The sequence below is a fragment of the Lagopus leucura genome, unplaced genomic scaffold (assembly GCF_019238085.1).
Source record: "Lagopus leucura isolate 7727_CA_CO unplaced genomic scaffold, USGS_WTPT01 Super-Scaffold_760, whole genome shotgun sequence".
Lineage (NCBI taxonomy): Eukaryota > Metazoa > Chordata > Aves > Galliformes > Phasianidae > Lagopus > Lagopus leucura.
This window is the reverse complement of record NW_024962257.1, coordinates 7,244,019-7,387,205: the sequence shown is the minus strand read 5'-3', so window position 1 is coordinate 7,387,205 and position 143,187 is coordinate 7,244,019. Positions and strand designations below refer to the sequence as shown.

At 40.8% G+C, this 143,187-nt stretch overlaps 8 protein-coding genes across 21 annotated transcripts in view; 1 reads left to right on the top strand and 7 right to left on the bottom strand.

Annotated features, from left to right (window-relative positions):
• BMERB1 (bMERB domain containing 1) overlaps positions 1-4,540 on the bottom strand; it is a 46,467-nt gene extending 41,927 nt beyond the window's left edge. Inside the window, exon 1 of the mRNA XM_042864647.1 lies at positions 4,359-4,540. Within this exon, the coding sequence (XP_042720581.1) occupies positions 4,359-4,464 (106 nt within the window). The 5' untranslated portion in view covers positions 4,465-4,540. The remainder of the gene's footprint in view (positions 1-4,358) is intronic.
• An 11,083-nt stretch (positions 4,541-15,623) lies between these two features.
• On the bottom strand, positions 15,624-47,660 carry UNKL (unk like zinc finger). 8 transcript variants are annotated; one of them, XM_042864195.1, is made up of 17 exons: positions 47,571-47,660; positions 45,813-46,022; positions 41,930-42,106; positions 39,923-40,056; positions 37,875-38,010; positions 37,016-37,133; positions 32,930-33,014; positions 31,309-31,421; positions 30,305-30,493; positions 28,733-28,795; positions 27,321-27,486; positions 23,435-23,527; positions 21,456-21,686; positions 20,633-20,835; positions 19,691-19,945; positions 18,990-19,205; positions 15,624-17,554 (listed from the first exon to the last, which is right to left on the bottom strand). In XM_042864195.1, the coding sequence occupies exons 1-17, from the start codon at positions 47,648-47,650 to the stop codon at positions 17,399-17,401; spliced, it is 2,625 nt and encodes an 874-aa protein (XP_042720129.1). In that variant the 5' UTR covers positions 47,651-47,660; the 3' UTR covers positions 15,624-17,398. The 8 variants fall into 8 exon arrangements, with proteins under 8 accessions (XP_042720129.1, XP_042720135.1, XP_042720130.1 ...); XM_042864201.1 differs by having other exon boundaries at positions 45,813-45,919; positions 47,571-47,653; XM_042864196.1 differs by lacking the exon at positions 47,571-47,660 and adding an exon at positions 46,946-47,330.
• Positions 47,661-47,961: 301 nt separating this feature from the next.
• Positions 47,962-49,274, bottom strand: CUNH16orf91 (chromosome unknown C16orf91 homolog). The gene is made up of 2 exons (XM_042864543.1): positions 49,236-49,274; positions 47,962-49,156 (listed from the first exon to the last, which is right to left on the bottom strand). Exons 1-2 carry the CDS (start codon positions 49,259-49,261, stop codon positions 48,802-48,804), a joined length of 381 nt encoding a protein of 126 aa, XP_042720477.1. The 5' UTR covers positions 49,262-49,274; the 3' UTR covers positions 47,962-48,801.
• A 158-nt stretch (positions 49,275-49,432) lies between these two features.
• Positions 49,433-58,316, bottom strand: GNPTG (N-acetylglucosamine-1-phosphate transferase subunit gamma). Of its 2 annotated transcripts, XM_042864691.1 has the most exons (11): positions 58,261-58,316; positions 58,134-58,188; positions 57,207-57,274; positions 55,079-55,133; positions 54,892-54,975; positions 53,957-54,050; positions 52,256-52,370; positions 51,685-51,767; positions 51,304-51,432; positions 51,093-51,174; positions 49,433-50,152 (listed from the first exon to the last, which is right to left on the bottom strand). In XM_042864691.1, the coding sequence occupies exons 1-11, from the start codon at positions 58,307-58,309 to the stop codon at positions 50,043-50,045; spliced, it is 924 nt and encodes a 307-aa protein (XP_042720625.1). In that variant the 5' UTR covers positions 58,310-58,316; the 3' UTR covers positions 49,433-50,042. The 2 variants fall into 2 exon arrangements, with proteins under 2 accessions (XP_042720625.1, XP_042720626.1); XM_042864692.1 differs by lacking the exon at positions 51,304-51,432.
• A 61-nt stretch (positions 58,317-58,377) lies between these two features.
• TSR3 (TSR3 ribosome maturation factor) lies at positions 58,378-61,428 on the top strand. Its single transcript, XM_042864076.1, has 6 exons — positions 58,378-58,513; positions 58,585-58,801; positions 59,493-59,686; positions 60,438-60,611; positions 60,876-60,939; positions 61,011-61,428. Exons 1-6 carry the CDS (start codon positions 58,378-58,380, stop codon positions 61,195-61,197), a joined length of 972 nt encoding a protein of 323 aa, XP_042720010.1. The 3' UTR covers positions 61,198-61,428.
• A 986-nt stretch (positions 61,429-62,414) lies between these two features.
• Positions 62,415-75,506, bottom strand: UBE2I (ubiquitin conjugating enzyme E2 I). Of its 5 annotated transcripts, none has more exons than XM_042864077.1 (7): positions 75,407-75,506; positions 69,920-69,998; positions 69,615-69,698; positions 66,811-66,883; positions 65,405-65,514; positions 65,119-65,198; positions 62,415-63,075 (listed from the first exon to the last, which is right to left on the bottom strand). In XM_042864077.1, the coding sequence occupies exons 2-7, from the start codon at positions 69,983-69,985 to the stop codon at positions 63,012-63,014; spliced, it is 477 nt and encodes a 158-aa protein (XP_042720011.1). In that variant the 5' UTR covers positions 69,986-69,998; positions 75,407-75,506; the 3' UTR covers positions 62,415-63,011. The 5 variants fall into 5 exon arrangements, with proteins under 5 accessions (XP_042720011.1, XP_042720013.1, XP_042720012.1 ...); XM_042864079.1 differs by lacking the exon at positions 75,407-75,506 and adding an exon at positions 75,275-75,296; XM_042864078.1 differs by lacking the exon at positions 75,407-75,506 and adding an exon at positions 75,167-75,188.
• Positions 75,507-78,553: 3,047 nt separating this feature from the next.
• Positions 78,554-108,681, bottom strand: KCTD5 (potassium channel tetramerization domain containing 5). The gene is made up of 7 exons (XM_042864460.1): positions 108,448-108,681; positions 102,054-102,162; positions 100,883-100,974; positions 99,692-99,787; positions 96,537-96,653; positions 92,035-92,160; positions 78,554-84,789 (listed from the first exon to the last, which is right to left on the bottom strand). Exons 1-7 carry the CDS (start codon positions 108,679-108,681, stop codon positions 84,760-84,762), a joined length of 804 nt encoding a protein of 267 aa, XP_042720394.1. The 3' UTR covers positions 78,554-84,759.
• A 290-nt stretch (positions 108,682-108,971) lies between these two features.
• PDPK1 (3-phosphoinositide dependent protein kinase 1) lies at positions 108,972-139,349 on the bottom strand. Of its 2 annotated transcripts, XM_042864128.1 has the most exons (15): positions 130,933-132,342; positions 130,692-130,837; positions 125,205-125,474; positions 122,557-122,599; positions 122,214-122,351; positions 121,586-121,730; positions 120,337-120,434; positions 119,577-119,652; positions 118,489-118,557; positions 117,892-117,988; positions 116,442-116,615; positions 115,876-116,093; positions 115,233-115,290; positions 114,229-114,381; positions 108,972-113,662 (listed from the first exon to the last, which is right to left on the bottom strand). In XM_042864128.1, the coding sequence occupies exons 3-15, from the start codon at positions 125,415-125,417 to the stop codon at positions 113,555-113,557; spliced, it is 1,590 nt and encodes a 529-aa protein (XP_042720062.1). In that variant the 5' UTR covers positions 125,418-125,474; positions 130,692-130,837; positions 130,933-132,342; the 3' UTR covers positions 108,972-113,554. The 2 variants fall into 2 exon arrangements, with proteins under 2 accessions (XP_042720062.1, XP_042720061.1); XM_042864127.1 differs by lacking the exons at positions 130,692-130,837; positions 130,933-132,342 and adding an exon at positions 139,244-139,349.
• Positions 139,350-143,187: the final 3,838 nt, after the last annotated feature.

The window sequence follows — 143,187 nt, the reverse complement described above, 5'->3', positions numbered from 1 at the left end:
CAGGACGCTATGTGCATACTTCACTGTGCAAGACAAATGAGTTGCTCTGTTGCTACTTGATTTTATAGTCATTTGTAAACTGTCTGTTACAATATTTATTACAAAATGTTATTAAGCAATATTAAGACATCATGAGCTAGATCCTGTTGTAGGATGTAGCCATTCAGTTCTGATAAGGAAATCAGGCTTTAATAATAGCATAGGCAGTTCCCAGTAGATAAAGCAAATGCCCATAACTAGAGTGTAAATGCCTTTTCCTCATCCTTCACTGAAAGAGAAAAAGAAGACATGGCATCAGACCACAACTGATGTTATGCAGTCAGTTGTGTTTTCTTTTAAACTTTTCAAAATTCTCACAAACGGAAAGGAACCATCTCAGAACAGAACATCACTGATTTTGAACCAAAAAGGATGCAGGTAGATATAAGCCAGTTACCTTCCCTGGCTGCAAAATACATATTTGCATATTGGTGCAAATGGTGAGCATATTGTGTGGATTTGAACATTGAACATTTATTGTGTGGATTTGAACCTCACTATGCACAGAGTGAGGTTCAAACAGTGACAAGTGTTTCTTTGGGGCTAACAGTTCAGAAAGGTTTTTTAAGATGAGCTGAATATGGTGAAAAAAACCTTTCCACAAGTATGAGCCCTGGATACCTGTGAACCTGGGAAGAATACTATCTTTCTGCTGTTGCAACAAACCAGAGAAATCTCAGGACTACATACTATCGCCCGACTGACCCTGCTCTGGAGTGTACTGCTGTCTCACAGCACCCTACTGCCTGTATATATAAACTTATGATGCCACAACCACAGCTCAAAGGGAGAGCAAGTGAAACTAGCTGCGAGGGCCACGTGCTACCACTTGGTCTCATGCTGGGAGTCTAACTCTTCAGTGCTGGTCTGTAAAGGGATCCCCATAACCTCATATCTACTTCATCATGAAAAAAGTGTTGAAAAGGTGCATCTTTTAATAGCAGTGGCTATTGTAGTGTACAGCCACACCGAGTTGCCATTCAAGTGAAAACAATGAGCAAATTTCATGCAGTACTAAATTGCACCAAAATTAATATTTTGCATTTTCCCAGCATTTCTGCCTCATTATGTTGGCTGAAGCTGAGACATTCACCTTGCATTTTAAGTTTAGCCATATAGCTCAAAGAAACTAAAAAGGAAGAAAAAGTCAGCAGAAAGGCATCTGCAGTATTTAAAAGGATGGTAAAAAACTGCTTCATTTCTTTGTGGCTATTTCCCTGGCATGGCATGCAGTTATTTAATCAGGGCACTATGAGTTCCTGCCGATGGCAATACATGATTCTAAACGAGGCTGAGCACTTGATAATAAGAACTGACCAAAATGCTTGAGTGTTCTGCTTCAGAGCAGACTCCCCAAGACTATATTGTAAAGATTATTTACAGAAAAGGCAGTAGCCACACTATTAGAGTTTGTCCATTTTTAAGCACGACTGCATTTACATGTATGGACGAGGAAAAGCAAGAATTTCTTGGTATGTGGTAAGCAGTCATTTTTAATGTTCTCTGGAAATTTTGTTTTGAATATGAAGTGGAATGCTTCAGTGTTTTGTTGAAGAGAAAATTTTAAACAGTGCTTCATATTCTATATGCAAACCTACTGGAGATCTCTGCAATTGGGTTGTAAGGGCACCAGATCTTCAGCTACGGTCAATCAGCACAACTCCTCTGACAATCTGTACAATAGAAATGTGCATGATATTACACTTAATAGCTAAGAAGTAACTAATCTTCGTGAAAACCAATAAGCAGCAATGCTTTCTATACCACAGGTAGAGAACAGGTTACCCAGAGATGTGGTGGAAACCCTGTCCCTGGACACATTTGAGGCCAGGCTGGAGCAGGCAGGCTCTGAGCAGCTTGATCTAGCTGTGGATGTCCCTGTTCACTGCAGGGGAGTTGGACTAGATGATCTTTAAAGGTCCCCTCCAACTCTAAGGACTCTATGGTTCTGTGTTAGCAGAGTTCCCTTTTCATTTAACACATTGAGTGTAAACTAACAACTACCTAAACTTGACATAATCAAGATATTTATTCCCTTACGATATGACTGTGCTCACATATAAAAGCACCAGCCAGGAAACAGCATCACGTTGTGCAGACTGTAGTATAGATGCATTACAAGTACTACCTCCAGAAAGATCCTGATTTAAGACACAACAAACGTGCCCTGAAGAGAAAGGGCAGATACATATGGACTAAAGGACTTCTGCTCTTGTTAATACAGCTACTTAGCATTCCATATTTAAACCAATATGCAAACACCAAAGGCTAATTGATTGCATTAGTGAAAAAGGCCATGGTGCCTCTTCGGCTTCTTTCCAGACCTTCTGGAGATTCCTGTCATCTTGCCATGCAATTTAGGACCGATGCTGTAAGGAAGCATTAATACAAATCCTAAGATCTGTCTATTTTTAATCAATGCAGATGTTTGACCAGAAGTCAATAGTAGTATTAAGGCAGGAAAGAGACACAGCTATCATAAACAGCATTTCTACAGCATTTTAAGAAAGTCAAAACCAATGAGCAAACAGAGCAATTACTCAAGTTACAAAGTCCTGATATTAAAAAAAAAAAAGTTCTACTTCTCAAAGAACAGACCATGGCCTCTGGATTACTTCTTATTCTATATCTACATTGTTACACACATACTGAAATATTCCTGTTGAACTGAATTTAAAGTGTAGATGGACACAGCAGCAGAGCACGGTGCAGACCGTGGAAACTTGGTTCTAGTCCTGCCAACAGCGCATTCTGGTACCAGGTCAAGCTGTGATTTTGGGTGGAAGCTCAGTGCTGAACACACATTTTTGAGCAGATCGGTTCTCCCACTCAGCCTCCGCACTCCCCTCTGCCAAACAGATGATCTTTTTGTCCAAAGCTTGCAAAATGTAACCCTTCTGTTACCTCCAGGTGCCAGTTTTTGTTATGACAAGCACTACACCCTGCTTGTGATCTGATTGAAACTGAAACAGACGTGTATGAGAACAAGAAAGAAGTCTGTATGTCAGAGGACCTGCAGAACTGTTGTACACGTCTGAGTCAATCAGCTCAGGCAGTAGAGACTTTACTCTTCAATTCCATTTTAGAAAGTGTGGATTTATTCAGTCCTGAACCTATGCCAGGCGCTGCAACAAAACCAACACTGCAGCTGAAGCACTGGAGTGGAAGAGTTCCACCTCTGCCACCAGCATATGGACAGCAGTAACATATTCATGAAAAACTGAAGGCAAAGGTAAAGCACAATTCCAGAACACAGCAGTATCTGAAAACTTTGAGCACAGCAGAAGTGTTGGCAAAAATCTGCTACCACAGTTCTGCCAAGCTCTAGAATGTTAAGAGCCTTCCAGGCAAGTCTTTATGATGCACATTAGATGGATGGTGAGTTCAAGAACATCAGCAACCCCAGCAGCAGCCAAGACTAAGATATCAGCACATACACACACAGCTCTTTTTCCAGTAGCCTCATCAAACATGTGCTCAAGCTTAGACAGTATATTTCTTTACAGCAGCTCAGAGCTTTTTGCAACTTTTATCAAGATTTCTTGCCTCAGTGGTTACCTTGAGGATTAGAAGGGGCTTGTGGGCTTACTGGTTTGTAAAGAAGATAGTTTTGTCAGTAAGAGAATAACCCTTGGGGTCTCAGGGAAGACAAGGTCCTGGTGAGAACTTGAATTTACAGTGGTTCATCTTTTTAGTTCGTCTTTCCATCGACGCTTTGGGAATGTTATGTCAATGGTTGCTTTCTGGATTACAATTTCGAGAAAGCTGCTCCACCACAGAACATTTGTTGAGCTCATAAACACAGCACAGTCACTGAAAAAGTGCACAAAGTGCTGTGCCGCGGCACCTTTTGCCAGAGATAATCAAAGGGATTCATGCGGCTGTCACTTGTGCCTTTAAACGTGAAGCACGTTAAAGACTGTCAGCATTTATGAAAAGCCGTATACGAAATCCACTTGATGAGGGAGAGCTGAGGTCCAACTCGCTCTTCCTCGGGTAGAGCGCACAGCCCACCTCGCAGGGAGACACTCGAGAAGCGCACACCGCACCGACACGGCTCTGCCTACCTGCCCCTCGACAGAGGAACGCTCTTTTGTCTCCAGCAGCCTTCGGGCTCGAGCCCAGAGGGCACAGCCCTCGCACGGACCTCCCGAGCAACGCGGTGGCTTCTCCCTGCTAACCAAGAGCGCACCCAGCACCTGACCGGGACCGGGCGGCACCGAGGGGCCGGCCCGCACAGCACCGCACCGCACCGCAGCCGGCCCCCGGCGCCCAGGGCTGCCCCAGCCAGCGGGACCCCCACCCGCGCCCACACTCACTTCTCCCCAGCGCCTCCGCCTTCCACTCCGTCTCCTCCACTGCCCCGTAGCGCCTCATGGGTCTCTCGGCCTCCGCGCTGGCCGAGATGGATCTCCTCAGCTCCATGGCCGGGCCGGGCGGCGCGGGGCTTCCCGCCTCCTTCACTCCATGTCGGCAGGGCTGCGGCCCGGCTGCCGCGGGGACGGCGCGGAGCTGCGGCTCCTCCGTGCGGAGCGGGTGCCCGCGGGCGGGGCGAGGAAGGGGCGCCGCGCACATGCTCAGTGCGGGGCTGGGCGGGGGGAGGCCGGGGAACAAAGCGAGCGGAGCCCCGCGGCCGCCCCCGGCATCGCGCGGCGCGTTGCGGTTACCCGGCGGACTCCCCGGGTCGGTCCTGTCCCCGTAGCTGCTCGGGCGGCCCGACCTGCGCGGCGCTGCTGCCGCGCGGGTGTTGGCACAGCTCCGCATCTGCCGTGCGCGCTCCTGTGGCATCGGCGAAGCCAGCCGGAGTCCGGGAGGACCGTTTTTGGCGGCCAGCGCAGCGCCGAGCGCATCGTCGGGCCTGTGCGGCTCAGCGGTACGGGTCAGCTCCACGACCACGTCCGGCTTTTGCAGCCGAGCGTATCTCAGGTGGCTGTGCACACATCTTTTGGATTTCCTGACGGTCCCGCACCAAATGGCCTAACACTCATTGCAGCATCCTGGTACCTAAAGCAGCACAGCAAACAAGTGATGTGATTCTGGATTTCTCAGGTGTATTTTCCATAAACACACAGCTTTGCCGTTTATACAACCTACTGGGATTAGAAGAGAAGGAAATGACTATGCAAGAAGCACAAGAGGGGTGATAATAATAATAATTGTTATTATTTATTTTCATTGGGGGGGGGGAGAGATTTTGTGAACAAAGCCCCTTGAACAGCATTTTGCATTATCTTTCCTAGTGAAATCCCATCGCACTTCATTGTGTGTGGTATCATTCTGATGTAGATGATGAAGCAAGAGTTGGGGAGGTTGCCCAGGCTATGAGCAATGAGGCATGGATAATGCTGAATGCACATGGGGTGCGTGAAAGAAAGCTTGTGTGTCACATGCCTTTGCCTGGAACCTTTGCCTTGCCCTTCAACTCTCAATGCTACGAAAGTGCTACAGTGACATTTAGTGATGCTTTTACTAATTGGACTGACGCACATTGCTGCTATACTCGTAAACAGTATTGTTTGGGAGTTCGTTACATGTTGGAGGAGAGAAAACCTCCACATCAGTTTTAAAACAGTAACACTGATTTTTTTTTTCCTGATAACTGAAATTGTTACCTAATTGAGTTGGACTACCAGAACACTGCAAGGAGGCATCCCTGGAGCCTTCTCTTCTTTAAGCTTAGCAAGCCTAACCTTCTTTGTAAGAGAGGTACTCCAGCCCTTTCATCACCTTTGTGACCCTCCTCTGGTCTAACTCCAAAACTCTACATCTTTCCTGACTCGGGGGCCCCAGGCCTGGATGTCATACTGCAGGTGGGACCTCACAAGGGCAGAGTAGAGGACAGTCACTTCCCTTGCTCTCCTGGCCACTCCTTTGCTGAGAGCCAGGATACTGTTTGCCTTTTGGGCAGCAAGAGTACACTGCTGGCTCGTGTCTGGCTTTTTGTCCACCCAGAGAAGCTGTGGGTGCCCCATCCATGGAGGTGTTCAAGAGCAGGTTGGATGGGGTCCTGGGCAGCCTGAGCTGGTGGGGTGCAGCCCTGTCTACAACAGCAGGTTGGAACTAGATGATTTTTAAGATCTCTTCCAATCTAAGTCATTCCCCCTGCTCCCAGCACTGGTGAGGCCGCACCTCGAGTACTGTGTTCAGTTTTGGGCCCCTCACTACAAAAAAGACATTGAGGCCCTGGAGCGTGTCCAGAGAAGGGCAACAAAACTGGTGAGGGGTCTGGAGTACAAATCTTGCAAGGAGTGGCTGAGGGAGCTGGGATTGTTCAGTGTGGAGAAGAGGAGGCTCAGGGGAGACCTCATTGCACTCTACAGCTTCCTGAAGGGAGGTTGTGGTGAAGAGGGATTTGGTCTCTTCTCCCAGGCAACAAACAGGACTGGAGGAAATGGCCGCAAGTTGTACCAGAGGAGGTTTAGGTTAGAAGTAAGGAAGAACTTTTTCTCTCAGAGAGTGGTCAGGCACCGGAATGGCTGCCCAGAGAAGTGGTGGAGTCGCCGTCCTTGGCAGTGTTCAAGAGGCGTCCGGATGAGGAGCTACAGATATGGTTTAGTGCTTGTGGTAGCAATGGTGATGGGAGGCAGTTGGACTAGATGATCTTGCAGGTCGTTTCCAACCTTGCGATTCTATGATTTTATGATTTTAGAAGGTCCTCTGAACGCTGTGATTTCTCCTCTTTTTCTCACTCTGCTCCACAGGGATTTGCAGTGATATGAGCACCAGACATGGTGAGGAGCTCCCATGGACTGCACAACGCTTCATACTCACTGGGTTTGGCCTTTAGAGATAGAGCCCAAACAAAGCTGTGAGTCAAGCAGGAATGCTGGTGGCAGCATGCTGCACAGCTGATTTTGGGTGACAGTACAGCTGCTTGCTGGGGTGCGCTGGACTGAGTCACTTGTAGATGTGAGGAATACAAGTGTGGGAGGAAGAGCCCATCTGGGATCTGGGTGAGAGTTGGACAAAGGGAAACAGGCTGAGCAGAGAAAAGGGCCAAGTTTGGGTGGATCTGAGGCCTATTCAGCTTCAGTCCATTCCTTCGGTGTTTTAGATTATAATCCAAATGATTTGTTTAGGAGAGGGAGGAATGATCCTAAAGATAATTGAATATTTAAAGCTCTGCATTTGTTATTATGGGTGAAAAACACTCACTGATTAGTAAATGGGATGCACAGAGTTTCCTTACATCAAGCAAAGAATGTATGAAGTGATTTATGGTAACTGGAACGTTTTTACCTGCCCCTTTTGAAATAGTCACAAAATCCAGAAAAATCCCAGTACTACGGGTGTGAGCAGGTATGAGGAACAGTCCCACAGAGTCCATTTGCACAGAGGTTTTTGCAAGACTAGAGCCAAAGTACAAACCAATTATTTTGCTAATGTTCTACAATTAGTGTTTTCACTGTTGCAACTTCAGAGCATTTTCCCTACTGCATTTGCAAGTGGTATTCAATTTCTCCCCTACTGATGGAGCTTGCAGTGTACCCAGCAGTACACATGCATTTCTCCAGTTGCAAAAGATGGTGTTCTTCTACTGAAACCCCTTTTAAGGAAGAAAACATAAAAATTCAGATCCCTTCTCACTGCTCAGTGGATAATGCCTCGTAGAAAAACAGAGTTGCACTTTACTCTGGCGGTCATTTCCTCTGACTGCTTTTGTTTCATTTCCATTTCTCAGTGTTAAGTCCTGCCACTGGGAGCTGTAGCTGGTCAGCAGCAGTTGGCAAACCCATTCACCTGTCTACTGCTCTTCTGGCCTCCACTATGCATCACTGATGGCCCGTGGCAGACACAACACTATAAATAAAAGGCACACTTTACTTGGGCAGAATTCTTAATGGCACCATGACTTGTAAATCCAGTGGGGAGAAAACTCTCTCTTTCCTTTCATGGAGTTTTCAAGCACATGGGATTACTCAACCTGAAGTTCTCAGATTTCCCTTGCCTTTAAGGGCACATCTAATACTCCAAAAGGTTCTCAAGTGGTGCTTTGAGAGTAAAGAAAGAAGTCAGGGTCATTTTTCTTTGTCAGATAGTACTGTCATTCTAACACAAGAGTAACTTTAAATGTTAAAATTCTGCCAAGGTTTTCACTTATTTCTCATTACAATCAAAAGCTGCAACTCTGCTGATAAAACAAAATGAAATTAAGTGGATTATGCACAGTTGCTTCGTAGGCACAATCTCCCAGATCCATGATTACCAGGACAGAAGTGTGGGACTTCTGTGAATCTGTCCTATAACATTTCTTAAGCACTAAGACTTGTTCAAAAGCATCTCTGTGTTGGAGGAGTTACCAAAATTCTATGGTATGTGATGTCATGGTTAATCTTGTTTCCCTGTGAAAATGCCTCCTCTTCAATCTTCATCCTTCAGCTTTTAGGATTCTCCTAGTTCCCAGTCCTTAGCATTTCCCCAGTTATTCCTGGTACACTGTGCAGCCTCTGACCCCACATCCCACAGGCTGTGTCAGCAGTGTGTAGGAGCTCCAGGAGGCCATCAGCCTGCACACGTTCACACTGCTGTGCTGCAGCCGCTGCATCACCTCCAGATACCACTTGTCAGGCATATGCACGGCATGAAAATGCCCTGGTGCAAAGCTGTGGGCACTACAGGAAAATGCCTACCTGTTGGAAAACCTGATGGTCAAACAGATTTTAGAAGGCATACACTTAATTTCCTGATGCTTCCTTTCCAAAATCACTGCCACGTGTCGCACAGACAGGGTGACCACTCGGCGTGACAAAACTGCACTCAGCCCAGCTGTTACCAAGAAATGAGGATCTGTGCAGCTGTGGCTTTGGCTATATGAGGAGATAGAACTACCATGTGTGCTGTCCTGGGAGCTGGAGCCGTAAATCTGTACCTTATAGATCAGTTTTTCCCAAATTGTTATGACCAGTCTATATAGACAGCTTTACATTTACATTTCCTGTATTTTAACATGAGCGTCCCAGCCTGTGCCACAAGGCAATATGAGCTTGTCTGAGTAAAAGCGACCCTATTGCACCAAGGCTTGGAATTATCACAAAATCAGGTACGTGTTGTTCTTTGTGTATTTCTTAACATTTCCATGATCTCCCTAGAAGGTCAAAGTAGACCTCGTTTGCTTTTCAAAGAGTTACAATTAAATACAACCCTAATTAAAAACAGAGGGAAATAAGATACATAGCTAAGATTTACAGGAGTATCCTTAACACAGAAGATACCTTCTTGCTATAATTTCCATCTTCAATTCGGTACTAAGATGAAAGAGTTCTTGGAAGCCATGACTCTGCCATTCTGCACTTGAAAGAGAATCTGCTGCAGCACAGCCTTTCCAGAACGAGGGCCTGGACTGAAAAGCCAGTGCAAATTTTTCTTCTGTTGTTCCCTTTTCCATGAATCCTGGGCTCATGGTTAGTGTCCCTTGTATACTTATTTATTTAGAATTACAGCCTTTCCATACATGAAACAACTCCTTTAGAAATAATTTTTAGGCTGAAGTAACTTCATAAATAATTCACCATAGCTGCAGCTAAGTACCTAGAATCTTGGTCGTTTTCCACAGCTATCCTATATCTCTGACAAGATAGAAAACTGCATCTAAAGTTGAGAAGAGGTGCATACTGCAGCCAAGCAGGGCATTCTAATGAGCTTGTTAAAAGGCAAATGATGTCCCTCAAATTAATTTCGTGGGTCTGAGGCAAGATAGTGAACTAAATATTTACATGTTCATAGGTATTTCTACCTGAACACATATTAAATATAATCTCCCCCCAATTCTTGATTTTTTGATTACTGTTTCCATGTGAAATATTATGAATTTAGTACTTCTGTGTGTGTGTGTGTGTGTGAGATTCTGTTTTATCAAACATGCACACAGAAAAAATCAACTCTATATGTAATTTCTTACAACCTCTCCATAGTTGAATTTCTAGTTGTAGCAGAAATGCTGTCATGGCTTGAAGCAGTGATTGAGCACCTGGTGGGAAGGCAGGGCCAAGCCAGGGGAGCTCAGGTGCAAGTAATGCACCTGAGTGACTGGAAGGGCTGGAGCCAGGATCCACCCCTTCCCAGCCCTCATTTAAGGGTTGGCAGTGGAGGTGAAAGCATTTTTCTGGAGATCTCTGCTTAGTTTTCAAAGGCCTTCTAAAGGTAAGGAGCTTTTTCCTTCATTTCTGTGTTCACAACTGCTGTACTGGGGCTTGTTCTCATTTGCTGCAACCAAAGACTTTGCCGCTCTGCTGTTATTGCTGTATTTTTGATCACTTTATAGTGTTATGCCTGGCGAGCCATCCAGATAGTTGTTTAAAGCTCCTTCAAAAATGGCTGACTTCTTGAGTAAGTTAGGACTGATTTTTTTCCAATCCAAGGATCTGGGAACCTCAGATCCTCTAGAAATAGAGGTAATAATAATAAGTAATAAAAATAAGGTAATAATAATAAGACTGGTAATAACTCAGAAGAAAACCCAGGGTAGACCAGCAGGGTTGGCACCTAAGAGTGGCTCCCTGCCTGCTTCACGTTACACATGTACACATTAATCTCTGGAGATGTTCAAGACCTGCCTGGATGCCTACCTGTGTGACCTGGTGTAGGGAACCTGCTTTGGCAGAGGGGTTGAACTTGATGATCTCTGCTGGTCCCTTCCAACCCCTACGATTCTGTGATTCTGTGTGCCCATACACAGCTGCTGAACTCATGGATCTCTTACAGCAACTTAAACAAAGATCCTGAGGGAGCGTACCAGCCTGGCTCTTGAGGTTGTGGAACAGGGAGCTGGAAGTGTGGTAACGAATGGGCCTGAGATTTCTGAACTGGCATTTATTACCACACATCCAGCCCTCAGACAGAGACTGTATGTGATGGAAATACATCATGATGAAAACCGTGCTTTAATTCAGTGGATAATGGTGATGTGTAGAATCACACGGCTGAACAAAAGGGACATACTGACAAATACCAGTCTGTGAACCTCAATGGAACAACTGCAACGTTATATTAGAGAACTAGGAGTGGAGGAGGCCTTTCATGATATTTGAGAGTCCATACCTGGTTAAGCTGTCAGGAGGAATGAGGGACCTCATGCTACAACAAACTCCTCCCCCTGCAGTGTGGCACACTGGTGTCCATACTGAGCACTTTGGTGGCCTCAGAAGCCATCATCCAACAAGCTGCCCAATTGGTGGCTGACCTAGGGGAGATCTCTGCACCAGGTGCAATATCCAAACATTGGAAGGGGCCGAGGTCGTCCCCAAAACTAAAACCCAGAGACCTGCCCCATGGACTCCTCAATCAGGACCCATACAGGTACCCTGGAAACAGATGTTTAATGACTTAATCCAGGCTGGGGTCTAATTTGCAAAAATCAATCGCCAGCTCAATCGTGTCCTCCTCCAGCTATGGAGGCAGTTGGATGACAATCAGAACTTTCAAAATGCCCCCCAAAAAGTGGGTGAGAATTATTGGAAAAAAAAAAAAAATACCAGCAAAAATATGGAATCCAGAAGATTTCCTAATTCACAATGAAAGTAAAAAGCTACCTCAAGTGATCCGGGCCACTAAGCCTGAGCCACCTGGGAAAAAAGAATTGCAATTGCTCAGGTACCTGCATGAAGGGGAATGCCAGTTCCCCTGCAGTTAGGGCCCTTGGATGGGACTGGAGACCCTGTGTTGAAATGACTATATATTTTTTTTTGGTCCCAAAATAATATACAGCAAGTTATGGCATTAGTTGACAGAGGTTGCAGAAATGTCAATTATTTACAGGCAGGGCGAAGATTGGTGGATTTGGGGGACAGATGATACCTGTAACCCGGACATGGCTGAGGTTGGGATTGGGCATTTCCCACCCTGGGAGTATAAGGTGTCTATTGCCCCAACATGGAGTATATACTGGATGTAAATACACTATGGGATCTGACTCTCCAATGTCTGTAGAAGAGTTCAGACAGATGTATTAATATCCAGATGCTGCAAATAATGTGAAGAGGTCATATGAAATGTGAGCCTATTTGTTTGCTAAATCTGTGCTAGATTACTAATACTGAATAGTATAGACCCTGGGGGGGAGGGGTTGGTGGCAAGAGGAAATCTCCAGAATGGTGCAGGAACTAGAAAAAGTAGGGGTCTGCCCACGCAATTCTCCTATGCCAGTACAAAAGTCAGATGGCACGTGAAGGATGGCAGTGTTCTACAGAGTTAAATAAGGTCATGCTACCCATTCATGCAGCCTCAGCTGATATTGCCTCCCTGATGGACACACTGAGTAGGGAGATGGAAGCCTACCATTGTGTCCTAGATTTGGCAAATGCATTTCTCAGTATTCTCATTCATGAAGAATCAGAAGATCAGTTTGCATTTATGTGGGGAGGCAGGCAGTAGACCTTTCAGGTCCTGCAGCAAGGTATGTGCATTCACCAACCTATTGTCATAACTCAGTGCTGTGTGACCCAGCAGACTGCCATGATCCTAATAACATCAAACTGTACCACTGTATTGATGATCTCAAGTTGCTGTCTGACTCGCTGGAAATCAGTGACTGGTGTTACATATAACATGTTTCACAATGTCTAGACTGGAATATCTGAGAATGCTTTGTGTTCTAGAAAATGTTTTTCTAGGAAAAGATTGCTAATATCTGCATATTGATGCTTGTGATTTGGTCTGTGTGCAATGCATGGTGAATGGCAGCACTGAAGCTGCAGTATCTGACTGCTACTGCTTGGGATTGGCACCCAGGGTTGGATATCATGGGCTGCCAGGCTGCACTGTGAACTGAGACAGACCTTGCAGGGCAGAGCTCCCTAAATGCGACCCAGGCTGGGCACAGCTTATTAAACTCTTGGCTGGTTTAAGCTATGTTTCAGGTGAAGCTGTGGCAAGTTTTAAAGTCTGTTTGACAACTGCTATCTGTATACCTGTGCTCAGCTTATTTGCAAAAGCTCCTGGGAGCTGAATGATGGCAGCTACTAAAGCTGCCACAGAGCTTTCCACTTCTGTAGATTTATCTCAGCTATTTTTGCTACTGAAGGTGAGCACGATTTCAGGAGATGCAGTAGCAGATGAGACAGGGCGAATAAGTCAGGTGGAAAACATGAAGACAGATTGATGGCTGTATTTGTGACTACTGTGTTTTTGTCTTAGTAAATTCTTTCTACATTCACTCTCCTTTTAAGGTACAAATGTTACATAAGAAGCTGTTGCAGCATCTGTCAGATACATTACAAACACCACAAGTGGTGAAGTTTTTCATGTAGCAGCCTTTTTTCAGCATGAGGAGCCGGCTGCAGTGCTGTGACAGGACGGACCGTTGTGCAGCGGGTCGGGCTGTGTGTCAGCCGTGGATGGATACGGCTCACAGAGCCACAGCACCGACTGCGTACTGACGGGGTGCAGTTACTGGGAGCACAGTCACTTGTAATCCTTCTGTGTCATTGGTGGATAAAGGAAAATCAGCTGCAGCTAACAATCTTGTTACATTTTGGATGTAAAAGTATGTCATGCACGAACTGGACATAGCTGAGCAGCTGCAGGAGTAAAGGTGGCTTTTACTTGACGGCGAGGCGCAGGCAATGCTAAGAATACGTCACATAGCCGTGCTGAGCGGGCAGACCTCGCGTTAGATTTGTGCCCCGCTCTCTCCGCTCACATCGGGGCGTTTCGCGGCACGATCCCTCACTGGCATCGCGGCACGCACTGCTGCCGCCTGCAGGTCGGCGCGCGGTACTGCAGGCGGCGCTCCGACAGACGCGGTGCTGGCGCGCCTCGGCGGGGCGGGAATAGCGTAGGGGGCCGGAAGGTTTTGCGGAAGCAGCAGGAATCGCTCGGCCGATACGCGGCACGATCGGGAAAAGGCGCCCTGCGGGTAGGAAGAAAGAACACCGCTTCGGCGCCTGCCTCTCGTTGCCGGAGTGCTGCACAGCAATGCAAAACGCGGTTGTGCGAGATGCCACCCGCAGACCGCGCGAGGGCTCGCTGCCGTTAGGAATAGGAGCGGTACCTCTGCTAGGCAGAACGCGTGCGCGATGCCGCTTGGAAGACCGATAACCATAGAGCGTGGCGGACCCGGAGAGCAGAGCGGCCTGCAGCGTGCTGCCTTGTTTCTTCGTTACTAGAGACGCGTCGTTCCGCGGCGATGGCCGTGAGTGTCAGCAGCGCGGAGCCGGGGCGGCCAGGGGCTCCGCTGCCTCCGCTCCTCCTGGCCCCGGCCCGGCAACCTCGGCAGCTCAGGGCGGCTAATGCACGGCCTTACGCAGCGCTACGCCCCTCCTTCGCACCTCCTTTTACACCTTCGCACCTCCCTGCTGCCACAGCCAACGACTAAAGAGCAAAAATTTATTTTCACAGCGATGATGAAAATAATTCCATGACTTCTGTAAAGTATTACATAACTGCTTATATATATATATATATATGGTCCTCTATTCTAAGGTGCCCATGTGCCAGACACGTATTTGGTTGTGCAGCTGGTTTGTTTTTACTAAGATACGGCCAAGTTTGCTATGATGTCTCACAGAACATTTATTGAAAAACAGCTGTAACATTTTCCTGTGACTGCATGAATGGTTGAAGCAATGACCTGAGGATCAGCCTGTAGCGATAGTGTGCCTGGGCATTTCACACACAGGTACACACTTTTCATCTGTGTTTCTTTCTCCACCTAACCGTTTGTCAATGGTTGTTGTTGAGTAATTCAGCGCAAGAGAAGCTTACAGAGAACATCTGCAAAATACTCCATGCTGATGTTGCTGTTGGTTATGCGTTGTTGTTTTTGAGATACGTCACTGCGAAACGCACAACTGTTCAAAAAATAAGACTCAACATCTTAGTCCATCTCCTCTGAAACCGCAGTGCGAATGAACTGTGTGTAGCAGTGGGACGATTCATGATGCAGTTACCACTTAAATTCCTTTTTTGTTAGTGTCACGAGACTTGGAAAAGCACCAATTACTAATAAACAGAGAGAGAAGGAGAGCACCAATAGCTGTGGGATTGTAAGCAAATGCACAAAAATTCCCACAAAGTACAACAAACTCTGATATGACAGGACAAAACCATCCTGTGTCTCTTAGGAAATGAATATCAGCAGTGAAATGTAGGCTGGTTTCCTTTAAAATACCAAAGCAAGATTGTCGATTAAGACACTTCTAAACACGCTTGTGAGTACAACAGCTGCAGAAAACCGTGTCATATATAGTTATAGAGATAGTTCTCTGTGGTTATATATGGTGCTCTGGTAGCCAAAGCAAAATCTTGTTTGAACACGTACCAATTTCCAACCATAATCACACGTTAGTCTTTGATTTACTTACTGTCCCAAGTATCGCACATGAATAACTCTGCTCTGTTCCACCCACTGTGAAGTTATGGTTCAAAAACCACTGTTTGTCACAGACTGCACAAATGCATGAAGACATTGACAGCTAACGCCAGGCCTCTTTTTCATCACAGCCCGAGGCTGCCTACACCTTGAGAACAGAGCAGTATCTTAATGTTAAGATACAAAAGTGCATAAGTGCTTGAAAATGCCACCAGTTTAACTTTATACTTTTCTCAAGGCAAAAATTGTAGAGAAACTGTGAGTCAACAGAATCACATTTTAAACCCAACTTCAATCTTTATTTAAAATGGACCGCTATGATCTTCAAGAAGTTTCTGAAATAGGAATAAATAAAAATATATTTAATGCTTGTAACTTCCCTTCCCTTTTTGAAAGGTCTCTCACATTCCTGCAAACTCTCCCCTTTCCTGCCTTAGGATGCAGCAGCGCACATTGAGTTATCACAGAGATGCGCCGTGGTTCGGTTCTTTGCTGACTCACGTCTTCAGATAACGACCACAAAACCCCACAAGGACACCTTCATTTAAGCTCCTTTTCAACAATAAAGATTTCAGTACACACTTTGCTTTTTGATTCAACATGAAAGAACTTTAAATAGATTAACTTCTCTGCCTGTGAGCTCACTTCTTGTACTGAATACATCGATACAGAGATACAAACCATGTAACACAGTAGGAGGTCATTTAGTGTAAGCTGTACGAGCATCTCACGTGGATTTAACAAAAGAAGGAGTAACACGGGCAGTTAACCTGAACACGGACAGTGTGAACATCAAGGATTAATTAACCTCTCCTCCTAAATTGCACATTCCCAACAACCAGGATGAAGTACATTACCGCCTTTTAGAAGAATCAGTACTTCAAAGTGCCACTGCCTGGTGACAAATCAAAGTCATTTCGCAGCTCCTTTCACGTGTTGCCTCATTAGTGAAAACATTTACTTCAAAATACTTACAAAAGCAGGAGACATATTCTCGTCATCATCATATTGTATGACACAAAACTAAGCAATAGAATTAACTGCAAAATCCTCTTTTTATGTCTTCTGCTATTTTGTAGGGTATTTGGCATAGGCACTTGGTAAAAGTTATTACACGTGTCTGCTCCCAACAAGTACCACACAAGTTAGATAAGGTACAAAAAGTTTAAGACTACAAATATGGAAACCAAGAGAAATAGGCAAATGCACAGCACTGTACTCAAAGTGATCCGCTCCACAGAATTTAAAACATGTCTTTAAATATGAGAGCAGATGTGCCTTACTGTTCTTCTTCCCACTGGTACATTTATAAATATCGCAGTATGCAGTTAACTTACAAAGTGTAAAAAATCTAGGTAAGTTCTCACGTCTATTTAATCTTCTTATGATTTAACAGTAAAACCTATGAAATATTTGAAATTCACAGTACACATATAAAGCATCATATTATCGTGTATTAAAAAATAAGCTTAAGACCAAGAAAGCAGCTTAAAGCAATTTACAATATATCCTCCAACAACAACAACAAAAAATAATTAAAAAGTGCTTTTATAGTAATCATAGCTTTTCAAACAGCAAAGTAAACGTAGCGTTAGACCGATTCCCAGCATGGCTCAGCACAGCACACAGAGCAGACTGGCTGGGGCCTTGCTCTCAGTGCCTGCTTAGTGCACCTGTGTATCCACCTCTGCTGATGACAGCAACAGCTGTGAGTGCTTTCATTCATCCTGCTAAGATTTGTACAAAACACTGCAGTGCAAATGAACCTATGAAGTACCTTGTGCACTTGGAATGAGAGTGGGGGTTGGAAAAGACTGGGGTGGGACTGGGCTGGAATGAAAGAACCTTGAGACTATTGGAAGCTGACTGAATGGCTGATATTGATATGTAAAGGTGAGCAAGGAAAGCAACTGAGTTTCTCACATCAAAACCGAAATCAGTCTAACGCTATTAAATGGATTAATTGTCAGTGATTTATATAATTCTTATACAAAATACAAAAGCATAAAATATATTTCATTCATTAACATGATATGAATACCATGCTGTATGTTACCACAGATTACTTTTTTTCTTGCAGCAGGGACATTCTTCTTGCTTAGCTGCACAGTGATCACAAAGTATGTAATGTTGACATGGATTCAGGACAGTGCTACCATCACCTTCTTGACATACTATACACTTCTTTGACTGAAGCTGAAAAATCACCTGTAAGATGATTACTGCACTCAGTAAAAGGATTCCAAACTGTACAGTTATGTTTTAGCAACTTTACGCTTAGCTGTGCTGACAAAAACTTTAACAACACAAAGAATACTGGCTTTGCATGATGAATAACCAAGGCGAGGGCTGTAAGATCTGAGCATGCACAACCATTACAACAAGCTGGAGGAGTATAGATGCACTCAGACAAGAAAATATCTAGGTTAGCACTTCTGGACTGCAGTTTTTCTGCACCATTGGGATAAGTGATGCAAAGAAAGAAAAAAAAAGTCAGCCTCTTTTACTATCGTGTATTTCCTTGTTTTGACATTTTAAAGTACTGTTACATTTTCTTAGGTTGTGAGAGGTGTTTGCATTAAGACAAAATGGAAGCTTTCCAGGTAAGCTACACTTCGAATAAAGCTACAGGGATGGATTTGGGATGGATGCAAATAATGTCTCCATGTGGTAAACCACACCAACCTTATGAAGGGACAGGAAGAAGTGAACGGCATCTAAAAGCTATATTCATTTTTGAGAGAGTCATCTTCGGGTTAAGAGAAACATCCACAACACTGTGTTGCACTAAGACAGCACCTTTCTCCTGGATGGAAGAGACAGGTGAGAAGAGGCCACAGTGGTAAAGGAAACCTGAGAAGCCGAGCAGCTGTAAAGGCTGGTAATTGTGAACAGCCCAGACTGGCTGAGATGACTTCTGCCCCAGGATCTAATGACTTGGTTCAGATAGGAGATGCCGGGACTGTTTTGCTTCTATTTAAAATCCCCCAGGAGAAAAACAAGTGATCCCTAAAGCAAATGTACTCAGCACAGGAGCCTGGCAATAGCAAGTCTCACCTATCTTCATTGCCAGAGACTTAAATAATGTTTTAACCTCCTGTAAGGAGAGCCTGGCTTTTCTTTAAGGCAACAGTTCATGCTGATACAGATGGCACTGGACAGGAGGAGCACTGAGACAGAGAATACGGTGCTGAACTCTAACAGGTATAGGAATATGGCAGACTGTTCTAGTAAGTGGAAGGAAATATTACCTTTTTTTTTTTCTGGACTGTTCAGTGACAGTCAAAGCAAAAAGAACTGCCATCACATGTGCTATCACTGCCCTTCCAGACTGCAGAATAAAATGTAATGTAAAAGCAAGCTCAGCTCAGGACAGTCTGATGTAGGAATGAGGCACTGTCACTATCATCTCCCTTGATTATGCTCAGAGGAAGAGAATATGACTTTCAAAGCTTTGACAGCCCTGAGAAATGCTCTGCATCTGACAGCAAAAGAGCATCTTATGTTTTGGCAGAACCCAAGTTTGGGTTTTAGAGAAGGTGGAATGCAGCACTGTGGTCACTAACGTGGCTAAGGGACCAAAGCATCTGACACAAGGAGAAGCTGAAAGAAGAGAGGGATTCTTATCAATGTGTATAAATACCTTGTGGGAGGAAGTAAAAAAGATACAGTCTCCTCTTGATGGTATCCAGTGAAAGAAGAGGCAACAGGCACAAATGATAAGGACAGGAAATCCCACTTTTACAGTGAGGGTGGTCAAACATTGGACAAGGCTGCCCACAGAGGTTCCAGCATCTCCATCCTTGAAGATATTCAAAACACTTCTGGGCCACGCTGTAACAATCTGCTCAGGTTGACCCTGTTTGAGTGGGGCATTGGACTAGATGATCTCCAGAGGTCCCGTCGATTGCCAGTGATTCTATGCTCCAAGTCTGTACTGGCCTCTCTGACTACACAAACTCCTAGTGCAGAACCTCACCACCTACATTCTAAACAAGCGAATAATGTGTAATTGTTTACATTTATCTACTACAACTTTTAATTTATTTAGGTAGTGGCTGAAATATTGGCAATTTAAGCTTTTTCAGATTATTTATTTATTTATTTAAAATCACCCTCAGAACCCTTGTGAATTGCTTGTCATTTTCTCTGATAGCTGATCAAAAAAATCAGAAGAATCTATCAGGCTGAGAACTCTGAACATCACGTAGTCCAGAAAGAAAGACTTAACACTGAGATCAGTGATGCTCTCTGAAATTAAACCTGGCATGTGCATCTCACTGAAGCTTACTGAGCTGTCAGTTTTAATTAAGCAAAAACAGTTACACAGATGAAGAAACTCACCTCATCTATTGTTCCTAAATCTAAGTGCAGCCGGCTTTGTAAGGAGCGAAGCTTTGGCAAGGAGATTTTTTCTATGTCTCCATAGTTTTCCATGTAAGGTAATGCAGTAGACAGGCAGGCAGCTAATTGCACCTTCAGCTTTTTTAATTTATTTTCCACTGCTTCCTTCTTCTGAAGAGCGAGTTGTTTGTCAGCAGATGCAACATCAGCACGTTCATTTGCTTCTTGAGCCTCTTTCTGCCATGCATCACATGCCTGAGAGAAAATGATTTCCAGAATGTAAGAAAAATTGTTTTTTCACTTAAAAATGGAAGAGTAAATTCAAAAGCCTTCAAAAATGCACATTTCTAATTTTAAACACAACAGTGTAATTATGGTCAATTTAATGTTTTTCCCTACTTATCCTACTGTCACATTTATGGAGCTCTATGAACGGAACATGCTCAAATTTCAGTGTCAGGAGACATTAAAACCTGCCAGAATGCAGCAGAGGTACTTTGCTGCTCCTTATCACAGAGAATATGATGTGAGAGGAAGAAAAGGACTACAGCAAATGCACTGGAATGGCAATTGTCAAGAGCCTGGTTTGACTGCTGAGATGGCTGAATGTCATCCAGGCACAACATGCAGCCAGAGCTGCTAGCAAGCTTTTGTGTGTGTGTTTGCACGCGCTTACCAGTGGAAAGAGGTACAGGAGGGAATGTGTGTCTTTAGTTACTTTACACTGAGACACACAGCTGTTCAGCACTAAAGGGTCTGCTTCCTTTATGCTGCCAGCTCATTTAGGAAAGGGAAGAAACATCATTCATGGTCAATTCACTTGATAGATTGTAAAAAAACTCTGGGTTCAAGGATAATAAAACTTGTAAAAAGGAAAAACAGTTGGAGGTGCATGTTTACTAAGTACAGAAAAAAATGTAATACTACCATAAATGAATGTACCTGTTTTACTTGTTGCCAAGATTCTTCCCATTGTTTCAGTTTTCTCTTGGCATCATCAAGTTCCTGTCTAACTCGAGTCAGTTCGTTCCCACTGCTGTTTGAACTCACGGAGGGGGCAGTGCCACTGCTCAGAACTGGGGATGGGCTGGGAGAGAAATTCCCAGTTACAAAGTCCCACATGCTCCCCGTAACACCATTTAAACCTGTAAAACAAAAAATAGTGTCTGCACACCCTGCTGCAAAATGTTTCACATGCAGAACTACATAAACGCACTGCAAACGCAAAACTTACAGTTCTACCTGCAAGACTCGTTATTTGACTACCTTCAGAAGCATAAAAGTCTGGAAAATATTTCTAGTTCTGGAACAATTCACAAAACTTACCACATGCTTTTCTCTTGCTGCTTTTATTAAAAGAGAGCAGAGTCAGCAAAAGGAGACGAAATGGTGGGAATAATTCATGTACAAAAACCTTTGCTCCCGGAAGTCCATACATCATTTTAGTTCTTTCTATTTTCTATTTTCCATTAACAAAAGTTGTGGCTAAAACGTGTTCTTACTGCCTACTCTTATCTTTCAAATGCCTAAGTAAATATCTCCTCTTCCAAGAACACTTTTTGTCCTCACTAGGAAGGAAAAATTAACTCCTGGAACTCCCTCCCACCTACCCCATTTAACACCACTGTCAGCAGTGTTAACGATTACAATAGCTGGGCTTTGTCTTCCAGATCATGGGAAATCTGCACAGCCTCGAGCTGAACCCTCCTGAGCTGCCATCGATTCCCCTCTTTAAACACAGCAGTGCAGCCTTCAGCCTACTTACCTAACGAGTTGTGAGAAGAGGCAGAGGTGCCCAATATATTCTGTTCTGATTTCAAAGGCTGAGGCTGCTGTTGGTGAGGGACCATAGCGGATGAAACAAAAGACTGAGAAAGTGATTGTGAAAGAGAATTGAGTGGAGAGGTTGAAAGGGATGATGATGAATGTAGAGAGGAGGAACGAACAAGAGAACCTGGAATATTGACAGGTGCTGAACTTTCCAGTAATCTTTTACCTAAGCATGCACAAAAAAATAAAAAATAAAAATCAGTTCCAAAGCAGGACACAGCTCTGCAAGTATTCTTAAAATTAAATTGCATATTCAAATACCTGCCATTAATAAACAATGTATTATTTATCTGCTATTGTAAGAAACATTTTAAATTTGAACACTTAGAAGCAGTGCCATCATCTGCGGCTACAGAGAGAGAGAAAACATTTTTCAGATCAGGTTATCTGACTCAGAAATATTTACAGCCAACTAAAGCAAATGGAAAAACTGAGTGGAACTTAAAGGAGTAAGAAAAATTTGTTTTGTGTTTTAATACATAAACTAGAGTTGAGAAAGTGAGACTACATACCTTAAAATGTTTTACTGAGTAATAGTCAGAAATACCTCAATTTCTTTCTTCTACATACTTTCGTTCAGTAGATTTTAAATGTCAAATGTACTTTAGTCTACAGAAACTAAGTTTGAAACAAAGTAATAAATAATATAATCAAACAGGTATTGCTCATAATTTTCCAAAATAATGGCAATAATAAAAATAAGGTATCTTTAGAATGAATGTTAAATGATGCAATTGCTTGAATAACTGTGAACAGACGCCTTGGTTTTCCCCAGTCAGGAAACAGTTCAATATTTACTGTAAAGATTTTAATCAATAATTTTGAATAGCAGTAAAAATGACATCACCTTCTCCTTGGAGAAAATAGAGCAGTCAAGTGAGTTATACTTGAAATCATGAGTCATTATTATGGTTTTCTGTTTTTGCTTAAAACTGATGAATTTATGTCATCAGAGAAAACATCTTTTTAGAAATACTAAAAAAGAAGAAAATAATGCTCATTATAAGCTGCACTGCAACAATGTCTTCAAAAATGTATCATGGGACACTCAGGAAGTGCTGGCAAAGTCTCCTGAGCAACTGCCTAAGGAAGATACAGGACAGACCAGAGATGTATGTAACATAACAAACAATAAACCTACACCTCTGTTTGCAGGAGAAGCAAGGGAGCAACACAGTAAAGGCAGTTTAGTTTAAGAATCTGGCCCAGTAAGAACTCTCAAATTTTAAGAGCCCGAGATCCCAAGCAAACACTGTATGGGGTTTCACAGAGCCATCTCTTTTCTAGTACTCGAGTTATTCCTCACATCTACTGGATTTTGCCCAACACAATCAGCATCGAGTAGCAAGGCTGTGGGTGAGGACAGGCCAGCGCTGCCCCATGCTGGGCACAGCCATTCCCAGCCACCCGCAGTGCAGAGCTGCTGCAGCACACAGCCAAACCCATCAGCAGCACTGGTGCTGCTTCTGGGAAAAGGCATGTAAGAGGGCAAAAAGCTGCAAAGCAGCAAGGAGTGAGAAAAAAGGTGTAAGAAACAGCCCTGCAAACACCGATGTCAGTGAAGAAAGAGCAGAAGGAACCAGAGCAGAGATTGCCTGTGGTCAGGATTTTCAATAAATGCATCAGGACATTCTATAAATGTAAGCCAGTCCTTCCAGCAGCTATTCTGCCCACGGCCCCAAGGGCATGCCAGAAGCACTTTTTAATCGAGCAACCCCTTCCAAAAGACAGGCAGGATGACAGCAGTCTAACCTGCTTACATCTCAAATTTAACAGGAAGAACAGAACCGAGAACTATTTGGCACAGTCACTGTTGTCTGTAACAACAACTGTGAAGAGTAAACTCTTAGAAAGGTGAGAAATAAAATTCCTTCAAGTGATACATAGTTTGGTTTTACAATTTGAGCCGCTTACTTGCTAATCCAAGGTCACTGCCTTCTTGATCTTCCAACTCCCTACTGATGGATGCCACATTCACACCGTTGAAATGCATATCTAGAGCTGAACCTGTTAAACAAAGCACTGCATAGTGAATTATCCGTGATGCTGAAATGAGGAAACTTTGATTATTTTTATTATCATTTCCATCATAAAAATCCTTAATGTCTATCTAATACCATGCAGCACCATCCACTGCCCAAAGTGTGTTCCAATTAACACTAATAATTGCATAACTGGGAAGATCTAATGAGGATTTTGATGAATAGCTATACTGCCAATACAGTTGACATGGGAAAGCATTATGGGGGAGGGAACCACCTGCTGTGCTGGACAGGATGCCCAAGAAAGGATGTTCCTCTGCCCCAACTTGCACTTCTCACCTGGCATCTTGGACAGCTTTCTCTGTCCTTTTTTTTCTCCCTCTTCTTACATTTCCATTTTTCTCTGTAAATGATATTGACCATTGTGTTCCCAACAGCAATGGACCCCACTAATCATCCTTTGTGCACATGAACCTTTCTCAGTATGTTTGTGCAACAACACCATATGAAGGAGATGTTCCTTTCTTTTCTTGTGTTGGTTTTTCTTTCCCCCTCCACTAGAATAAAAGCAGGCCATTCACACCATTTCCCTTGTCTAACAGGAGTAGCTTGCAGTCTTCTGCAGCTTCTGCTGCATCTTCAGTGTTCAGTGCATCACCTAAGCCTCAATGTTAAGTGCTAGCTCTATCTGATTGGCACGCTCATTCTAAGCACCCCTACCCCTTCTTTTCTTCAGCTCTTGAGGACAATTACTCAGCCAGCAGACAGAAAAAACTTAAGAGCTCCCCATGCAATCATGATGAAGGGACAAAGAAAAGGCTTCAGACCTCCCTGTCTGACAAAGCTTCCTCAGTTCTTGCTAATATAACTCCTGCATTTCCCATAGTCCTTTATCCAAATCCATTCTTCCTCTTTTCCCATTACCACCTACTGTCTTCTCTTCCTGCAGCTCCTTCACTTTTTTTTTGTTTAAACAATTCTTCAATGCACCAATTTCTACAAGAACATGACAGATTTGTTCTACGAGCACTTTACATTTTTTGCTCTATTCAAATTACATACAGCACTTCATTTTCATTGCCATCCAGTATATCCACAAACTCTGGAGAAATAACTTAACATATATGAAATTTCTTTGGGGAAAAAAAAACACAAAACCTACACAGTTACAGTAAAGCACAGTAACCTACACTTCCATGAGACATGGACACTGTGACTCACCTTCAAGTAACAAAAATATCATCCTGAAAACTATTTCAGAAAAACAGCTGAAGGCAGCAGAGGCATATTTTACCTCAGAAGAATCAAGGATCTCTTAAGCTCAATAACAGAATGACAAATGGGAAACAGAGCATATAACAGCTTAAATGACTTTGCAACACTTGTTCTGCATATAATTTTAGTATATAATTTTAAAATTGTACTGAATTAGCACCACATCAAGTACATGGAAATTAGACCTTGGATTTTACGGTTACATTAGCTACTTGTTCTGGTCAACTAGCACACACTTACTCCACAAGCACTCTTTATTTTGACAAAAAAAAATTATTTCCACAGTATTAACTGTAAGCAGTGACATTATATTACTCGCAAAGAACAAAAACTAAAAATCTGCTCACTAATTCTAACAACTAAAAATAATTTTACATTTATGTTTCAACACACAGATCATCCAACAAACCTTTTAGGAAAGCAGGGTATACTTGTGAGACTGAGGAAAATATCTGCCATTTAATATTCTGCACAGATTACTTTCAAAAAGAGATGAGAAGAGGAAATGCCTACCTTACCATTGCTAAGTGCTGACTCACTGCCTGCAGTCTCCTGCTCTCTGGCACACACTGATTTAAACACAGAAACCTTCAAGCACACCAGCTAATCACAGCACAGCCCTGCTCATGTGACTGACACCACAGGCTGCAGAATACAATGTCCTTCAAATCACATTTCCTGCTACAGCCTCCTGAATAAATCATATTTACTGTAGAAGTGCCACATATTTCAGCAAGTTTGTGCATAACGCTAATTAACAGGGACCACGAGATGTCAGGATTGATACTTGGAGGGATGGAGAAAGGCTGTCTGAAAGGGCTGCCAGAAACCACATGAAGTTCAACTGAGCCAGATAAAGTAATGCAGCACCTGGGATAGAATAATCCCTTGCAACAGTACAGGCTGGGGACCAAATGACCAGAAAGCAGTTTTGCAGAAAAAAAGCTAGGAATCCTACCAATGAATACATTCAGCATGTTCTGGGGGAAGTAAAAGCAGCTGGCCTGCATTAGGAACAGTGCAGCACACTGAGGGAAATGATTGCTCTCCAGCACCTGTGAGACCACAGCAAGAGCACCATGACCAGTTTTAGGTTTCTCCATGCAAAAAAGACATTTACATGCTGCACTGTGTCCAGTGCCTTGCTATCTGGATGGTTAGGGGACTGAAGCACATAATATACAAAGGCTCAAACTCTCAAACTCTGTATTCTTGAACTGATACAGTTGATCTGTCAAAGTATTTGGTAACTCAAGCAGGAGAATCACCAGCAACAGCATGAAATGTTTGATACATGTCTTCAAAAACTGATTTGTTTTCGGAAGGAGATGAGCATACAGTGTGCTCTGTTCAGCCTACAGTGGTACTGTGTAAAAAGTACACAGCAGTTCAGAAGACAACAGTACATAATAGTGTACATTATGTGTGTATTTCCTTTCAGAGAAAACCATGGGATTTCAAATTGTTACAGTGTTCTGTGCTGCCCTATGACCAAACCCTGTCAGACTGACACTTAACAGGGCTCTGGGCAAATCCAACAGTGCCTGGAGTACTGTGTCCAGTTCTGGGCTGCCCAGCACAAGAGAAGTGCTGGAGAGAAACCAGCATAGGGCCACTAAGACAGCTAAGCTCTGGATAAGCCTCCTTAGAATAAAGATGTCTGTATCTCTCTATGCATATTGTTGAGGATACCCTTGTACCAAGTGTCAAGTTATTCTTGGTGTGAGGATGTAATTATTTAATAATTAACTGAACAGCATAATGTGACATGAGTACCTTCGGATGACTGCATGAATTTACTGTCAAAGTTCTCTCCTTTCTTATTAACAACTAGGACAGAAAAGCAGTGTCTAATTATTATTTAAATATTTATCTCCTTTTAACATTTTCCAGCTAAAAAGCCTTGCTGGTTGGAACCAAGGGAAAGGCCCAGGGTTAGTGATGAGGATTTCTGAATGGAGTATTTCCTGAATCCGTCCTGTGTATCCAAACAAAAGCTTCCTCCTTTTTGTGTCCTTTCAGGTCTGGCGCACATAAGGAGAACAAAAATACGATTTTGCCCCTGAATGGATCGATAAGGAGATTGGAAAATAGACAGCCAAGAAAAATCTCCCACCTTCCTGCAAAGACAGTAAAATCTGTAACTGCACCTGCTAAAGTAACCTCAAAGAGAAAAAAGTCAAATCTCAGTGGCTCACCAACACAAGTAGAGGAGACATCACTTCTATTTCTAGGAATGTGGTGAGATGCATTATGAAGGTTTTATGCATTCTTAAAATTGCTGGCCACTATCAATGACATATTCCATTTAAAACATGTCCCAATTACTCATTCCTATGCTTACACTGCAGTTTATGAAAAACAATGATTTTTTGGGAAAATATTCAATTTAAAACTCAGATATTGTTTTTAATTAAATATAATAAAGTTGAGTACATACAAATGCCTTTACCAATAAGCTGTTCTGAACAGACATTAAAATAAGGAGAACTTGAATAATGCAATAAACTACACACAATCAGAGAGTAGATGTTAAGACTTACCTATAACTGATTCAACTGTGTTACCAGCAGAATAGAATGGGAGAGTTTGGGTACTGATAATAGAGACAGTTGTAGGAGATGAACTATCTGATCCAACACTGGAGGCCAGACTGGAAGTAATACTTGAAGCGAGTGGGTTAACCACTGAAAAAACACTGAGATGGTTCTGTTAAAAACAAACACGTACAATAGAGTATGTGTGTGTATTCTTACACAGACGTGTAAGCACATGAAATAAATACAGTGCAATTTTAGAAATCATTATTTTAGTTCAAACAGAAAGAAATCCAAAAGGAATCTCTAAATGAATAGATTAAGATAATTTTCCTTATCATTTCCATGTGGTTGGATATTGCCACCATATGAGGAAGTTTTGCTTTCAGAGAAAAGGTATTTAAATACCTTCAAATGAGCTTTACAATCAGTTAGTCAGCTGAAGTCTGATGACCCTTTTCAAAAGGAAAATATCTACTGAGCAATTATACCATTTCATTATACATTTGTACACAAATTATATTCTAGATTTCTTTGTTCTGCAAAATTTCCCATTTAATCCAAATGCAACTGGTGCATGAACTGATCTTCATTTTAGACAGGGGAGAAACTAAACTGCACAGCACACACCTCTACTACTTATTTCTAGCTGAACTTGTTTCACACAACTCCTAAAACATCCTGAGTCAGATGGGACCCACAGAGATCACCAACTCCAACTGCTGGCTCTACAGAGCACCACTCACAACTCAAACTGTAGTTCTCAGAGCACTGTCAAATGCTTCTTGAAATCCAGCAGGCTTAGCGCTGTGACTGCTGCCCTGGGGAGAATGTTCCAGCATCTGACCACCCTCACAGTGAAGAACTTTTCTCTAATACCCAACCTGCCCTGTCTCTACTGCATGCCCTCCCCTTGGGTCCTGCCACCGGCCACCAGACAGATCAGTGCCTTCCTCTGCTCCCCTTTCAAGGAAGTTGCAGGCCCCCATGAGACCTTCTCTCAGTCTCCTCTTCTCTAGGCACAACAAACCAAGAGACTTCAGCTGTTCTGCACACACCCTGGCTTTCAGACCCTTTAGTGCAAAATTACAGAATGGCTGAGGTTGGAATGGACCCCTGGAGGTCACCTGCTCCAACCCTCCTGGTCAAGCAGAGTCACTTAAAGTAGGCAGCCCAGGGCTGCATCCAGAGGACTTCTAAACACCTCAAAGGAGGGTGGCTCCACAGACTCTCTGGTCCGGTGCTCAGTCACTGTCATAGTAAAGAAGAGTTTCCTGATCGGATGGAACCTCCTGTGTTTCAATTTATGCTCATCACCTGTTTCTTTAGGCTGCTTTGCAAAGTGCCACAGAATTTTGATACTGCTTTAACGAATCATCCAAAAGGGCAAAATATTAGTGTTAGGCTTTTGGCAATACCTGCTTGTTGTCCTGTTCATTTTTTTTCTGCTGATTCTCAGCTGAGAAGCTTCGCTGCTTTGCCTGAAACAAAAAAAAATTATGAAATATATGAACTTAACGAGTCACTGATAAAAATATATAACTAGCTCATGAAAGGTCAGAAGCATCTCTCTAATGATGTCTTGAAAAGAGGGCGACTTAATTTCCCTTGCTGCAGTTCCATAAGGACAGTTAAATTTTAACGATCGCAGAGTAAATCAACATGGAAATTGAGCACATGGAAATTATTTCTAGCTCCTAAACTGAGTAGCCATTTTAGCACTATGACACGACTGAAATAACACGTTCCAAGTGCTTGCCAGCTGGTAACTATTTCTCCAAGAGGCTGCTGGGATAGAAGCCTGGGTTAGCCTGAAGTTTCAGAACTGCCTACATTTTCTCTTTCAGCAATCATGCTACAAATAACAAACAAAAACATTTAAATATAAAGGCAGATTTTAACACCATTTTATAATGAGGTAACTTCTGAAAGAAGTGAGACATACCTAAATAAAAGGGAACTGTAAGCCCTTTCTCTTTGCCACTGTGTTCTTGCAGAACAAGATCAAAAGTATTTCTGCTCTTTTCAAACCAGTAACTTTAAGTGATTTCCTGAATCGCAGTAAGCTCTGCACAGTCCCCTCTGTCTCTTCAGGAAGTTATTTCTGCCGCCTTTGTAAAGTTCTTTGTTCTTTTTTTCCTTTGAGAGATTCCTAATCTCTCTTGTAGTGAATGTTCCCTATCACTCAGACACAACTCTTCTCTTTCTATGCCTCCCATTATTCTACATGTTTTCTTCATTGCAAAGCCCATCACTGCCTCCTTTCTAGGCATGGCCAACTTGGCCAGTAAAAAGCAAGCATGACTTGTTTGTGGCTGAGATGCATGTTTTGTAACAGCACATAACTCACTGATTTTCACCAAAACAGCACCAAGGCTATATTGTTTCTCAGTTAATGCTGACTTACCTCCAGAAAGCAGCCATTTGTTTGGTGCTGTTACTTCGATAACATTTGATCATGAATCATCTGATCACTACATTAGGAGATGGAAATCTTGTCAAAATAACCAGATCACTAATTTACAGTCTGGCTGAACATTTACACCTAAGAAAGTGACCCTGCCTGGAGAACTTCACTGTAATGATCTTGCCATCACCTACAACACTTTAGCATTTAAATAAACAGAGTTACAAACAAAAAAATAAAAGTGAACCCTACCAAATCTAGCTATGTTTGGGTTTCTTCACAGTTATCTTGATCTATTCTTGGCAACATGGGCTTAAAAATGACCATCACATTTCTGCAAAATTATGATTTACTGCATGCCAGCTGAGCTGCAGTGACAGATTCTGTGAGTGTTCTTAGTCCATGACAAGTGCATTTTGACACAGTTTTTAGCTCTCTACAGGAAAGGATTCCTGACCTTGGGTTTAATATTATTAAAAAAAAAAAAAAAATCACTGTAGATACAGGAGATAGAGAACATTTTCTGCTTTATCTATTTATTTAAGATTGTATTTATACTTCTAGATGCACATTATTCACATACCTGATCTTCTCGTTCAAAACCTGGTGCTTTAGGATAGCTGGATGTTGGTGAAGAAACACCTGAAGTGCTGGACTCAGAACACAAAACACCATTTGCTAATGATCTCTGTCTACAAAGAGGTCCAAGGGGTGACAAAGAACTACTGCTACCAGAACTTGATGTTACAGGTGGACTTGAAGAACAGGAAATCTGTAGGGGACAGAAAACAGTGTCTAATACATTCTGTAACACTTTTTATGCTTATAACAACATTCTCTCCTCCTAAGACAATAAATTGAAATTATAAATTAAATTAATTTCACTCTTTTCTTAATACAATGCTAACTTCAGCATATTTGTGTGTATTATTGGTGTAAGCTGAAAAAAGTACCAGATGACAGATGTTGAATATATATATATTCAAATTGATACAAAAATAAAGATAAAAGTTCTGCAATATACCTTTCTAACTCCTGTCCTAGCTGACAAAATTTTCTATTACAGAATACATTTACTACCCCTGTAATCAAAAACCTTTCTACTACCAACACACTCTGCACACTGCATCGCTGTAAGAAGCTTTAAGTAAAGCATGACTGGGTGAGACATCACTTCACATATTAATAAATTAGGACAGAAAAGAGGGGATCTTTCAAGATCTTTCAACAATGAAATTTTTCCTATAGAAAAAAAAAAGACACAGATAAGTTAAGCTGTCCTTTAGTTGTATGTTTGATTAACAACAATGCTTCTCACTGGAGCATTCAGAATAATTGCATCTTAAGACAAAAACAAGGGCAGAAAATACAGGTAATACATGATTAAGTCTGGTTTCCAGAGCAGACATTCCATTTAGGTTTTCAAAACTGGGTAAATATTACCTTCTGACATTTAGTATAGCTTTGATTTTTTTTTTCTCTTTTGTTGATGTACAAAGAAATAAAAAAGAGCTGCTTAAGGAATAAAATAATTACATATTGGCAGTGCTAATCAGTGCTAGCTATTACAGAGTCATCTACACTTACATTTCCAGACTGCCCACTGTTACTTGTAACACTGTTTGTGGCATTAAGACTGCTGCTCCATTCATTTGTGATTCCTAGGCTGTCTGTTGAGAACAGGTGAGCACCTGGTTTGACTGAAAAGTAACAACACCATCATAATTACTGGGTTGGTTTCGCTTTTGGTTTTTTTTTTTGTTTTTTTTTTCCCCTCTCCCCAGCCCAGAACCACTTTACTTAATAATAAACAATGTAAAGAGAAACTTTTGCTTACAGTGCTTAACTTCAGAAGGAATATTAACCTTTGAAAAAGTTTATTCTTAACTTAGATGTAAATTACAATCAATTATTTGTTAATTTTAATACCAGAAAATTCATCTCAAAATAACTGAACAATTACTTCCCAATTTCCCCAAAGCCTACTTTGTTAAACTATTAAACATCTCAGACATTTGATTATTTTAACTTAACATCTTAAGGAGATTTAGTCTTCAATTTTTACATACAAATAACAAGTTAACAAAAAATTTTTACTTTAGTAAACAATTGCATTTAATGATATTCCTCCCCTCATAATTCATGCACACAATACCTCCAAGAAGGGGAGCAAGGACTGGGAAAAAAAATCTCTCAAACCCTACAAATCCTGCAAGATTTTTTTTTTTCCACCTCTTGCAACTAACGCACTTCTGAAGGGGTAACAGTAAGCTACTACTTAGAAATCAAATGTGAACATTTCTTTCCTAGGAACAGTAAGTAGCTCTGCTAGAGTGCAGGGCTGTGCCAGAAACAGGATGAGTGTGAGACAGAGACACCTCTCTTCACTGCAGACAGTGCAGCTGAGGACTGTTTCTAGCAGTGCAGTTTTTGCTACTCTGCCTATTAGCAGTAAGTGAGAGAAATACATTACATTTGAAATGTTTGCTTCTACAACCATTCTAATTCCTTCTAATAGCAAACATCATCATTTCTGGCCAGCTCCACGGAAGTTACAAACTCTACACTGGAAGCACCCCCCAGCTTAACTGTATTTCCACAAAGACCTACGGATGTGGTTGGAGTCCCACATGGGGGCCCCACTCATGGGCACCACTGAAACTCCTGAAAATCTGTCTTGAAGGAGTAGTGAAAATTCATCATGGCCTTAAGAAATCAGGAAGGAAAAAAAGAACAAACAACAGGTCAGCTGATTGTGAAGAACTCACTGAGAGAAGACCAGGAAGACTACCATAGAAAACACATGCTTCCCCAAGTCAGTTCAACAGAGAATGGTAGAAGCCGCTGAGAAATGTATGAATGGTGGGAAGGATTCCACAGAAATTTATCTAAGTTTACTACAGTAGTTTCAATAGGACAACGAGTGTATTTACAAGTCCAACAGGTATATATTTGGTAAGTCAAGCTCAAAGAGTTGTAGGGACAAGCTGCATTTGTAAAGAAAACTTTCTGTTCTGCTGCTGCTGCAAATTTGATGTACATTCAGCAACCTCCCTTAGCAATGTAATATATTGGAAAATATGGAATGAATTTCTAAAAACAAGTGACATCAATTGCCATTTGCCCCTTAAAATTAAGGATTTTAAGTCACTCCTGCTGCAGGTGCTTAAAAATAACACTGATAGAAAACAGTAATTCTCTTACTTACTTTCACCATGTGCAAATGCACAGAACGGGCCCCGAGGGCAGTAACCCGTCTGGCGCATATCATTGCACTTTGTAGACTTGTATATCTAAACAAAACAGAAGTGTGATTAACTGAAGCATATTTCCTACTGAGCAATAAAACAGATAGAAAATTTTAAAGCCTTTAAATGAAAAGTTCTTAATATTAAATTAATAGCAATACATTTAATATAGTTTTCTCAGAAAACTCAGTTCTTGCGTTTCTAAAATCAAACAGAAAAGCAGAACAGTAAGAAAATTAAACCTCAAACGAGAATCCTAACCTCATTGTGTAATAATAAATACTAACAATTGCATTTTAAAAAGCCTTGCTTAAATTGCTTTTGTTTTCCATGAGGTATAGAAACAAGTCAAACACCAATCAAAGTCATTAACACCACTGTAAGAAATTTTACAGGAGAAATTATGTCTGTATGTCTGTATGTCTGGGGCTGCTGAATCACGGCCTGAACCTCTGATTGATCACCTGAGGCGAGCACTGAGTCAGCCCTGGAGCACAGGTGAAGGCAATTCAGCTGCACTGCAGGAAGGGGTGGAGCCTGGCTGCACCTCTCCCAGACCTATTTAAGAGCTGACTGCCAATAGACAAGGATCTCTTCTGGAGATCTGCTCTGCTGGAGTTTCGTAGTGAGCCCAGGATAGGGTGAGTGTCCTTTCTTGCTCTAGTATAATAATTATGTAAGCCAAGCTCTTGGATATACCATATCATCTGTATATTCATTCATTCTACGATATACCAGAGTGTCTTAAGAAGAAAACAAAACAATCTGCTTTTTTTCCTACACGCTGCCTGCATTGCTACACCTCTAATATTTAAATCTTACTAACGTTCAAATATCTTTCTCTAACCTGACTGAGGCACGTGAGAACTGAAGTAACATTGACAGTTCAGGGCAGCAATCACGATGTAAGCTGCACACAAAATCCAGGTGCAGTTTCCTGGCTCTAACGGGATCTCTTGTCTTTGTATTTCACATGGCTTAGACAAAGCTGACACAGAACAATGTTTATATCAGAACAACATTAACCTATTTGAAAGCACACAGATTCTTCTGATAATTAATTCCAGGAATTTGCTGATCTGTGGCAAATGGCAGTGGTCCCCCAAGCTTTGGCAACAGAAACATAGAAATAATTTATTTTTCCTTAAACACCGAACAGGAGACAAAACACCCATAGTGCAGGGAAGCATCCACCTGAAGAACACACTTCATAGAGCAGTGGGACTCATCTTTCTACCAGTTTCACTGGGAGCTATCAAAGCATTGCAAAACATGAAGGAGTAATTTGTGGACACCATACCCAAATCAGGAAATGAAGCTGGATCCTTCTCTTACCTGTTCTCTGGTTATTGGTGAATATAAAATCCCCACTCTGTATATCTTATGCTTATTATGCAGAAGGAAAAAGTAGTACTACCAGATGGTTTCAACAAAAGCAGTAGCTAGAAGTTGAGTCTTGAATTGTTGTCCTAATCACAAAATCATTCCTAGTCCTATGAGACACCCAGGTGGTGAGAAATGCCTACTGATACTTAATACTATTGGAAGAAGTGACAATATGGAGAAAATCAGAAGAGTGTAGGGGCCAGAGCTGGCCTGGATTCTGGAGATGGCCACATCGTCTGCACGTACCAATGTTACAAAGCCTGCTATTTAGCAGTGGTGGAATAAAGCTATTCCTAAATATGATAACTATAAGATTTCTTCAAAAATCAATCATTGAGCCAAAAGGCAACGAGAATATTCTTTATCTGAATCTGGTGAAGCGTGAGGACACAAAGTCCAATATAAAAAGATAACGCTGGATAAAGTGACTATGAATTGAACTTGAAGGACACAGAAAAGTAATGCTGAATTAATGCCCTTGATTTCAAATCAGTAGGATGAGAAATGAAGGCAAATGGTAACCACCATCAAACAGATTGAATTTCACTGCAGAGTAAAATGAGCACTTCACATCCTCTACCTCTAGTCAGAGGCTCAAAAGCTGTGTGGAATTTCCATTCTAACCACACAGCTACAGCCAGAGCTTGAGCAAAGGGAAAAGATTACAGAGTACAACGTTGAATAGAATCTCCTTTGAGCAGAAGCATGCTGCTAGTTTCTGTGAAATTAAATGCTACAGCTAAAATTAAGCGAGCTGATAACCCTGTGACCATGAAGCTGTCTTGCGTACCAGCAGGAATTATGTCCAACATTTCAACAAAGGCAGTACAGCTAATGGAAATAAAGATGGACAAAGACTGAGATGATCCAGCTGATGTGGGGGCAAACTAAAACTACCTTTGGTTCAGGGCCAGGAAATGAATTAGGCAACTGTAAGCGAGAGGTTTTAAAGAGTGGTGTGTAAAGCAGCTGCAGTTGGCACATACTTGTAGTAAAGCAGTCGTACCAAAAGCACTACATATGGCTGAGGCATACTAGGCATAGCACCCATTAAGTTTGAGAAGAGCAAAAAGAGCTGATTGAGACCACTGTGAGTCCACCAATTATTCTGTCCTAATTTAATTAAGGACTGAAAGAAATAGAATAAAATTAAAGGTACATGTGGCAAAGCCTGCCATGGTAGACTCATTATTGAACTTTGATAAATCAAAGATTCTTCTCTAAAATGAAAAAGTGGTCATTCTAATAAGACATCAATAAACTATGTGGAGAGAATAATTAATTCAGATAATGAAGATTAGGACTATTACCAATGTAAGGTATCTGCTGTTAAATGGGTAGATTACAATGGATGGTAAGAAGAAGGACGGCAGCAGGCAAAATTGGCATCACACCTCAAGCCTCAGCCTTCTGACTTTTTTTAGTATTTTCATTAATAGCTTTGTCATAAACTAAAGTATGATAGTTATACTAAGCAGGAAGACACTGTTATTACAGAAAAGGGCTGGAATACAACATGGAAGAAATTAGGTAATCTGAAGTAAATCCATACAGTAAAATCTCTAGTAATCAATAAGGACAGAGAAATTCTGGAGCAGCATCTCAGGACTGGAGATAGTAAACACCTACTTAATATAAAGATGCAGATGGTCAACCTGATAGGGGACGTGATAAGGAGGAGTTTGAAAACAACCTTGAAGTCAGTATTCTAGGAGTTTCTTTCAGTGATGTGCTCTTGAGATTACTTCAATAATCTTCATAATTGGAAGAGAAAACAGCAATTACTCGAGTGGTCTTTGCTTGTAACTTACTAAGCTTTTAACTTCCTAATGCAGCCAACATCCTGCTGTGAATTCTTTATGCCTGTTCAGAGGTCCCAAATTCCAGATAAATCTCAAGTACTGTACAGGTAGCTTCTTACATAACATGTCTTTTCAGTATCATGGGTTTTTTCCTCCATTAACTGGAAAATCTAATACTTTCCTAGTGCTGCAATAACATTTAAATCTCAGCAGATAACGTGGCACTGCTCTCTTCCCCAGCACTTTTATGCTCAAATATCCAGCAAAAGAGTGTTACAGTGAGTGTACCTATAGAGGAATGTACATTCACATTCTTTTTCTGGAGTGTCTTCCTTCAGCCAGTAGGAAGAGACACTGCTCTTTCCACTTTCTCTATTCATAGAGAAGATTCAGATTCATAGAGAAGATTCATAGGCGTATTCAGATTCTTGCAATTATTTGCAATACAGCTTTTAACAATGCTCAAAATTGTAGTTTGTCCCAAGTTACTGGACAAAAAGTTGGGTAAAATTTATACCCAAATCTTACATATAGGCAATCAACATAAAAAAAAAAAGGGTTTTCAGAAGTCATGTGAAAAGTCAATCCAGTTACTAGATTAAAAGCATCCAAATGCTGCAGGGAATGTGAATTCATTTTTTACTAAGTAGTATATAAAAATGCCTAGCAGTGAAAACCACAGCTGTAAAATTAATATTTTCAGCAAATTTTGCTTAAACCAATAATTCAACTACTGGAAGAGCTGCATGACTTTTCTCTCCAGATGTGACATATTTTTCACATGTATCATCTTTAACTGGTACTCAAGTACATAATAAATTTAAAATCACTAAAAGTAAGAAGAAGCTCATTTCTTACCTCGGGATGAAACTGCTGCTCTGTACGAGAATGACAGTATTGGCAGCTATCCCCACTTTCACACCTTGAAGGTTCACCCCATTCATCTGCATGTTTTACACTGGGGCAAGGAGTAGACCTAGAAACAAATGATGCCCAGAGCACGTTTCTATCTAATTCCTAGCAGAAGTCTCAAACAAATTCCCATTCCATCTGAGGAGCTTTGCTTCTGGGACCTACGAAGTTGTAAATTCTAGGAGAAAACTAGCCTTTTGCCTCTGACAGAAGGAGGAGCAAGTAGGATTCCAGCTTTCTTCTGTCTGGTGACATTTATGGACAGTCCTGAGACTGTCAAGCAAAACCCATCAATTCTAAAGCCTATAGCACAGCACGATGAAAACACCAAGTAAATGAAGAAACCAATGTTTCAGAATGACAGACTCTCTCTAAAACTAAGCGAAGAGATGCATTAAAGTTTGGTCCTAAAAGTACCGCTCAGAAAAAGAAAATCTGAGGAGTGAAAACAGGAGAAAGCCAGAAATTATAACTGGTCTTTTCCCAACACAGAAGGTATCCACCGGTGATTCTTGATTTTTCACTAAAAATTATAGCTTTCATTCTTCACAGAAAAAACAGAACATTTTTTACTACAATTTCATGTTTTTATTCTTCAGAAGTGACTGACCATTCTGAACAGATGAGTTTTTTTCCCCCACAATAAATAAATAAATGAATAAATAAATAGACAGACAAACAGCAAAGCCACTGGGAAAGAGATGTTTTTATTCCACTAGGAATACCCATAGCATAAGAGCCCAAACAAACTAGTCCACTAACAACTGTCTGACTGACAAAGACTGCACTGCAAATATTCATGTACCTGTATTTGAACGTCCTGGGATTCCGTCTCCTGTCGCGGCTGTTGTGGAAATGCGGACACGCGTAGCCCTGGCGGCACAGCCTGGGTGGCTTTGTGCACTGCTCTGTCTTGTAGCCAGCTAGCACAAAATTTGTGTCTGTAAACAGGTCAAAAATTCAGAGAAATAAGCAACTAGATTTTGTATTTCAAGCGCCTTGAGTTAGCTTAGGAATCACGCTGTTTTGTAAAAACAATGTTATGAGTCACAGACTCATCCATCCTTATAAACCTAGATACCTTCATGCAAAGAAATCTTCATCAAATTTATATTCTATAGCAACTGTATGATAAAGTACACAAGTACAGAACTACCAACCTTGGTAGAGAAACCATCCAGAAATTCTCACTGCATCTATTCAACATTTTGAAAATGAAAACCTTAAGCAATACTACTCATTTCAGTAAGACAAACACTGAAACCATTTCAAGTTCTATATCTACAGCTTTTCTTAAGTTTAGTGCTGACGCTCCTTATTTCACCAAAATTTCTTTCATGGTAAGGCATACTAAGACTAGCTACTAAAATCTTCCTGGACAAATTCTAGAGCCTCTTTTAGACTCCTGCCTCCTTATCTACATCTGGTGCCAGTAAGGAGGAATTAGGACATGAAAAAGAAGGTTCTGTCTAGAAACAGAAAAAGACAGAAAAACAACAGAGCAAGCAAACAAATTAGAAGGTAAAATTTGGCTAATTGTCAGCATGGAACAGCGAATTACACCAAACCAATCTAATTCCTTCCTAAGGTAGGAAAACGGTTCCAGGTATGACTGAAGCAATCACTATTACGTTTCTTGTCTTTAGCAAACCTGAGATGTTCACAAAAACACATACAGCAAAATTCCTACCAAATCTGTGGAAAACAAGCTGAAAAAGCATTCTCAAAGAGTAATTAATGGTGTACTCTAAATTAGCAAGGCTTACTGATCAGAATATCACACAGAGTCTGCAGTTCCTTCAGTCCTCTTCAATAGTTTAATTTAAAACTGAGGAAAACAAAGCTGAAATCACCAGCTGGATGATTATTTTCAGTCTCTGGCAATTATATGCAATCCCACCACATTTAGTAGGATGTAAAGAAGTCACACAGCATTATATAACGTAACACTTCAGCAATGCAAAGAATCCAACAAAAATGCTTGTAGTTGGTTAATTTTGCTGTATTTTCTTTATTTTTTACCTTCCTATACAAAAATATTCCAGTATTTTTCATCTAGAGCTGACAACAACAAGACTGTACATTTCAGTACTTACATGACTGGAATTCATCCTCTATCAGAATAAAAAAATATATACATAGCAGGGACAAATATCATAAGATTATCTTCCTTGAATTCCTTAGGGACAGTATCTTCATGGCACCTCTCCCTATCTTACTGTCCATGCATGAAATTTTGAAAGTGATTCTATCCTGCAATCTTTCCTATAGTAACATTTGGACAAGAGTTCTAATAATAGCAACTGACACTAACATCTGTGGCAGTGTAAGAAGCAAGTGAAAACCAAACTTGAAAGTCTTAAGAAAACCAAAACAATTGGTTTTAAGCAATCTCACATAGCGCTTTCAAGGCACTCACATCTGAATACTCTCCTCCAATTTTCTATTTAACATTTTACTTCATTCCTGCTAGTCAATCTCAGCAAAGAACAAAGATTTGTTAACTATTCGATTAACGACTCAAAAAACGAAGACTGATCATTATTATACTTAGCACAAGACAGAGCTCCTACTGACTTGCATGAATAGCTTCCCAACTGACAGAGATTAGCAGTACTTGTATTAAGCTGAGACATATTGAACAAAATATTCAAAACATTTTCAATTTACAGTCTCAATATAAATGACAGACTACCACAAAACTGCTCACAAATATTTATATTACTTATAGAAACTGTATTTTTACTCTATTACAAAAAAGACTTCAGAATATCTCCCAAGTTTAGACCCAAGATCAACAAATTGGACCAAACATCATCAAAGAAAAGGAGAAAGGAGACAGGGTAACATTACCCTGCCATCTTGGATCTTCACTAAGGATCTTCTCAATCATTGCTTGACTTGCTAAATTCCCTGGTTGCAGATCTGGAATGCCTTCACCACATCCTAGCTGCCCATTCTGTAAAGTTTCCTGCGCCTGAAGTTCTCTGGAATGGGGAAAGAAAATAACACTGCAAAACTGTATAGCTACAGTAACCCTAGCTGTCCTACAAAACATCTTCTCGTATTCCATCAACAAATTATCATTTAATCTAGATTCTAACAGATCTAAATTGGAATAAACAAGCAAGCAGACAGTCATAAGGAATAACCACATCAGACTAATCAAAGACTAATGTGAAGGAATTCTGGCGTTACGTACACAGCCAACGTTTGTACCAGCAGTGTAGCTCAGTGTGCTGATATGCTGACATTCTGTACATGTTATTCATTACTCATATTCTACATGACACGGTAGAAGTAAAAGAAATAACAGAAGTTACAGAAAGTGTGTTCAGCTCACTGTACCATTTCACAACAGAAGCATACCAGGACAACTGGGAGATCTAACAGCAAATTATAATCACTGGGTAGAGCATCTCTTCTGCAAATATTTGTTACTTTTTTTCAAGTAAGCAATGCAAGCTTGGTGAACAATCAGAATGAGCACTACCTAACTAAAACTTGTTGTATTAGTGCTAAGAAACCTCTATCAAAAACCCAAGATAATTTTATTACATGTGTTTTACAAAATCAAGCTGCAGTTTCAACAATGACAAATCAGTTACATGGATTTAAAAAAAAAAAAGAGAAAAAGAGAAAATACAGCATAACTGTATTAGGCAGACTTTGAAGCAATGTTGACACAAGATGAGGAACCAGTCACCAGAGGTTCTACAATAGTCAGTCTTCATGAGAATCAAAAGCCTCTACTGCTTCATCTAGGCACAGACAGTCCAGGAGCTTATCTGCTCTTCCAAAATACTCCTACTCCAAGAATCTCTGAAGAGGAACTTGATAGTTGACAATGGAAATAGTTATTATATAACTCACATATCATTTCAAGAACTTCCCTGCTCTGTAGTATCTCCCAAGAAAAAGAAACATGACTAACTCAATGACAAGACAGGAACCTTTTAAGCTATCAAAATAAATCTTTTACAGTCAAGGAATGCGCAGAAAGGAAAACAGATATTGTTCCCAAAGAATGCTTTTTCTTAAAGGTGGAGGTGAGAAGAACAAGGCTCTTAGGTGAAATAAAGTTAATACCTACATCAATGATTCTACTATGACTTCTTCACTCTTACAATGAAAACCCCCTAGTACTGGTGGACATACTAGAGCAAAACTATCACTAAACATTGTTTGGACTTCCTTTATGAATGCTAGATATTTGAAATCAGGAGATGCAATGGCACACGACTATTTTTCACAAACAACAAAGCTTAATTTAGGTTCAAGCTGTTAAAATACAGACTCCCATTATGAGCATCTTCAGCTCTGTATGCAGCCAGAAGATGCTTATGGCCCAGTGTAGGCCACAACCAAAACTCATTTGTGCCACTAACATGACTCACCAAGTACCTTCTTTTGACAGTAATTTGCTCAAGTGTTAGAGAGGTAGAAAATAATACTGATATTATATACATGAAAAGAAAAAAACAAGAATGGCAGAAAGCAAAATGCCAAAAATAAGCTCAGAACCCGAAAAATGGCGTAACAGTTATAAACTTATAAATGTAAAAATCACATACAAATTTACAAGGCATACATGACAAAGGATAGAACAACTGGTCTTTCATTAGTGCTAAGAATTACATATATGGATCTTCAAACAGCAAGTTCCAAAATGTTAACGTTTGCATTTCCTAGCATGCTTACACCTGCTATCTTGATGCACAGTAAAATGCATTCTTATGTTCTGTAGCTACAGATGAAATCACGTTTTTCACGCAAAGCACGCTACATTGCCTGGTGTGCAGCTGTAACAGACATGGCTTTTCCTGCTGAACAGGCTGCAGAATTGGAAATACAGACTACCTGATGTCATATACTGGAGGTCTAAGGTCATGCGGCCCATGAGCAAAGGCACAGTGAATCCCATTCTTCACGCAGTGACCCCGGGCATCTGTTTCATGAATGCATGTTCCAGTCTTGTAATATCTGAGATGGTATTTCCTTTCTGTATCTCCTGTTGTTCGATGTAGGTAAGGGCAACTATATCACAGAAAGAGGAAAGTTTAGGCTTTGCTTTATGTTTAAACATTCAACTCTGAATTCTGCTCTCTCTAACTCGTAACAAACAACTTTGCAGGATTCACAAACAAATCTGACATGTCAGCTTAACAATGAAAAGTGTTCATCTACTTCATAGTCTCCACTAAAATTACAAGAGTCCATACTAGGCTAGCTTACAAAGATATTCTTAACAAATACAGCAAACACCCTGTAAGAAAGCAACTCCTGAACTGAGAAATGTCATTGTCCATATTGGTACAAGCTTAAGGCACTTCCTCACTATAAGAGAATTGTTAACTGTTTTTTTCTTTTTGTTTTTTAAATGCTACAGTTACCTACAATAAAGGGGTACTTGAGATACCATGTTTTGTTCTGCCTGATCCTTATAGGCACAGAACCTCTTGAACAGCAAACTGAAACTGCCTGAAAGCAAACTTAAATTGACTTCTCTACAAAAAGCAAGAGAAAAATTCCTGTATCAGCAATAAATCTTTGTAGGTATACTAACCATTTTCAAGACACAACTTGAAACTCTGTGAGGCCTGGTCTGTATTCTAAGTCATTAACATCATGTATGGATTATAATTCTATCAGTTGTAAACAAATGGGGAAAAAAATGCATATGCAGATGTGTCTGTTCTCCCCAAGTTTACTTCAGTGTAATTCATTTCAGTCACTGCTGGGTTTGAAAAAATATTTCTCTCCAAAAATTACTTTCTCCCATCCTAAAGTAAAAAGAAACTACATGAAAAAACTTGGGGTGTGGTACAGAACAACAAATGGAAAACCCCACAGAAATATGTTCTTGTAGACAGAAGGAGAATGACGAAGTACTAAGCAGAGTTTAGCATTCATAAGGACTGACGTTGACCTAAGCTTTGCTATGTTCTAAGAAGACTACTTAGAAAACAGATTAAGCAATTTACTTGCAAAATTTACAATTCTATTTATATACTAAAATCGAAACATTAATTTTTGTCTATCCTGCTAAGATACCTGTAGCTTGAACTGATTTCCAAGAATTGATGCTTCTTATGATTTCTAAGATGCAAGTTTGTTTCTTTTAGAAATTTTAAAACACTCAATCAAGATAAATGGTGTATGGGAACTTCTAAGTTACAGCTGAACTACTGATTGAGCACCTGGAAGAAAAGACCCAGTCAGCCCTGGGAGCACAGGTGGAAGCAATTCAACCTGTGCAATTGGAAGACCTGAAGGCCTCAATTAAGGGCTGACTGCCCACACAGAAGAATCTCTTGCTGGAGATCCCTCCTTTGTGGGGTTTTTCCATCAGCCTACATCTTTAGAGACCGGAGAACATTCCTCTCTTGGTGACATCTTCTCAATGCATTGGTCCTGCTGCTGTTACAAATGGGTTGCAGCCATAGAGTTTACTTACACTTCTTTAAATCCCACCAGAATTAATTAGTGAGAAGACTAAGTACACCAAATTCAGTGCTACACCTCATTCTTCCAGTGTAAGACAAAACACAACCAACAATCAAGATCTGGAAGTAGTTCATTCACACTCCCTGGTTCTGTGTGAAAAGACAGATGGGATGCAATTTTTGTTGGAGCATTTTGGTGACTCAGCTGAACTTCATAAGAAATGCCTCGTGCTCTATGATCAGCACTGTGCAGCCTTCCCATTCTGCTACAATTGCTACTGATACAGAAAAATGAGAAACCCCTTTGGGCTGGCAGAAGTATCAGACAGACTCTAGTCTTGTACTGAACTTGAAACAAATGAAATTGCAATCTGAAATCGTGTTACTACTGCTAGCTGTCCCACCACTAGCAGAATTTGTGCAGGAGTTAAGTGGGAAAACATACTAGCAGATTGTTCATTACAAATCACAACATACGCACACCACACAGGTAAGAATATTGTCTCAGTCTTATGCTTAATGCTCACTCCTCCATATTCATCTGTTTAATTTTGCTGGTTCCTGTTGAAAACAAGAAGTAAATGTCTCCCAGCCCGAAACGTACGGGTTCACAACTCACTGCTCATCTCTGTGTCAGTGGCCCCTCAGTGGATGGCAAGCACTTTTGCTTAGATATCTGGGCTTTTTCCCTAGAGAAATTACCAATCAGAAGATGTCTCATAAAATGTTAAAGCCTCCAATTACATTCAAATGACTGCTTAAAGACAATTAAGGAATTCAGATATTTTGTCAGACAAAACACAGCTCCTTGCATGCACAGTGAGAGGGAGAAATACTCAAGTCACAACTTTTCCCACATAAAGGCAAAACAGATTCCAAAAACAAGCTGATAAAGAAATATGAGCTCTCTCAAGAGTCTTATGTTTTCTTTGGCCTAAGATTTAATATTTATGCCATCTACAACTACACCAAAAGATTGCATGAGCTTTCATCTCACTTCTCAGCTCTTGAAGCATCCCCTTATTTGCTTCTCCCAGTGCAATCTTGCTCAGCTAACATTCTTTTAAAAGACTGCTTTCTTTTTCTTCCTTTAGTACCACTATCATTCAATAATGAAAAGTTAATTTTTGTCCCCAGTCAACAAAATGACATGAGCGTCCATTATCCTCTTGTTGATATTCAAACGAGAAACTGCTCATGTTCATGCTCACACCTGAACAGGTACGTAACTGTTCTCTTTTAAATCATCCCCAAAGACATTTTTTGCTTTTTGTTTTGCTTGGGCACAGTTCTAAATACTGTCATGCTGCCTATTACTTCTTTGTTGTTTACTTTCACTTGCCACCTGTTGTTTAGTTTGTAATTCCTGGGGAAAAATTCCACCTTTTTTTCTTCTGTGACTACAGCCTGGAACACAAAAGATATCTGATCCGTGATGAGAGCTGCTAAACACTGCAATAACCAAATTAACTGTCTTCACATGTTAAAACACGTGAGCAGCATAACTCTCTATTTCCCGTCTGTTTCTCTGTTTTGATTTTTTTTTCCTGTCAGAAGTCTTTCCTTGCTTCCATCATTACAGATGAAGCTAGTTCCTCTATGTTATACGACCACAATATATCCAGCTCCTCTAGACATGCCTGCCTGCCATGCCTGCCTATTTGCTCACTCTTATCTCTGCAAAGCTTCACCCCCTCCCCATGACTCCTGTGGCCTTTATCCAGAAGAGAATGTGTCCATGGAAAAGCAAACCTTAATGGTCAACTCAGACCAGGCTGCCCAGAACCACATCCAGCCTGGCCTTGAATGCCTCCAGAGATGGGGCATCCACAACCTCCTTGGGCAACCTGTTCCAGTGCAGCAACACCTTCTGTGTGAAAAACTTCCTCTTTCCCTCTCTGCAGAGCCATCACAAAACAGTCCTTCTCCTTTACAGTCCATCAGTCCCTACACAACGCAGTTTGCACATACAATTTCAAAACTGTCAGGAGAAAAAACACAACACAGTAGCCAAAAAATGTTCAGGGACAACAGGAACAATACTAGGAGAAAATAAACTTCTTACATTCTGCTTTCAAAAAGGTTACAAAACAATAAGATAGCTCTAACTCCATGACAGCCTAAAGAACACGTGCTTACATAAAAGCATACATACCAAAAACTCACAAATCACTCACAACAAGTTCTCTCAGTCAAACTGCAGGATCCTATCAATCATTTTTTGTAAGAAAAAATTAACAGCTTTCTGTAAAGCCATTAATACTATAAAGTCCTAGGGACTGAAAGAAATCACTTACTCATCTCCATCTGGGCAGATTCCTGTAGTCTCATCATATTTTGTACAATAAACATCGGGACTGTAGTTAAAAGTTCCATCACGCCTTCGTATAGGTCTACGACGACGCTGATTTAGGAAATGCCAATGAAAACAGGTAAATGGTCTGTGCTGGGTACACTTGTGCTGCAAAAATAGAGGGCACTGCTCTGTCCTAAATTCCTTTAGATACCTAAAAAAATTAAACTGTGTTACAAGTTTATCTTATCGGAGGCACATCTTTACAGTACTAACAGGGCATTGGACAATTCAGTGCATTTAGCCCATAAATATTTTACAAATGTACCTGCACACTGTTATAGCTTCTATGTGTAATTAACCATTTAACAGCTGAATGAATACTTCTGAATGAGTGATTTCATTTCTGATGACAGATGTGTTACAAATAAAATACTGGCACATTATTCTACATCATGTAATTGAGCTAAAAATCAAATAAATAAATTTAAAAAAACGCAGCATTCAGAATTTTGCCCTAAGTAACCACTACACAGATCATAAATCCATCAAGTACCTGAATAAGCATTCATATGGCTTGCTGTCACACAACAATAAAGGCTGTTTTAGCTAAAAAGCACTCCTAGCTTAACTGGGCACTTAATCACAATAATCCCCAGAATGTGGGCACTCTATACAGAAAGCTAGAGGACTGAAAGTAGTTTAAGAAGGTTAGCAGGAGCCACGAGAGGGGCTGCAGCAAGCTTATTTTAGGGAGTGTTAGGTTTGCATTGGGACAATCTAAATGTCTCTCTGAAGATTATTTAGGAGTAGAATCATAGAATTGTTTGAGTTGAAAGTGGCCCTTATAGGTCATCTAGTCCAACTCTCCTGCAATGAATACGGACGTCCACAGCTGGATCAGGTTGACAGAATCATAGAATCAAAGCAAGTAGGACAGCCCTTCATGGTCACCTCGAGCACAAAAGCTATTTAGGGAGTCTGAGCCTTTCCATTGCATATCACGATCACACCAGACTGGGCATTACTGTATTATTTGTCAAAGGATGCAAGACAGCACTCCTTCCCATATCAGTTTATATATCCATTGGCCAGCTGAACAAAAGCATTACATCTCTAAGGTTACAGAGTACTTGCATTGGAAGGAGTGCTTGGGGACTTCACAGAACCTCGGATTTCCCAGAGGTCTCAAGAAAGGTACAGCACGTCTACCAGGTACAGGGGTCTGAAGGCATCGGGCAGGGAAAGGGCTGGAGAGAATAAAGGGATCTCTAAGCTCTCAGCCGCTCAGACAGCACGGAGGATGTAACGGCACAGAGCTACAAGGTGCGTCTTTCAGTTCTGCGTTCTTTAAACTGATATGGACTGTGGGAGAAGAACGGGAACAGAACTTTTAGATGTCCAAAGCCGGGCTGCATAGCAGGATCCAGACTGCAAGTGCTGGGAACGGGACACGACGGCACTCGGATCCACGTTAGGCGGCTTCTGCGAGCAGTGCAGGTTCTACACGAGCGGGACGCCAACGCCGCCACACCGGCGTCCCGCGCCTCCACCCGGCCGACACGCAGCCGGGCCTCCTCACCGCGGCGGCCGGAGCCGGGAAAGAAGCGGAGCGAGGCCGCCGCTCAGCCCCGCCGGCGGAGCAGGAGGCCGCGCGTATCAGGCCTGGCGCTCGGCCGGGCCCTCCGCCTCTGAGCCCGGAGCCCTCCCCGCGCAGCGCCGGGCTCCGCGAAGCAGGCCGCCTCTAGAACGCGGTACCTACGTATAATGCGTCGGCTGCTCGGTCTGCGGGGTCCCGCCAGACCCTCCGCCCCGCGACACCGCTTTCGAAACGGACGGCATCGTCCCCAGCGGCCGGCAGGGCGCGTGCGCGGCCCGCCCCGCTCCTCCCCTCAGCGGGCGGCCCCGCCTCGTCCCGCCCTGCGAGCGGTGCGCGCGCAACTGCACGGGCTGCGGCGCGAAGCTCACGGCGGCGACAGCGCGGCTCCTTCAGCCGGCAGCCCGGCGTTTTTCACTTCCCAAACAGCTGAAAAGCTTCGCTTGAAGTCACCTACCGCATCGCACGCGCAAAAACAGGACGCTTTACTGCCTTTGAGAAAGCAGTGCTTGCTAGCCCTATGCTCCGTTACTCGGCGTTACCCCCTGCTGCCCTGTTGTGGGGATGTGTTTGATTTTTAATGAAGAGCTTCAATCGCACAGAAGTTTTGTATCTTTACAGAGGAAAGCCTAAAATAAATAAATAAATAAATAAATATACACCTAACTTGAAAGAGAATTAAGTCACACCAATGTGTTCTTCCTCTCCCAGGCAAGTCTCCAGAGTATCTGCAAATGTAGATAAAAATTAGATACTAAGCTGGCTGTGAAATAAGGAGCTCCCTCCCCTCTCTGACGCAGATCAATCACTTACAGTTTCTGCAAAATTCCCACCTAAGCACTGACCAGTTTAGTTAGGCATGTCAAACACGTTATGCTGCAGAAAACCAGCACTAACTGTGCATTAAGTAAATCCTGCATTGTTTGGTAGAATTACAAAGTAATCTAAACATTAATCCATCATACATTAATACAGGTGTCCTCAATATGATGTGAATGCACTCCATGCACTCCGCACTAGCAGAGTGCCAGCTGAAGGTCACCTTCAGCAACCAAATTACAGACATACAGCTCTGATATTTTAATATGCTGTGCAACCAAGAGAAAAAAAAAAAAACATCCATGGAAAAAACCGAGTTGAACACAACATATCTACAAATACATGCTAGTTTGCAATACATCCTGTCCATCCCTGCCATGCAATGCAGAAAAGGACTATTCATTCTGCTATTGCTGTAAGTTGATAAGTGAAGACAAACAAAAAGCAGCAAGATAAATAAATCCTGTTTGCAAGATAAGGCTGGTGGTAGGACAGAAAAAACATTTTCCAAATCAAGTGCGGGAGCAGCCTTTAAGCAGCTGAACTTTTGGCAGCTCCTTCACCACAGGTGTGCTCATCATCTCTCCTTCTGTATCTGTGAAGGAGCATCGCTTTGTTGTGCCGCGTCTAAAGGGTCCACGATCTGACCAGATAACAGGGCTTCCAGTTGCTCGTCAATCTCCGTTTTTTCCCTAAACGCACACCACAGCAACAGCCCGCTGCACAGCAGGATGAGGGGCAGCACCTTCACCCACGGCCTCTGGTAATCACTCCCCATAGACTGGCTGACGCTCCACACCCGCGGGCTGGCCTTGCTGGAAGAGAAGGGGATGGGTCCCTCGCTCTCTGGATCCGCTTTAGCTGCGCCCTCGGTGCCACGCCGTCCCGCCAGCCACCTACGGGGGCCGGGCAGGAGCAAGACGCACCGCGCCCTGCAAAGACACGCGAGTCAGAGGTGCGGGACTGTCGGCTCCCGGGTCCCAGCGCCCAGCGCCCAGCCGTCCGCCTCACCGCCAGCCGCCCCGCGCCCAGCTCATTCCTCCGCTCTCCTCCCCGCGCCGCCCGGAAGCGGAAGTGCGACCTCAGCGCTGCAAGCGGCGACCATGCACGAGCCGGCCGCAGGGGGGCGCTCGAGCGCTGCTGAGATGCGGCGGCCGGAAGCGGGAGGCGCGCAGGGTGCAGCCAGCTTCCGCAAGAGCTTCCACACGTTGAGGGAGCACAGTCCTCTTTATTCCGTTACAGAGAACTGCCGCGTATGCACACAACTACTCTTCTTAACAATCGAGTGTTCTCTGCGCAGCTCTCCAGCTCCTAAGCAGCAGTCACCTTATCCACAGATCACACCAGCCTCTGAGCAGAGCTGGATGCGTGCTGTGCGTTATTTATTCATTCCTTTCACTGAAGTCTGATAAGAAACCTCTCGGTTTAGCATACAGGTGAAGTAACACGTTCTGAATACTGCCCAATACCTTTTGTACAACACCTCAGAGCAGTGCCCGGGGCTGTTTTGTATTTACACTGCCTCTTAGCACGCTTGATTAAAGAAAATAACAAAGCTGAGAACGGAGATACAATCTGTAAACCTTGGCTCCACAGCAGTCTCAAATTGCTCTCATCAGTGTTTACAGAAACTTGCCGGCTGGTGTCAGTAGATGGCACTGACATTCCGCTGTTCCCTTTGCTTTAGGGCGGAAATTGAGGAAGTCAAGAATATCCACAAGAGTTAAATCATCACAGTGTCACGATACACAGTCAACTTGCTTGACATTCTGTATCAAACTGCTGTTTACTATGCAAGTTCTTTCGCACAGCGTCACTCTAAATCCCTGCATCACCATGCAGACGTTCAGCATTCGTTGACCCGTTAAGCACAGTTGTCTCTGCAGTCGCCCATTTGTGATTTACACGTTCAACACTGGTGTTTTCAGCTGTGACATTCAGTTAAAGACAGAAGTTATTACCACATTTAAACACAAGTATTCTTGTCACAGAATTCATTGAATAATTTTGAAATAAGTCAGCTTGAGTAAGCCACGAGTTCTTTTGATAAGAGTTCTAATCTGCAATAATTAAATGAGCTACCATACAGGCTGGCAGAAATACTGCATGAGTTAAACAGGTAAAACATGTGAATAACACATTTTACAAAGATTTTCCTAGAAGAAGTCTACAAGTTAAAAGAAACTTCCTCAAAACAGGAAGAAGTTAGCTATGTCGCTCAAAAGCTTGTTGGTTTCTTGAGGTGCCAATTCTTAGCATGCAAGCTATACATATATTCAGGGAAATATATGTATATATTCAGACAAACAGCTCGTGTAATAATGAGCATGATGGATTAGAAGGAATGGAGGAAAAAAAAAGTCTGAAATTAATCCAGATAAACTTTGCTACTTCATAGCCAGCATCCAACAGCCATTCTTTCTCAGAACTGTATGAGACACTTATCTAACAGAAATCAAACAGAGGAGGAGAGGTGACTAAGGAAGAATGAAAGCAATTCAAACAGATACAGAAAACATTTCAAGTGCTCCTGAAGAAGCCCTTGTGGCTGATTATTCATAAAGCAAGGTTATATAAAATATTCTTATGAGCTTTAACACAGATTTTCTTTGTCACATGAAGTACTGGGGACAAACTTTAATTATGATAACAGCAGTATTTTTTTTTTTTCTTAAACAAAGCTCAAATGTCATGTAATCAAGAGACTTCCTGGGAGCAAAAGAAGTCTCCTGTGTGCAGGAATCGAGACCTGCATGCATGACGACTTAATTCAAGTAGCCAAAAACAATACATATAATGTATATATATCTAATAGTATACTCATTCTAAATAGAAAATAGTGGGAAAAAATGACAAAAAAAAACTCACCAGAACTTCCTTTGTATGCAATATTGTGCTGACTTAATAAATCCTTAAGGACTTTTATTTCTTCGGAAAGTTTCTTGTATTCCTAAGAAAGGAAAATACAGAAAGGTGCTCTCACTCTCCAAAGATATAAAACAACATGGAGATTATGTTATGAATCATACAGTAAAAAGGTGGCAATTTAATTTCACATTATAAATATTATACTCTCTACCTTATTGCACATATCCACTGTTTCAAACTGCAGACTTGTTTTCGTATTCTGTTTCTCAGCTTCCTTTTCTTCTGTTGCTTTCAGAAGTCCTGCTTCCTCAAAAATCTCTTTCAGTAATTTTTTGTATCCCTACAAAAGATTCTAAGGTTATTGTAAATAAATCTACCTAATACTCATCTCCCTGTACCTTGCCCTAGTTCCCCAAGCTTCACTGTAAAAAAAAATTAAAAAATAAAAAATGACAATTAACTGTTGATATATAAACAATCACAGAGCACAAGAAGTGCTATTTGCCAATGGCAAAATAAATGCATCTGTTCAAAGAGGAAAAACTACAGAAGCCAATCAGACAACAAATAGAGTTCATAAACATTAACAAACCTGCTCAGTTATTAGTTGATCATACAGAGACTGCTCTGCTTCATCCCATTTCCTTTGTAGTGCTTCAGTCAGAGTTGGATAAACTGAAAAATGAAAGGCAAACTGTGTCTTCTATTAGTTAAAGGTTTTTCTGGTAGCACACATGCAGCTTTCAAGAATTGGCTTTAAACTTCAGTTCCAATTCACTGACTTAATGTTTCTGGAGAATGCCACCAACCAAGTTCATCTCATTTCCGACTAGCAGGTCCCACATTTCTTTGTCAGAAGTATTTTTTTTAATGTATATAAATGAACAGATATTGTAGGGTTGATTCCTATGGCTAGTCCAAGAAAACAGCAAATATCAGTCAATGGTTCTCTATTAGCAATGACTATTTAATTGAAAAAGATGTATCTGCTATAATGACTGGTATTTAAATACACTTAGCATTATGTATTACATGTAATTCTCTTTGAAATCAACTTACAAACTTAAAAGACCTAAAAACATGCTCTGAAATTGGTGTAATAAGCCTTCTTATTACACCAATAATCTAGGTTCTTCATGCAGAAATGGCTTCCTAAATCTTACCCAAAAGAGAGTGGGGATGGCACACAAGAGGAGTCTCGAATGTGAGGGAGTAGACACAAGTACTTGGCTCAGATACATAAGCCAATTTATTGCTCTTTCCACAAACAAGATGGACCTAAACATCAGTAGAAACAAAGGTGAATGAAACACCTCCACATAAGCAGGTGACAATTAATTTCCTGTCTTCTAAGGCTAACAGAGGAATTTCTATGCAGACTTGTCTCAAAGCTTCCACTGCCTTCACCAATTGAAAGGAAATCATAGCTAACACATCTTAGAAATTGAGTTACTTTCTCAAACACATGAAAATGCCTTCCTGTAAAGGGAAACGATCCCCATCTACCAATTTCCTCTGGTTTCCCAAGCAGCACAGATCTGGAAGGAATGAGAGTAAACTGGAGGGTAAATAGGACCCTCCGTAGAACCCTCTCCAACAAAAGCAGAATTCATTTAGAAAATCTTAGTTCTGACTATGGTGCTAGATGTCAGGCTCCTCTTTTTACTGTTACAGAGAACAAAAGTCACTATAAAAGTGTTCTTTTAGATCTTTAGACTTTTGGCACCAGTCTGTTCAAAACTAAATGCCAGTGAAAGATCTGAATAACAATATTTGAAGACACACAAGTAACTCCTTCTGTAGTCCTAATGGGAAATAAACATGTATACAAGGCACCTCAATCACAGCAAAAAACATTTTAACCTTGGCTAAGACATTCTGCCTCTTATCTCTACCCACTCTCTCCAATCACAGATACCTCTCTCAAATATTGTGTTGTCAATCATCACTGTAATATCTAAGCACCTTCCACAAGAAATCGAGCCCGTTTCAAACTCTACAGTTTGACAGTAGAGTCAAGACAGTCATCCTTCATGACAGCCATCTACGCCACCAGGAAATATGAGGCTTAAATGAAATGTGAGGATTAATTAACTGTATCCTTGTAATTGTAAAACACACTGAAATGGAAAGCGGAAAAGAAAAACTTTGATGAATAAAATGACCAAGGACTTGCACAAATCGCGTGCTGCACACTGAACAAGTCTCAAAGATCCTTCTAGCTGAATGGTTTTTTGGCACAAAGTCTTTGAAAGTGAAAAGGAACATTTTAAATGCTTGACAAAACAGGAATTTTTACTTTTTTCTTCAAATTGCACTCAGACCACAGTCTGTTTCTCGTTAGTTGGTTTCTCTGGCAGAAGCCATTCTATTGCCACTTATTTTATTCCTTCCTTAATTCTCCCTGCATGCTTTCTGAACCTGGCTTGCGTAGCTTCTTGGCACACCGTTGTTAACTGCCTAATTCTGTTCCTTCCTTTTTGCTGGATGTTCTTAAGCACAACAGACAGCAGTTTGAATCAAAAAGATTTTTTTTAATTTATTTTTCCTGACACAAACTGTAAAGCACTGCATGTCTCCAGCAGTGGTGATGATAACAGAGTTTTACACTCAATCATGGAAAAATAAAAAAGAGAGTTAAGTCTCCAACAAGAGTACCTAAGTAAACTCAGTATGTAATATCAGAATAAAATTCTGACTAATTCCATCCACTCACCAACCTGCCACAGAAATCCATCTTTGTTTTACATTATACCTTAAATCATGAACTCTTCAAGGTTGGGATGTTTCAGCTTGTAGAGTGACAAAATTGTCTGCAGTCAACATGCCTAGATTAGCATAATGTAGGTATTTTGTTATTATACCTTTGTCTGTCTGCTCTTGGTTTCACATGAGTCTCCTTCCCTCATCCACATTCCAACAAACGTGTTGTTGTCAATTTCCCATTCGTGCCAGATTCTAGAAAAACAAAACCTCACTTTATGTTTCTGATAAGGAAAACATGGAAATTCAGGAAGAAATGTAGGAATAGCCTTACATTGTGTTAAAATTAATTGCATATGCCTCATCTGCCTTGCTTCATTATTTCCATTTCTTATAGCCAAGACCTTACAAACCCTGGAATTTGTTACCCAAGCTGCTATGCAGGCCATACCAACACTACTTTGAGAGCAGTTCTGAATCACCTTTCGGTTTGCAAAGTATTTGTGCTTACAAGCCTTGTTTAAGGTCAACAGAATAGTTTGCAGATCAATCCTGCAACAAACACATCATGCTATCTTAGCACTGAGTGCAACTCTGTTTGCCTGTAGGACTTTTAGTGCTGGTGAAACAGCTACAATTGGTCTCTACACTGCTAGTCATAAGCTCAGTGATTTGATGCACACTTTTCATCTCATGCTGGTTTACTGACTGCTGTGCACAGAGGTACATTTTGGCACTCAGAGAAGTTGCTGATGCCCCATCTGAGGAACTGACACAACAAAGAGAAAACTGTTAACATGAAACTTCTGTTAATATAAGCATGAATTACACACTGCTGGATTTCTCACACGAATGTATCAGCCTTTCAACTCAGCACAGGTTATTAATAATCCAGCTAAAAACAGGACATTGTTTTTTATCTAAAAAATAAAAAAAAAAATCGAAGTATTTCAAGATGATTTACTTCTATGCACAGCACCTGCAGTCCTACAGTGTTCTGATAGAAGAAACAATTTTAAAACTGCCTTCTTTTTGAAAATCTATAGAACAGTCTATTAACAACACAGATAAAACATAAGAGGTCTAAAAGCCTCACCCTAAAATCCCACTGTAGGCATTCCATCGAAAAGTCTGCTCATGCTGAGTGACATTATGGAAAGGACAGAACTCGTACTTATATCTTTGGGAGAAAAGGGAAAAAGAATAAATATTTCAGGTGGGAATTAAGAACTGGTTTGTTCCTAATAGAAATATATGATCAAATATCCAAAGTTGTTACTCACGTGGATTCCACAAAACTGAAACACTTGCCAGCAAGCCTAAAGAGATGCACAGGGCCTAAAAACACCACAAAACATCATCAAGGAAGAATAATGCTTTGGGTTAAATTCCAGCAAGTTATTGTGGTGACAAAACTGTACAGAATAGGACAAATTCTTATGCTGTGCATAAAGAAATCTGTGTTTTCCATCTGAATTACCCTAAGTACCCTCTACTGCTATATTGGTTTACTTCACAAGCTTTAACATATTTTACCTTCAACACTCAGTGAAAGATTTTAGCCTCTCCCTACAGCAGAAACAAGAAGCCTGTATACAAAGAAATATCTGGACAGCAGATCCATGAAAGGTAACGCAGACATTACCTAAATAACAAAAACTGAAGCCAGTAAAACTACTGACAGCTGTCTCCATTCTCAGTCATCTGAACTCCTCACCCACAGAGCCCTTTTGCTCAGAACAGTGACCAATATTGAGGTCCCACTGAGATTCTCAAACTGGTCATTCCTCATCACGGTTGGCTCTCACAATCTGATCTGAGTAATGTTCAGCAGCATAAACCTGTCAAACAGCTCAGCAGTAACAACACTCCTGTAGAACTGCTGCCAAAGAGATTCAGTACAGGTAAGTTGTCATTCAAAAAAAAGGCCCAAAGTTCTGAAATACGTGTTTACAGGAGCTATTTCAAAGTCACTTGTTTAAGCTAATTTTGCAAGGAATGATAAAATATTTCTGTGGGAAGCGCAAGAGAATGGACTACAAAAGCAGATAAAGTGCATCTTGGATTCCAACCCTACAACTACCAGGACAGGACTCTGTCTAATTCTTACCTAGGATCTACAAAAGTGTTCCTAGAAGCGAAGATCAGAACACCAGAATCTTGCCCCAGAATGCCCTAAGCACTGGGATATAGGCAAGTTCTCCTTCCCATTTTCATTTTCATGACCTTATGATCTTGCATCTGCTCTACAGTCAACACTGCTTGCACAGTCTTGGCCAGAAGGCTGGCATCTCTACAAAATGTGATCTGCGTCTCAACAAGCAGGATCCTCTCACTCCTTAACAACAAAATTGGATTTTCATGTATCTGAGGAATGCCTTACACTCACATGTCTGTTTCCTGAATGCATGTTCCAGAAGTGTAATTACAGTTACTATTACACTGACTGTCTTGTGAATTAAAAAGTGCCAGTTTTCCATGGCAATGAAATAACTGTGCAAGGGAAGGCTCCGCACCACAGATTACAGTTTCCAAAATTACTCCCAATTTTAGACTACATTTAAGTTCCCATATCCAGAAAAAGAAGTATGTTATTGCATTGCTAACTTTCTTCCTGATCCCTTTGGCATCTTTCAGTTCAGCATTCTCCCTATTATTAATTCCATTTCTAATTCCTTCCCTTCACACGCTGTATATACAGAATATGTGCATTTGATTTGGTTTCATAGAACATCCCACAAGTAAGTAAACCCCATTTGGTGTCACCATACCAAAATCCCTTTGGTGAACTTGAACTTTTAAGGAGGCTTAGGTTTGTGCTTATGGTTAGGAGGCAAATGTTAAAAACATAATCAATTTCCTGTTATTTCCTATTACTTAGTCTTTGTGCTCAGTGTATGTTGACTCACTTTCTCCCACAGAATCTAGAAAATACTAAATTCCTGTTTGTTTTGCTAGTGTTGGATTTATACTGCAGCTTTGAGCCTCTGTGACTTGTTCCAAGACTTGCCTTAGAAATTCTTTAAACCAACAAGTATTAAAAACTCAAATCAGATGGCAGGATGGCTTTTATGTGACAATCTCAAGGATACCGAGCAATTGTTTCAAGCAAAAAAAAGATCTTTATTAATAAAGATCAGAAGTTCTGTGACTGGCTCAAACAATACAGAAAAAAATATAAGGAGAGCACCATGACTGAAGCAGTCTAAACAACAGTGGGTCCTGGAACACCCAGAATTTAAGCTATTCTTCAGAATTTACAAAAAATATTTGGCCCTGTCTATTTCCCATGATGGCCACAAAATGACAAATAAAATTAGTATTTGCCTGCACGTATCTGAAGGAGATTGTACTACAAACAATTGTCAGAAAATGATGAAAGCTGTACAAAAAGGTAATGCTTACACATACCTGATATTGGTGAAGGGGGCATCTTTGGCTGCAGTCGATTAGTTTGAGGCAAGAAGGGGTTATTCAACCTTTAGAAAGAACAAAAGTTAAAGACCGAGTTACGCTCCTAGTTGTTACCACCCCCTCCGCTATCAGAGAATGGCTTAAATTGGAGAAGAACTTAAGATCATCTGGTTCCAACTCCCTGCTGTGGGTTGGCTGCCCCACATCAGATCAGGTTGCCCACAACCCCATCCAGCCTGGCCTTGAGCACTGCCAGGGATGGGGCATCTACAGTTCTCTGGGCAACCAGTGCCAGGGCCTCACCACTCTCTGAATAAGAAGTTGTTCCTTACATCTAACCTAAATCTCTCCTCTTTTAGTTTAAAGCCATTCCTCCGTGTCCTATCACAATCAGACCATGTAAAAAGCTGGTCCCCCTGACCCCCTCCTGTTTGTAAGCTCCATTCAAGTACTGGAAGGCCCCCATTAGGTCTCCCCGCAGCCCTGTCTTCTCCAAGCTAAACAAGCCCAAATCTTTCACCCTGTCATCAGAGGTGCTCCAGCCCACTGATCACCTCTGGACCAACTCCAAAACTCCACATCTTTCCTGTGCTGGAGGCCCCAGGTCTGGACGTGGTACTGCAGGTGGGGCCTCACGAAGGCAAAGCAGAGAAGGACAACCCCACTCCTCTGCCTGCTGCCACTCCTGTTGACGCAAGCCCTACTTTCCTTCCATCAGGATCCTTAATTCCTTCCTCGCGGGCTTGCCTGAGCAGCCCCAGACTTACAGCCACGGGCAGCGGGCCCACAGCAGCACCGCCCCAGCTAGGGCAGTCAGTCTCGCCCTGCTCCAGAGGAACGACCAGGCTGCGGCGCAGGGAGCGGCACAACTCGAGGCCGCCCGGTGCGGACGGGCCGCGGACACGACGAGCACCAGCTACCTACCCGAACGTGTTCGGTTCCTCCACGATCTTCATCTTGCCCGCCGATGCGAGGAGACCTGCCGAGCAGAGAAGAGTTAGCGGACGGGTGGAGGAGGGGAGGGACAAACCAGCAGCGCTCACACGCTCACCCAACGCAGCGCCCACAGACGCCACCAGCAGCAGCCGGGCGGCCGCCATTACCACTTCCGCCGGAAGCGGAAGTGCGCGCCGGGGCCATCGGGGCCGCTCCGCCCGAGCGCGGGGCCATGAAGCGTGGGGCCATGAGGCGCGGCGGTCCGAGGCGCGGCAGGCGCGTGCCGCCGTCCGCCGGTGCCTCAGCCTCGCGGCGCGACCCTCACAGCCTCGACGCCTTCGCTGCGGAAACGGAGGCCGCGCTGAGAGGTGTGGGAAGCGCTCCGCGGAGCCTGACAGAAGCGAGGCGCTCCCCGCTAATGCGTGCCTGCTGTTTTCAGCTTGTTTGGAGGGAGAGCGGGGCGCCGAGGAGTGCGGCCCGGAGGCGAAGATTCCGTGTCCTCTTGCCATGTGGGAGCTCGGACACTGCGATCCTAAGAGATGCACCGGGAGGAAACTGGCCCGAAAAGGGCTGCTCCGAAACCTGCGCCTCAGCCAGAGGTTCCCCGGCGTCGTTCTCAGCCCTCTGGCCGCCGTCTGCGTCTCTCCCGCCGACAGGTAGGCGATGCGGTGCGACGTCTGCGCGCCTCGTGTCAGCTGGGGGAGAGCGTTCTAATCATCGATTGCGGCCGAAACTGTTTGTTGCAGAGTAAACGTTGACCTTCCTGCTGCGCTGTGTTCTATTGATATGTGAACGTGAGCTATTTTATTAAAATTCGGTAAAGATTTTTACACATCTGCGGTTAGGTGAGAAAAGTGTCTGTGGATTCCTAAGGAGAGCTCCAAGTGTGTGCTGCGTGCAGAATGACGGCCTGGAGCTGCTGCATCTCCTCCGGGAGATGCTGCCTGGGCTGTGAGGCCGTGGCAGTACAAGCCGTTAACCACAGCGCTTTGTGGAGAAGCACAGAAGCTTCTTCAGATGTGGCTGCAGAACTTTTACAAAGATGTATTCATTCAGAGAAAAGATTCTTTTTCAGAAGCTGGCAAAGAGCTTAAGTCTGACCTTTGTTGTTAAGCATGAATATGTAACTTCTAACTACGCTTCTGTCATGCTTTTAATCCTTCAGTTTTTCATTTTCAGTTTTTAACTTTTCTTACCACCTACAGTTTCTATAGGAAACCATGTTACTATACCGTACCTCTGTTTTGGATCACTGTAAAACAAACTTCTTGATTGACAAAGGGGGCATTCAGGTTTGTCACAGGTATTACGAGGCAATTGAAATTCTCACAGATGTTTCTCTTTCAGGCACATCATTGCTCAGAATGGAATTGCAGTTATAGATTGCTCGTGGGCTAAATTAGAAGAAACGCCCTTTAAGAAAATGAGAGGAGGTCATCTAAGGCTGCTGCCTTACTTGGTGGCTGCAAATCCTATCAACTACGGCCGGCCGTGCAAGCTGTCTTGTGTGGAAGCTTTTGCTGCAGCTTTTTGCATTGTTGGTAGGCTGCAATGTGTCTGATAGAAAATACGTTACCAGCAGTTCTGACATTTTTAACATAATGACGAGATGGTTTTTGACTGAATAAACTGTAATGCTGACCTGTTTGGTCCTGAATTTAGAATGAAGTTGTATAGTTCTCTTCCAGGTGCTTCTGTCTGGTAGCCATCAGTTATCACTAGGCTGGGGTTCATGTCCAGGACACAGGATCTGATGATCCAAGTTTTCTCAGCATGGCATGTAACCAAAAACCACCAGAGAAAAGATGGTGAATCCTTGTGCACCTCTGTCCTTGTGACAGGTAGCAGCTGGCTGTTGTGTTCTGTTATTGCTCTTCTGGTTAAGAGCAGTAAAAACAAACTGTCCCCTCAAGTTGTTTTCCAAACTCATCACAGAAGCTGCTTGACAATCAAACAGGCATCCTCCAGTGTACTGCTGGCAAACCTTACCTTCTGAAGATATGTGCAACTGCTCTTTCACTGGAGGACCGCAGGATCTACAGCCTGCATCATTAACTGTACGAAATATTTTCATGTCATACTGGAAGACTGCACTTTTCCTCAATTTGATTAGCTGTTCAAGTTAAGGTGAAATATTTTGAAGAAATTGGAATCCCTAAACAATAAAAAAAAAAAAAAGCTGGTGTACACCTCAGTGCTGTAGTGATAGGGAGAGAGGTGCTGAGCTTAGAAACCTGTGAGCTGGCTGATATCTCCTACTGAAGACCAGTGATCCTCTGTTTTCTGTTCAAGGATTTCCAGACCTAGCCACCATTCTTCTAAGGAAATTTAAATGGGGGAAGACATTTATTGAGCTGAACAAAAATCTCTTGGAAAAATATGCAGCTTGTCAGTGCCATGAAGAAGTGCTAGGTGTTGAAAAGGACTTTCTAGCTAGTGTCAAAGAAATAAAAGAAGAAGAAATAGGTAAGGAAGAATTCCCAACCACCACTCACCCTCTAACTAGTCTCCTTTTTTTCTTTAATCTCATGAAATATGATGAATGTAGAATAATTTAATAAGACAGTAACAATGAATTGTAAGTTGTTGGCTTCTGACCTCTTGTAACCAAATGAGTCATGAGTTAAGCTTTTCAGAAAGCTGAACCAGGTTTCATATGCCTTGCCTGCCAGTAATGTTCTCAAAAATAAATGAAGTCAGACCATCTAAATGTATCTCTTCCTTTTCCAGATCCATTTGATGTTGACTCAGGAAAGGAATTTTGTAACCCCAATAGGCCAATCAATTCTTCAAGGTAATGAAACTTAATTTTTTTTTCTTATTAGAAGTTTGTTGTGCTTTTATAATCCTGAAAAATATTTCCAGAATAACACAAAGTAATGAAGAATCAGAGGAGGACAGTGTGAGCACTTCAGATGATACCAGTGAGAGCAGCAGTGAGAACAGTCCAGAAGATGATGATCCTGGCAAGTTTTTTCAGGAACAGCCAATGATAGATCAACTACCTGAGAAGGGAAAAGAAAACCACACCAAAACCACGTCAACAGCCTGAAGGAGTTCTAGGCTGCCTTGTGCAAATAAACTTTCTTGTTAACAATGTAGCCCTTCCACCTGTAACTGTGGGGTGCTCAGCAAGTGTCTTGTTCATGAGACCTCCCATCTTAGGCTGCAGGTAGGTTTGTAGGTCTATTGATGCATGTACAGGTTTTTAAGATAGGCCTTCCATAAAGAATTATTTAAAGGTCCAAAGCTTCATTATGTAAATAAAAAACATTGTAGTTGATGTTTCTGGTGATTTATATAGGGATTATTTTCACTTGTACACTGCAGCAAACAATTCCTGAGTATATTTTACCTGGAAAACACGACTCTGTTATTGCCTACAACATACAGAGCCTCTGACTTGTGGAGGCTTGACCCTGCCCCATACATTTCAGCTCCACCCAGTTTAGGGTAAACGAAATGCCTCAGCTTAAAAAAAAACAAGAATTCTTTTAAAATCTCACTGTTTTCTCAGTGTTAGACCCGATTTGCTCAGGTACAGGCAGTCCAAAGCAATAGACACTGTTTTAACATTTCATGTTCATGATTTTACCACAAAATCTCAGCTGGTTCAACAGCATATCTGCCTGTATTTGCATTATTGAAGTGTTCCTCCACAAAGTCACAAACATACATCATCCCTTCAAGATTTGAGAAAGACTTCCCCATATGGTTGCCTTTTTCATAGCAAGAGAGGAGCTGTTACTGACTGTATTTTTCTTCCTTCACCTTTTAGCAGATACTCTCAAGTTTCACCCAGCTGCTCCCAACTGGTTTCAAATTTTAAACAAGCCTCCACCAACCCTTCAGCAGAATTGGATATAAAGGCAATCTGTAATGTTGCTTTGTACAGACAGGGCTCAGATCCTGTAGGTCCCCTCACCTTCTTTGGAGGGTTCCCATTTTTCTTTGTGTTAGACTGTACTTGTATTATTCCATATTCAAGTGGTCGTACCAGTGTGCAGGTGCCTTTGCATACAGTAAGCAGTTGATCTGCAGCTAGTCATACAATTCTATAAACTGCTTAAGGAACTGATCAAATATAGAACAGCTGCAAGTGGTCACCACTAGGGCTCAGAGACAGACCACCCTTATGGCAGGGACAGGGAAAATGAAGGAAGGCAGCAGCTGAGAAGCATAGCATCACAGCTCTTAAAAACTGACTTGTGTTCAGAGCTGCTTCAACAGCAGTCTTTGAGTAATTTTAATGAAGATGATGAAACAAAGCCCTTTATATAAACAGTTTATTTACTCTAAACAGCAACACAGACAATGCCATATAAACACAAAGGAAGTGATGCAGAATAAGGATGCTGGCTGACTTTGGATCTCAGAGGCTCTTAAGCAATAACAACCTAGTTTCTGAAAGATAGAAAAACAAATTCAGGGAGGGAAGGGGGTGGAGGGCATGATTTTTATTTTTCCATACAGCCAGCTAAAGGCTAAATATAGTTCTAACATTTTAAAGCATGCCTGCATCAGATAGCAAAGTAACTAGAGATACTAGTGAATTTATAGAAGTATAAAAGTTTATAATTTTACAGCAGTTGAAATACTGACATCAATATTAAAATAAAAGCAAGTTTTACATAACAATCAAAAATACAAAAGACTGAAGGAAGAGACCCTGTATGAAAAAACTGGGGGCAATTCAGCAAATTTAGAACTGTATACAAGTGGCGAATATGGAAAATGGCACACATACAACCCCCTCCCCTAAGTGGATATTAATTGTACATAGCAACATTAGATTTTGCAAAAGTTTTGTAAACAAGTTCTTGCCAAACCAATCCCTTCCTTTTTAAGATGCTGCATGACAGATGCTTATGATGGTGCAAACTTCTTGGCTTGTGCTCGAACCCTCTTTTCGTATTCCACTCTGTTTTGGCTGAATAGAAGAAAAAGAAAGGGCAATTAAAGCTTGAGAAAGCAGACCATGTTGTACAATTCTCTCTCCTATTTCTAGCTCTTAATTCTCCCAACTCAGTACCCAAACAAACGACTGCCTTTCATAGCAGACTGCACAACTACAGGAGAGGAGGAAGTAGCTCAGCACATCAGAAGTGCTGCAGTTACAGAAAAACTGTGCAAAGGCAATCCCAAAAATGAGAACAAGTCCAAGGATTCTTACTTGGTTGATGAAGTTGACAACTTGACTAAAAGACAAACTGAGGAGGATGCAAATGCAGTGCTGTTAAACTACGCCTAATTACAGATGCAATCAATTTTGCCCTGCTGAGCTGCTTTTAACAATTACTCATTGAGCAGTAACAAGTGTGTCCTGATGTACAGCTGTAGAAATAAATTAACCCAGCTGAAATACTATGCAAGTCCAAAAGACATGAAAAGGATAAGTCAGAGACTATACATTTCTGTATCTGTGATCTGCAAAACATGCCTCTGAGTTCATTTCCAATAAGGTTCTTCTCCCCCCAGGCAGAGTTGTAGACTTGAAACAAAAAAGCTTTTTTTTTTTTTTTTTTTTTTTAAAAAAAAAAAGTTTGGTCTACATTTATTTCATCACAGTTCAGCAGAAGCAGATCTTACTTTTGGGGAGTGGCTCATAGACAAACAGGTTCAGAAACAGTGCTTGACTATTATGTGGGAGGCCTTAGCACTAATACAAATAGTAGCTTGTGTGTGACCCCTCTGATCTCTCTCCCCCATCTTTTTCTCCCTCCCTCTAAAAACAAAGGGGGTTTAAAGCTCATACACACTAAAGCTCATCTTTACTTCCTATGAAGTACTGCATCCTTGAAACAGTATTAATTAGTACCAACCAGTCATTGAGGTACAAATTAACAGCCTGCCTTTTCAGCCTGTGCAGTAACACAGGAACAAGACCAGCAGACTGTTTTTGCATGAATGTATGAGGGAAGGTATAAAATGGGTCACAGGCTGTATTTGTTTTCAGAGAATTATTCTATTCCTGCTCCACAATTCCTCAGACTATTTTTTCTTTTCCAAGAGGAAAAAAGGAGGGGTCTGCCTTGTCACTACTTGCTCCCTAAGGCACTGCCTACAACCATCCTCCATCTGAATGCCCTCACCCAGTCTTCAGAGATCCTTAAAAAATAACCTTGAGTAAAGTCTATAAATAAGATACAGACACACTATCCATCCCTATGCTTCCTTCTCACTAGGGTCCTGTAAGACATTCCTGACATGGCATTTTAATGAGACTTTGCATACAAGCTATTTTTCTGACTTGGGATGCTCTTGAAGACTCGTTCTGTCCAATTCTACATTTCTATTTTGGTTGTTATTTCAGTGGCTGTCAGTGCCAAAAACGTTCATGGGGTATGCTGCTTCCTTAAGAATTATGGGTCAGTCATCCATTTTTAATGGTAGGAAAATTTTAAGATTAAGCTTAAGAAAGTGTGGGGGTTTTTGGTTCAAATTTTAATTTTACTAAAGCTACAAGCTTTCTGTGCTTTTAAAAACAAATTTGAACATCAGTTTTCAAAAATTATACAATCCTTCTAGCAACCACAGCAGCTCTTCAACCCTCAGACACAAGCACTTATGGATACACATTACTGGACAGAACTGAATTACTCCTGTATTTATCAGTGGAACTTGTCAACTAATCCATTCTCTTCCTTCTCACTGTCAGTGTTCTCATGAAATCATTACCCTTGGTCACTACCCCTCAGTTAGCTTTTAGGGCAAAGGAATCTGTATCGGACTGCGAATTATGGTTCAACTGAATGCATCTTCATGCTTTCTGTTGTCACATTGTTCCATTAGCCTATAAATGCTGAAGATACTGCTTAACTTGAGTTCAGCACAAGCTAGGCATCTCTACAGGACACAGCCACGAAGGCAGAAAAGCTCCCTTGATCATTTTCAAAACCATCTGCACGTAACACTATCAGCAACAGACAGCTGTAGGCAACGCGGCAGCTCTCATGCTGATCCACATACTTACCAGTAAATTGTGTACGCCTCTGCTTGAGCTGGGTCTTGAATATTTGGTTCATTTAGAAGTTCTTGTATTCCTAACAAGATCTGTAGAAGGTACAGAAGTAACATAGGCATGGATATCACTAAGTTAGGAAGAAACATGCAACTAAAGGAAAAAAATGATGAAAATCACTACATTCACACCTAAAATCCCAACCATAGAAACACGCCATGAACATTTTACATTCATGTAAGATGAACAGGCAAAGCAAGAAAGAAGGATAATTTTACGCATATGTACAACTAATGACCTGTTTAATTGTGATTGCTGGCCTCCAGTCCTTATCCTCCTCTAAGATGGAGAGACACACTGTGCCTGAAGGATACACGTTTGGGTGGAATAATGGTGGTTCAAATTTACCTGAGGGGGGAAAAGAAAAAAAAGTTACTTGCATACAAAGCCAAGGCTAATATGTAACAGATTGTTTAGACCATGGGTGTAGAACAAACAAACTGACCAGTGAGAGAGAGATACACACACCTCTCTCTGCACCGCTGTTCCCCACCTAACCTGCCTCAGGCACCAAATAGGAGATCTCACAGCTATTGTTACAGCACTGAACTTTGCCTTGGCCTGTACCAAAAGCAGGAAGCCTGCCCTATCTGTGTTATTACTGCAGGCCATTTCACAGCATCACTGTGACCAGTAACGTGTTGGTTTAGGAACAGAAACTGTCAAAAAGGTTCGCAGTAGCTACACAGTAACTTTTTAAATCAATCCTACACTTAGATCCTATACACTGATCTATAAAGATACTGCCTGTCACTTCTTATTTTCCTCTCACTGTACTGTATTGAACATCCCATACCAACTACACCAAGTTTCTGCTGTTCAATTTCACTGCGTGTATAACCAGCATGAATTCAACAAAAGGAAACAAGCCTAGTATGTGGGACTGATTGAAAAGGTTGGTTATACAACTTTCCTACTGGCAGACCATATTCTAGCAGTTCTTTATAAGCCTGAATTCCTACAGCTATCATCTTGATGAATGTAGAGAACACTTGCTTAATGGTACATGAAAAGTCTATATTACTGCAGTTTCCTAATCCATTTTCACATTACAATCATGTTGTGCTTATGAGCTGCTCAGTGAAGTACGATGGGAAAGCAGAAGCTGCATTAGGAGTCTCACCAGCCACACATCTTAGCTTAAGCACATAAGCTGGAGTTTTAGAAGATTCCACAAGTAAAACAAGTATTTTTTCTAATCCCAGGTACAATAAATAAAACTTCCACATTTAGAATGGACAGATGAAAAGGCAAAAGTTGATGGAACTAGACTTATTTTTTTTACTGTGAGTTCTCCACATAGAAGACTAACTTTACAGCAAGAAAAAGCCCAAAGACTTAAACTAATCATGCCTACCTATTAGTACCTCTAATTTAGAGTGCTGATGAAATAGTGAATACTGCAAGTGGTGCTTCTGACAGACTTTGAGGAAATCTAAATAGCAGTAACTCTTCTCCTTCTAGTTTTGCTAGCATTGAGCACTTAGCTCAGTTCTCTCAATATTCCAAGTGTGGGGTAGGGAAAAAAAAACTTTCAGTAGAAAAAAACCTCAGAAACTGACAACAATCTGTACAACCTCATGGACTATTAAATACTGTTCTACTGTATGTATGGCGTGGTTTTTTTGGTGTCATTTTTCTTACATTTTGGGGGTGAAGAAGGGTAATCATCCTTGAAAAGCATCCGTAGTTTAAATAAGCCTCCTTCCCATGGTGTCTACAAAAGAAGTTAAGGTCGTGTTTTGATTACAAGCCAAACTTGGGAGAAGAAAACAAGAACAACATTTCCCCAGACAAAGCACAGGACACTTTTTCTACACCACTGGAAAAGAGCTGCTCTATGCTGCAGCACGCTACCTGCAATGAGACAAGTTATCCTACTGATGTCTTGTTTTTAGATCAGCTCATTGTATTTTTTTTCCACTTTACTACAGCTTCCAGGTATTGCCAAGTCATCGACAGATTTGATACAAACACTGGTAATTCCAGATACAAGTACAGTCACAGTATATAAGAAACAGTCTTCCAGTCCTTTACTACCTTGGTTGCTCTTTGTGCTGTGCTATATTTTTATATTTATATGTGATCTCAGAACTGCACACCATACTCAAGGTGAGGCCACACCAATGCTAAATATAAAAGCAGAATTACCTCTGAGCAGTTGGCTACGCTGCACTTAATGCAGTCAAAATGCAGTTTGCTGCTAGGGCACTGCTGCTCACGTTGAGCATGGTGCTCACCAGCATCTCCTGCTCCCTGTATGCTGAGCGTGTCTCCAAACACTTGGCTCCCAGTCTGTGCCAATGTCCAGCATTACTCTAGCATTTACCTTCACCGAACTTGCTAATGACAATGACTCAATGCTCTAGTCCTATCCAGATCCCTTTTCAAGGCCCTCTCAGCCCTCCACAGAGTCAACCTGCCAAAGATGCATTCCACTCTTGTATTCAGATCACTGATAAAAAACACCGAATAGAACCAGCCTTGGACTGGAGCCCAGAGGAATGCTACTAGTGACAGCTACCAGCCAGATACAGCCCTCCGAGCTCTACTTTTGAGCCAGTTCATCACTTAGAATAGCAAGAACCTGTTTATATCACAGTAGCATAAGCTGTCCATAAAGTACAGTATTAAAGGCCTTATGAAAATACAGACAGATTACATGCATCACCCACCAAGCAGGTGACCTTATCAGAGAAGATCACATTACTAAGGCAGGCCTTTTTCTTGATGAACCCACACTGCCTATGCCTGCTAACAGTTGCTTTTTTTTTTTTTTTTAAATAAAAAAAACTTTTCAGTAGCCCCTGGAATAATTTTCTTGGTAACTTTTCCAAACAAGATCAGACTAACAGGTTTGCAGTTTCCTGGATTTTCTCTGAGAACAACATCACTTGTAACTACAATTTTTCCATCTGGTTGACAAGAAAGCACTTTTGGTGGTTTCAACCACTGTACTGCAACAGGGGAAAGAGCTGCAGTACAGCGTGCCTCCAAACAGGAGCACAATATGCAGCAACTACTTTTTGCTGGCAGAGACAAACAAGGCACACTGCTTCTTGCTGAAGAGACTACATTGATTAAAAACAACTGTTTTTGTTAGATTCCTATCAGGAACTACATGAATGTAATCAGTCTTTTCCTAGGGTGAAGCACTTTCTAGGAGGAAAGACATTGGCTGGAGGAGTTTTTAGGTATTTAAAGGTGACATCTTGCTAAGGTACAACTGCTTACTGTGAGGATAACCTTTGTTGAGTAAGACACGGGATAAGTTTGTCCTTATGCTGTGCTAAATCACATCAGGTACTTTGAAAAAAATAAAGTGTGCGTTTTTGAGAGTCTAACAAAAGTAGGTTATCTGTTATACAGACAGCTATCAAATAATTGAATTAAGTTGGATCCTCAGCAGCAAGTTTACGTTCATCATTAATCTACCTGTGGTAACAGTATGGAATCTGCAGGTTTTGCCCACAGCATTCTCTGAATGTAGCACAAGAGCTGTTAAGAGGACTTAGGCAAGATGCCAAGAAGAGGTATTAGAAGAGGCAAAACAGAAGTCATCCTGCATCCGACAAGACACCAAAGATGGGAGTTTTTCATTCTCTTGCAAGTAATTAATAGAATTATCTCAAAGACACAAATGCATCTGCTGAATTCACAAGTAATATATCCAAATAACTTGGAAAATGAAACAAATCAGAAAGGTAAGTAACACCAGCACTGTATGAATCAAAAAGCTTTGTGCATTAACGACTGCCTCCATGCATTAAGTTTGCATTTGTCCTCCCAACCAGAAGCTGACCACCCTGACTGAAATAAGGGCAAAGATTAATTTCTGTAAAGACCAGAACCCTTAAATTTATTTTCAGGAGAAGTACAAATGAAATCAGGTAAAAAAAAAAAAAACCTCTGTTAGATGATCATATTATTTCCATAACACAAACAGGCAGAACTCCACAGAATTGAAAGCAGTCAGATTTCAAGTTAATACTACAGAATTATTTTCCATGACATTCAAAAGATTAAGATTAGTGCTACAGCGCAGCACCTCGTAGGACTGAGGAGTGTCACTAGTTGGTGGACAAAAAAACCCACAGCAACACGTTACTGGTAGTTAACCACCAGAAGTAATTGAATAGTATAAGTGTTCAAACTTGACAGTTTAAACCAGTGTTTAGCAAGCAGATAAACCACAACCATTGCTGATATTAAGCAGAGGAGCATTTCAACTTGCCCCATGCAGGATCCTTCCACGCTTCTCTGAAAAAACATTTCTTAACGTGATCAGTGCCAAAAGCTGAACAACAACACGATGAGTTTTGTCCAGGGGCACAATCCAAATATTTACATTAAACCATGCAACTCATACTCTCACAGTTCTCAGCATAATACACAATCACAGTTACGTTACTTTCCAGCACAAGTGTTAGCACAACAGAACGCCTTACCCCCTTCTTTCCTGGAATAGCACATTCCCAGTTCATTAGATTCATTGTGCCATCTGGATTTTTTGTAGGTACTGCTACAAATCCCTGCATTAGGGTAAATCAAAAACAAAAGGTGAGTATTTTAGAAGATATGCTTAGAATGCCTCATGCCACATCTAATTCATTCAGTTATTTCTTTGTGCAAAACACAGTTTTAAGCAGTTTCTTATTTAAAAATTAATTACTGTAACACATCAGGCAAAGAGAATCATAACATGAACACAACTGTACAAGTCAGGAAGTTAACAGTGCTCACATATACTTACAAATGGATGATCTTTTCTCCAGGCTTTTCTCTCCTGTGCAAGTCTACTTAGAGCTATGCCAGACATATTCAGATTCCCTCTAAAACAAAAATAGTTGCTTTTAGTACTTGCTTTAGTACTTATTATGTAAGTAGCATTATGTTCTCCATATAAGAGCTTTGATCACTCAAGAAGTCTTTTGGCCTTCCATCTCTACTGTAGTCACAACATGTTTTTGCACACTGCAGATGTTAAGACCAGGAATAATGTCATCAAGTTACCCCACGCCAACTACCTCTCAGGTACTGGACCTGACCTAGTCAGGCCCACATGTATTTCTGTGTATTTCATATTTAAACCACATTGTCAAAATAATTTTTCAAGTATCTTGGTAGCAGTAACAGTATCACTGATAGGAAAAAGGGCTCAGATTTCCTACTTGTGTGACTGACAAAGGCATACCTAGATCTCTGTGATATCATGGAAGGTATGGCTTGCTCTGAAGGCAAACACCTGCACTACTCCCGTTTCTTGCAAACAGGAAAATTAGAAATGCCACTAACAGGTCAAGTCTGTGCTAAAATCCAGGGTTCTACACAAAAGCAACACGGGCACAGGATTTAGCAAACTCAAATGTCATGTTGATAGAAAGGCTCTAGATAGCAGCAGGAATGAAAGACAGAAATTAACGGAGGAGGAGTCAGTGAGCAGCTCACTCATTCTGCAGGACAGGTCTTAAATGCCCATGTAAACTGCACAATCTTCCAGAATCCTCACTGTCTCAAGTAACAGCCAAGTTCAGCAACTCAGACATGCAGAGCACAGGTCACTACTACAGACAATGTGAGAACAGTTCCAGACATGATGCTCCAATAGAGCAGCTCTCAGATCCAGGGGAGGATTCTCCACTCACCTGCAAGAGCAGTTACAGTGAGACCTTATTTTTCATGGTCAAACTGTACCTAAACTCATCCTTTCATCAGCCACGTGGTCAGAAACCTCCACTTATCTTTACTCCTCCTCCCCACTGCACTTCTACCCATTTTAAACAAGAACTAAAACTTGGTAGCTGTGGAGTTAAGAGCAGTTGGCCTAACTACTTCATGCACCCACCAGAAAAGTAGTATCTTCCTCCTAAATAAGCTTACAGAATTAGTGCAAGAAATATTATCACTCCCTTAGAGCAAACATTTGCACCCTGATGAAGGATTATTAGTTAATACAGTGCAACTCTTGTATACATAAACTACCCGACCATATCAGCTCCAGCTCAAAAAAGCCCTTGTTTTAAAATCTCACTCTTGATTACTCGTGCACATCTGCCATCCACTCCGAAGATTAGAAGACATCAGGCTCTCCATTTACATATTCACACATCAGAAGTGCCCAAGCAGCACAAACACCTTAACTAAGAGTCCTTGCAAACACTTCTGCCCATCCCTCCCCTCCTCTCTCCTCTCTCCTTTTTCCCCCCAGTCACATCAGCTTGCACACCCACGGTCAATCCTTTCAACTTCCAGGTAGCAGCACAATCCCTGCTACAACGTAACTAGAATTAAAGCTTTTCAGAAGGCACCGTTAATGCTCTGTGCAGAACACGCACAAAAGAATCCTGTATTCATTCTAATGTTCCCAAAACAGGCATTGGTGTCCTGCTTATGTAAGAACACTTGCAGGACTTCACATCAGAACTGTAGGTAGCACTTCAGTTTTCAGTCAACTCACCAGCAAGAGAAGCAGAGCCTCCCATGAGAAACCAGAACAAAAACAAAACTTTGCACCTCTCCTTCAACAAAATTATAAAGGGAGTAATTTTATTTCATGAGCCCTTTCTCCCACTAGAGATTTTAATGAACTAATGAGCATGTGGCAGAATTTCAGCTGTGCTTTTAGCACCTGGAGATCCACAACAACAACATCAACTCTGCAAAATCAATTTTTAAAAATTATTATAGCTTATAAACTTGTCAAATGTTAGACAGCAACTCGGATACCTCCTCTGGAGATGAACACATTGCCTTCCCTACAACTAACAGTCAGCTAGGCAGCATTTCCCTTGAGGTTCAATATACAGCATTACGTCCTACCAAACTACACCAACCAAATTCTCCCAGTGGAAAATAATTTCAGCAGCTCCATAACCTGCTGGCTTTTGCACTATGCCATGCCCTGGTAAATTAAAGACTTTGTCTGTTCTACAAGTAATTCTTTCAAATCTTGAGGCATTTGACTTTAGCACCAATTAGACCACATCCTTCTTCCCCTGGTGTATGTGCACACACCGTTACAACCAAAAACTCTTTTGCACCTCAAGACCTGAAATCCCTCGATGAGGTTCTGCACACCACCTCCTTCCCAAACACAGCACTTTGGTTTTCCCAGTGCCTACATTTCATTCCCTGAGTTGAAATGCCAGTTTCTTGACTTCCCCCCCCTTCTACTATGGCACAAGAAATTAAGTGTGATTGCTTAATTTCACAGCAGGACACATTTCATAAAGAATTGGGAGGAAAGGAGGGAGAGAAAAAGCATGTAAAAATAGTTCAGAGATCTGTCATTGAGCAACCTAGTTAAATAGTTACAGGTAACATTAAGAGAGCTTCTGGCTCCTAAACCAAGTACTTCAACAGTAGGGTTTGTGAGCGATAAAGAAGAAAGCCTTCCTAGTCAGCATATACTAACTGAAGATTTCAGGCTAGTTAGCATTACTTCACACAAAGTAGAACCTGTGACTTTAAAGCTCAGTATTTATTTTAGTGGCTTCTTGCCCGAGTGGCAGAGCTGCTAAGAACTTCAGTGTCCAAATCTGAACAGTTTACTAATGAGTCAAACGTGATTAACCAGGATATCTTAAGAGACACCTGACCCCGAGATAAGCCTTCGCATTTTCAGGTTAGCTCCCAGGTATGCATATTTTGTCTACTTAATATTTGCTATTCCAGTCCTCTGAATATTAGGGCCATGTAATGGAAATCCAGTGAATACTGACACTTGCCAGGGATTTAATAACAGTCACTTCAGGCACATCTAACCAGACTTAGACTCCTGAATACCTTGAAGAAGAAATGAGTTACATTACCTTATTTCATGTATTAGTAATTCTTAACTGATACTTTTAACCCACCCCAACTATGTTTAGTGCCTCTCTTTCAGGTTTGAACTTTTATTTTTTTTTATTACCTCAAGCAACAGTTAAACTTCAGCTCATTATTCAGTACTGATGAACACAACTGGGACAGAACAGCTCAGCCACATCTGAACTTGAACTAATGCTATACGTGCTCTCCCTCTTCTGCAAGACTCTGGTAACAAGGTCTGAAATAACTGCAACTGTCATCTTTGGGCAGTGCAGTAGATCGGCTGCCTGCACTGAGCAAGTGAACTGATCCTATCCAAACTTCCTTTTCACCTTGCAAGAAATCCAGAATTGTGGGGGGCCAGTTTTCCTACAGCTTTTTGATCTCAAAGTTTCACTGTTCTCCAGATGACTCCAGGAGCTTGAAGAACAGCCAGCACAGAAGGACGTGGGACAGCAGGCTGCGAGTCCTACAGCTTGTAAGATACCTCAGTGCTTCCCACCAAGAACGTGACCCGCATCAGGCAGCGCCTGGCAAAGCTCTTCAAACAGTTCCACGGGCTTTGGCTACCCTGGCAAGGGCAGACGAGCACCCAAAGCCTCTTGTCACTAACTGTTAGCAAGGCACAAGAGACCACTGAGACTGAAAGCCCACTTCAAAAACTGATCCTACTACTTAGGGGTCCCCTCAAAGGTAAATCAATCTAACAACAAATTGCCAACACATACAGCAATTCAGTGAAAGAAACTGGATCTCTTATTTAAACTTTCTCCCTGCTGGAGCTCCAGGCAGGATAACAGAGGTTGAACACCTCTCTATGTATTCTGCTGTCAGAAATTACAAAGGAACAGGAAGGAATTAAGTACTTCATTAAACCTCAAGATATGCTCACTTTTTTTTTTTTTTTTTTTTTTTTTTATAAATAATTTTTCCCCTTTGGGATCTTGCCCAAAAAATCTGTAGTTTTTTTTTTTTTTCCTGCACTTTTTTTTTTCCACATTTGTTTCAAATATCAAATCTGATTTCCTTTGGAATGCCTTCCCATTCCATTTAGTTTTACTCCCTCCTGCACACACCAGCACCAGGAGGGAGCAATGGCCCATTTACCACAACCAACTCACTAGAAAATTACCAGAAACTTCCAAGAGCGCTCCATGCCTCGCCTCTGCTGGCTGCGCTGGGACCAAACCCAACCCAAACTGCTACGCTATCCATAAAACAGACCCTGAACAGCACAGCACTCCTATGGCACACTAACCATCACGTCTGTGACTCTGACCCGTAAATAGTCTGTACATACACAGCGTGCTTCTTCAATCTCCATTCATTCAAAAATAAGTAAATGAATAAAATCGTTAAGGCTTATTACTTCACGGATTGGAAGCAGACGCCGTAAGGATTTGTAAACCGGCGATACGCTTTCCTTCCCACACAGGCAGAGAAAGTCAAGGGATGAGGTACAACCGAAGCGCACCGCCTCCTAACAGGCGCACAAAGTCCGCTCCTGCCCGAGGCAGCGAAACAAGCGGCACAGGCGGTACCGGCCCGCACGGCCGCCGGAGTTCCGAGAGCGACGAAAGGAACGGCAGGGCGGCCCGGCCCAGGACCTCCGCCCGGAGCGGCGCAGCGCCGGCCCTGCCGCGGCCGTTTGTCTCGCGAGTCCGGCGGAACGGCCGGGGCAGCGGCCGAGGCCCGCGCGCGGCGACCCGACGCCCGCCCGGCAGCCGGAGAATCGCTTCGCGGTGCGGGGAGCTCCGAGCGCGGGCCCGTTGACGCACGCGGCTCGGCGGCCAACCGCGGCCCAAAGCGGCCGAGACCTTTGCGGGCTGGCGGGCCGCGGCGCAGGGGCAGAGCGCGGAGCCCTCCCGAGGCGGGCAGCGACACGCCGTCGGGCCCGGCCGCGCCGCCGGGAATAGCGGGGTCCGCGCACCGCCGCGCCGCGAGGCACCGGCCCGAACCCCGCCGTCGCAGGGCCAGCTGCCGCCGCCCCGCCGCCCCAGGCCCCTCGCCCGGCCAGGCCTCACCGTGTTCGGCCGCGGCACCCGCGTGTGTCCCGGATTGAGGCAGAGGCGAATGACCCGGATGTTCCCGGCTCTGCTCCCCCCCCTTTGTCTCTGGTCCGGAGTTTCCCTCCCTCCTCTCTCTTCTTCTCTCCCCCTTCCCCCCCTCCCTCGGTGCGGAGCTCACTAACGCCGTGTGTCCCTCACTACGACCCGTCCGAGCCGCTGCGCCGGCGCGGTGCAGCCCAGCCCAGCCCGCGCACCGCCCGCCGCTCTTCACGCGTCGCCGTCAGCAGGACCTGCGGGCGTCCTCAACGGCGCCTGAGCGGGGAGCGCCACGGAGATCCCGGCAGAGCCCCCTCGAACCCTCTCACGTCCTCCTGCCCCTCTGGCCCTATGTTCCCCTATCGAAAAATGGAGTAAAGTTTTACCTCAGGCGCTGAGGCGGTCACCTGTGCCCTATAACCGTCCGGCCGGGCGCAGGAAGCCAAGCGGGTCCGGCCCACTGCGCCTGAGCCGCGAGGCACTCGAGCCCGGTAGGACCCGCCCACTGCGACCATTCGCGCCTCTGATTGGAGGATGGAGAGGCGGTCCTGGCGCTGCCTGCGCTGCAATTGGGCAAAGCCGGGAGGGGGCGGGGCGAGCCCGTCTGCTGGGGGCGGATCCCCGGGCCCCAAGCGCGGGCGCTGCGGGCTGTTTCGGGCGGCGGAGGCCGTGTGCGTTAGCTTCCTGTTTTTTTTTTTTTGCTTGTTTTGTTTATTTGTTTGTTTTGTTCGTAAGTTTGGTGGGTTTTTTAGTGTTTTTTTTTTTTAATTATTATTTTTAATTTTGGGGTACGACTCACATTCTGTCCTTATGTTTACCGTGTTTAATTTTAATGAAACCGACATTTTTTGTCTTTAAACCTCCTTTTAGCCGCATCCTGCCGTGGTCTGTTTATTGAACTGCACCCTACGTAGCACCGTAAGACCAACATGGCTTATCTTCCTCGCCCTTCTCCCGTCACTCCAATTAGGCATTTCCATAAATAAGCATCGCTATATTGAATGGGATAAACTTGGGCTGGTGCTCGGCTCCAGAACCTCACTGTCCCACATCCCACCCAGACAGCCGTTCTGGCACGCCGCGATGGAGGCAGCGCCCCCCAACCCGCCATGCAGAGATTTAAATTACTACTGAGAAAAGCAAAGGCGGCCGCAATGAGCAAGGCGACGATCTGTTCGATCCCATAACGGAGCACGAGGCAAGACGTCATCAGTTTAAAGCGCTGTGAGAAAAACCAAGGGCAGGTATTAAGCAAATTCAATTGATAAAGACGCTATGGCAGTAATGTGAGGATGGGTGCGGAGTCTTCATTAGCTGAGGGTTTAAAGGTAGCTTAAATTACGTGTTTTATGTGCAGCCACTCCCCTGTTTAACCAAGAGGGTGAGCCAAGTGCTCTGGTACTCTCCCGATTTTTTTCTCTAAACAATTCACGCTCTCATTTAAATTTAATCTCCGTTCAGCTCCACAGAAATGATGGAGGAGCTGTCTTTCTCCAGGCTGCTCTCAGAAAATAGAAACAACTAGATCCTCAAATTGCTTGCCATATTCTTACCCTATCTTCATTTAGCTCCTCTCCATAAAGGAATCATTCAAGAGGAATTACGTTCCCTTGGAATGAATAGTTCCTGTTCCAACACATGCTTTAGCCTATTGCATAGCAGAATGATACAAAATAGGATACCTGTCTTCCTGTGGGCCCTCCTGCCCAACTTTCTCTCATCCCAATGCACAAATACCTATGACATTAGCTACTTTCTTTCTTTTAACTAGTAAATGCTGGAGGAGAGATGGAAAAGAGTTAGCAGCTGTGTGTGCAGAAAACATCCCGACTGTCACTAAAGGCTTGGAGAAACAGGAGTCTCAGAGACCTTAATGAAAACTCGTTTCGGGCTGCTTCATGCAACAGTTACTGGATGCCATCTCAGTTGTATTTTATTTGGTGAAAACACATTTGGAATGTCTGGAAGTTTCTTTGCAAAAGTTAGGAACAGATACTTTCAGGAAGCCTGTTAAAGTGGCTGTGCCAAATCGGATGAAAGACCGCTCCAGCTACACAATCTTTCACCATTAGCAAATAGCACAGTAAAACCTCTGTTTATCTTTCCAAGTGTCCTATCACTTGCAGTACAGGTTCTTCTAAGACATATCTGTATTTAACAGCAGCTTTGTAACACATTTGTTGAGGTAGCAGGCAGGTTTCCTGTGTAGTGGGTACACCTGGGGCGTTCACATTGCTTGAATTTGCATCCTTCCAAACTCAGCACTGAAAGCTGATCTGAATGGACATGGTGAAAAAAAAAATCACACTTCTTTGCAGACACTGAGGATTCCAGTGATATTACCAACAGCAGTGATTTTTAGAAGGAATGGTTAACACACCATTCAAAGGATTTATCTCGTGAGATTGGGCAGGCTGCAGCCTTGGGTAACACAAACAAGGACTATGTGTTTATGACTGCCAGGCAAGCCTGGAGCCCACTGAAAGCTGAACATGCAGAGCTGTCTTCATCTTCCTGAAATGAAGCTTTCTGCAGAAAGGAGCATTAGCTCTTAATAAGCTCCAAATCTTATAAAATCTAAATTAGATGCTGTCGCTTACTTGGAAGTCTGCAGTCTAGGAGAACTATCTACTTCAGATCCCCCTTAACTGGTTTCTGGTACACACTTATCCCTTCTGTGCTCTCATTTCTGCTGATTTGTGAAGATGCCTGAAACTGCAGATTTCTGCAGTAGGAATCTGGATTAAAAGCAGTGCTATTAATGGTAAAGTGCAAATGCATTTAGTAACAAAGCCTGATAAAAGTAAATAGTGAACACATCAAGTAGTTAATTTCTACTTGAGTAACTTGCTTTTAAGGTATATTTTAGCAAAATTCAAATACAATTAAAATGCAGGAGATAACTTTAGTAAACTGACACAATTTCACTATTTCTAAACTTTGAACATGTTTTGCATTTAAAACCAATTAAAACTATCAATATGAAATTCACCTCATTCTTAATTGTGTAGCCCCTTAAGATTTCAGAGTTCACTAAGTGGCTTGTTTACATTTCTTATTACAAAGTGTCAGTTTCAGGTTCATTTTTCAGATATAAGTATTTGTATTAAAAACCTACATACTGGATTCTAAAAGAAATCAGTGAGGTTATGCAGGTTGATTTGTTAGCTATGTGAATGGAAGAAAATATACACAAAGTCATTAATTAAAACTTGACACTCTTCTTTGTTGTATCCATCCCAGAGGGGACAATTTCCTGCTATAATGATCAGCGACAATCAGCATAAGCACTAAGGAAATACCTTAATTTCCCAGTGGATGTACATCTAAATAAACATGGCTTTTTCTGTGATCAACTCTTTGAGGAAACAGAGAAGGATGCATCTCCTTTACAAAGGAAAAAGTATTGCTGCTCTGGATCACTGTAGAAAAATAAAACATTTTATGTCTAAATGAAGTGCTACACCAAGTGTATCAGCAACCGTTATGGTCAACCGTAATGGATTTAAAAAGAAAGATTTAAGACATCAGACTTTAAAAGGGAAAAACAGATTTATTTCATGCAGTTTACAATAGGCTAGTGTTATGAAAAGGAGGTTAAAAAAATACCCACACACATTTTTAATCGTATCTTTGTTTTAAAAATGATGGCTAACTATACCAACTTCAAATGTCTTGGGAAGCCCTAGCAGATTTTTTATCCAGGGAAACTCCCTGGATTCAATTTTTTGTCCATGTCTGTGCTAAGAGTTCTGGCTAATGCAAAGGCATTAAAACCAAATCAAAACTCAAACTTTGCTGCAGTAAGAACACTTCAGAGATAACGAATTGGCACAAAATAAAGTGTTATTGCTAATCCACTATCCAGGAAATAACATGTTGCAAGTATGGCCACTTGGATATTAACACAAACAGCTGATGCACAACTAACTGTGAGACAGGTGCTTTAAAACCAACAAAACCAACCTGCTGAATTGGGTATGTGGGCCTAGACAGACTGTAGGAAATGGATTCAGGGATTTTTTTCACAGCGAGGCTCAGATGAGGCTCAGGACAGAAGCAGGCTGAAATAGTTGCCATTTGGTACTTGTTCAGTTTGGTGCTCTTGGTTCAGTTCCAAGCAGATAGGTTGGCAACATTTTTTTTTGACAGTGTCTTGGCACTTGCTTTTCTCCTAGCAAGAACGCGTGGGCCAACTTCAATTTGAATAATGTTGTGCATGAGCTTTTGTAAAATCTTCAAAAGGAACAAGAATCATGTACACAGATATTTCAACTCTTACATTTCATACGGATTGATTGGGCCTGGACATCTCAGTAGGTGTTAGGTTGGGTCAAACCCTAGGCTCAGCATTCCGAAGCAAGGAGAACTTGCAGAACCTTCTCCTGCCTCAGCCATCCCCAAAGGATCAAAATAACTATCAATAAGTTGTTTTAATTATAGTAATTATTTATACACAACATCCTGAAGAGAACCCTGGAAAGAACCCAGAAAGCTCTGTTTGCAGCAGTATTTATTTACTGAGCTTTCCAGAAGTTTATACCTTGGTAGATCTTACAACAGTGAAGGACAGCTAAGTTGCAATGAAATATTCAGCATCAATTTCCTGGCACAGAATCTTCCTCAAAGTCTTTCTGTTGGCAGTTCTGTTCACAACAGCTGTTAGATTTCAACATGGGCAATAATAAAGTGGTGGGCAAATGTGCTGTCATCTCTACTGTACTCCTTACCAAGCTGGATACTGAAATTCCAAACAAGATATGAACGCAATTATATCTGCAATTGGTTATATCTGCAATTTCTAAAAATGATTTCAGAGTTTGAGTTAGAAAAACAAACTAGCTGCTTTTTAGAAGTTATTTATGTCTCTAGAACCTCAAATTAGCCCTGGACAGTATTTTAGCCCTTAGGATTTCTGCAGTGAAAATGAAGAGTTCCTTCTTTTACACAAACTGAACAATAAAATAAGACCTATTTAGCCCTTTAAAGCCTCAGTCCACTAAGAAGCCTTTAAAGACAGCTCCTGATTGTTGTGAGCCAAAAGAAAGAAAAATTATATTACACTGAGTCCAGGCAGCTTTCTACATTTTTTTTTTTTAAACTGAATATTCATCCTATTTTAAGAATCAGTAATCCTACTCACAAACCCAGGTAGAATCCTGAGATTGTCCTTAAAGCTGCAAATAACTGCAGTCTAAAGTATAGTGAAGCAAACAGACAGCTTCCTCAAAATGGCTGTGTTAGGAAAGACACTTCACCAGAGACCCCTGGAAGTTTTAATCCCACTGTCCTGAGATAACAAGTACTGCTAAAGGCAAAGCAAAATCCCATCTCTGTTTCAAGGACCCCAACTGTAGGGTTGATTGAAGAAGTTAATTTAAAAACTCGACAGCGATTGTTGATGCTGAGAGAGAGATTAAAATAGGAGAACGACACTTTCTTGTTTTACAAAGTGAACAAAATGCCAAGTTTCGTCTCCAGACTCTCTTTTTTCCCTTGGCCTTAATCCCAAAGAAAAGCCCAGTTCTTAGCAGTTCTCTCAATACATCTCAAGGAACATATTCCAGCATAACTGAACAACTGGACAACACACATTATAATACATTTCCTAGATAACTGCATTCACTCACACATTCCTGCATTCCAAGTTCATTTTTATAATACTAATGAAACAGCAATTTGTAAATGGTATGAGTTTGTTACTGCTCAAAAAGAGACCGAAACTTCCAGCAACCTCAACAGATGTTCACGGAATGCAGCGTTCTGTTCTGAGAAATAGTTTTCTGAAAATATCATCATCCCACTCAACAGACCTGCTCCCCGAGCAAGTGCATGTTCTTTTGTTTAATCTGTGAGAATTTTTTTTTTATTCTCCTAAAAAAAGTTCCACTCTCAGAGAAACAGGAGTCTGAATCAAGTTCTTGTATCTCCAGAAAGATACCAGGAAATAATCTCATTTCTCATCAGTCATAACTGCGCAGAAACACTGCTGGAAATGGAGCTATGCAACTACTGCCAGAATAAAATCTGAAGAGAAAAAGCTGGGTAGGTATCTTGAGCTCAGTTTCTTCAAGAATATGTTTTACTAATGCTCAGGTGGGAAGATGAAACAGTTCCCAGGAACTGTTATCACGACAAGAAGCCTACTGAATTTGAAAAAACAAAACCAACAACAGTTTCCACATGTTCCAAGTATAATCATGCTGAAGACTGAAAGTTCAGTAGGCGACCAGGCCTGTGACACATTTCTGTGGGATAACAAACTGCAGTTATCCATAATCCTTAGAAATCCCACAGTAAGGAAGAGAAAATTCCAGGTGAACTTTTGCTAAGAAATCTATTTCACACATACTGTGGGACCTGCTGAGTCAGCCCGTACTTTTGGATAGTTCCATTCACAACTTCGCAGCCTCAGAATGCAGATCACTGCAGATAAACTCTGATTCAATTGCTGCCTGAAGTAATGCAAAAGTGTTTGACATAAAATCAGTCATCTCCGATATTAAAAACCAGCCTGTTTCCTAACTTAAATAAATGAATATAGTAAGTATGGACTTCTTGGTTCTTCAACAAGAAGTCCATCACGCAATGAAAGTCTCTGAGAAACTCCTCTAAAAATCCACTATGACCTAATGGAGTGGCCTCCTTCTGCATGAGCAACACACAAAACCACTGCCCTGAATATTCATTGAGTGAAAGTGTGGGAAGCTAAACCTTTCACAGAACTTACATTTTCATGAGAGGTTACCTTAACTAACTGTATATTTTGGTATCTCTCCCTCCCTACTTTCTTCCTTCGTCAACCTCTCCATGCTCAAAACCCTAAATCCTAACTTGGAATACTGTTTTAATGTGAAGAGAGAGAAGCTGGAAAAATCCAGAGCTCACCTCAAGCTTTTTTTCAGAATAGCTTTTCAAATACAACCCCTCAGCATCAGTTTTACATAATCATGAGCAGTTGGCTTAAGTGAATACTCCCCAAAGGACAGAGAAGAAACAAAGGACGCCGGTTTAAATGAAGTCCGTACGTAACCTCATCCTGCAAGATGTTAAATTATGAAGCAATTGTAAAAACATGATGTAGATTGGACTCTAATGAAAAAAAAAAACCGCCCTGTACTTGAAATTGCAAGAGTCAAATAAAAACCTTCTTTAGGGATTGATTCTTAATGCCTTGAAAAAGGCGCATGATTGCACTTCCATCTATCTGAAAGCCTCAGATGTTCACAAAAAAAATCAACAGCAAGAACAGGAAAGTAAGTAGTTCAGGTGTTCTCAAGCAATAGCACATATAAAATAATTTATAAGGTACCTGCCTTTTTTTTTTTCTTTTTTTTTTCCTTAAAATCTCCATGAGGTATCGGAAACAAAGTGCAAAATGATTAACCACCATTTTCCCCAAATTTGCTACAACAGGGATACAATGTAAACTGGAGAGCAGGTAATCTCAACATAAAAGCATGTTTTAAAACTGAAAAAAATCCAGAGAAAAAACATACTTAGGAAAAAAAAAACCAACCCTTTTCCGTACTCTGAGTTTGTTCGACTGGCTCAGTTTGTTACTTATGCTTTGCTGCTGCCATTCTTGAAGGTCTCACCTTGTGAAATAAAATACTCTGTCTTTTGAGGGTTAAATAAGAGACAATGGAAGTGCAGATTTAGAAGGATTATTACGCGGATATTTTGGGCATTAGAATACGCGTGCGCCAATGCCACAGTGCTCTGTAAAGCTCGTCAAGAAAACCTGGTCAGCTGCAATTCCATGAGCTGGGGAGCTCAGAGAATATGGTGGAGTCATGCTGTTTAAAAACACAGTGACTACTGCAGCGGAGGAAATGCTTTAATATGTAGATAACACAGACAATAGTTAGGCTTATTTTCAGATACACAAGATAATCTGTTACTATTTAGGGGAACCTTGGGTGCTAAATTTAAGCTGATAAAATATGGGTGCCTAAAAAAGTATAAAAGTATAAACATTTTCCCCTACACAATTACATGTTTAGCAAATTCAATTCATTTTGAACATCTTTAAAAAAGACAAACATTGTGTGTATTGTTGTGGAGGGGCCAGCAGCTTTCAGTGCAGACCACGTCCAAGTGGCAAAATGCATTACAAACCCTTTCAAGCATTAGATGCATGAACAAAACGTTTAGCTCACTGTTTAACCAGCTTAGTAGAAATGTTTTTTTGTTTGTTTGTTTTTTTACAAATTCTGCCAAACTTTTATCAATGTATAGTAAGTCTTTTTTGGTTGTTTTTGTTTTCTTTTTTTTCTTTTTTTTTTTTTTTTTTTTAGAAAAAAAGGGTAGGCCTTAGGTGCTTGATAATCAGGCATTCATGTAAAGGATTACCTAGAGTATACGCATAAATCCTGAAGATACTAAGAATTAAAACAAATGTCTTTAGAATTCAAAACAATTTTATAACTTTTTGAAACTTCCTTCCACTGCTTTCAGCTACACGTGTCAATGTAGCTGGGTTTTATACTGTCAATATCATTAAGTGTTTTGAAGACGTGAAAGATTTTTCTCAAAACCTAGTGTACTAAAAAAGCTCCAGTCTTGTGTATTAGCCTTCCTCCAGGACACAAATCAATCAAGCTGAACCAGATGTTTTCAAAGTGTTCTTTAACTGCATAGTTGCAACAGTACAGAAAGACTGACTATGGTTATCTTGAATGTCTGGTTTTTCAATATTTCAAGAAGTTTCAATTGCACAAGCTCGTGTTCATGCTCAACGTTGATTTCTATCCCAGTCACAGAGACAGTGATCAAGGACCAGCCAGCCCAATTTCTATAACCTCCAGCTCTTGAAAAATCTCCACCATAATCCACTGTTACCAATACTTACAGGAATCTTAGAAGTACAAGCACAGATACGAATACTAACATCTCAAAAGAAACAAAATTTTCTGTTGTTCATCTTAAGTGAATTTCGATTCCCCTTCCAAACATCTGTCTAAGACTGGAGCGTGACTTTTACAGGAGGAGACTGTTTTGTCAGAAGGAACATCAAGAATGACTCAGACGAAGGCCATTTTCTCTGAGTATAGTCTTCCCTTTGGGTATTAACGTACGCTATAAACCCAGTCAATATATACAAACCTTCCTTTAAAGAAAACCTTTGTTGTATAACTTTTTACGTGCTAGTTTCAGTTGATCTCCTAGGCTGTTCTTACCTAATAGAATATGTTGCAGTGCCATAAGGAATGTGCAGTGTGAGACAGTCAGCTGGGGCTGTCACAGATGCTGTCACTGATTCTGAAACAATATAGGCCCAAATATTTGCGTTTGTGGGCTGTAATGTGTGTGTGTGTGTGTGTAGCACCAATTGCATTGTCTTTTAAATGTTTATAATTATTAGTAGGAAAATTTCTGCTAACTGATCAACATTGGGTCATCCAGCACCAAGCATTAAGTGCTACATGTCTCAGAGGAAAATATGAGTGCGTGGTTATTTCTTTTCAGATGGCCAGTGTTGGATAGCCCATAAGAGAGTACAACCATGCACTACAACCAAAACTTAAAACACACTCCCACACCATCTATTCCCATTAAGTAATCTTACAATGCAGTAAGCCAGCTGACACCAGCTTATAGGCAAAAATGGTTGAACCCAGGTCAACAGAAAATTGTCTAAATCAGATTTTTTTCTTTTGCAGCCAAGACTCTTCAATGTGACAACTCACTGCATCTTGGAATAAACAAGAAAAAACTTCACCCTTCAATACTGCCTTCACATCCTGGATCCTCGTTCTTGCAAAATCTGAAAGAGGCAAATAAAAACTCCGTGAATGAAAATCCATGCAATATCATTCCTAAAGAATGGAGGACAAAGAACAACATAATGACTACTTCAAATAACTGATATCAATTTTTTAAGAAGCTGGTTCAAGGACCTTCCTGAAACCTGTGCTTTGAGATTGAAAAAAAAAAAAAAAGGAGAGATTAATACATATCATATTTACTGTCAGACATTGTGAAAACACATGTACATCACTACTAGTAACAGAGTCTGATTAATACAGTCAAAGCTTAAGGGTTGGGAGATATAAGAAGTAAACCATTTCAGTCTCACCACTGATCTAAACTTACTTAGTATGGTAAATGAACTCAGATACTTTACTGAAAATTAGGATGTAATCTTAATTTTTTGCCACTGTAGAAAAACGTCCTCAGCTCTTGGAAGTTTCAGCTGCAAACTACATCCTCTGAAAACATGAATTAGCAATTCAAAATGTGCAAAATGACACAGTGGGTGAGATGATGCAGACAGCTTTCAAAGACCAAGAATACAAGTTGGCAAGAATCTAATCTTCATTTGAAACAGATGTCCAGACTTGATATTTTGCATGAACTACACGTAACCAATGACATTTCTTCACAGATACTTACTATGCTGTTCAGAAATATAAAGCTCATCAGCTGGACAGACCAGCTATAGGAAAATAAATACTACTTTATGACAGCAATTTTTATATATTTTTACATGAATATTGTTTGCTCCTGCAAGTTCTCACAAGTTAGGTAAGCATCCTAGGCCACAGGAAAACTGCTTCTACAGAGACAGGACACTGCAATTCTCAAACATTATTTGTCCATTGATATCTTTTGAATGATCCAAGACAAGGAACTGAGAAGCACTGCAGCTTTTGACCTCATGAGCAGGAACGTACTTCTCACAAATTGCAGCTGTTACTACAGAACTGAGATTCCCATTACCATGAGTAAAATGATTATTTTTTTCCTAAAAGCAGCTGGTTTGTTTAATATTCACTTTAAAAGGTGGTATTAAATACAGGGGCTGAAGTCTAACAGAAAAAAAATCTGTCCTTGAAAACTCTGGGAAATGTTGTATATAACATCTAGCAACACAAAAGTTATGTATCCCATTTGCATTTGACTATCATTTTTTTCCTTCTCTCTTTAGATTCTCTTCAGCACCTCCAGTGAAGGAAGGATCCACATTTTAGGACTGACTCCAGGCAACAACATTTCTCACATTGCTGCTCTAACCTGAGTGGCAAACAGCAGTAACCAGGTCAGCTCTAAGGATGCCTAGTTCCACAGAGGAGCCTTCAAGCAAACACAGAACCAGTCATGACTGAGGTAAAAAAAACCTACTAAGTAGAGCTTCAGAAGTACTGAGCACAAATATTTAACAGTGCTCATCTGAAAGTTAACTATCTCTAATGATACTTCATTTTTTCTTAATTGTTGTGTGTTTCCTAAGTGCTGGGAATGGCTCTTGGTTTCAAGCACTGAAAGAAAGCAAAGGCACAGCATTGGGAACAGCATGGCTGTCTTCAATATATAATTTCTTTCTATGATGATTTGAATTTAATCTCATATTATAACAAATATCACGCCAATAACTCAGTAACACATTCTTCCCCAAACAATTCACAGAATTTGACAGCTTTGTGCCTGTTGGGTAAAAATTGGCAACCACTTATAACACAGCATGCCAATTCCATGCATGGTTTCAGATGAAAAAGTCTAGGTATTTCGTTTCTTTTAAATATTGTTTGAATGTTGACAATTGAACATACCAGCCTCTATCAGTCATCAGGCCCAATATGTCTTTTTCACAGTGACTACAGTCATAGAACTACAGAATTGTTTGAGTTCGAGTTTTAAAAGACCCTAAAAGATCATTTAGTCCAATTCCCCAGTCAAGTGGGGTCTTGCCTGCTTTGCACAACTTCATGGGACGTTTTTTTAGCGCTAGAGTTCAGAAAGACTCCACCACCCCTCCTTCAGAGACGGTTGAATGTTAACTTCAAAATTAAAAAACAAATCATTTTTGTTTTTCTAAATCCACTTCACCACTTGCTCACTGAAATCCCGGCGGTGTCCCACTTTGCGGTTACAAAATTCTGTTTCATTTCAAAGTCAGACAGTATTATTTCATTAGGAAAACAGATGACAATGCAGGATCTTCAATACATTTCCATACAGAAAGATGTTTCTGATGGGCTCTGATACGTTCTGATGCAAACACAGCCTATTTCAGGAGGAATAATTTACTGTGTGTACTGAACAAAACGCATTTCACGTTGAATTGTAGGAAAGATACAAATGTGTTCTGCAAGGAAGAGACAGGCCTTGAAGCCAAAAACAAACAAACAAAAAGCTTACTGGAAGCTGCGGAAATACATCAGGAGTTAATTGGATATATGCTTAACACTTAATCTCTTTCCTTTAGTACTTGCAGTCGATTGTAGCTAAGAACAATGTATTGGAACAGAAGCCCCCGTGGTGGATAATAGTCTGATGCAGCAATTCTAGCCAATGAGGCCAAAAACACTGCTGAAACAAGCACCTGTGCAGTTAGAAAACATTACTGCATCTATTCATTTCGTGAACGTTTCCCATCTAAAGTACAAAATTTGAGTTTATTCTTTCCTTAAAAAATACTCTGACGTTTATTTAATAGAGATAGAACTGCTTTCTGTAACTTCAAGAACACATACAGTAAAATAAAGCTACCCCAGATCTGGCTGTTCACCTTGGCACACCTTGTTGAGACAATAAATCCAACATAAAGTAGAAAATTCCATCAGATCAGAAAATATTTTAACATGCTTTGCTTCATGCTTTTCTGGTAACCCCTACTTTTACTAAAGAGAAAGTGATTTCTGATCGCAGGCTCTCAAGAGAGAGGTGCTCCATCCACCTCTGTTTAGCAGCTGGGTGAAGGAGGATCTTCTATAGTCACGGCACAGTGATTTTGTCCAAAGAAGGAAAGAAATTTGAATTGAATTTGAATTTCAATTATCAAGAATGATACCAAAATTGGGCTTACTTACTAATTGCTCAAAGGATGACTGACTCTGTTCTGCAATCTGAATTTCCTCCTTTTCTTCTGAAAATAAGATGGTAATGAGATGGTAGCTATCTGGGCAATATAATGCTGAGAGAAGACACCTCAACCATAGCAGAGGCAACTAACATTTGAAAATGGTTGTGGCAGATCTTCTAACTTCTGGTAGCTAGGACTGAGGAGTATATCTAAAGCAGAAAGTTTTCATGCAAGAACATGATCTAAACATGCAAGAACATCAGCTAAACAGAGACTTGCATTGATAATGCTCCTTGGTCCTTACTCATCAAATCTGATGTGTTCAGAATTTTCCTGCTTTTCATGCTTCTATTCTGTTTTTCCTCCAGGTACTCTCAGGAATGCTGAATAAACTCAGTTTCTAAGGGCCTGAGTGTGACAGCTTCTGAGATAACTAGAATGCAAGACCTATTTCCTCCCACTCAGAATAGATCTGCTGCAGATGTAATAGCATCTTAAGAGACTTTCTGTCTCCTGGGTAGCTTAAGAATCCAGCATTCAATTCCATCAGAGGACCAATTTACTTTTTTTCAACAAAGCTTCAGATTTGATCCATTCCTTGCAGCCATTTTGTAAAAATAGGATCTTTTGCCAAGCCCACCTCAGCAGCAGTCTTGATTCAAAAACATTTAGTTTCAAAATTACCAGATATTTTGGCTATGCTGTACTTCAGTTAAGTTTATACATGTAATGCCAGATCAGGTGTTCACTGAAAATTTAGTCTGCAAGTTTGTATCAGATGCCCCTACACATAAAAAGTAATTAACAGAAAAGATGTCAAAACCAATTTTGGTCCTAGAGCATTGTCCCATACAATCTATATGAAGCACTTTTTCTCTTAGCATACCTTTAAAGGATATCATCATACTACAGCTGATAACAGCCACATTCATGATTTTGTCAAAGAGCCAACATACAGAACAGGTATTCTGCTTCTGCTAACCATGCCACAGCTATAATCACGAACAAATACACCACTAGGACCAGCCAAAGGATAGCACTACTGGGGACAGGAATCGGTGGGGCAGAAAAGCATCTGGGTAAAATCCTACGGCAGCCAGTGCTCACCATGACATTTATATTTAATCTGAGTCATTCATATCGTAATCCGTTTCTTCATCTTCACTCTGAGTGGCATGCAGCATGCAGCAAGTATAGAGAAAGGAAAGGAAAAGAAAAGATTGCAAGTGAGTCAGAGCTGCAACAAAGTACAGTCCACTTAGACTTGAAGCATTGGAGAATGGCACTAATTCACTTTTATTTGGGAACCCCACTCTTCATAAGGAAGCATGACAGCAGACAATTTCAAGCAGGAACACTACGGATTTCATGAAAATGTCCTCTCCCAAATGTCCAAAATGTCTGCAGACAGAAGTCAACAGCGCCACACAGTATAATAACGGGGACCTTAAGTGCACAGAAAATTTAAATAACCTGAAGTTGGTACCTTAGCTTCTCCGCAGATGGGGAGGGATAGCACTTGAAAATCAAATTCTGGATGTAGATGGTATCAAGAGGCTTTAGTCATTACAGGTAAATAAACTGAAAGAGCAAAGTGCTTGTGGGAACACAGCATATCTTACAGTAATGTCAAAGCTACCTGAAACAATCTAAGTCAATGTTCCAAACGGGGTTAAATTCCCCCCCTCAGCCACAGTAGAAGGCTGCAAAAAAGTCAACTACTGACAAGAACTAAGAAAAGCAGGTGCTGAAATACACCCCCCGACTGGCATCTTGCTACCTGTTACACAGTTTTGTTGGTCATTTTTGTTTTTTACTGCAATTTGACCAGCCATTTCTTCCTTAAAAACACCAATGGCAAAATCATGCTAAAATTACTACTCAGTGGAAAATATACACTACAGGACTGATCATTTTTGTACTTATTAACCACTAATGCTTCACAGCACAGCACATTTTCAATTATCTTTCTATACGTTACATCAACAAAACAATGTTTTATGCTTTGTACAAGCTAGAGGTTCATCAACATGTAGTGGAGTGAAGTATGGTTTGAGAGGCAGTAAAGTTTGCATAGATCACTCACAGTGAGAGTGGTGGAATCACACATTTCAAGATTTTAATTGCTAATATTTCTCTGTTCCAACCTATCTATGCAAGCTGTTTTCCATCAAACATCTCTAAGAAGGAATGAGGTGACACTTGATTACACAGAGTATCAGAAAATGCTTCTTCTATTTTGAAAGTTCGCTCCTGTTAATTAAAATTGAAGTGCCTGTCACAAAACATTACTTTTTTTTTTTTTTTTTTTTTTGCTTTCTCTAACCCAATGTGTTGTAAAAGTAATAGTTAGGAAGACTTTCTCATAGTTTCTAAAAGTCAGCCTCAGGATGTGATCACCTCACTCCATATATATCACTGGATGCCCTAATTTCAATCAGATGAACTTCCTGAGGACCAACTCAGATGCTACTGAACAAACCACAGACTGGAAGTTTAAAGCTGGCTAAGCAGGGAACTGCTGAGACAACAGCTTCCAAGGTCTGGTCCAAATTTCTCAACAGCACAGTTAGAAACCTCCCAGCCAAAAAGGAATTCCGCCCCTCACACCCTGACCAAACATCCACCTATAAGATATATAGCATAAAAATAAATAAAAAGGATTATTCAAGTATTGCCATTTATTGCTAGCAACAGCTCAACTCTTCCAGGACAAAAGGAGCGAATGTTTATATCTTCAAATAAAAATGAGCAATAATTCTCATACCATGTCCTGGTCGAGTTATGCTCTGTTCTCATCTCTGAAATGATAACCAAGAAGTATTTTAAAAGAGAAGTCTAAGATTTAGCATCTCTCAGAGCTACTAATTGTATAGCAGTTGAACCATGCCCTGAACAAGTTTATCTATTCGGGTTTTGACAGTTCAGTTTGACAGTTTCAGTTTGTATATTTTCCACTATGTGAAGGATGCAATGTAACTCTGGCAACTTCTGAAGTTCCCTGAGTACGTACCACAAATTCTTATGAAGATGTACATCAGGCTCAAGAATTCCACTTTTCATTCCAGGCACAAATCCCAGACTAAACTATTGCCACACTCCTCTTTTCCGACTCTTTAAGTTTTCCTGAAGCATTCTGACAAAAGCAGAACTTGATTATGTTAATCCCTTAGAACTCTCTGGAAATTTTATCTCAACAGAGACGAAATAGCAGAAATCAATAATTTCACTAAATAAATATAAATAAAGCTTGGAGTACTTTTAAAATGTAATTTACAAAAATGTCTCCATATATGTAACAGCAAAACGAAGTTACACAACACAGAAAGTAGAGAGGTTCAGCCTATTTGGGGCCACAAGCCAAAGATCCAGATTGCTTTTCAGCATTATTTCAAGATTTATTTACCTTAAAGATGATTCTTGAAAAAGCAATCAGTGATGTTTCACCATCTCCCATTTGAAAATACCACATGAAAAGCTTTTAAGCCAGCGACAGAAATACTCAGTTTATCTATAGTCACTTCTCTTACAAAGCAACTGCACCATGATAAGAACATCTAATATGCACAGAATAACGTGTCCACACAACTCATTGCCCTCTTACTACACAGTTGCCTCTTCACATTTTTCCTTTGTACAAACTCTGAAAGACAACAGATGAAAATGCCTGGACATTGTGCCCACTGCAACCCTTTTATAAAACTGGTTATAGAGAGGAAGGAGAGCTGGAGGGAAACATGTAAATAATAAGCTATCAAGCATCTTCATTTTTTAATGTATTGCACCGTTTCTCAGAGATGCCATATTAAAATTCCCGTTCTTGATAGTAAGATTTCTTCAGTTGAACTCAAGCAAGAACATTTTTCAACTGAGTTACTGAAAGAATAAGGAATTATTCAAATGCAAAAGAAAATAAAATGCAGATTCTCAACTGTGAACAGTAAACATCTGTCAGTACTCAACAAACAGGACAGGCATCAGGAACAGTACAGATATTCCATTCATAGAAGCTATCTGGTGTAACAGATAGTGCTGACTCTGCCATTTACACTCTCCTGTACAATGAACAGGAATCACTACTTCCTTGAAGGAGGGGAACAAAAAGGCAAGTAAAGAACTGTCCAGAAGAAAGGCATGCCTTGCATTACTTAGCAAAGCCTATGCTGTGCTGACACTACCTCTTTTCTCCAACATACAGTAACTTACCTTTGCTTTTTCACTGGGTTCGCTGGTTGTGCCATAGGGAGTGTTATGCAATTCCTTTGAGACAACACACAGAAATTCAGCCTGATCTTCATTGCCATAGTTATAGGAAGAACCGATACTGACCAGCTGAAAGATGAAAGAAAGAAAAAATCACCTGCATTTCTATGTAAAACAAATCCCACAGCTTCACACTCCTCACTCTTCACACTGATGGCTGTGCCTGAAGCATAAGTCTCCATTTCAATGCAAATACATTTTGATGTTGACAAATACACTGACACTCTGATGGTAAGATAAACATAGCTTTTCTTTTTGAACATTTACAGAATTAATGGCGTACAATTATGATTTTATTGTCAAACAAAAGGCTACAGAGTTAGGCCAGAGGAAAAGCAGCCCGTTCCCTGTTCCTGTCATTTAATGGAAACATTCCCATCCTCCAAAGTTAATTTTTACAACTTTGTATGTTGTGTCTTAACGCAGCACAATTTAGCACATAAATGGCTGCATGCAAGAAGCACTTTAGCCAGGAAGGATAACTACCACTTCACTAAGGATAACAGCACTTTTACTATAACATCTTCTGAGTGGACAGCATTAAAATTTGTCCTTGATTGGAAAACAGCAAGATACAGCACGTTGGGATGCTACGATTAACATCAGAAATACGTGTGTACTGCTGCAAGGAAGTACATTCTAGGAAGGACTATAGGTGGAAGCAGTGTATAATGAAATGATTTATAAGCTTCTACAAGTCTTGATATTAAACGTTAAATTACAATTTCCTGAGAACGAAGGATATGCTAAACATCAATATTACCTCATATACAACATATTTATCAAACGGCGTAAGTTTCATACACCTTATCTTACCTTACACACAGTACACCTGCCTAATGCTAGAAGCTTTACACAGCCTGCCTTTCCCAGCCAGAATCAATTCCGATGAAGCTGGTTCATTTTTAAAAAAAGATTTATTTCAAAGCCATGACAAGGTAATGTATGGTGCTATAATTACTGACACAGATCAAGCACCTAAAAATCAAACTGTTTCAGAAACACTATATCTAAATGCCATTACCAAAACTATATTGCATCTAACTGCCAAACCACCACAGACATGTAATAAAGCTGCCCTACCCCTCAGACTCTATTATATCATTAAATCATCCTGGTAATAGCTCCACAAAAAGGTTTGACTTCTTTTTCTTAAATGAACAACACTTGAAAAACTGTGGTTATTTGTCTAAAAACAAATGTATCTCCATCAGTCTGGCAGAGCACCAGAGAGTAAGACTTTTTAGAGTAGGGAAGATGAAACCAAGGTGAAACCTTGGTCCAGAATCCGTGCTTAAGACATGACTCCCCTAACAAAAGTGAAAGACAGACCACGGTTAAAAGCAGCTTCCATCTGAGGAGAAATTTTAAGGAGAGAGAGGAGATAGATATTCGGATGTTCCAGCGCTCTGGTAAGACAGCCAAGCAGGAGCATCCACAGATTGACAAAGCCAGAGTCCATAAAAGCATCAGACTGCATCTCTGCAGAATGAAACAACTGGCCAGGCCTAGGCAATAATAGAGTTTTTGGACCCTGATGGTATTACAGCATGCCTAATATCAGGTGTACATCCCTCTCTACCAGGCTTGGCTTCTACTCCTTCTGTGTTGCGCTAAGAGCTACAGCAAGGCTGTCTTCAAGGCCTCTCTTTTAAAGGAGGGGAAAGGAAGGAGAACTGAAAGCCATTCTCCTTCCCATTTGAAGCAGAACTGCAGGCAAGTTGAACTGCCACATAATCAGAGTGTGCACAAGACTCAGAAACATGTTGGTATTTGATAGCCTCATAGCAGTCTGGCCATCAGTGTTGTAAAAGATTTGAACGGTACAGAATTGGCAGTCAAAATTCAATACTCTCAAACTAAACTTACTTTACCTACACTGTTTGGGTGTTATCAGCGAAGTCCTTCTTCTCCTTCTCTCCCCTGACTCCTATGATTACTTCTGACAATACACATGTGGTCAGTAATGAACACAGGCTGATCAAAAAATAGTGTGATCAAGACACTTTTTCACAAAAGCATTTAATGAAGTTAGAAACTCTAAGCCTCTTTAGTAGCACCAATACACCCTCATTAGAACCCAAGGGCACCATTTACCTGGAGAGGTTAAGTCACACTTTTCTGTCTGCACCAGATTATATTTTTGCGAGATAGAATCATAAAATCCCTAAAGTTGCCTTGTTGCCCCAAGTGGACTAAGCAAGTACACTGAAAAGCTGGAAAGATAACTCGGACCTTCTTCATAAATACAATTTGTTGATCCTTGTTCTTATCAGCAAAAAAAAATCACGTACAGATCTTTAGGAAAAAAAAAAAGCTGTTGAGTTGGCTCTAAGCCTGCTGAAGTGGTACAGAGTTTGGTCTATGCATTATATATCAATTAAGAACTATATAATACAAATAAGACAACTACCTCAGTTATTCTTGAATCTTAAACAGTACATTCAACTCACTTGCAGATCAGAACACATTCAAAAAGCTGGGTACATGTTTAAATAAAGCCATAAACAATTAACTTGTTATGAAGAGAAATGAATAATATTTAAGTATATGATTTCATCAGCATGTAGTCAATTTTTCTTTAAGCAAAATGGCAAGAACTTGATATTAGATAAGCTATGACAACAGCTGAAATGATCCTATCAGAAGAAAAAATTACTACTTTACTCATTGACACACAACAGTAATAAACGATCTCTCTGACAGACACGATAAAAGATGCAAACATCACCCAAATCCTCAATCCTGATTCAACTAGGCTGACAGTTCCTCAGTTGATAGCTACTTAAATTCCCACTAATGCTTCATAATTCAAATTAGATGACCTTTTACACATCAGTGTCTTTAGAGGATGTGGCAGACTGACTGCTCATTAGCTGGTTGGACAATATTGAAGCTGTTCACTGCAATAGGTATAGATGATATTTTGCCATTATTAAATAGCCGGTGCATTTCAAGACAAAGTTTGTTTTGCAGTATTAAAGACAAATGCTTCAAAACTCCAGTGTGCTGTACTCCTACAAGCAGTTCTTTATGTCTTCAACTAATCCTTGTTTTTTTTTCTTTGAGCTCTCCACGACATGAACGTATGAATAATGTCATGGTGCTATACTCTATGCATCTCTAGCATCCTATTTCCTACTCATTTCTGGAAAGCCTGCAAACCTAGTGCATTAATTCCACATTCCAAAAGTTACCTGTGCAACTCTAAGAAACAGATATTGCTCAGTACCTTAAAAGTAGATTCCTGAATATACCCAGGCAGCAGTCCAGGTTTGAAATCAAGAATTGCAAGGCCAAGTGACCATGTAATAGGCAAGATTCTGCTCATAACTCACTTCACTGTCATACTATTTTATGATGTTATACTGGACTATAGTTTTAGACTGACTAACATATACATTATATATCAAGGAACAGAAAAAGTACTCCCAGTGTTTCACTGATGAAAAATTCTGCAGAACACCAGGTCCTCAGATCAGTTCACATAAGACTCTGAAACAAAGTGCAGCTATGTAGAGAGCTGGGATCGGCCTCCTGTGCTACTGGTTAGCAAAACAAATCCCTCCCAAACTCTGGAACACTGGGAAGTAGCACAGAGATTAAAAAAGCAGTGACTCGAGAATAAGGGGAGCGGGAAGGATGAGACAGCCCAGAAAGTACATGAGACACTGCTACTATTCATTAGCTTCTCAAAAAGCTTTCCCTAGGGGAAAAAAAAAGGAAGAAAAAAAAGAAAAAAAAAACACCAAAGAGATCCCAAGATATTCCTTCTTCCCAACACAAGCTTTAAAACAAACTGCTGGTTATGTTTGTCTCTCCATGTTAATTGTTTCTGAATAAACATGTTATTTATTGTTCCAGTTTGAATATATTTTATCCACCTAATAACCAGTCACATTTGGAGTTACCACAAATAGAGGACTTGGAACTCAAAAGGTAACTCATTATTATGCAGATGAAATATAGTTGGCTTGGAAGAATGATTAACACAGAAAAATATGTCCCTGTCTGAAATCAGCAAATTCAAAGCTGTTATTTACAAGACTTCCAATATTCGAATTGCATGACTTTTACCTAACAAGTACAGGTCAAAAGCAGTTAACTTTGGAGGAAGATTTGAGGGAAAAAAATTACCTATTGAGAAGATAAGAATTCTTAAGAAAAACCTTCATTTAACTCAAGTCTGAATAAACATTTCTTTGTTTAAAACAAAACAAACAAACAAAAAAAAAACCACCAAAAAACAAACAAACAAAAAAACCCAATATGAACATTGATAAAGTGCAATGAAAGACTGTGAATATAAATAAAAGCCAGTCACAAACACATACAAACTGCTATGTGTTGTACACCCAGGAATAAAGTGGAATTATTTGAAAGCAGCAGAAACGCGAGGAGGCCAAGCATATCAGCGTGAGGGCAAAAGGAACAGCGTGACACACCTCACTGCAGCATTTCTGGAAGCATCTCTCTTCCCCTTTCACTTCCCGTGACACTATCAGCAGATACTCTGACTGCTGGGCCCGGCCACAGCCATACTGGGAACCTATACTGACAAGCTGAAATAACCAATCAGAGCAAAACACAAAAAGAAACCTTTGTAAAGCTGCAGCACATACCATTATCCAAATCATACAAATAACAGATGAACTCAAATGTGTAGGCAATATTTACTTGTTCCTAGAACAGGCCACAGTTTTAGTTTTAACTTACTAAAAAGTAATGGAAGCGGTCGCAAAACCATCTGTAATTTCATGGGAATTTAAAAGAGTTACTGATCAAAAACCAGAAAACTCCTCGTATCATTGTGGTGTAACCAACTGTACCAAAAAAACAAAGCAAAGTTTGGTGTACTATGAAAATGAGAGCATTATTTTCCTGCCATTCATTCCAAATGCAGAAAGTAACATGGATGTCATACTGGAAGGTGCTATGTAAAGTGATATCCAGCCTGGGAATGAAAGGGCTTCATCTCGTTAGGAGCTGTTAAACGAAATACAGCTAAGGAAACATGTAAAGTCAACTAGAGAGGGGGAAAAAAAAGAGCTGAGCATTTCAAGTGGCTTCAGAAGAGTTGATTTACAGAACACCAAAGCAAAGAACTGTTGTGTAAAAAATTGTCTTGCTCTCATTAAAGTCAATACTGTGAACTGCCCTTGCAGCTTTCAAATGTCTGAAAATTCACAGGTTTGTAACAACCTCAGCAGAATTTCACAGTTCATTACAACAAATATTTTATCTTAATACATGGCAATTCCTAACCCATTTAATTCAAAGCGAAGAAAAGGGCACTTGAGAAAGATGATAGCTCTCAATTGAGGTGAGGAACTAGCCACTAACTGCCCATTCACAGTAAGCAGATCACCACTGATGAGAACATTCCTGACCATTAATCTATTTTTATCCTCTTCTGCTCTGTCAATACCTTTGAAGGCAGCAGATAAACGCTGTCTTTTTCATACAGTGAACCTACTGAGGATGGTGTTATGGTGACAGACTCGGGGTACATTAAATATTAAAATGTACATGACTGACATGCTGCTGCTGCCTAGAGCCTTTGTAAGCAGCAGTTCTGTACGGCCCAAAGTCTCTCATTATGCAGTAATGCCAAAGTGTTCGTTTTCCGATTGCCTGAAGATGTAATGATGGAAGCTAAAAATAATCTACAGGCTAACACATTAAAAACCACTGAAGTGGGGCAGCACAATTATTAGGGGTTGTTTTTGGAATTCAGCTGATATGTAATTGCAGATTTCTAGCACTGCTCATTTATGTTCTTTGAAAAGTGCATCGGTGCATCCTCATAAGTGCACCAAAAGTTTAACACTTTCCACTCCTATTTAGTTATCACGTCCAATTGTATTTTAAGAGGATTTTTTTAAACATTTATCAATCTCAACCACTAAAACACATTACATTGTGTGCAGAACACAAGGACTCTCAACCCTCAGGCATTTTTCCTTTGAAAAAGCTGATGATCTCTATTCCACCAATGATACCTAAGGAGTGTTGCAGGTGCCATCCCAAAGAGTATTTCTGAAGGAAGCTGAGCAATGGATATTTATTTAGAAAAAAAAATACAGAAATGTTACAGTGTGTTCAAATCTTAATAATATAACTGCTTGGACTATACAAAGCATTGCAATTATGTTCTAAGTGAAAGATGCCCACTAAAAGCAGGTCTGCAATAGAACCAAAGGAGAGAATGGCATGGTCTGAAGTAAGGAGAAACTGAATAGCAAGGGAACTACAACTACTGTGGCTGTTTGCCTCAAGCTACATGCCTGAGAGAGAGCAATGTAGGAAGAAAGCTGGATGAAACAAGGATGTAACGTTCAAGAAAACCACTGGAAATTTCTCAAAATGCAAATTCTAGAAGAAATTCTGTGATTCTGTGATTCTGTGAAATTACAATAGCTCTTTCTGCAGCTGCACTGCCAAAACAATAACATTTCAAAATACAATATTCCCAAAGAACATAGGATTTTAAGACAGCTAAAAGATACAGCAGCAATTGATTTGTTATAAGAATATCTATTTTTTTAGTGAAAGACAGTTTCCTGTGACAAAGAAGAATGTCTAAAAAACATTATCGATGCACTGGACAAAAACTATGGATTTAGTAAGAGCTTTTTTCACTGATTTAATACTGAGTTTCTGGCATGCCAAATGGATCTTCCAATACTTGAGCTGGAGAACTGAAGAAGAAGCTTTCTCTGTGCTGGTTTGGTTTATTTGATAATGGCTTTGTCTGTGACATAAGAGACTTGCACATTTTATAGAATACAAACAAAACATTCTTTTTATAGGTTTGTGCACTGCAGTCTTAAAATGATCTTTTGTTATGTTATTCAGGGGAGACTGCATGGGATAAAAAGTTTGTTTATTCCAATCTCTCCTACATTTGGCACCAGACATTGAAAAACATGGTGACTGAGCACCTGTGCATTACACCAGAGTCACTGTTCCAGCACAGTCTAGATATTCTGGTAGTTTAGGAATGTGAATGCTGAAGAGACCATCTGCTCAGTGTATTCACAGATATTATCAAAAGTAACAGAAAAATCTTTTCATTTTACACTGTATTCTTCAGTGTACACACAATATTACCTTTATGCAAAGCAAAGGAAGAAAACAAGTAGCTCCCACCTATCACAGCTGCAGAGATTTGAGTTGTTTATCAGCCCTTCATCTGAAGAACCACTGTTTGGATCTGACACACATTTATCCCCCACACCCATCTCTTCTACCAAGAACTCTTTATATCTGATCTACCATTTCTAGAAACTTTTTAATTCTTTTTTCGCTTTATTCACCATCCAAACGTTGCTGTGCAGACCCCAAAGAGTTACATTTCAAACATGATGTACATGTTTTTATTGAAAGTCAGATCCATTTCACCGTTGGAGAGCATTTCTTTTCTCTGACAAATAAGAATACAAACACAAAACTTCAATTTAACTGGGCATCTTTTTATCAATCCAATTCCTGATAATGAGTGCACTTAAAAAGATGCATATAACTGACTTTCTACTTCTCTGACACATAACTACATTTTCAGAAGACTCTGTAATTACATCCTATATATTTTTGTTACCTGTTCAAATTTCCAACCATCAGACATTGTGGAGACCATTTGAGTGAGTTCCTCTTCCTGGCACTGCAGCACCCTGTACACGTGTTTGACTGGCACCTTTAGAAAGAAACATAAGATGCTCAATACAGCATGGAATTCACTGTCTTTGTGAATTTTCTCCCTTATTCTTTATATTTAGAAAGCAACAGTTTTGAGTTTCGTTGAACTCTCATCTGTTCAGGATCACCTTGTAGCACATTTGGTGCTTCATGAATGCCTCAGGGACAGACAGTGCTCCATACCAGTTGTAATAGACCATAAATAGTTGAGCTTCCTCCACTGTTCCATGCGTAGCAAACCACATCATTTAAAATCAAGGCTGATATTCTGCTTATAAGGAATGTCTTATGTCTCATGCTCAAAAACATTTCTGCTTCCCTGGCAAACTTTACCCTACAGAACGATGAATAACTGGGACCACATCAGGTGAAACCATGTGGGAAATACTGGGAGATAAATTCAGGTATCCCATGGCCCAGCTTCAATAGAAGTTGGGCAATAATAAGTTTGTAATGTCTCCATGAAGACATCACTAAGGAAGGACAGAAAAGATCGTGAAAGAACAGTCAGAAACTTGAATATTTTCTTTACCCAATCATTTCAATGTCATATTCATTTTTATGAAGAAACTGATTTGGCAAGATCTTTACGAGTACAGAACACCACAAACACAGGAGATAACTTTACTACAAAAGATTAAGTTGAGAGCTAAATAACATCTGTACGTATGCTGCATAAGCATGCAGCTACAGCATAGTTAGACCATCTCACCATAGTCAAAGTATGTAAATATATATGAAAAAATTGAGATTTTTTTTTGAAATAACTATTTCCAAACATATTTTGATAATGAAATTCTACCACTACCAGACATTTTTTGAACAACTGGATGTTTTTTATTTTTTTAACAAATATCAAAACTTTTTTTAACAAAAATCAGAACCCTTTGGCTGTTGTAAATATACTGGTAGCTACTGAAGACTTAGAATATTATTCTTTGGGTACTGATGGCTCCAGTTTGGCCAATGAGGGGGACAGGCACCCAGTATCTTACTGGGAAAATGAACAGTTAAGGGGAAAAAAAAGAAACAGAACCACCCCATACTTGATACAGAACAAATAATGAAAAGCACACTGAAAAAATGGCCTCACCTGTGAGATTTTGCTGTCTCTTTCTCTTATTTTGTCCTTTACCAGTTTTATTAGTGATGTGATATTGTAGAATTCAGCCTCTTCCAGTACACCTAGAATGAGAACATTTTTTGAAAAGACTGTGCAACCAAGTGCTCTAGGTCAGAACCACCAACCAGCTCCTAACATCATCTTCTACACAGCTATGCAAAACAATTCATTTTGCCCTAGGATTGGTAAAAGAAGCAACTCTGACTTCCTTCGGGAGAATTCAGTTCTCAAAGTTGAGCTCATTCTGAAAAATTGTCCTAAAAACAAACTGAAGAAAACCAATGCCATTTCACATACAGAAACAAGAAGAGTACAAATCCATTCTACAGGAGTTTAAAGGGCCACTATAGCTCAGATCCTGCCTTGTGCTGGAATAGCAGAGAAAAATACAAATACTGCTATTGAAAAGCTCTATAACTACCAGTGTGCAAAAAACTGCTCTACCTGCCACTTGAGATCTTAGCCCTCAAACAACACCTTAAAGATTTTACTGTAGCAGCATATTACCAACTGCAACCACTCACACGTTAAAGTCTTATCTGTTCCCCACAGACTGTGTTTAACAGTGCAGGTTCAAGCTATAATTCAAATTACTTGAATTATAATAATATAATATGGTTAGATCCCATTTTTCTGCGATCAATTTCTTGAATATCTTATCAACACAGCTTTAGCACTAAAACAGTAATTCTCCCCTAGGGTAAAAGTGATATGAAGGCCAGGAAGGGACAAGCTGGGGGCAGAAACTACTTTTTGCCATGTCCCATCCATCTGAACATCCCCAGACTTCACATGTACTTTGCTTTATATCTTGTAACACTCGTTTGACAGGAGGTATTCATTTGCTTGAAGAAGACTAAAAACTATTTCACAGAGTCATACAGGAAAGATACACGATTATACGATAAGAGGCATCTCCCTTCTTAGCTGTGTTTCTGAGGCTGAGAGTTGTGACACCAGGAATCACTCAAAATGCTCCAACAACAGCATACTGTAACTGCACAACACCAATCAGCTTTGCAACAGATTGAAATGCTGCACTAACATTCATCATCTGCTTCTAAGTTATTTTTGTTGACTTTCAAAGCAGTAAAAATAACGACAAAGTGACAAGAGATCAAGAGATTTAGTAACATCCTACCTTCCTCAGCTAGGTCCTTGTTAATAACCAGCTTCCCATGTCTGAGATAGTTCAGCACTGGCCCAAAGTAGGTTGGGTCTCTGTCTATTAAATAGGCACCTGTTTCATCCTATATTGGAAACAAAGAAAGAAAGAAACAAGACAGCTAAAAAAGCACAATGATTTGAATGCCCAAGCAGGAATTGCAAGCTAATACTCAGCTTGGTGTCTGAACAGCAAGCAGGTATTCAGGCACAGCCACACCACTTCAAGCCAGGTTTGTTTTAGACATTAAATGAAATTCAGCAATGTAGTTGTAATTATATCTGATCAGTTATTCAACTCAATTTGTGTAACAGACATTTCTTTTGGCTGACCAATCGCCCCAACCCCTTGTTACCAATTAAAAAAACATCAGAGCATTGGTGCCGTGGGTGAACACTGAAAACTAAGGTTAAAAACAACACAGGAAGTAGTGTTTTGGTTGGAATCCTGAAGCCTCAGAACAAAGGCTACATTACAGTGAGGTTCAAATACCAGCTATCATTTTTCATCACCATTTTGATCTAAAATCTTTTTTTTCTGCCTTAGCTCAGAGGTACAAATACTCACAGGGTACTGAGAACTGCCATGTACCAAGTAAGTGTTGTATGTGCATCTTCTAAAAAACAAAAAAAAAGGTATGCTGAAAATGCAGCTCCTGCCTCCCTCATGCAGACAAAGGCATACAGCAACCTCCAACTGATGCTCAGCTTAGTGAATTGAACACTGGATTTTGTAGAGCGTTCAGGAACGTTTCCTGCACAGTTGATACCCTTGACCAAGAATCAAAGGAATAAAACTTGTATTTCCTTTATAATTCAGTCTGTGTGAACAGTTGTGAGCAATGCAGTATTGATATACATCAATGGCCAGATGTCTAAACTGAAGGAGCTTGATAACAGGATTGCTTAGCGGATATGCCGCCCCTTTCTGTCAACAGATCACTACAAATATTAGTCCTTTAGTACCTAATTTTTTCCTTCAATACATATATCTGATAAATGTTGATAAACATCTAAAGGGAGGTGGAAGGTAAAAGGATGAGTTCAGGCTCTTCTTGGTGGTGCACAGTGACAGTACAAGAAGCAGTGCCCTAAAATGTGAACACAGGAAGTTCCATACTAACATGCAGAAGAAGTTCTTTACGGTAAGGATGATGGAGCACTGGAACAGGCTGCCCAGAGGGGCTGGCAGTCTCCTTCTATGGAGATACCTGTGACCCAGCTGGATGCCTACCTGTGCAACCTGCTGTAGGGGACCTGCCTTAGCACGGCAGGATGACTTCTTGAGGTCCCTTCCAATCCCTGCAATTCAGTGATCTCCTACAAATATGTACTGTAGAGTTGAGATTGCACCCCTAAAAACTTTGTACAATTTATTATTATTGGTATTTTAGTAGATTGCAAGAAATATCACAGATTATCAGCACCAACAGTCACAGCTAAATTTGAACCATTTTCCTCCAAAACTATATTTGTTCCTCCTGAAAAAATCCTACCGACCCAAATCCTTGCATTTGGAAATTCATGCTGATACATAAAGGTTTGATGATTACACTGCAATACCTAAAACCTCTCTCTACTTAACATTTCTTAAAAGTCCTTTAATTGTCTCACTGGAAATGCATGTGGATTTATTTTCAGGCACACGGATTTCTTTTCTGGAAGGATGTACTTGTCTCATCAGGGTCAGCAGAAAGCTAGACCGCAGCCTGAGTTAAAATATAGATATTACAAACTAATTCCCCACTCCCCACAAGAAAGCACCGTTACTTGAGAGGAACTAAGTGAGGGTATGGTATAATTTAAATAAAATGATCTCTAACCCATTTAACATTGTTCCCAAGAATTGCATGAACACACAAATTGAATCGTTAGCAATCCGTGCCCGGCTCAGTACCTCCACTGAGGTCAAAACAAGGCTGATGACTTCTCAAATATTTTCCTGAATGGACACTGTCAGAAACCACAGGATCAAACTCTTGGCTCAACACTTTGAGCTCCAATGTGTTTATCTAAAACACTGACATCATGTACATACACCGAGCGAGCGGAATTTCTGCTAACAGCAGGAATATGCACAGAAACGCAATTACGTTTGGCACTGAGGCAGGACACAGAAACAGCTGCCTCCCTCACCCTCCTGTGGTATTTAGACCTTCATCTGGATGCCCTGCACATACCTCTTCTCCAACTACGTGACCTAAAACATTGAAAAACAGCTGACTGCCAGTACCAACCCAAACTCCATTAATATCACAACACACTCACCGAACTGACTAACCAGAAATACACTGGCAAAACAAAGTTCATCTTAACTATAACTTAGAATAATGACTATAATTAAGATGCTTTTCTTGCGCTGATTACTTAGTGCTGACAGCTAAGGATGTGCTGCCAAGAAGATTTTGATTAATATAAAACATCCAGTGCTTCCTTCCTTCCTTAACTGTCTATCTCAGTACTATTATACTTTGAGAAAGGTTTTAAAAATCAAGCATGAATACAGTTGCCAAAATCTTTTTAGGAAAGGTTGACAATCTTCTCGCTTAGGGAGAAGTTTAATGAATGATGAAACAGTTCATAAAAGATAAACTGGTATACTGGGAAGATGCTGAAATCAAATGCCAAGCTGTAAAACAATGCAAACATGAAGGAAGTTAAACAAGGATGAGAAGGTAAGCGAGACTGCTTGTTCATTTTTTCATATTCACCAATGAACCACAATTTAAACACTTCTGAAAACAAATCCTACTGCAAACACTGGACATGACCACTACCACCCATTCATTTGCTGAGATGAATCTCAAATAGTCTTAAATGCAATGACACTTACCTGGAGACATAAAGTGAGAGGAACAAAATATTCTTTCACCATATTCTTTCTTTCAACACCAGTTTTGCCATAGGGAACACCAAGATCAATCTTCCTTCTGCTGCAACCAGAAGCACACCCAGCAGCAGCCCACAGGCTGCCAAGCCTCGCTCAGCCTTAGAACCTGCAGGCAGTTGGAAGGCAAACACATTGCCTTTCCCAAATCCTTTTCAGTAATAATGAAGGAGGTGTTATGATGCATGCAGTTAAATAACAAATAAAAATGTTGGTGTGCAAGCCATGATAGAGGCAATCAGTCTCTAGGTACGCAGCTGGCACAGATGAAGTATAATCTACGGACTATTTCAGTTTTCCACTCTCATTTCTAGTAAACTGGTAGAGTCAACATGTAATCTCTCACTGTAGCAACATGGCTGATGTATGCCTTATGAGTTTAGGCAGAAGCACCTTGACTCTCATTTGTGAGTCTGCTTAAAGATCCATTCTCATCAGGGATGAGCATTTCTTACAGTCTCATCCTCTAAAGTTACTGAAGTCCCAGACAAATTCCCCATACAGCAGCCGCACTGCTAAAGCTGCATTTCTCACAGTTCCTTTACAGAGGGCTCTCAGTTTTGATTACTGCCTTGCCGGCTCATCACTTAGGCTTCTCCCAGCCCCACCTCTCCGTGTGTTCCCATCTGGAGGCAGAGACAAGTCTGTCCAGGATGGGTGGAACAGCCATCAGCCTACAGACAAGCCCACATTCACATTCTCCTACACTGATGTTTCTGAAGTTCAAAATGAGGGGTTTAAAGCCTCTGTGATCTTCCAGAAGAAAACACAACAGGATCAAACCCAGGGAATCCCGGGTCAGAGATCAGTTCCAGCGCTCCAAAGGTTAAGAGGACATTATTAGCTACACCATGAAGGAATTGCTGTTTTACAAGTGCAAAATTGCCCTGCATAGCTGTAGTTGTTCACAATCTTTAGCATATGAGTAAGAAAAATTATCACCTCACTATCAGACTACAACTGGGGACTATAAAAAGTAAAACCATGAGGAAAAAACACACCCATGGCAATTTGATTTCAATTGCTATAGATGTGGCAAAGGAGAAGAACCAGAGCCCAGGACAGTAACACAGATAACAACAAGGATTCTCTTGAAATATCTGTGCTCATTAGTTAAAAACATTTGACATCACACACTTAAATCAGAGAGAAAATCTGTAGGTCTGCTCTTGCATCAGGACAGTATGCCCACAAACAGGTGAGATGTCTGCAATATCCGTACTCATTCAAGGGGAAAAGTAAGGGAACTGCTCGAGGTATGGTTGTTGCTGAGAGGGCAAAGAATCTAAAGGCAGGTCTTGAACCAAATCCTTGGAAGACAGGCACTACTTGGTTAAGTAACCTTAGGGACTCCAAAGACTTCTGCACTCATCCATCATTGTGGATTTTGCAGAAAACAGATTCTGAATGGATGAAGTGAAAATCAATGACTACAGTGCAGATGTTCAAGACAACGGAGCACAAAACTGACAAATGCACTGAAAAGATTGCAGTGAATGCTTAATCATTAAATACGTAGCTTTATGTACATCCAACTGAAGACAACTGGGTTCAAAAGCCCAGAGAATGCAACTCTGAACAAGACAACTTTCTCTAAATACAAATTTACCCAAACTACTTTCCCTACACCTACATCCTGCACAATAATTTATTAAAGATGACTGTATCTGCCACAACTTCAACTAAACAAACCCACTAAGATTTAGTCTTAAATACAAGATGCGCTGAACGAGCTCTGCATGAAACAGGCTTAAGTTACGTTGGTATGGAAAGTGCACCTTAATGCCATGTTCTCGTCTTACACTTCAGTTCCACTGCAGGTCTGTCCCCATTTCACACCAAACAGCTGAAGGATTCATGTCTCATTGCCAGACCTGGAATATGCAAGCACTGTACAGACAGAAGGTTTAGATGACCATCTCCAAAAGCCTATTGAGATATCAGTGCTTTGGTGATAATGCTTGTGGAAGATGACTGATGGCACCAATTGATGAAATGAAGGAAGCCAAATGCCTTAAATGGAACTAAAGCAATCGATCTACAAATGCACCTATCATCTTTCTGAAGACATCAAGAGAATCCAAACAACCTTTCTTCTTCTTTCTTCTTCTTCTTCGTTTGTTTTTTTTTTTTTTTTTTGCAGTGGATCAACTGGAAAAGGTTACTGTAATTAAGGCACCTTAATTATTAAGTACACCTTATTTTTTATTTAAGAAACCTCAGAAGACAGCTTCCCCATCTCCCAAGTGAAAGCAGCTTCTGAGCCATCAGCAAGTCACCCACAGCTCCTCATTTACTGAGGTCAGTTTAAGCCAAACCTCCCAAAACTAAACAAAGAAAACACAAAACCACTCCTCACAATACCACGCTGGAAGGTATTTTCCTATGTCTAGCTCAGGAATGCTATTCAGAGTCTGCTCTGCATTTTCTCAAGCTTTTAAACATCCTCTGTTAGGTGTGACAAAATGAGGAGACCCACTACCAGAATAGAAGTTTTCATATCAAACAACTCTTTATTTTTAATCAGTTAGTTGTGTATGTGAGGGCTATAAGCTGTCCCCTTTTTCTCCACAAATACCCAGTCCTGGGAGTCAGTTCTTGCCATGATGCTCCCACATCTTGTCCAGCACTTCACATGAATGCTTTACACCCAAATACAGCACAGTCGGCAGTACTCTCCCTACTAAACATGAGTCCAAAGGAGCACACGGATGCTCACTATCACCCCATTCCCAGCCTGTTCTGCCCAAGGAACGCTTTATTTGACGAATTTCCAAAACTCAGAACACTACGCCTGGATAAGAAAGGTTATTTTTCCTCACTTACTGAATGACAGGTTCACAGAGTTTTCCTTTATACTAAAAGAGGGGTGGTTCAGGTTAGATGTGAGGAAGAAATCCTTCACCCAGAGCTGTGGGTGCCAGAGGATCCCAGAGGAGCCCGAGGCCACGGAGGAGCCGTGGGCAGCCCGTGGCAGGGCAGCCGTCACAGGGCAGGGCTGGGGCTGTGAGGTCCCCTCCAACCTAAGCTCTTCTACAAACAAACGGAACAATTTGAGGGAAAAAAAAAAGAAAAAAAAAGAAAAAAAAAGAAAAAAGCGATTTCGATCCAACTCTTGAAATCGTACTGGAGAACGATGACAGTGCAGAAACAGACCGACATCGCTCTGCAGGCAGACGCTCCATGGAAGCGCTACAGCTAAACCCGCTCAGCGTCGACACGTAAATGAACGTACGATCAACCGCTCCCCGTGCGACGTTCGTAAGGCAGCCGCGCCACTCGAGAACCCGCGGAGCTCACGAGCCATCGGCCCCGCCGCCCCGAGACTCAAAGTTCCTCGAAGCGCGCGGACCGGCCGCCCGCCGCCCTTTAGAGCTGCCCCCCGCCCGCCGCCGTTCCCGCAGCGCTCCCCGGCACGGCGCTGGGCCGCGACGGCCCCGACCGCCACGCGGAGCCCGGAGCGCCCGCGCTGCCGCGCCCTCACCTTGTCCGAGTCCAGGTCGGGGTCGGCCTGGCAGAGACGGAAGAGGAAGGACTTGGGGTCCCTGCAGAGCGTCTGCCGGGTGGTCAGGAAGCAGGTGCCCCCCACGTTCAGCCGCACCCACTTGCCGGGCACGGCGCCTGGGGGCGGCGCCGAGCTGCACCGGCGGCAGGGCCCGCCCGGGCCGAGGCCGCCGATCGGGGCGACCGAGAAATCGCAGTGGTTCTCCGCCGCCATCCTCACCGCCGGAAGAGTCCGCCCCGCCTACGGCTCGGCGGGCGCGCCTCCCCCGGAAGCGTCCACCTCGGCACGCTCCGCTTACCGCCCGGCCGCGAGGCGAGGCCCGCGCGCTCCCGCCCGCCGGCACGCGGCTCTTTCCCCCCACTCCTCCGCCCCACCGCGCCGTTCCGCACCGCCCGGCTCTTGGATCGCGGCGCCCCCCCACCGAGCGCCGCCGCCGGAGCGCCGCGCAGCCCCCGCCCCTTCCCGTGACGCGGCGCTGCGGAAGGAGCAGGCGGAGGCCGGGCCAGGACCCTACATGCCTTTATTACAGACTACCGAGCATAAGTGAAATCCATCATCCGGTCACTAGCTACACATCTACAGCACAGAGATCTGTCGAAAGGAGTATAAGCGGTTATTAAATTATGAGATATGATTAAATCATCGACCAATAGAAAATTTATATAATAAAGCCAGAAAAAAAGGTGTAAAATATAGTTTACAATAATTATTCACATTCCAGGCTGTACATCAATACATACAACACCATGGCCCCGAACATGAATTCAATCCAAATAATTCATATATTAGAATTTAAATAACACAGACTGAACTAGAGGCCAACAAAAGCCAGCAAATAACCTTAGAAGAATAAAAATACAAAAGTGTGTATCATATCATTGCATTATTTGCTTCTGTTCTCGTAAGTTCTTGGGGGACGGGGGATTGTTTTGTGCGAGTTCTTGGTTTTTTTTCCTTTATCTGTACATCACAGTTACAGCTACAAACCAGGTAGAGAATATTACACACAACTGACCGTCAACAACCTGAAGAACAGCTTAGTGTACAACTATCCAGACAGATTATGGTTCCTGGTTCCTATTCTTTTGTCAGATACAGTAATTACAAGTTCTGCCACAATTTAGAACTGCCACATCCAGTTAGTACATGGTCGTTGGGAGCTTTGTCAAATCACAGCCGCCTGCATTCCCTGCCATGCCAACAGGCAGACCGAGTCCTTGGGTGCTCATCACTTCTCCAATTATTTGCTGTCTGAAAGTAACTTAAAGAGGAAACATTTCTGACTTTATCCACCTTTAACTGAAAGCACGCCAATCTGGAACGGCGAGCTATTAGTTTGTAAACTCACTCATCAACTCACAGACAATTTGCGTCACGAAGCTCTGCAGGAGCGCTTCCTTCCACTTCGTTAATGTTTGCATAAAGCATTACAGGCATTCAGCAAAACTTCAGATATAAATATCACACCTATTCACATAACTCCATATAGCAGAAAGGATCAGAATCCACACACCATATCTTTAGGCAACTACCACCACACAAGCCACCTCCTCAACAGAGTGCTAAAATCAATTTTTTTGGGGCCAAAATGGTATCAAGCACATTAAAGCAAGCACCTTGTCCTGAGGAAGCAGATTAGAATCATCACACCTTTGATTCAGCCTACAGAGCTTCTCCTCCCCCCCAGGATTAACTATAGCAGATACTTCACAAATAAATCGGACTGGAAAAAATAAGCAGACCACAGTCCTACCTGATACTGATGTGTTCAGCATTAGCACTTAGCAAATTAAATATTAATAACTGACATCAGCCTGTTCACAATGCCTCAACGTCACACGTGAAGCAAGTCTTCCATAGTATAAATCCTTTCCAAAACCAGACGTTAAGGCAATGGGAACAAAGCCATGTCTTAGTTTATCACAGCAACGCCAAACTTTGTGCGGTTGGGCCGGGAGCTGGATAGAATTATGGAACTCAGGAATCCTTCCCAGAAGTAGTACTTCAGCTTTAAGCTCCACCCAACAGAAAAGAGGCTATGAACACATCCCTGAAGTTCAAATCCCAAGCAAAACAAATTAAAACATTATTAACCAGTAGCTTCATAAATGGTCGTTATTCAAAATGCAAAACTAGGTTTTCTGTAGGTTTGTAAGAAGGATTCTGAAGCCTTCAAGTGTCCAGCAACCCATCTCTGTACTCTGAAAGACCTTGGATAAAGAGCAGAGAAATCACCTGGCTTATCTGCAGCTCTGGCCAATCTCCCTCGCACCTTTCATTCTGTGAACTCCCATGAAACACAAGAGCCATCCTTGAGACAAGATTTGAAACTGCCCTGCTTCAGTATACATATCTAAAACAGGAACTGGCCCTTCATTGTATGCAGCACATTCCAGCACATATGCAAGTGAACAAACTGGTAAAGCATACTTCAATCTCCATGGTTGCTTTTATCTTTCAAAACTATAGGTTTCACTTAAAAGCAGAGGCTGAGAAATACTTGATTTGGAACACTGAAGTTCTAAGGGTAGAGATAGACGCCCAGGAGAGGCGCAGTTTCCTAATGACAATGCTGTCCATCAGGGACACAAAAATGCAGACAGCCATCTTATAGCCTAATTTTGCAGCTTAGTGATAACAGTATTTCTTTGGCTGAAAGGTTTTGGTAGGCGGGAATGAGGGATACTGATAGAGGATTTTCAAGCTATGAAAAAGATAAGTTTTTAAACAGCGAAATGACTGCATGCCTGATCAGTACAGAACACTTGTTGAAGCATTCCCACATTTCCAGCTAGTCATTTAAAGTAAAAAGGCCAAGGGCAACCCCAATCTAGCTCTTACTGAAGCTATGGATTTTGCTTAATTAGCAGAATAACTTTGCCAGACTTTTTGTATGAGCTTCATCACAAAGAACAGAAGTGACACAATAAAGCTCCATCACTGCCAGACTCGCTTGCTTGAAGTCTACATCTGTATGCTTAAACCCAAAGCTTTAGGGCTGTCTCGAGTGGACCCAGGGCATAGCTGGAATTTGACAGCTGCAGAATGACTGCACGACTAAATTCACAACAGCATCTTGCTTAAGATAGCTAATAAAGGATTAATCACAGGCACAGATGGAAAGTATACTGTGCCATTCAAATTTCAGCAGCAAGGAGCGTGCTTTATGAGGCAAAATTCCTTACGATGCAAATGGAACAGTTCTGTTTTTCTCATCACAGCCATTTCTGCAGGACACCTTTGCTTCCTCGCTGCCATGCACTGTAAGCTACTGATTTCCTTCTGTCACACACACATACACGGTGGGCTAACAGAAGACAAGGATATATCTCCTCCAAAGGAAAAGGGCACTGCACTCTCTCCTTGGAAAGGCTGAAGATGCTGGAAGAACTGAACTGTCACCTAATTCAACCATGTAACATCATTTTTTGGTTGGCTTTTTTCTTTTCTTTCCTCAAAAAGGATGAATAATCTCTCTTAACAGAAAACCTCTCAATTAGGTATTTTCTGAGTCTGATAAGCCGCTGCTTTTAAAACATTCCTTTCAGAACACTATAGCACATTTGTCTTTTTAACATTGCAGTGGAATATTTATTTGATAGAAGGAAACACATCATAGAGACCTCAATATGCACAAAGATGGGATGTGTAGACGGTGAATAAATAGGTGTGATGTTTATACCACTTTCAAAACAAGGAAGGAATGCCTTTGTTCAGCCCTATCATCCCTCTGCAAGGTTCAGGAACGCAGACGCTGGAAATACCATTAGGGAAGTTGTTTTTAGCATATTAAGTCTTTGTAACACTACAGGAAATGTTTGACCACAAAGAAGCCTTTTACTGAAAAGGATAAAAGGAGATTGATATAAAAACCCCATTTTATAGATATGCCTCAAGTACCATATGTTTTTTCCCCGTTGCATCAACATTGTTATTTTTAAACCAGATTACAGTATGGATCTAATTTCTGGAAAACAACTGAGCAAAATAAAAGTTTTTAAAAGGTCTTAAATATTTGGCCAAAGACTGAAAATAGGACTGTTTGTACACTTCATTATGCAATGAAACAAACAAAAATCAAATCAATTGTACAAAGCTTTCACACTTTCTTCTCTATCCAGGTAAATAGGTTGGCCCCACTAAAATGCACAAAACATGCACACCCTGCAAAGAAAGCTTCTAGCCCTCATCTCCCGGAAAGGAGAAAAACTACTTACTACTTCAATAGTAATGTTGTTTTTTTCCTCCATACTAACTATTTAATTTTTTAGTTAGTATTAGTTAAAAGCATGCTGCTAAGTTTGTCTCTTGATTAAACACACGATTCATATTAAAATTTAAACTGAACGTTTAAAACTTTATATGCTTCAGAAGCCAACATTTCAATTTTAGAAAAAATTTCAGTGCCATGTTCAGCATTTTATTCTCACAATCTCTATCATTGGAGCCCATCTGCCAGATACATACATCTGATTCATTCACATAATTATTTAAGTACCACGTAAATCCTGCAACCAGAACTATATTAGGAATTACACAAGGGTGCAACTGACCTGGCTACAAAATGTCATACACCAGTAAGCTCAGGGACTGTGAGGAAAGGAAAAGGGGGAGAAAAAAAAGTGGTGCTTAGGAGAGGCATATAAAAGCTCCCTGATGAAATACAGATCAATGATAATGTGAAAGTCACAGAAAACTCCAGCCCCATAAAACGCAAGGCTGGTACATGATTCAGGGTGTGTGTGCGTGTGGATTGGTTTTAACTCATCTTAAGTGTAGCTGGTAATGCAATGTCTATCCACTAGTCTGCTGCAGAAATTGAGTTGAAGTGCACAAAAGCAAGATCTTCACTGCAATGATACGCATGTGGAAGCCTCAACAGAAGCACAAAGAGCGAGCAAAGCGACCCTGAATTCCATTCGGTTTTTGCCTTTTTTTTTTTTTTCCTTTTTTCTTTTTTAAAAACATTTCAGACATATGCTTCCCCTTGAGATGGTAATAGATGGGTTGGAAAGATTCCTCTGATCAGCTGCACATCAAGTTCTAGCAGCAAGAAGAGAAACTGGGAGATTTTGGATGAGCTTTACTATTTAGCAGCATTCTGGTGGTATCTGTGCCGCCACACTTCTTGTATCTTTTTGCACCATTTATGAGCATTCCCACTCGGGTCCATCAGGTAGTACGTCCTGTTTGGCTATAAATGAACAACACTTTAGTGAGCATTCCAAGCACAGTTAAACCAAAAAGCAGTAATTCATTCCGCACCTATCAATGAAATCATTATTCAGAATCAGTCTGCAACCTTCCCAAAAACTTAAATTCAAATACAATTATATCACATTATATAGCCCTGAATAATTGTAGACCTGTCATCTCAGAATTAAGCAAGCAGTCATATCAACTGTCAATATACTGTTGGCCTATTCCTTCCAAACCACTCTAAATAAGCCATGATGGTTTTCAAAAGTCCTTGAGAACTTCCTTCAAATACAAAAATAATTTAAATTTTACCTAATCTGGAATTAAACAAACTTATTTTTGTGGGAAGATGCTTCTCAGGTTCCTTTTGTGTGTGGAAGATGGGTTTTTGTTTTAGTTTTTAAGCTATGGCTAGTAATTAATGTTAACAAGTAATCTCTGCAGTCAACATCTGTGTTTAAGAATTACTCGTGTATCTCCACAAAATATTTCATCACTAACAAACTGCACTAACGTTACTGGGCATTTATTGTAACTTAGAAAGAAATTCAAGTAACTTACTGTGTGAACAAAAAATGTCTTAAAATTCTTGGCTTCTGGCCGCAACTCCAAAGACCAGGGGATTTCTCCTTTTAGAACTTTGTTGACAGGATCCACGTAATACAAGTGGGGCCCTTCTGTGAGGAGCAATTGGCGCCGACGTGCAAACAATCCCTAGCAGGAAAAGCAGCAGCACAAAAAAGCATTAATAGAAAAAATAAATTTATAGATCTCTGAATTTGACAGAACAGATAACATTAAAACAGGTCCATAACATGCTTGAATTTGCAAGAGTTTTGATTTGTTTCATTAGTGCTTTACCTAGTTGACTTTATTCTTTCTCATGGAGGCTACAGTGCATTAATACTACAAGGTGAAACACAAGTGCTATTTTGAGAAAGCATTTTCATGTTCTGTTAGAACTCCATAAATCTAGCTGTACAGAATGAAGCAGAGTTTCTTTATCAGAGATCCTGGCACACAACTCCAGCAGGGACTTTCCTGACAAAATCAGAAACAAACAGGGAAGAACTTACCTGAAAGACAACCTCCATTCCTGGAAAGCTGACACAGGCTACCAATGTTCCTTTGTACCATGTTTAAGTTAACACTTACAGTAGTTCTAATGCCACCTTTATCTCTCTCAGGATATATAGAAACTATCCAGGTCCAGGAAATAACACAGCCAAGAACAATGAGCTTGTATTTTTATCTTCTGCATTCACAGGCAGATATGCATTAAGACAATTTTGTAATGGACTGTATCTGACTGGTAGGAGGGGGTAGAACGAAAATTCACTGCAGTCTCAATGTGAAAGCATCAACAGCACATTTACTTTTAGCATTTTGCAAAAACTGAAAGGACACCACAAAAAGAGAAAATATTACATTTTAAAAAATAAACAAAATGATTTGACAAGGTTAAACAAGTAAACAGGTTCTAAAACAGATTCCTCATCTTTGTTGTGAACGTGCAAGAATGTGACAACTGATTCCTGTTATGGGGATTACGAAAAAGCTCTTACCTTCCTTTTGTCCACGGGGCCCATTTTTAGGATTAAGTTATTTTCTACAAACTGATGCCTTAAAAAGAATTAAAAAAAAAAAAAAAAAACCACTTACTCCAGAAGTAGTTTTTTCACAGAAACAGCTTTAATTATCGTTGCTACTATTATTACTAAGCAATTTCCCATTTCCCTCTCACAAGTGCTTTCCCTCCAAAAAGTCCCAAACAATTTCACTAGATGAACGTTGGCCTCTTCCTCATTTCACACCAAAAAGCTTTAATCTGGCATTAAAAAGTCATAAATGAGAAAATCTTATCAAGAGAGAAGAGAAATGCTAATGAGTACATTGTCTAGACAAGTTTTGGTTAGCTCAACAGGAAAGTACCATTACAAAATGTTATGCAAGTGGTAAGAAAGTAGAAATTTCTTCTAGCTATAGGACTCTGTAGAGGAAGAACTTTTTTGTATTGGTGTAGTGTTATTTCTATCTATTCTAAACTCACAACTTGAGAAACTAAGCTACTACTTTAAAAATAGAAATTAAGAAAAAAAAACTAGTGACATACTTTGCTTAAGGATGATGAACACTGATTTGTATTATGATAATTTTTCTTGATTGCTCACTGCAGTGCAACAAATGAGCTACATTCACACTTCTTACCAAGGATTTCCACCAGCTTGTTTTGCCAGAAGTAATCTCTTCTCATCTTCAGAAAACTGTAAGTCCAACTCAAAGGAATTATTGTCAAGATCATGAATATACTGTTCAATGTTGCCTCCTGATGTCTGTGGGGTACTTGTCTCTGGGACAGACAGTGAATGTGAAGAAGCAGAACCAGAAACTTGCATACAACCAAACTGACTGAGGAGATTGTCATACTGAAGAAAGAAAAGTGGGGAAAAAAAATTAAGAGTTGTGTACTGAAAAATTAGAGCTGCTTTTAAATTGAACACATTTTGGTTTTTGGGAAAAAAGGCAGCCTACTCTGTACAGAGTAACAGGCACATCTTCGCCACCCCCCAAAAATCCACAACACCTCAACACCAGAAGAGTATAGTTGGTCAAAAGTAATCAAAGACTTTCACCCCTCCACCCCCTCCAAACATTCATTCATCAGAAAAAAAAAAAATGTTGGCTATTTCAAATTCTGGCCAGCAACTGTTTGCTTTAATGAAAGCCTAGATAGCATCAGACTTGAATATATAGGTAGATATAGATGAACATACATTTCCATAACAGTCTTCATCATCCTCTGACATGGCAGGTAAGTACGCTGTAAGTTTCGGGGGTGTTTGAAGATGTAAGTTCTCCCACACGATGGATTCAAAGAAAGGGTGAGCCTTAAGAGGTCCATATCCTCCCATTTCTTCACAGCCTAATCTTTTGGTAGCATCTAGAACCTGAATAAATTACAGTGAAGTTAGCAGGCATAAAATAACGACAAGAAAGAGGCAAACATCATTCACATTTGCATAGCAACATATGAAAGCTTAAAATTAGTTGGTCTTACTGCCCTAGGCATACACGCATATGGAATATAAAGAGACTGCTTACAGTAAGATGTTTTGTCAGCACATCTTGTTAGCACAATTTTGCAATAAATCAGCTCACATAGCTAGCTAAATGATCACGTATTTAGGCCCCACAGAACTTTTTTTTTTTTTTTTTTAAGCTCTGTTTCTTCATAGAGATGGAATAAAACCAAGCAAACACACTGAGTATGTCTGATGGAGCATGGTTCATTGAAGTACAGGACACCACATTCTAATATATAACACATCTAAATATATAACATCATATTCTGGTGATGCAGAATAGCTCGAGAAGCCTGTAGCTGGTGCCAAACACCAACCTCTCAAGCATCCAAAACCAGCACAGTTCTCAGGATGTTGATGCATCCTGGAACTTACCAGTGAGGCAATGGCTTGGTCAAAAAAACTAGCTTGGACACAGGAACACACAGTAGTTGCCCTCACCATCAGTTACAAACAGCATAGCATTTTCTCCCTAATACTCTACACAATCTAATTTCAAGAGGCTTCCATCACACAAAATGTTCTCTGCATATTCAGTGCAGTGTCACTGCAGTATCTCAGTGATGAGACAACCATTTTTTCTTCCTCTGTCAAATATTCATGTGCAGAGTAAATCTTTGGTTGATTCTAAGACATTCATTAGCTGCTCTAAAATGCAGGGTAAATTGATGCACTTTTTTAGGAATATATGTTTCTACCAGCTTGTGTAGCTTGTGGTAGCCATGGTGATGAGACGGTTGGACTAGATGATCTTATAGGTCGTTTCCAACCTTGTAATTCTATGATTCTACCATGTATAGAATGCTGCTTTCAATTAAATGATACATTATGCAACTCACAATTAACTTGGGTACTATACAAACAAGTGTTTGAATCTTAAGTTGTGCTATGCATAGTTTGTAGAATCATTTGTTTCCACTTGACGGAGAGACATTGCCTTGCCCATACTTTGTAATTCAGACACAAAATACAAGTAATGGAGGTTGACTTTCAAAACATTCTCACACACATCTAATAATGCCCAGTTGTTCTTACTTGACAGCTTGCAACAGAATACATAGAACCATTAGGAAAACAGAACTGCATACTAAGCTGAATGATTCTAATGTAATCAAATCATTTAACAGCAACAAATATTTACCAATAGCTTTTCTACAAGGTCTTTTGCCTTGGGAAAAAATTTTTCTGGAAAGTCATATTCCAATTTTATTATCTTCTGGAATATCAGATACTCATTTCTGCAAAAGAAGAAAATATTTAGCTAGTTACTGGTTCTCCATGATTATTCTACCTTAACAATGCATGATCTGAACAAATATTACATGTGAGGGAAGTGTTAGAAGTTCCTATAAATCCCTCTCCTTACGTACCTTAGAATCAGTACTACAAGTATCTATGCTTCTGTAAGCATGAGATACTTGAAAAACAACAGAAATGTCATATGGCTCAATATGGGGGAGGTGCAGGATGCTTCCTCACGGAGGCATAGTTAACTTACAGTATAAACTACATTTGAAATCCTAGGATAAATTAAAGAATCTCTAAGGAACTAATCAATTTACCATCTTCATGATCTCAAAAAGGAAATAATCTACATTACATCAGTTAAAGCAGACATGATATCAACACTAGAAGTGCACCACGGAAAGTGGCACTTCAGAGTTGCTGATAAAGTTAAATATATTGACTTGATGTTGGCATTATGATTTACATAAGGAAGTAGTTTAAGGTCTCTTACCCAGCTCTGAATGGAGGCAATCCAGCTACAAGCTGATATATTATACAACCCAGAGCCCAGAGGTCAGAGCTTTGAAAGAAAGGAGAAACAAACATATAGCATGTTTTTTCTGCAAGTCTGTAAACCATGATTAAAAATCCTTAAGCTACTGCTACTTAAAAAGATAGTATGAACATGTCCAACAAGCCTCTTCAGCACGATTCCCACACTACTTTCACTTAACTTCTTGACAGGAGTAACCATCTCACAACAACTGACTACGAGCACAGGCACAAGACGGCTGCATCCTCAAGTGACATAATTAACAGGTATATAGAACAAAAAGGACGATTTAACCTCTACTGCAATTCCAAGACACATCCAACTTAATGCAGTACATGCTCCTCCAGATTAGAAATTCTTTCCTCTAAGTATCTCATGGGGGAAAAAAAACCACCACCAAAATATATGTTTTTAACCAGAAGCTTTCTTTCAGACAAACAAAAATGCAGACAATATGGCGCATGGGAGAAGAAAAGTCTTAAGCTTCAATATGCCTGAAAGCATATTTTAAAACTTACTTTACCTCAAAGGTAAACTATATAGAGAATTGATAAGACCTATAAATCCTCATGGAAGACTAGAAGAATACTAACCAAGGCTCAGAACTACTGAAAACCTTAAACACAGCTTCACAAAATACTGGAAGTTAATTCAAATACAAGTCCAAGACACCTAAATAGCCTTTCCCTCAGTGACATAACATGGCATTCTGTATCTTTCACAGGAATCACCATGCTAGAGCCATCTTATATGAGAAAAGAATGAAAGAATGACTTTGCATAATAAAGATATTGACAGAGAAAAGAAATTCAACTTCTCATTTCTCACTCCCTTCTCCTGACAACATCAAAGCCTGTAGGACTCAGATAAGATAAAATGAAAAAGCCAGCACTCAGATGAGAAGTAATACTTTCTGGAAAAAAAAAAAATTTCAAACTTCAACCATCTTCCTTCTTTGAAATACTAAGCTACACTTCCCATCCATCTCCCACTGGATGGCATACTGACAGAGTAAGCAAGGTTCTAAAATACAGTACAGTCCTCACCTTTTACAAGCAGATTTTTCTGTCAGCAGTTCTGGAGAAACATACTGTGCTGTCCCTACAAATGAATTTGCCCGTGCTATAAAGAAAATTGAAATAGTTAAGCAGAAGCATACTTGTGGAAAAACCAAATCCCTCCCACTCCATCCATAAAAAATTCAAAGGTAAACTAATGAAAACTATGCAATGCTTCAAGAAAAAAAAAAATACAAGGAAATTTCCTCTCTCTACCCAAGCAGAAAACCTGGAGGAAGACAATTCACTTTATCTCAGTGATATCTTCTTGGTTCAAGAAGCTAGACATTTATGGTACAAATTCTGCCACCACAAGCTTACTAAATCAGAGTACAAAATCACATTTACCCAATTTGGTGAATGAGCAACAGTTCTGCCTAAGGCTTTTTATTAGGCATAGTTTACAGTATCATTGATTCATAGCTTAATATTAGCCATTAGTGACACAGGAACTCCACAATCAAGTTTGAGTAACTTTGAAGGCCACTAGGGCTTCAGTATGCAGAAAGTAACAGCTTACTGTTTCAGCTGAGTCAAATTATTTATTTCAATATATTTCAGTGATTTGTTTCCTAGATAAGAGTTAAGCACATTCTCAAGTTACATTTTGATAAATACAATATACCCACATTTAGAAAGGAACGCTTCCTGCATTTATGTAGCTAGAAGCTGGACTTGATCTTTGCAGGTCTCTTCCAACTGAACTGCTCTCTATTTTGTGATACGTGACAAAATAAATAAAACATACCTTGTCTGCTATCTGCAGATAATACTTTTGCTGTTCCAAAGTCTGTTATTTGAATGTGCATATCTTCATTTAGTAAGATGTTCTCTGGCTTTAGGTCCCTGGAAAACACAAATTTTCATACTCAAAACAGCACAGAAATTAACATTGCAAAATAGTCTGGAGTCTCGCATGCACATCATCACAAATGATACAGATATTCTGTAAACATTGACTATTCCTTGACTTGCAGCTGACAACATGCAGAGTACTGCTAACAGATTTTGCAAAGTCCATTCGCTACCATTTTTCCTACAATATTTGGTAATGAATAGTTGAGCACAAAACTAAGCTACTGTGTACTTCACCTCTTCAGCAAAATGAATTCCCAAGCCATAAGCGAGGTTGTATCTGACAGACTGATATGGCAGTGAGATCATCAAGGCCTGCTTACTCACAGATAGGCAAAAAGTACAAAACTTCATTCAGCCAAACTGCAGCACATCCAGCCCCTACAGATTCTATTCCCAACTTCTTCACTGAAAAGCTTTAGGAAAATACTTTTTAAATAAAAATAAGAAAGTACTAATGCTATTATAATTATGATCAGCCAGCTTTTTGCCAAACACCACCACCTACTGTTCTACAAACAACTGATGGGTACCTACAGACACTAAAGCTCTGTTTTCCAAAACAAATTCTGTGACTCAAATACTCACACTTGCTTGAATATCGTACCAAACAGCTCTTATTTGCTTAATAAATTCACAGCAAAACATGCTTATCCAGAAATATAATTGCATCAGAACTGCAAACACTCCATTAAACACTTTCCTAAATTTCACTGTTTATCTACTTCTTGATAAACTTTGTGGAAATTGTTCACTCAATGAAAGCAGACACACTAATATTTACTTTTCTTGCAGATGTGTTACCCACTAACCTACACACAGCAGAATTTTAATTTGTTTTGGTACACAGACACAGGAAAAAAACTAAATTAACCAAAAAAGTCATCTGATTCTGGAGCTCAAGGCACGCAAGCTTTTGGGAACATTAGTTCTAGACCATAAAGTTCTCGTTTTCAAGCTAGAAAAGTTGATGTAGTAACAGATTTACTCTCCTCCTACCATTTACTTTGTGTAATTCTATTCATTATATAAACAACAGCACTAAGACTAGCAAAATGCTATTATATTCTTAATAGCTTTCCAAAAAATCTCCATTCAGTTAGACATCATGAATGTTTCTCGTGCATTAATTTTTGTATTACCTGTGAATAATTCCTTTCCCATGCAAATACTCCAGGGCTGATACAATTTCAGCAGTATAAAACCTGGTACAGGTCTCATCAAATGAGCCAATTTTGCGTATATACTTTAATAGCTCACCATTTTTAGCATAGCTAAGCCCAAAATCTGAATGTTAAGTTAAGGTCTAGCATTAAGATACAGTAAAACAACTCCCTCCATCCCCCCACACTCTTTATTCAAAATAAAATATTGAAAATATATAACGGGAAAGTGTAAGTAATTTGAAGCTTTATATAGTAGTAACCCAAAACAATCTGTAACTGTATGTACTAAAAATCTAGGATAAAGGTTCCAGTTTCTTAACACACCAAAGACCACACAGGAGGTTAACTCAGTAATTTTTCTAGATAGTCACCCAAATAATTAAATAACTATATAGAATTGCCTACAGAGAGAACCCCCCACTTATCATTCCACTTACTTGATTTATATCAAAAGCATGACTGAAACAAGTTGTATGGCAACCATCTAAGGTATTTTAAATACCTCAAGTTTATCTCATAATTCCTGTTGAACAATGTTTCAAAGGAAACAAAACCAAGGATTTTCATAACAAATTGTGTAGAAGTTTTAGAACTCAAAGGATACACAGCTTTTCATCATCCTGAAAGGTGAAGTAGAGCTTCACAAAAAAAGGATGATCCAGACGGGACATCACATCTCTCTCTCGTGTCACGTATGGCACTTTGTTTTCTTTTATGATATGACGCTTTTCTAGAATTTTAACTGAAAAAAAACAGAGTGAAAACACAGGAGATACAACCCAATCAAGTTCATTAAGTAATTTGTGGTTTGGTTGGAGGGGGGAGGGGGGTAATTGTTAGTTAGATTCATCACTAAAATGCTAATTGTTTTTTTGAATTGATACTTTGTAATCAGACAGCATTCATACAGTATTCTAAAAAGTTGCCATTAAGGAATTGATACTTACTGGCATATTCTCTAGAACTTGTCAATTCCCGAGCCAACACAACCTGTTGCCATAGAAGATAAAATGTACAATGAATACAGCATAACCATTCACTGAAGGCATACAGTAAACATTGCTTCTCATCTGCCAGTCTGTATTTAGACTACTGCTAGTCCAAAATAAACTGTCATAAATACAGTCAACAAAAGATGTAAGCATGTGCTCATCTCATGATGTCTTAACTCAAGAAATCAGTTATTACAGAGCACTAAAAAAATACGGCAACATACTCCTGATATCAAATTTTATGCACCTAGCAAAAGATACCTTGTAAATAGGGCCCTTCTTTAGGTCAATTATTCCAAAGTGAAAGGAGAGAGCAATGTTGAGAGAACACATTGCTCACTATCTCCTTTCCTCCAGACTACACAGACCTAACTCCCTCAGCTGTTCCTCCCAAGTCTCTAGCCCCTTCACCAGCTTTGTTTCTTTTCTCTGCACATGTCAAGCAAGACCATATCCTTCTTGTAGTGAGGGGCCAATAACAGAACACAATATTTGGGGTGTGATCCCACCAAAGGTGTATACAAGGGGACCATCACATTCACAGTCCTGCAGACTGTACTATTTCTGGTGCAGGCCAGGATGCTACTGGCCTTCTTGACGACCTACGCACTGTTGGCTCATGCTCAACCAGCTGTCCATCAGTACTGCCATGTCCTTTTCTGCTGGATAACTTTCCATCCACTCTTTCCCAGGCCTACACACTGCATGGGATGCAGAACCCAGCACCTACAACCACTGGATGTCATGTGAGTGGACTTGGCTCACCAACAGGCCATCTCGATTCCTCTGCACAGCCTCCCCATCCTGAAGATAATCAATGGTCCTGTCTAACTTGGTATTGTCTGCAAACTTATGCACACAGTTGAAGATACTTCTTGGCTAAGAATTCTCAAAGCTGAAGTTATACAGACTCCAAAGAGTAATTTCTCTTCCAGCCCTGTACTGTATCTTTTTTTTTTAAACCATAGCATTTCAGATGTATTGCCCACCTCCATACCAAGCAGCTTTGTACACTGGATTTAGTACTTTCCTCCTAGCATGAATTCATGGATATCTTTAGGTCCCTCCCTCATTGAACAAATCTGAGCAAACATCATATCCTCACTTTCTCCCATCTAATTTTCCATAAAAACACAATAACAAGGAAGAAATCCCACAGTGGTGCATATTAAAGTCATGTTTGTGTTATCAGGGGCCTTATCCACTCTTATAAGTAGTAATATTAACAATGAATGTAAATTCCATAAAATGGAATTAGACCAAATAGCTAAAATAAACAAAAACACTTTCAGCAACTATTCAAAAAATTCACAGATTATAAAATCATGTAAGTGGAAAACTCAGACAACAGCAAGGGAAAAAAAAGATACAGTTAAAACTTTCAAACTGGAGGAAAGTAAGATGAAGAAAGCCCCCACAGGTTATCAAAAAGCAGCTACTGCCAACATAATTGTCAGACTTAACGACCATGCCCAACCTTAAGCTTGACAAATGCTCGAGACAAATGCCAGAGATCAAGTCCACATTTAAGAACTGGTTTCAGCTGCACACTTCCACCAGCCCTACCTAAGGCACCAATGTTTATGGTAAGCAAAATTCCGCCTGTAAAATTAAAACCAGTAACACTACATACAGAGTCAGAGCCTGGATTAAGCCATGCAACTTTCTCTGTTCTACTGGGAACATGGTGCTAAGATGCAGGGAACAAAACACAGATAAAAATGTCTCACTAAAGCTGACTGAACAAGCATGTTCCAGCATGTCCAAGAGGGAATAACTCTGATATATTCTTTAGGGAAACCTGTGGATTCCAAACTATGCAGTAAAGTGCAAATTACCCTTGATGACTACCAGAGGCCTTCTTCCTAAATACCAGCACACTGTATAAGAAAAACAAAAAATGAAAACACTCCCATGCAACCACCCCAAAGAGACACAAAACAAAAGGTATACACAAATGGCTGATATGAAAAAGATAAAGAATATTACTCACTGGCTTTAAATGGGGCAACTACAAAAGCATCAAATGAAGTATTAATTGCTTTATGAGTTCTTTAAGACAATTACTTAAGCAATTCATTCTTGTGCAATGCCATGGATCCCAAAAGTAGGTTAAAGTCAATCTATTTAAGCCTGCTGAATACGAGGATAATAACTATGGCTCCTGAAGTCCTTAAGGGCCGTGACACTAAAGGCTGAGTAAAAATACCAAAGAAATATTGCTCTTACATTCTTTCCTAAGCATCTGGCCTTGGCTTTCGTCACAAACAGGATGTCGGGTAGAAGTTCTCCCCATGAAAGGCTCTTAGCCCAATTTCAAATTCTTGGTCATACCACTTTAACATAAGATGTTAAGCTGTCTAAAGCTTACATTAGAAAGCATTGCCTCCCAAAAATCTAAGCATCAAGTCATCAGAATACACAACTTCTGATCAATTGAAAAAAAGACTCGAAAAAAATCAGTGCTCCTATAACTTGAAGAGTAAGTGAGCAGGATATCTCTAGACTTACAAATTAGTAATCATCTGGGCACAGAATGTTGAAGTTTATCTAAGATACCTGGCAGACTAACACAAAACACCTGTTATAAAAAGTAAAATTACCGTTGAAAAAGATCCTTCACCCAGAATTTTCCCAAACTTAAAGTCATCAGGTCGTTTCTTTCGAGGCTGTGGAGGCTGCTGTCCTGTATGTTGTGGCAAGGAGTTTGAACTAGATCTTGATTCAGCTGCGGTGCCCTCCATGTTAGATCCGTGCCTGCTGCCACAGGTGGAAATGACAGATGGAGTGCTGGAATCTGCTTGGTTCCTCACCATTGATGGGGATGGACAGGAACATAACACCACACTAGACTGGATTGGAACAGCATCATACTGAAAAGAGAAATGAAACTATTAACCCACACCTTCAAATTATTATCTCATGCATCTGCACTCTGCGTTCCTTCCTGTTTGAAAGGACTATCATGAAGATGAATGTAAGTATTCATATATTTAACAAAATAAAAGCTGCCATTTCCAAAATAGACACTGCTTAGGTCACACTACAAACGTACACTTAGCTGTAAGTCTCAAAGTTTTAATTCAAGGCAGATATTTGAGACTCAAAAAAACCCCTCCACAAAGTGTCAAATTGTCAGGTACATTTCCCTAAGAACAACATCATTTTTAAAGTTTATTTATGATTGGTTATGGAGCCACCAGTTCATCTTAAGAAGTGGTAGTTTCCCTAAAACTTATAAAAGTAGTTAAGAGTTAATTAACACTTATATTCACCAGTAACATTCATTTATAGATAAATGCTACAATGAATCATAAATGAAAAAGTAAACCATGAGAACTTTAATAGGCAAAGGATGCATTTTACATGTATCACAGAGGTTTTTAATTGGAATCTCACTTCTTCTACAAGTATTATCTTTCATTAAGTGAGGGGAGGGTCAGGAGGGAGAGGGAAAACATAAGATGCACGCAAAAGGCAGATCAGATGGAGGATTCTAATTATCAGAAACACGTTTTCATTAAAAAAACCCAACAACCTCTGTTCTGACCCTTTAAAACAAAGGAGATTACAGTATTTTATCTCATACAGACTCCCCCATTCTCAGACATACAAACAGATGCAGCCCTGAAAACAGCAAATATGAAAACAGACATTCCAAATACCAATCCTTGTAACATACAAAGAAAATCATTATTTGGTACACTTTCATCAGCTTTTTGCAGTAAGACCAAGCAAACTAGTCAAGCTGGTTTCCCTTCCCATTGCTAATACACCTCCATTTGTCTGTCAAACATTTGCTTCAAGTGTTTTATATGAAATTGGCCAGAAACACAGATAACGAGAGTTCTGCTCAAGCTCCTCTGGCAAAAAATACTGAAATACAAAGCAGAGGGAATATTTAAGAATATTAATGCTGCAGCTCAACATGGATTCTCACTCTCAGCATTCAAACATACCGCCAGCAGAACAAAACAGTGACTTGATGAAGATCTCCTAACCTCAGAACAGCTGTACTGTACCAATCTGACCTAATCCGGGACCTTTCTCATCTTGCCAAAACAAGAACAAAGTCTCATAAATTTCAATTTGAGTCAGTTAGTTCTAGCAGAACCCACTTGAGAAGGGGACTGGACTTGCATCCAATCACTGCTTTAGGCTGAAGGCACCTGCTCCAAAATTAACTATTATTTACTGTTCTATGCAGAAGTACATTTAATTTATTCATTTAGTGGCATTCCATACATACATGAACATATTAGGCATCTAAAGTCAGACTACGGTAACAAAGTCAAACATAGAGAACTACAATTCTGTTTTGCTCATGCTCAATAACTTATCTAAATATAAACTACTGTCATTTGAAAGGTAACTATTATTGAACAACTACCATAAACACTAACTTCCAAGAAGCATTTTCTTTCCAAAATGCACACAACCTACTTGAACCACAGTCTCTACTCCTTCTTTGGGATATTTCTAAGGACTGGGATATTTCTTTGGGATATTTCTAACTAAGATGACAGGGCAAATCAGGATCAGACAGCAGTTTCTTAGAACTTGTTTGAGCTTTATGACCTAACAGTCTGGTAAGAAGCCTGTTGGTACACTCCATAAAGCTTCTGTGAGGACACAAGGATGTTAAATTTGCATGAAGACTTGGAGACTGATGGGAGCACCTTTATTGTTGTGAAAAGTTCACCAACTCCATCAGAGAACAGTGTATGACCTTCCTCAGAATTAATTACACAGCATTCTCATATTTGAAGAACAGGAAATCTATTGATGTTTTATTATTTTGTTTTATTGCAAACAACACAAACACATTAAAGTACAGGTGTGGTAGTACACTATTTCTTTTATGCCTTCTATATTGATATTTTAGCTGCACTTTCCCCATATTATCCAAGAATCAATGGTCACAAGTTATTTCTCTAACTTCCTTACAGCCCAATTGAATCACATTTCCTTCTGCTCTAAGGGCACCCCTGCATAAAGATTCACAGCAGCTGGAATTAAAACTAGACTGCACTCTTCTTTATAAAAACTGCAGCGATTGCCGAGCACAAAGATGACTGCTCAACAACTGACACGATGCAGATACAATAAATGGCTCTTTAATTGAAATACAGTAAAAAAACACATGTATATAACAGATTCTAGTATTAGGATTTAAATGAACTGACTCTGGTCAGCTCAGGCTATCCTAAAGCAACAAACAGTACAGAGGTAAAGAAGCAGCACTGGGAGATCTACAGCTGCCAACATCATTCTGAAGGAGGAAGAAAAACCCACAAACAACAAAAAGCACTGAAGAACATGGAGAAAACTGAGAGGAAAAAATAGGCATTGGATACAGTTTATTTACTTACAAGATTATCTGAAAACAAGTTACAATGAATGTCATGTATAGAAAAGTCCTGAGTGAAGAAGACAGACAGGAACATTGGATGTTTTAAGAAGAGAAGGTTATTTCCAGCCAGACTATAGCATCAGTTAGCTGTTTGACTTTCTCTAAGGAAAGTCAAGATTAACCTTGGAATTTCAGATTGTTAAATCTTTACTGACTAGTAACACAGTTAGTTTTATTCATTTGAAACAAGCGTATTTACTGTTCTTTTCCACTCCAGCCATACACAGTAGAACTACTAGAGAAGAAAACTTGAATCAGTGCAGGAAGCCCATCAGCTATCACTGTGTTTTCACTTTTGTACTTTCACTCCTCCCCCATTCTCCTCCCTATGAAAACTCAGCTACACACAAAGCTCCCAGCCAACTAAAAAGACTTCAACATTTTGGAATTCCTTTTGCAACTCAGCATTTTGACAACAGCATTTGCACTGCAACTCACAATACATCTACATACAAAGTAAGCATGAAATAGCCTGCTGCTCTAAAGCAGGTACAGCCATGACAACAATCTCACCTAGCTTTTTCCCACTGCAAGTTCTGCAGCACCACTTTGCTGATACAGTTGCGTCAACACCAACAGCAGTAAAAAAATACTCGTACAGACTGGGCCTTCTGGAGCTACCAGTACTTGACACTCCTGTCCTAAGTGACATGATGCCAATACCAAAGACAGGCAATATCTTTGTTATCATTGAAACACCACTTGTGAAAGTAAATAAATCTTGTTCCTCTTACAGAGAAAGACCATGAATAAGATCTTAACCTATAACTTTTCTGATACATAAAACTGCTGACTGTTCTCAATCTGTAGCTGCACTAATTCACATGGCAGCAGTAATCACAGAACAGCTTGGGTTGAAAGGACTTCAAAGATTCAGCTTCCTCTAACATAAATAAGGTTGGAACACACGAGGATAAGGCTGCCTGAAGTCCCATTCAACCTGGTCTCAAACACCTTCATGGATCACAAAAGCTTTTTTATCTACTTACCTAAAGAACTTTTTTTTTTTTTGAAACAGATCTTGCTACCGGAAAGTATTACACAATGAAATGAGCTCCTCACCTCAAGTGGTACATTTGTTTCAATTATAAACAATGCTGATGAGACTAAGACCCATAGGCACAACCTTCCTATGAATGCTCATCATAAATCATATCAGTCTGCTAAATGCAGATACTTGACTTTTATATATATATATAACACGTGAAATACAAAGTACTGTTCAGGAGAAGAAGTACAGGGTATATCCTAAGCAGAAGCTAGTTAATTATGGACATTGATTCTCAAAGCCCAAAAGTTTAAAGAGAAAGAATAGCCATATAGAAATAAAGACTGGGGGGAAAAGGGGGGAAGAGGAGTTGGGTGGGAACAAACAAGACATTCAGCAAAAAGGTACATCACTTACAGCAATCCACAGCTTTTGGTAAATCAGAAAACAGTTAAGATATTGCTTTTGCCTCCACTAAAAACATCACTACAAGTCAAAATACGATATAACTAATAAATAACAAGGAGAGACAGACAAAAAAGTCTAATATCTGAATATAAAGAACTCAGAAACCAACTAGGAGAAGCAAAGTCTTCTTGCCACTAATATTACATAAACATTAAGGACAAACCAAAACCAACCACTTTCAGGAGAAAAAAAATAATCAAGAGACTGAATACCTGGAGCAATATTAATTACCGGACTAGACTGAGCTCCTGTAATTTCTGTTTAATAAAGAGACCAACTGTCTTAGCCTTGTGGCTTCAGAGAGCACAGGACTACAAAAATTAGGATCACCTGCAACTCAACAGAAGTCATACTGCATGTAATTATTGAGCAGCCAGTGTCACAAGTATTAAGTCCAACCATGCTAAGTTCAGAGACTACTGGACAGAGAAGCCAGTACAAACACATATGCTCTACATCAGGAAAGTCTGCCTCATAAATTACCTGATTCAGAAAGCAACACAGCAGCAATCTAGGATGGCTATGAATTACATCTTTTCACTTGCAAATGAAGCCCGAGAGGCTTTTAAAACCTATATTACGCAGTGTAAGATTTCCTCCACAAGTGTCATGGCACCTCTTCGATTCACAGCCCTTACATCTCTACCAAACATAGCTCCTTAACACAAAGATCTATGAATCCAAGATTCAAAGTCCAAATTAAAACAGTCATCTTCAAATAAAAACAGGGAGCCCATCTATTTATCCCTTAATTGCACAGATAAAGTTTTTATTTCACATTGAAAGTGATTGCTTTCATCAGACAGATGGTTTGGAGTTTTACAGATAAGACCACTTATTTATCAATGCTGTGATTCTGCTAAATACAGAGTATGCTACACAGGTTTGGCTCGAAATGCCTATAAATTATTTTGAAGTTGTCATACAAGAATATAATTCTTAAATTGAAGCTTATTTCATATTGCTTAGAAATTAACCATTCAAAATCCAGATTATTCTATGGGTTTATTTGTAAAATACAAAGTGAAAAAACATGAACAGCTAGGCAGTTATATTTCTTTTCATGGCACATTGATATTTCAAAGGGTTGACAAGATGTAGCAACTGAATGCAACACAGATCTTGTATCTGAAAAACAGAGCAAGAAAGGGCAATTAACAGGCATTATACACTACTTTCCCACTGGCACTTCCCCCCTCGTCCCAAAAAGAAAATATTTACCTTCTCCAGGTTTTCCAATACCTATTTGTGACAGCCTCCACTGCAAAGGCTAGTGTGCAACACACCCCAGAGGGTCCAGCATATTCCATCAGGTCAGATACTTGGGTGGCTCTGAAGGTACATCCTCAAATTGTTCCTCAGAATTCCTAAAATGAGAATTCAGGCAAAAACATGGTAGCTCAGCAACAAGAAAAACGACTTAAGATACAAAGAAACACTGAATCAGAGTAACAAGTCTTACCTTTTAGTGCAGAGGACACAGAACAGGTAGCACTGTTTATTATACTCCAATTCCTTCCAGGAACAGCTTGCAGAGGGCATAGTGATTATCACGTGGTCCATATCAATAAGTTAAATCTTCAACATCAGCGTTCCTTTTGTATCCTCTCTATGCTGCTACACCAGAGTGACTGCCAGGAACGAAGGCAACCCAGAACAATAACAGACTGTGTGCTCTCAAACTACAGTGAACATCAATTGTTCTACCAAAACACCGTATCGCAGAATGCTTTGGGTTCGAAGGGACCTTTAAGATCATTAAGTTCCAAGCCCCTGCTCTAGGCAGGGACACCTCCCTCTACACCAGGTTGCTCACAGCCCAGCCCTGAACACTTCTGTGGAGGGGGCACCCACAACCTTGCTGGGTAACCCGATCCAGTATCTCACCACCCTCACAGTAAATAATTTCTTCCTGATATCTAGTCTAAATCTACCCTCTTCCAGTTTAAAATCCTTCTTCTTTTGCTACATGCCCTTATAAAAGTTCCTCATCTTCCTTGTAGGCCACTAAAAGCTCCCGCTGCAGCCTTCTCTTCTCCAGGCTGAAAAATCCCAGCTCTCTCAGCATCTCCTCATAGGGGAGGTGCTCCAGCCCTTTGATCATCGTCGTGGCCACTCCAACAGTTCAACCACCTGCTTGTGTTGGGGGCTCCAGAACTGGACACTACTGCTGCAGAGTAAGGGAGGAAAATCACCCCCTTCGACCTGATGGCCACACTTCTCATAATGCAACCCAAGATACGGTTGGCCTTCTGGGCTGTAAGCACACATCACTGGCTCACATCCTCCTCCTCAGGGCTGCTTTCAAGTCATTTTCTGCCCAACCTGTATCTGTGCTTGGAATTGCTCTTGCACTTGGTCTTGTTGAACTTCATAACACTGGCACGAGCTCATCTCTCAGGCCTGTCCAGGCCTCTCTGAATAGCATCCCTTCGCTCCAGCATGTCAACTGCACCACTCAGCTCAATGCCATCTGCAAACTTGCTGAGGATGCACTCAATCCCACTGTTCACATCGCCTACAAAGACATTAAATAACACCAGTCCCAGCGCCAATCCTTGAGGAATGCCACTCATCATTGGTCCCGCTCAGACACTGAGCCATTGACTGCAACTCTGAGCGAGGCCATCCAGCCAATTCCTTATCCAGCGAGCAGCCATTCCAACAAATCCATTTTTCTCCCATATGGTGACCAGGTTGTCATGCAGGGCAGTGTCAAACACTTTGCACAAGTCCAGGTGTTCTTCCTTCATCTGTTGACGCTGTACCTCAATCATTAAAGGCCTCTAAGTTTGTCAAGCATGACTTGCCCTTGGTGAAGCCATACTGATATCCTAAAGCCTATTTAGTCTCCAAACTTCTGTCAAGATGGACCAATGGACCAATCATACTTTCTGACAAGTGACCAACAGTGTACTCTATTAATCTACTTTAAAAAAGTGTGTAGATAGGAGAAACAATAACTGAACAATTTATGAAATTGTATTACAATAGCTTTCACTTATACATGCTTAGATGTTTGTCAATCAATTTAAATAATTTTAAAACATTTATTTCAAGGAATTAAAATACTTGCCTAAAGAAAAGCAGAAGCATTCACATGCCTTAAAAAATAAGTAGGCACTGTCAGATAAAATCTCATGACACAAAAATCAAACACAAAATGGGTCTCAGAGAACTCAGATCAAGCCAAGATATGGCAATAGTTCTGAGTATTCTACACAACCAGTAAATTGCTCATCCACAGAAATACGACACTTGTGGCCATATTATAAAAGTAAAACATCACAGAAATTTGGGGACATATGAAAACATGCAAGCTGAACACTCAGCTTGATAAAAGATTACTTATCTCCCCAATCAGGAAGGAATACCATTGGAGGGGGGCAGTTTGGAAAACAAACCTAGAAGCACGCTTCCACATTGTGAAATCTAGGGAAAAATGTCAAAGGCTTTAAAGAACCACATTCAACATTTATTTACTGAAAAAGAGTGGAATACATTTAGAGAAAACTAGCCATGGACTGGTGTACCATGGTTGGCAAACACTGTCTTCAATGACTTTAATAATTTATTAAATAGAAAAGAGCTCAAAGTGTGAAGTTAAAACACCTCATCAAAAATCTGATAAGGAAGGGATACCAAACTTTTATTTCAAAACAAAAACAGTATCATCTGCTTTTAGGTACTACACAAATCCATTTTTTAAGTAAGTGCCGAATTTGTTAGGCTTTTAAGAAACTGTGCTAGGTTACAAAGATGCCAAAGATACTTTGCCTGGACAACAGGATTTTTTTCCTACAGAAAAGCACTTTGAGAAATATGTAAGACAATCACTTCAAAACGCAGTGAACAATCCCAACGCCAAGTATTAATTACTTGTAGTAATAAAAAAAGCATTAAACACATACCATTATTATAGAAGATTAGTGTTTGGTGTTATGCTCTACAGAGATACATCAGCAATTGTTCAAACAGCATGTAAATATTAACAGAAAATTCAATATCCAGCTTATAGCCCCAAGAATTGTCCATCAGCTCCATCTGCCTTGACGAAACAGACTAGCAGTCAGCAAAATTATTTGTCTAAAGCCAACCAATCTGTCAAAACCTATATATTTTGATCAAGTTTGTTCTGAATGCTCATAAATGGCTACTGATAAATACATTTGAAAGAACAGTCTGAAAGTTTCCATTTCAATTACAACAGGAATCTTCCTACAGCTTAGTTTTGAAAAAGGATCTGAATACAAGTAATCCTATCTGAGGGGAAATTTTTTGATCTCAGAAGTTCTGAGTTCATCCATTGCTTAAGACATTGTTTTTTTATGAATAACCATGCAACATGCAACTTCTCAAAAGCAATGTAATATAAAGTGTGGGTTGTTTTTTGTTTCTTTTTCGTCATTTGAGCTGTTATGCCAACCACCTGATTAAACAAGTCTCTGACCTACCAACACACAGGTACGCTCATCTTCATGCAGCGTCGCTTGAGACCTCTCTAAAGCAGAAGGTGTGCATGTCCTGAAGCACTGTACAGAACCATTCCCCTCCCCTCCAAAACAAAGAAAATTCTAACAGGATGCAGTAACAAAGCAGCACTGTTTTAAAGAAAAGAGTAACAACTTTAAAAACTGATAATGCATTTCAAGATTAAAGATGGTAAGCGTTAGTGAAGTGGCAAGCTCAGAATAGGTAACTCTGCAAAGAGCTGCTCTACCTAAACTGGCCTGACCTCTGCAACAGCAGGAACAAAACCAAGAAAAGGAATTCACACAATGTAGCCTGCATGATGTATTAACAGCCTCAAAGAAAAAAAATACAATAATGTACAGGCAGCCTTGAGAGTACCTGTTATCCCAAAGATACAGTAACTATTTCAAGAACAAATGTATATAAGCCCTAGTTAAATCCCACATAATGCTACATTGCAATAACCTGTGAGAATGAGAGGAGCAACATTTTACAGGCCTTGTATTATTTTAAGACACAATTAGATTGCTTAAAACAACACAACCATCACTTCTACAGCAGGTTTTTGCCTCGTGCTTGAAGATATCCTCGGGAGTCGTATATCCATGTATGAATCAAGAGTAATTGTGAAGAATCAAATTAATTGATTTTTTTTCTTTGGTTTTCTGGATGCACATCCTCAGGAAGTTCACGGTATACAAAGAAGCATCTTTAAGTCTGGGAGGCATACCTTAGTGTTCATAGGAAAGCCATCCCAAAACATAAACAAAGCTCAGCTCTGACACTTTGCCTCCTTCATATTTCATCTGACCACCTACCAGCACACCTTTGCTTTCTGTAGCAGATCGACATCACAGTTTATCCATAAGTGAATAGAGAGGAAATTGCATTCACATAGCATCAGAAGTACAGTCGATAGACTAGAACCTGGAAGCACAAGGAATGCTTCCATACTGTCGGACTGGTTTGATTTTTCATTTGGAGAATAATGGTGTATTATCTACAAGATTGTCTCCACAGCAATGAGTTTATCACGTACACATGTCCCAAACATTACAGTTCATGCAAATGCCTTTTCCTAAATATAACGACCTTACAAATACTGTGCTATTTTCTGCCACTAATTTACAAGATTCCAATTCCAAGTTCAGGTAAGGATTAAAGGTAATGAAAGGATTTGTCAGAATCTGCATATCATCTATTTATCATCTATTTATTAAGGGGCAAAGACTATTGAAGACCATCCACCCAAACCCCTCTCTGCACCCCCAAGCCTCAAAACAGATCAGAAACAGGAAACCACAAAAATCTCTAAGAACCTGAAGTCAGCCTGTGGCCCAAACAGCTATAAGAGTAAACAAGCCACCAAGAATTCATTTCATGCAAACTGATCCAGCCCAGCTCACAAGAAGCCATCTGTAACAGCAAGAAATCTAGATCACATTCTGCACGAGCTGACAAAGCACCCCAATAAGGGGTGCTGTGCACCATGGATAAGGCTTGCTAATAAACACAAAAGAGCTTCCTGTAAAAGGTTCCTTGATAGCAGGGCTAGGATTTAGGAGGGAGAGACAGCAGTCATGAATGCAGAGTAGAGGAGTAGCCCTAGGGAAGTGGCAATATGTGGACAGAATGCACAAAGGCTGGACAGTGCAATCGAGAACTACGATGAATTCCCACAACTGCTAAAGAACTGAGTATCAAATTTAATACTTTCTTTTCAGAAGAATGTGCTAAGCAAGTTAATCCTTGCAATCTGCTGCTATAAGGGAATACAGAATATTTGCCAAGTGAAGCATTTATATATTTTTTCTTTTTAAAACACAGAAAAAGCAGCCTCAACCTCAGCGCTTCGTGCATGCTGTGATCAGTTCTTTCCCAGACCTTGGCAACTTTCCACAGGCTGACCTGCAAATAAGGTGTCAAAAAGGGAAGGATGGGAAGGAATTCAGTGCCCCCTGCCCACACATTTTTTTTTCAACTGCATATACATGATTTAACCTGGCAACATTTTTTCCTTTTCCCAGAAATATCACAGACAGCAATTCCTTGGTTTCGTACAAATTCTTTAGAAAGCTCCACTATGAGGAACGCAGGGGAGGATTTTATCTTCTAAACTGTTTTCTGAACAGTGTTTTGTTCTTCCCATATTGAAAAGTAACTTCTGACTCTGACTTTATCTGAGGCCATAAACATGCTAGCTTTACAGCAATTCAAGCAGCTTTTCTAAAAGAAAAATAGGTAAGATGCAAGTTCAGTGACAGAAAACGGATTTCAGAATTATTTTACATCTTCATCAATGAAATCTATTTCTATTACTTTGAAAATTCATTAGTTTTCTCAGCCTAAAACAGTGACTGCACTGGTTCTGTGTGGCAGAACTCCTGCCTGTACTTCAGCAATCAGCATCCCTTCCCAAGAGCTCCTTCAATGCTTACTTTCAGCTGATCAGCTTTACAGTAGTGTGATGAGCCCAAGGCTGCAGCGTTTCAGAAGGTTCAGCACAACCTACTTGCACAATTACAACAGCTTTATGAAACAGACACTGCTTCTAGCATTCTAAGACAGACCAAATTTCCCAAAGAATGTTTGGTTTAACAAAAAATGAACTAAACCAAACCTATCCACACACTGGATTTAGTTGATCATTGCTATTACCTACAGATTATCTCTGAACTGTCTCCTTCCCAACAGCTACCAACACTTCCTATATAAGGAAACAGTAATACCTACACAGTCACTCCTCTTTAGCATAACCTATTTATCATCTTTGAGCACTGTCTGTAATTCTCAACATCTATTTCTTTTATTATTTTCTACTCCTGCAACCTGCTTTGGTAAAAGATTCACAGAAAACTTACCCTAGTGAAAACTCTATGCATGAGTGATAAAGAATAGTTACAGACCTATGCTGAAAACCCAGGAGAAAATCATATTAAGTAGATAGGCTATAGGAAAAAAAGCCTTCAAACTTCTGAGTTTTTTAACTACAAATAATTAAAAACAGAAGTCTTACTATAGTCTAGTCCAATTCCTTGTGAAGATGCAGAACTTGATTAAGAAACCAGTTCTTTGAGAAATATAGCTCACATTAGTCCTATGAGGAGACAAAAACAACACGTTAACAGTTTTGTTCACACATCTGTGACTACAAGTACAGGTTTTATCAGGACAGATTCATTGGAGGAATGGAACTTGCACTGTAATGATTGCTAGGCCTTCCATTGAAGACACTCTTGAAATTAAAGCCATAAATTCTTCCAGACTTTCATTTCAAGAGGAAGAAAATTCATTTATAAAGAAGTCTCAAGATGCTTATAATGGCATGAACAGTACATAACTATGACCACACTGACACCTTCAACTAAAGCAGCACTAAAATTGCTTCCTGGTTAAAAACACAATTCTCTCTTTGGTACCACAGCTTCAAAAAAAGAACATTATAGGTAATTGCCTCCATGTATGCGAATACAACAGCTAACACAGGAATGCTGCAATATTTCTTTCAAAGCTGTGCTCTATCTCCCCACCCCCCATCCTTTGCAGTTCTTGTAAAATGATCACAGAACTCAATGATTTCATCACACAGAGTGTATTTACTGTGTCCTGCTAAAAGTTTCGGAAATACTGCATTTCCCACATTTGATATCATCTGAACTACAGAAAGCTTGGCTGAATCGAAGCACCTCTGACTGCAAATGCCAGTCAGTGCACTCACCTGAGCAGAGAAACGTTACAAGGTAGAAGAAAAGGAAGTGAAATTAAGTTACTCTGAATATATATATATATATATATATTTTTTTTTTTTTTTTTAAAACAAAAAGCAGTTGTCAATTTTGTTTTTCATTCATTCTTTCTTAGCATTCATTTCTTACAGGGATATGAATTGTTCACAGAAAAGGAACAGAAACATCTGGAGGGGAAAAAAAAAACAAACAGAAGAGCAATGAGCAAGGACAGGAGCACAAAGGGAAGTGTGCTCCCTGTTTAAGCCAGTTCATGCAAATATAACTCTTCTCTAATAGCAATAAACAGCCACATGGAGCTATATCAAATGGCAGAAGTGCAAAACTAATTATTTTCATAACAGAACATAAGTTTATTTCATAATCCTCCTGCAGTATTCCATGGCCTCCCCTGTAGGGCTGTTCCACATATCAACTTTCATTTTCAGCCAGTTCCTACAACTAAACACAACACCCTTAAAAAAACAAATCCCTAAGCACAAAGAGCAGAACACACTATGAAACGAGGCTTTGAGAATTAACACAGCTATGCCAGACTTTGTGCAGATCCTCCTCAACTGATCTCAGATGAAAAAGATCGCTATAGAGCAGAGCTTGTCAGCTCACAGAAGTGCTGGGGAGTGAACCCACTTGAAAGACCACCTGACTTGAAAGCACAGCAATATCCGCACACATGTAAGAGATGCATTGGTGTCAGTTAGTTCCACTGACATAATTGAATGCTGGTCGTTACTGCTGTAAAAAAAAAACAACCAAACAAACAAAAACACATAAAGAAGTCCTACTTTTTTTACTGTTTTCATAAGGGAATTTCTGCATTAACTATGCCGTATAATCTTCAATGCTAAGTAAGATTTACCACTTTTAACCTCTTTTTATCAGCTGCAACTGCACACATTAAGCAGCGCTCACAAAATGGAATTCCGAGTTTTACATTCCCAGCCGAACGTAAACAACTGCCCGAAGGGGTGTGCCAGGACCACCCTCAGTCTCCCCGACGCGTCTTTTCCCGCTAAAGAACCGCATTACCGAGCATGCAGGCGGCTCGCCGGGAGCAGGGGCAGAGGCCGCGCGGGGAGGAGGCGGCCCGGCGGGGCCACGCCATCGCCCCGTAACCGGAACGGAGAGGCCACGGGCAGCCCGGGCCCGGCTACGCTTCCCCGCGACGCCGGGCCGAACTCGGGCGCCCATCGCCGCTCTCGCCTCGCGCTCTCAGAGCCCCATCGCAGCGCCGGGGAGAACGGAGCGACCGCAGAGACCGCGACCGCCGCCCCGCCTCCGGGACTGGAAGGAGGAGCGGCGGCGGCACCGAGGCCGGCCCCGCACGGCGCGGCGCTCGACCGGCGGCCCTCCTTGCGGTCGGGGAGCGGCGGGGCCGCCCGCAAAAGCCCCTCCGCGACCCCGCCGCCCGGCAGCATGCAAGACGCGGGCGGCCCGCCCCCTCACTGCCGGGCTGGGCCGGGCGCGGCGCTCGGGCCTACTGCTTCCCCGGCGGCGCAGCAGCCGCCGGCAGCCTCAGCCGACCTCCGCGCCGGCCCCGCGCCTCGCACTCACCAGGTGGCTGCTGGTGCTCGCCATGGGCTCCGCCCGGCCGGCCGGCGCGGCCCGCGCTCCAGTCGCCCTTTAAGAGCCCAGCGCACGGCCACCCGGCCCGAGCCAATGGGGCTCTCGCATCCTCCGTCCGTGACGTAACCCACAACAATGCCCCCCCCCCCACCGCTGTAGGCGGGACTTCCTTCCAACCCGCAAATTCACAGGTCTCTCTACCTGCCACTCACGCTTAAGCCCGCACGGAGCGCCTCCCATCAGCCTCAGCGCACGTTCAGTGTGAGCATGCGCAACTGTTGTGGGAATGCTGCCGGCTTCGCTTCCGGTTGGGATGAGGGCGGTGGGGCGCGCGGCCTTTCCAACTTCCGTCTTGCGCTCACATCCGGGTTTTCTCTCTGACGTAGAGGCGCTGTGGGAGCGGTGTGGTGACGTTCGGAGGCCGGGTGGTTCCTACGCCACGCCGTGCGGTGCCGCCTGATGTCCCGGTAGCGCTTGGTTCCTCATCCCGTGAACTTCCGCTGAGGCTGTCAAGTCCTTGTGCCAGCCACGGACCCGAGCGTGTAACAGATGAAATTTCCCGTAGGCATTCTTAAAAATCAGTCTTTTCAATAATAATAATAATAAAAGGCCAGTGTCTGGCGCTCCTTATGTCTAATACACTGAATCCGACATAAAGTTTTTGTTAGAAGTCTTTCATTGGAGATCTCAGAACTAAATAATTGTTATCCCGCATCATAAATGCACTCAGAAAGTACTCATCAATATCTTTAACTGTTGTATGGTATAAGTAATGAGGATTTATTCTTTCAGGTAAGTTTGTAGGAAACACGTCCCCAGATTTGCTTCCCAACCTGTGTTCTCAAGCACACAAAGTGTATTTGCTCACAGGAGTTGGCCGGATCCAGCCCGAAGCGCTGACTCACATCACAAATGCTGAAGGTATATGGGGTTGTTGTTCAGGTATGCTTACAAGGTGGTATGACGCCTTGTAAGAGCAATTTTAATTCATCAGGAGATTATTGAATTTTAAGGAAATGCTCGAAAGGGTCATGCAGGGAAGGGCCACGTTGTTTGGTGAGCTGCATCAGAATCTTCAACGTTGATGTATAATTAACTTCAAATAAGGCTGGGGTGGTTGGGCAAGGCAGCAATCCTGCAGCGTCCCACTGGTAAACTACTTCAGAAAGCATTTTGCAATATTAATGAAGCCCAAAAGTCTGGTCCTACAAAGCAAGGCTGAGGGAGCTGGGGGTGTTCAGCCTGGAGAAGAGAAGGCTCCGGAGAGATCTCATTGTGGCCTCTCAGTACCTAAAGGGAACTAATAACGAGGGGAGATAATGACTTTTTACGGAGGCAGACAGTGATAGGACAAGGGAAATGGTTTTAAACTGAAAGAAGGCTGATTTAGATTAGATATTAGGAGGACATTTTGTGCTCAGAGGGTGGTTAGGCACTGGAACTGCTGCCCAGAGAAACTGTATGCCCCATCCCTGGAGGCGCTCAAGGCCATGGGGGAGCCTGGGCTGTCTGGGCTGGTGGGTGACAACCAGCCCACAGCAGGGGTTGGAACTAGATGATCTGTAAGATCTCTTCCAACCCCAGACATTCTATGATTCACTGTTTCTATAATTCTTTTATTTTCATGATACCATTGTATTTACTAAATAACTAAATAAATACAATGTCTAGCCTTCCTTGATGTGAAGATCTTATGCTTTTGCCTAACCAAGTTACAAATATCTTTGTACTCTGGAAGACTATATGAGCTCAACAGCCCCACTCAGGAAACATCTTTGTAATTTTACAGCATCATATACAAGTACAGTTGTAGTCCTCAGCAGTGCCGGCTGCTCACCTTTGCCTGCAACACGACCTCTAACTTTAGGTGGAACTTAGGAAAGGCCTACTCCAGTTCTAGCAACTTAATCGTGTGGAAGATGTGCCCAGCCCATGGCAGAGAAGGTTGGAAATAATCTTTAAAAGTCCCTTTCAACCAAACTATTCTATGATTCTAATTATAGGACTCACTTAGTAGATTAGGGTAGACCAGGAAAAAACATTTTAGAAATGAGTGTAAAATCTTACTGGACACCTTGGAAGTCTGTGAAAACAGGACTCTTCCAGCAGAGGGCAATGGCAGATTGGAGTGGGTGCTGCTAAAAAGGCATTGGTCAAGAGCAGTGGGAGCAGCAAGAGGCAAGGCTGGCCCAGGATGAAGTGGTTCAAGCCAGCAAACCCCAGTGCAGGCAGCCCTTCACATAACGTCTGCAGTTTTATGTTACAACTTGATCCCTGGTTTGCAAGTTGTTAAAAACAAAAAAGCAGCCTTCCCTCCTCTCCTGCTTCATGCATCCACATTCTAGCATAACAAGAAGACCTCCTCTTTTCCAGTTACCACCACCACTACATGAATATGTGCCACATCAAACATTGCAGTTCTCACTTTAAAACCATTTAGATGTCCATGCTTGATTAATGATTTTCTCTTCAGAATTGCAGCAGTGCCTCTACCAGGATCAGATCTGTAGATTAGATTAAATTACCACTAAAATGACTATTTTTAATTCTTGGTGATTTTATTAGCTAGAAGAATGTATGCATGAGTGAAAATGTGGGTGACTCTGTGAAGGACCATACCTTCTGCTGAAGGGTGCTTGGTGACTTGAGGGGCTATAGTGGTCTGGAAAGATCTGTGATGTTAAAGATTTCTGTAGCACAAGATTTATGACTCACAGGAGGACAGCAATACAGGGAAGATGAAATGACAGAGCTGCGGGTCTAGACTTGACAGTGCTCTGGGTAAACTGTAAGATTGTGGTGTGCTGAGTGTAACCAACATTCTCTGTCCTCCTTCTTAACACACTGATCAGATTTAACAAAAGGACTAAAAGGAGCAAACTGTTTCTCTTGTCTCTGGAATTACTTTCATCCCATCTGCTTACTTAACCAGGGGAAGATTTATGGCTTTATTTGGCCATTGACTAGTGGCTGCCATAGGAGAAAAAGATTGCTTCCACAGCTCTTTCCAGTAAGAGTTTGCAGATAAATTATCTTATGCCCTGCAGCTTCAACTTTTTTGTGTGTGTGTTTCACCTATCAGACTCCAGTATTTGACAGTTTAATTGTCCTTTAATGTATCAGAAACCATACTGTGAAGAGAATTTATCCTGAGTACGACAGGTCACATCTTAATGCTTGTGATTCGTTTGCTGCTCTTTTAGACACCTATGCTCTTGAGAAACGTACAATCTGATCTCTCATCTCTCTTTCCTGAAATGAGTACGCAGATAACAACATAGGAAAACATCTGATGGAGATACAGTATCTGACACTCATCACTGTGAACACCAATGAACCAGAGGTGACACTGTGAACCAGAGATATACTGGGTGGACAGCCAGCAGAACTATACTCATGGCCACATGTTAGGCATCATGGGATAGCTCACCATGCAAGTCCCCCTGGGCTTTACTAGCTGTAAAACATGTCTTTACTCAGGATCCTTCTTATCTCTTTTTCTCTTGGTGGTGGTACAGCAGCACTGGCTCTGATTTGGTCTGTAAAATAAGGATGGTATTTAGTTCTTTCCTTTTTCTCTGATGTTTTCATGTCAACTTTTACTAATGATTTGTATAATCGGTATTTTCATGACTTGGGTTGTTGGGTTATTTTTATTTTTGGCCTTAAAGCTATTTCCAAAGCTCTCAAACACCAACTTCTGAAAAACCGTTTTTGAATTAATTTCTTTATTTACTTCTGAATAATCACAGTGTTAGATCTTTTACTTTATTCAGCTTAGCAGGTAAGGAAAAAAAATCTACAAAATAAAACACATCCTTTGTCATAAAATATTTTCAGTTCCTTAGTAGCGTACAAACATCATCCAAATACCTTCTGACATTGTTTCCTCTGCCAAAACTCAACACTAAGGAAAGAAAGGGGAAAAGACT

What these genes read in the sequence shown, in the direction of transcription:
- UNKL (XM_042864195.1), bottom strand. Translation starts at nt 47,650, where the DNA reads ATGCCGTCCGTTTCGAAAGCGGTGTCGCGGGGCGGAGGGTCTGGCGGG. An exon ending in AGCAGCAGTTTCATCCCGAG is followed by an intron (nt 33,015 to 37,015) that starts GTAAGAAATGAG and finishes TGTTTTGTTTAG; the next exon opens with ATATACAAGTCTACAAAGTG. An exon ending in TGCATTTGCACATGGTGAAA is followed by an intron (nt 31,422 to 32,929) that starts GTAAGTAAGAGA and finishes GTTACTTTTCAG; the next exon opens with TCAAACCAGGTGCTCACCTG.
- CUNH16orf91 (XM_042864543.1), bottom strand. Translation starts at nt 49,261, where the DNA reads ATGAGCTGGGCGCGGGGCGGCTGGCG. An exon ending in TGGGCGCGGGGCGGCTGGCG is followed by an intron (nt 49,157 to 49,235) that starts GTGAGGCGGACG and finishes GTGTCTTTGCAG; the next exon opens with GGCGCGGTGCGTCTTGCTCC.
- GNPTG (XM_042864691.1), bottom strand. Translation starts at nt 58,309, where the DNA reads ATGGCGGCCGCCCGGCTGCTGCTGGTGGCGTCTGTGGGCGCTGCGTTG. An exon ending in GCCCCCTTCACCAATATCAG is followed by an intron (nt 55,134 to 57,206) that starts GTATGTGTAAGC and finishes TGGTGTTTTTAG; the next exon opens with GCCCTGTGCATCTCTTTAGG. An exon ending in CCAAGAGCAGACAGACAAAG is followed by an intron (nt 52,371 to 53,956) that starts GTATAATAACAA and finishes ACTGATGTTTAG; the next exon opens with GTCCATCTTGTTTGTGGAAA.
- TSR3 (XM_042864076.1), top strand. Translation starts at nt 58,378, where the DNA reads ATGAAGCGTGGGGCCATGAGGCGCGGCGGTCCGAGGCGCGGCAGGCGC. An exon ending in TGCGTCTCTCCCGCCGACAG is followed by an intron (nt 58,802 to 59,492) that starts GTAGGCGATGCG and finishes TTTCTCTTTCAG; the next exon opens with GCACATCATTGCTCAGAATG. An exon ending in AGGCCAATCAATTCTTCAAG is followed by an intron (nt 60,940 to 61,010) that starts GTAATGAAACTT and finishes AAATATTTCCAG; the next exon opens with AATAACACAAAGTAATGAAG.
- UBE2I (XM_042864077.1), bottom strand. Translation starts at nt 69,985, where the DNA reads ATGTCTGGCATAGCTCTAAGTAGACTTGCACAGGAGAGAAAAGCCTGG. An exon ending in CTATTCCAGGAAAGAAGGGG is followed by an intron (nt 66,884 to 69,614) that starts GTAAGGCGTTCT and finishes CTTCTTTTGTAG; the next exon opens with ACACCATGGGAAGGAGGCTT. An exon ending in GAGGCGTACACAATTTACTG is followed by an intron (nt 63,076 to 65,118) that starts GTAAGTATGTGG and finishes TCTTCTATTCAG; the next exon opens with CCAAAACAGAGTGGAATACG.
- KCTD5 (XM_042864460.1), bottom strand. Translation starts at nt 108,681, where the DNA reads ATGGCGGCGGAGAACCACTGCGATTTCTCGGTCGCCCCGATCGGCGGC. An exon ending in TCCAGAAATGCTGCAGTGAG is followed by an intron (nt 92,161 to 96,536) that starts GTGTGTCACGCT and finishes TTCATCTTTCAG; the next exon opens with CTGGTCAGTATCGGTTCTTC. An exon ending in AACCCAGTGAAAAAGCAAAG is followed by an intron (nt 84,790 to 92,034) that starts GTAAGTTACTGT and finishes TGCCTCTTTCAG; the next exon opens with ATTTTGCAAGAACGAGGATC.
- PDPK1 (XM_042864127.1), bottom strand. Translation starts at nt 139,267, where the DNA reads ATGGCGAGCACCAGCAGCCACCTG. An exon ending in TCAGGATGATGAAAAGCTGT is followed by an intron (nt 121,731 to 122,213) that starts GTATCCTTTGAG and finishes CTTAACATTCAG; the next exon opens with ATTTTGGGCTTAGCTATGCT. An exon ending in AGACATTTTTTGTTCACACA is followed by an intron (nt 113,663 to 114,228) that starts GTAAGTTACTTG and finishes GTTCATTTATAG; the next exon opens with CCAAACAGGACGTACTACCT.